We start from the raw sequence: 144,179 nt of genomic DNA on the forward strand, positions 1-144,179 counted from the left end.
TGCAGCTGCACTTGATCCCTAAAAGCCAGAGTAGAGTAAAAAGGACTGACTCCTGGAAGTTGTCCATCTTCCACTAGAGTGCCTTGGCCTGTGCGCACCCACACACGTGCAGTAATAGTGATCAATAAATGGAAGAAAAGAAAAGAAATCAGTGTTGACTGTAGAGGCCTAGATTTACATACTGTGTCTATGGAAACTGCCGTGTAAATCAGGAGATCAGTAAAAAAAGCAAAGTCCACTTGGGGTCTCACTTTCAAAGGGACATTCGTGGACATCAATTCATCTTTACAGTAATTAAACAATGTTTAAATTGTTCATTGCAGATCATGTGTACTTTGCAACAGAAATAAAATGATTTTCAGTTCTTGAAAGAAAAAGGAATTGACGAACAAAACTCTAGGAAGGCAAGCAGGAGGCCAAGCTGGACTTCCTTTTCTTGACTTAGTAAGAATAGAGACACAGGCAGAGACACATCTTCTATGAAATACATTGACACCTTAACATTAAATACAATAGAAATTTATTTTGGGGGATGGAGAGATGACTCAGAGGTTAAGAACACTTGATGCTCTTGAAGAATACCCAGATTCCATTCCCAGTACCCATGTGTCAGCTCACTTCTATCTGTGACTCCAGCTGTAACTCTTCTTCCTTCCTAGTGTACCAGCATTCACATGGAGTACACATATACACGCAGACAAAACACTCATAAGTATAAAATAAAAATAAATAAATCTAGAAATGTATTTCTTAGATAAGCAAGATGGTTCAGTGGGTAGACCCATAATGTCAAGACTGAAAATTTGAGTTTGATTCCCAGGACCCACATGGTGGAAGGAGAGAACCAACTATTTTAGGCTGTCTTCTGGCTTCCACATACATGCTGTGGTACATGTATGCCCATTTTTATATATACATACACACAAAATTAATATATAAAAATGTAATATAAGACATCCAGGATTGGGCTGCTGCTGAGGACCATGTCTGGTTCCATGGTTCTACCACAGCTATGGTCTGTGTTGCTGTCTGGGCCCCTGTTGCCACCAAAGGCCACATGGATGCCCATGGTCTAGGCTGCAATCTGTGGCCATGCTGGTGTCCAAGGGCCATGCTGCTGCCAGAACCATGCAAATCTGAGTGGCCTGTGCTCCCATATGGGGCCATGGTGTCACCTGGGCCCAGGTGGCTGCTAGGGCCATGTCTGGGTCCATGCAGCCAGTGTCTGAGTTGATGTCTGTGGCTGCTGTTGTGGATGCCCAGGGTCTGGTCAGCTATCTGAGATCATGTTGGTGTGCTGGGGACATGCCACCACTAGGGCCATACCCCTCCATAGTCGCTGCAGCAGGAGAGCTGGCCCTGCCCCTCATGGAAAAGATGGCCCCATCCTACATCATGAGCATGGGAGAGTTGGCCCCAATGGCATGGGCCTAGGAGAGCTAGCTCCAGCACTCACCGGAAGTGGACAGTCTCAATGTCCTAGTCTGATCAGCTCATCTACCAACCAGGCACACATCCGGGTCTCTGGTTGACCCACCCTAACATCTACCCCATCTGTGACCTGCTGGAACTCATGAAGGGACTGATCCCACAGAATGGTAGCCACAGGATCCCCATGACTTGGAGCAACAGAAGGACATCCAAGAGAAGTTTTGGTGAGGGCCCAGTGATGATGGTGTGTCAGAGGTCAGAGGCCTTGAACCAGACCAATGAGTCATTGCAGTGAACATTTGCAGATGGGGCTGATTGGACAAAAGGATATATTTTGTGACACACCTCAGCTCCCAGTGTCACCAGGAGAAATGGAAGATGCTGTAGAGATGGGATGGACAGAGGAGGGAGGTAGTTTTGTCATTTGTTTTTAATTAATTTGGGGGGAATTTCTTTTGAGGGGGTGATGCAGGGGTGAGGGGCAGATATGGAGGGACTTGGAGGTAAGTGGGATTGGGGTACATGATGTAAAATTCCCAAAGAATCAATAAAGAATTATGTTATATATTTTTATATATTTTTATATATATTTATAATCTTGGCTTCAAAGTTAGGAAGACATGTGAACTGATTAAACACACCTGCCAATAGAACTGTTTTAATGATCTGTGATCAACACACGTGTTAATGTAGTTTAGAACACTAAATTGATCTCGGGCAACAAATCCTAGTGGCCTTTTCTCTTCCTAGTCCTCCTGTTATGGCCTCAAATCCTCATCATGGAGAACAATAAAAAACAAAGACACCATTACTCAAGGAATATGTGCCTGAAAAAAAAGCCAAAGTGACCAACTAATAAACATCCAAGCGTTTCCGAAAGACAGTTCCGAAAAGAATCAAGCCCCAGAAAAGGTATTTCAAGCCAACTGTACCCCTTGACACTAGCAAAACCCAGTAAGGCAAGATTAAGAAAAATAAATCATTCTTGATGGCAACTGAAACCATGAAGTAACTGGTAATCGATCAGAAATGTTGACTGGTCTACATGAAGAAAGCTTGCCAGCTTTCCATCAGAAGCTCAAACTATGTGAGGAGAAGTCCCATCATCATGAGTGGAAATGACTAACTTGCAAATATGGGAGTTATCCAAGTGAAATTAAAAGAAAAAGGTCATCACTCTGTAAAGCAAGCTGGACTAGCTCAGAGGAAGAGGAGGAAATTCATCAGACAGAAACTCATGAGAACATCTCAACCTGCCCAGTCCACGTCACAAAGTGAACTTGATCTAGATCCTTCCTAAATAGTGTGTGGGCAGCTCCGTAAACATATCTGCAGAAGTTAGTCCCAGATCTCAACTCACACAACAAATAAGTCTCTCTCCAGTGGGTAAAAGATGTGGACCAAATAATAGGACTGCAGTCAAGTGTGACTTTGTGGCAACATTTGCAGTGGAGCTTTGCTTGTTTGTTTGCTGTTGTTGTTTGAAGGGGTAGTCACATTTATTGAGAAGCTGGGATGTATCCATCTGGAATTTCAGATGTATTTATTATGAATAAATAAATTTCACTTTTGGGGTAGATCTGCCGAACATTCGCGCTGGCAGACTTGGTAACTGTGGGATGCTCACCTGGCAGTGGCTTGACGATGCCTGCTGTCTTTAGATCTGCTTGTTATCAAGTTCTGCCAGTCTCCAAGGATAGCCTCTTGCCCTCCTTCCTGTGTGGTCTGGGTGACCCCACTGATGATGGCCAGAATATGTCAGTGATGTGGTTCACATCCCTGGAGAGACAATTTTCATTTGGATCTAGAGTCTAGGCGATCTGGCTTTTCCAACCTTCACTCCAGAATGGCTCCGTGAAGAAATGTCCTGTGTGTGGATTGTGCCTTCCACTACTTAGACACCTCCAGGCACTGCCACTCTATGGAGTCCACATTGCCCAGTTTGTCCACTGTCACTGTGAGGTTTGGGGACTTTGTGAAAGACCTCTGAGGCCACTGCCAGGAAGCAGTACAGAAACTCTGTTGGTTTCAACATCTGAAAGTCAAACACTTCCAAACAGGGAGACTGAGGGCAAGTGTGTGCAGTGTTTTCTAAGAAGAGCAAGGCCTGTGAGGTCAAGCTGAAGGAAGGTGGAGGAGGAGAAGGACCAGGAAGCAGGAAAGGGAAGGAGAAGGAAGGAGAGGAGGAAGAGGAAGATGGAAGGGAGAAGGGGGAGGGAAATGTGTGGGTAACAGAAAGTAACACACTTAGAATCCTGCAGTTGTTCGGTTTTGATTTACTCCCAACCCCCACCCCCACCCCCGAGTAAAATAAGCTCTTGAGAAAATGCATGATACAACACACAGTTTTGAAGGATGCCTCATGACACTGCAGGAAAGAGCTGGATGGAGATGAGACTGCTGAGGAAGCCAGGTCACTTCCAGATAGGATAGAGGAGCCAGGACAGTCGCCAGACAAGGGAGGACTCTGGGAACACATTGAAAGAATACTTGACATTGCTTACAGAGAAACCTTCGAACGCATTTCAACTTGGCACTTGAAAGCCTGATACTGCTGTCATTCACTGGGAAGGGAAGCAGACAGGGGAGGCATGAAGTGGACGGGTATTTAGTGCTGAGTGGGTTAAGTCTGGGGTCTATTGGACACCCCAGAGGCAATGTTGACAAGGGGGGTGGGGCGCTGTGAGTCTGTTATGCATCTGGGGGAAATGACTGACCTGTGGGCCTGGTCAGCAAGCACAGCATGGTGTTCCAGCTGGAAACTGGAAGAAGTTGTCAGAAAAGTGAGTGTAGATGGAGAAAATGGAGACAGAAGGACCAAAGGAAAGAGAGGCCAGAGTGCATGGGAAATGAGTTAGTACTCCAAAATCAGTGTGATGGCAGGGACTCGGGAACAAAATGACTCATTCCACTCACCTCTGATGGGAAGTTGCAAAAAGGACACCGAAGACCTTGCTAAAAGTTGGGGTGTTGCTAATGAAAGTCTCTGCAAGGTCATCATCATCAGAGTTAGAACAGTGATACTAAGTCCCTGGTGCCCACAGCTTCTCCCAGGACCCATGACACTGGTCACTGAGCATTTTATTAGAAAGGCAGCTTTTTGTGCTCACACCAGATTGTTGCATCAGAACCTCTGCAGGGACCCATTTAACAGCAAGGTAATTCCCATGCACACTCAAGTTTGAAAATCATGTCCCAAAGTTTTATTCAATTGTCTCTAGGAATATTGAACTTATGTTTGTTTCTTTGCTTTTCAGACATGACACATTTTGTGTGTGTGTGTGTGTGTGTGTGTGTGTGTGTGTGTGTGTGTTTCACTAAATCCATGTTATCTATAAAATCTTCATCATTCCTTTGTTTTACTTATTTACTTGTGTATATGTGTGTGTGTGTGTGTGTGTGTGTGTGTGTGTGTGTGTATGATATGTACCTCCTGTGGGTGTAGGAATACACACACAGTACAGAAGTCAGCTCTGGGTGTCCTTTGCTATCACTCTTTGCTTTATTCCCTTGACAGGGTCTCTCACTGAGACTGGAGCTAGGTTGGTAGCCAGTAAGCTCCACGAGCCTCCTGTCTTCCACCCCAGACTCCCACTAACACAGTAAGGTTACAGGTGCATGCACAACATCCCTGACTCTTTAGCACACATGCTCTTACCCACTGAGCTATCTTCTCAACTCCAATGTTGTTCTTAAAGGATTCTATGTCCAATTGAGACAATGATGTGTTCTCCTGGCTCTATTATCTCTGCAGAAGAGCTAAGTCGCTGGAAATAGTTAATTGTATGGTCCTGAAAATCTCTGGCTTGAGGCTGAGCTTACCAAATCTTCATGAAGTATGTTAGAGAATTCACCCTTCCATCAGCAGAGCATATATATTGCTCAGCTACACAGGATGGTTGTATCCGCGGACAAGCTTTCAGTGACAGGAGAAAGGGCAGATGTGGTTCTTAAAAGCCTTTTCTGTCATCAGTGTGCAGGGCATGAGCTGCTAGTCAGTTTGACTGCAGCAAGCGGGAAGTGGGTTTCAAGAGGATAAATGCTTCCCATTCTCGTGGCAGGAAGAGGACCAAGGACCGGCCTTTTGTGCTTAAGATACTGCATCATGCTTTGGTTTTCAGTCATTCGTCCTGGTCTTCTAAAAAAGCTCCCCAGGAGCTCTGCTTTTCATTACATAAACCATCAAAAAACATTAAAACCCCAAGACATCATTTCTAGGCCCCACTCCAACTTCCCCACTTCCAAAGAAAAACGATAATGGAGAAATAGCTAGAGTTTAGCAAATGTTTGGGTTTTTTTCCACTTTCAGAAAGAAATGAATTTGGGATAACTATTTCAAATTTTTCTTTTGTAAGAGTTTGCTTTAGTTAGGATTAAGTTTGGTTGTGGCAAAGAAAATAATAAGCAAAACCAGGATTTTTTTTTTTTTTTTTTTTTAAGATGAGGTTTCACCATGAAGCCCAAATCTGTGGTCAAATTTTAATCCTTCTGAGCTCATCTCCCCGATGCTGGGCTTACAAGTGTGATACACCTGACCCTCCAGAGTCTTATATTAGGCAACATTTTATTTATTTATTTATTTTTTTCAAGACAGGGTTTCTCTGTGTAGTTTTGGTGCCTGTCCTGGATCTTGCTCTGTAGACCAGGCTGGCCTCGAACTCACAGAGATCCACCTGCCTCTGCCTCCCAAGTGCTGGGATTAAAGATGTGTACCACCACCACCCGGCTTGCAACACTTTATTTATTTCTCAAATCCTGCAAGATCTTCATGCTCAGAGTTTCCTTGAGACCAGAAATACCCAGTATAACTCCACCTTCACCTATCACATCTCTATTGTAGGCTACAAGGAGGAGACCTGGGAATGTCACAGATATGCTGGCTTCAGAATACTTGGGAATACCAACTCCATGTCCATAGGCAGTAAGCACTCATATGGCTGTCAGGGAAGCTGGGGAATCTTGAGTTCACCCACATGGCCTCAGCCCAGATAAAATCATTGCTTAGGAAAAGGAACCTATCTTGTGGAGCACCTCATAGTGTCTTGTCATGCTTTCACTTGCTAATAAAACATATTTGTGAAATGTGCTTGCTGTACAAGCGGAGTAATAGGGTGACAGATCACAGGACCAGATGTCAAAGGACAAGACTTTAGTCTTGGTGGTATAACTTGTCACCAAATTGTGTGACCCTGGAGAGTGACAGGAGGATTTTTTTTTAATTATATATGTGTTTTAATTTTACACATAAGCCATGGGTTCCCATGTCCTCCCCCTCCCGCCCCCACCTTCCCCCGCATCCCCTCCCCTCCATTCCCATGTCCTCCAGGGCCAAGACTCCCCTGGGGATTCAATTCAACCTGGTGGATTCAGTACAGGCAGGTCCAGTGCCCTCCTTCCAGGCTGAGCGAAGTGTCCCTGTGTAAGCCCAAGGTTCCAAACAGCCAGCTCATGCACTAAACAGGAGGATTTTTGAGAAATGAGGCAAAATAACAATGAGCTTTGAATCCAGATTTGGTCTTTCAAATGCATGATTTTGCTTTCCTGATCTGTACAGTAGTAAAAACAATCGATAACTCACCCAGTTGTTAAGAGGGAGAGGTGACCTGAGCAGGTCAGACACATGATTACTATTTAGGTGGCACTGGCTTGCTTTCTGGAGCTTCTATTCCATCTCTGATGTGTGTGTGTGTGTGTGTGTGTGTGTGTGTGTGTGTGTGTGTGTGTGTGAGAGAGAGAGAGAGAGAGAGAGAGAGAGAGAGAGAGAGAGAGGACCTCATACCTATATACAAAGAGAAATTGTTGTCAAAAGCTTACATAAACTAGCCCAGAAGATAGAAATTTTCTCAATTGTTTGAGAAGCTAGATTAGCCAAAGCTGAGAAAAATGAGACAGCAAAGGAAAATCACAAGTCTGCCTCACTCATAAACATATACACACCAAAACTACATATTAGCAAACTCGATCCACCAATGTGTTAGAATAAATAGAACACTGACACTTTCCATTTACTTCAGAAGGAAAATGTTGGATTAACATAAAAATGATCTATTTAAAGAAAGTGATGTGATTCACTATTTTGTAAAATATAACTCACTCCTTAAAGGAAAGATAACAAACCGTATGAACGTTGAAAAGAGAAGACTGTCAACGATGTTGTTGTGGTTTGAAAGTGAAATGTCCCCCCAGGCTCATGCACTTCAACACTTGATCCCCAACTGAAGGCTCTGTTTTGTTGTGGAACCTTGAGGAGGAGGAACCTTGTTGCAGGGAGTGAGTCCCTGGGTAGGGGCTGTGAACTTGGAGGTTTTAGCCTGGCCCTACTTCCTGTCTGCCCCCTGCTCCCTGACTGGGGAGGCAATGTGATGCCTGTCACTCCATATCATCTCCACCATGATGGTTTGTACTTTCACCCTGTGAGAAAAAAATAAATTTTCTGTTTAATTGATCATAGCAATAAGAAATGTAACTGATACAGAAATTAAACATAAAATTCTGATTGAAAGACAAACATGAAAAACAAAAATACTCTTAGCAAATTAGAAATGGAAGGAAATCTCTTTACCATGACAGAAAACATGTAACAACAACAATAAAACATTGATAATGAGTATAACATCACCATTAGCAAAGAAGCTTGAGAACATATTGTTAATCAGAGGAAAATCAAGCATCCATCACTGTTTTCATAAGAAGATCCTACCACAGCAAAACAAATAAAAGAAATATAGAAGATGTGGTTAATATTAATTTTCAGCTTGATAGTGTCACTGCTCCAGAGTCTGTAGGACCTGGGAGAATGGAGCCAATAATTGAGGCAGACTAAAGTCTCATTCGATAGCCAGCTTTATTCTGAACATTAGACAATTTATACTTGAAGAATTAAGAAAGGTCATATGAGTAAAGTTCACATGAGCTCAAGCTGTATATAGTCACAAGGACAAACCATGCAGGACACAAACATGTTTTTTCCATGGAAGCACACAAAGGACAGTTTAAATATTAACTGAGTAACAAAAGCAAGTGGTAAGAGGTAATCTGAAGTAAACCCACCCTGGTCTGTTGCAGCTGGCAGAGCACAAAACACATTCTAAGAACCATTCTGTGTTTTGAAAAACCTGGGGTCACAAGACTTGTCTTCTTAGAGACTTCTCACAAGAATGAAGAATTCTCCTCACATGACTCTATTCCTGGATTGTGTTCTACCAGATGGGGTCTAGAATTATCCCACACAATCCTCTGGATCTCTCTAGATTGGGTTGATTGAAGCGGAAAGACAACTCTGAATGTGGGTAGCACCATTTCATGAGTTAGGGTTCTTGTCAAAAAGGAGAAAGTGAACTAGGAACTGTCTAGCCTTTCTCTTCCTCTGCTTCCTGATTACAGATTCAAGGTAATACTACCTCACACTCTTCCCACAGTGCCTTTCGCCACTTTGAAGGACTATGCCCTCAGACTGTGGAATGAAAGAAGCCCTTCCTTCCTATATTAGCCAGCAAGCAGCAGGGATCCATCCCCAGCCCCTACCACTGTGGCTATAGGCACACTGCCATGCTTGGCTTTTCACAAGAGTGCTGGCGATCTGAATCCAGGGCTCTCTGCTTGCATAGAAGACATGCATGAGTTCAGCTCTCTCATCCATCCTGCTGTCACTCATTTCTTACCATCCCAGCCCTTCTTCTGGTATCCATCCCAAGAAAGCATGTTCTAGGAGACACCTAAGCAGGAAGCAGAGTGAGGATTAGCAGGTGTTTGCTGCATCTGGAAGGAGACGCTCCATAAGCAACAGGTAAAAGACTGGGGGGGGGATGGGCTCATTCTCTCTCTCTCTCTCTCTCTCTCTCTCTCTCTCTCTCTCTCACACACACACACACACACACACACACACACACACACACACACACACACACACCTACATGTCTGAGTGTCACTGGTTAATTTTGTAAAGGTAGCATAGGGTAGGGGATCATAGCCTGTCACCAAACATGACCACTTATACTTAAATTCTTATTCTGTACATGCCTTAATCTGCTTGAAGAAAATACAGTCTCTTCACCTGTAAAATGGGGGCAGTTATGATGTGTCCATGCTGCAGGATCATGTGAGATGTGACTGAGTCTCTCCATCCCAGGGTTCAGTTTTGAGGGCTGGGTGCCTACCAGCTGGCATTAGAGTTAAGTGTCAAGGGAGGAAAGCATCTGCATCCATGTCCAATGCTTTCAATTCCTGCTCTTCCACCTTCTGCCCTGACAGTGTCCAGCTGTCTTTTCGTTCCTGTAACCATTCTCATTTTGCCACTGTTTTTCCCTGTTCCTAACAATATAACTATTGGCCTGTATGGTAGAGTTGTTATAAAATTAAAGGGAAATTATTAGAATAGGAAGAGGAGTTCTTTGTGGGCTGGCAGCATCCAGGAAGGCAGGATTAACTGTTACCAGGTTATAGGCTGGGATTGCTCAGAGCAATGTATCCCAAGACTGAAAAAGGAAAATGGGAGCCAAACTGGGCTGAGAGAGCACAGGCTATTGTGCACACAATGGTCACAAATAGCAGAGGACCAGGGACTTCAATACAGAGCAAAGAGAATATAGAGTACACTAAATAGATTACATGACCTTGAAATTGAAGAGAAAAGTCCTCTTTTTACAGAATTGAGATGAAAACCAGTGTTGGGGAAAAACTCATGATAGTCTCACAAAGACCATCCTGGAAACATGGTTGAAGAAATTTAGGTGGGGATGTAGCCCACTGGGTAGAGTACCTGCTTGGTACTGTATATGCAGAACAAAGTGGTACATGCCTGTAAATCCAGTCCTTACAATATGATGACAAGAAGATTAGCAGTTCAAGGACACCCTAGGCTACACAAGACCTTGTCTCAAGTTAAAAAAAAAAAAAGAGGGGGGAATAAAAAGAAAAACAGGTTATCAGAACATTTGGCCAGCTTCCTGTACAGGAAAAAATGTTGCAACGAGAAGAACAAAAAAATTGGTTTTAGCATCTGGTGAGATTGGTGCCAGAGAACAGAGAGGTCAGATCTTAGGACCAGAGAGGAGAGAAACAAAGCAGAGCTCCGTGTCGTTCACTAGTCCAAAGAAACAGTATTCACACCTCAACAAAAGCTTATAACATTCATTGTCCTTGTTCCCCTAGTGAGAAATTTCCTTGAAATGATACACAGATAAAATGATACTCAGCTTAAAAAAAAAAAAAAAAAAAAAAGCAAGGCAGGAGCAGAGCAGACTGCACTGACCTGCAGGGTTTCTTTGTTACAGGGTACCAGGTTTTCTTGTTTGCTATTTGGAGCCATTAAATTTTTTTTTTATAAACAATAGTCCATGCAACAAATATTAGTAAAATGCCATTCAAGGAAAACTGCTTTTTAATAATACAAAAGCAATAGTGCACAGAGCCACTGGGATCCTCATGTCCTGGATATGGAAGACCCACTTTAAGTAAACCTCTCTCTCCTCTTTCATCCAGCGCTTACTGATGTTCCTTGTGATTATACTTCAGTCTGTGCATTTTTTCTTTTCAATATGTTCTATTTATCTTTGGCAACGTCATAATGTACACAATGTGTCTTGATCAAATCTCTAAACTTCCCCTCTCCCTCCTTTCCCAAAGTCCCCTGATACATCTCCTTCCCACCTTCCTATCATCTTCTTGGTTTATAACCCACTGAACCCAATCAGTGTTTACTACTGGAAGGCCAACTGAACCTGCTGGCTTGATCTGACTCAGGTCTTGGGCAGGTAACCACAGCTAGAGTTCATGAGTACAATGGCTATGACGTGTCGCAGAGATGGCTTTTCGTTGCACTCCCCGCCACCCTTTGGCTCTTAGATTGTTTGCTCCACTTCTTCCACAGTGTTTCCCAAGCCTTGCAAGGGTTGATACAGACATCCCATTTAAGGCTGAGCATCACAGATCTTCAGCATTTTGACCAGTCTCTGTCTAAACTATTGCCCACTGCAAAAAGAGGCTTCTCTGGCCAAGTCTGTAAACAACCAGTGTAAACATAAATACTTAGAAGAGTTTGACAACATGTCCACTTAACAAAACAACAAAACAGGTTCCCCACTAGGGCCTATGACCCCCTGAGCCATGGGCTTCTGCCCTACAAGAATTTTTTTCCTATAGAACAGGCCAGAAAGTGGTTGGTTACCTCCCAAAAGTTCATGCCACTGTTGCATCAATGGGTACCTCTTGCCTAGCAGGACAGAACAGTAACATTCAAAAAGTTCATTGCTCAGTCATAATCATTGATAAATGTTTTTCTTCAGCAGTTTTCATAACACCTTCTGGTACTAGGAAGGCAAGCCAGCATGGAGAAAATTTTCAAGTCAATTCCAGCTTGATCTCTCTCTGTCCTGCAACCAAAGTTCATGGTGTATTTACCAATAGGGTCTTATCATCTAGTAGGGTGAGCAACGAAGAGCAAGTGTTTTGTTTTCAACTCTATAAACTTGAATAAAAAATGAACAGAAGCAACATTAGAAAATGTTTACCACAGTGATAGGAACCTGGGTGATTCGTTCTTTTTCCATTTTGATTTTCATCCCCACCTCCAAATTTTCCACCCTCAACCAACAAATATTATAATGAACAAATACTGTATTGATGGTGATGACAATGATATTAAAGTCAGTATATGGAATATAGTATGTGTCATAGGATTAGATTCCGGTATGGTATATACTAGAAATGGTCCTGAAGGTAAGTACAACTTAATGAGCAGTTACAGATGTGCTGCAGCACTATGGAGATTTTGTGATCTCCCCCTTGTTTCTTTCTGCATTTCCCACGTGTTCTGTAACGTGTTATTTTTGTAGTGAAAGTCAGGCGGCAATAAAGCCAAATAAATCCACAGGACCTGAGCCAGCCAGGCAGGACTGAGCAGAACGGGGCTCTAGATCTGAGGCTGGGGAGTGCTCAGAGAGCCTCTGGAAACACGCTGCATCGATTCTTCCTGGTCTCTGACAAGAACAGGTCCCCAGAATTCCTTCTGGGATGGCTTCTATGCATGGGAGTGAATTGATACATAATCTATATATAGTATACTTGTTACATCATCTTTGTAAAAACTCAGACATTGCTGACTAAAGCTAAACTCTCACCTTTTCTCTAGCCCCAATCTTTGAGGTTTTTTAAATTTGTTCGTTTTTTTGGTTTGGGGCTTTGTTGTTGTTGTTGTTGTTGTTGTTGTTGTTGTTGTTGCTGGTGGTGGTCATGGTGTCAGTTTTTTCTTTTCTTTTCTTTTTTTAAATAATTTTTCAAGACAGGGTTTCTCTTTGTATTCCTGGCTGACCTGGAACTCACTCTGTAGACCAGGCTGGCCTCAAACTCAGAGATCTGTCTGCCTCTGCCTCCTGAGTGCTGGGAATAATTGTGAATACCACCACTGCCTGGCCTCCAATCCTTGTTTTCAATCTTGATTAATTATATGTAATAGAATGAATTTGCCCTTATTGTAGCTGATGGTGAAATCCCAAATCACTCTATAATTTTCTATAATTCTATAATTATAAAATATCCGCTTCCATAAAATTTTATAATTTTGATTTATATTTATTTTATTAATGTTTATGTCTCTAGTGGTATTTCAAACTCTACCATTTTCCAGACAATGTCATCTCATGGGGAATTTTCATTAAGCATCATTTAATGCTGCATTTTTATTTGGTATGTGTGCAGAGATGTGAACTTCCTGGGGGGGCAATAATTTTTATTTAATTTAAGCATTCTACAATGCCTGCCTGCTTTCGTTGCTGTAAAGAAACTGGCAATGAGCATGCTTCCCATGCATATTTCACATGTTCCTAGTGGAGAGGCTGAGGACTAACAGAGCATACGGCATATGTATTTTTAATTTAAAATACATCACCCTCTAATGCCTCCCCAGGAAGTCTCATCATTAACAATCATGAAAGAGCACTCAAAATCACCTGGTGTTACCAACCTCATTCTATCAGTTGAGGAACTATTGCGTTAATGGGACGGGTGAGATGGCTCGTCAGTTAAGAGGACTTACTGCTCCTCCAGAGCACCCAAGTTTGGTTTCCAGACCCACGCCAGACCTGTAACTGCAGTTCAGAGAATCAGGTGCCTTGTTCTGGCCTCTAGGGGTTCAGTACTCTCTCACATAAATAATAAAATGAGTAAGTCTTTTAAAAACACAAATATTGCATTACTGCTTTCTGTTGCATTTCCCTGATTACCAGTGGAGGTTGAGCCTACGTTTTTGGTCCTTTAACATTTCAGCCCTCCCTTCCTTCTTGCTCTGCCTCAGCCAACTTAACCTCCCATCAGACTCAGGTTGGTAACCACCAGCTGGCTAGCCCAGACACCGTGGAAGCAGGAAACAAGAACTTTGGGAGTAGCTGGCATTTGGCTTTTTATCCCCCAGCAAGGCATGGGGCCAGACTGTTGAGGTCCAGCCCATCCCTCCCGGCCGCTCGTCTGTAGCAGCCTCTGGAACAGCAAGTCCCTAGAGGAGCAGTGAGAAGCTGTGAGTGAGCACACAGCTCTACCAGCTTCCCACCTCCTGGCCTTTTGGGAGTGTCCCGTCGGCTTTGGCTGCAGGACCATTTATTAAGAATTATATCTATCTAGTATCTAATTATTATACCTAATCATGTAAATCTTTCCCCTGAATGTTGAAGTGTGTTTTCTGTTACCCCAGCAGCTAGTAAAATTCCAACTGCTTTGTTCTTTCTCACTCCAGTGAACTTTCTCCATCTCATCACAACCTCTGCAGGAGTGACCTGAGTTTCCCCTCTGCTATTGTGAGGCTTTCAACTTGCTGGCAACTGTTAATTGATGTGTCTTCACAGGCACAGTTCAGCAAAGAATGTTGTCCTAAGCCAGAGCAGCACCTTCACACACACACATACACACACACACACACACACACACACACACACACACACCCTGTTGTCCTTCCTTCAAGGAGACCTCACCTGCCTCTTCTGATTCCTTCTCTCCCACCAAATCACCGTCTACTGCTCATCCCTTAAAAAAGAATCCAGTCTTAGCCAGTGGTTTAGTTATTTGTTTTCATAACTTTTAATTTTGCTTTTTGACAATTTCATACATGTAAATGGTACATTCTGATTACTGTCACACACACTCCACACATTCTGGGTAAACTCCTTAACCATTTTTGTACTCCCTTCCTCCTTACAAGTCCCTTTCCTCTACCTTCTGGGCATGACACAGCCAATGACATCACGATTTCATGGCAGCTGCATCTACTTGCAATGAGCCTGTCCAAGACTGCGTCTGTTAGCAGTCAGTCATAGCTCAGAGGGCCCTACCCCTGTTTACTGAACTGCTGGATATTGATGGATTCTGGTGGTGGAAGGGCAGGCACTGTCTTCAGTTGCCTTCCACTTGTAAGCCCACCAAACTCCAGTGGATAGTCCTAAACCAGTGGTCACTCAGGTGGATCTGGTTAAACTCAAACTCAGCCAGTCTTACGTAGTTTTAAGGACACTGGTTCTGAGACTGACCTTTGCTTCAGGTTCAGTGGTAGGTGGTAGGAAAAAGGATCAAAGACGGGGAAACATGCACAAGAAACACAGCTGTACACACACACACACACACACACACACACACACACACACACATTTTTAAGATACGTCTTGTTTAGTGTAAGAATCAAATGTGATAGTGCACATGAGTGTGTTTTCCACACTATAAGTCTCTAGCTGGCTCAGCTGCTGAGTGCTTGTGTATCAAGCACAAAGCCATAGGTTCAAGCCCCAGCACTGCATAAAGCAGGTATGGCAGACAGCTACAATTCTAGCCCTGGGGTTAGGGGGAAAGTTCAGAGGTAGGAGGACCAGAAGTTCAAGGTCATCTTAGATTACATATCAAGTTCAAGGCCAGCCCAGGCTACATGAACTCTTATCTCAATAATAATAATAATAATAATAATAATAATAATAATAAATCTACACAATTAAAGGTATCATTAACTTTAAATTTTTAAATTAAGTACTATCTTTCGATATTGTCATCTTCCAAGCAGAAGTAGTCATGTTTACCAGCCAGTCTGAACTTCACATGACTCTAGTCCTGTGAACAGACTTACAAATAGGCCTGCATGGTACCTGCCCTGCCCATTTTCATAACTTTGTAAAAGGAAGATCCTCTTCCTTTCTACTGGCTCCTCTTCTGCAATAGGAAGTCTCTCCTCCTGTGTCCTGCTATCCCAGGAAAGAGCTGTGAGATACATCCTGTCTGGATGAACTCTCTGCAATTTTGAAACCTAAATGGTCCTAGTGTAAGAAGGAAAATATGCATACCTAAGTAAACATAGACAATGACACACTGTACTTGAAGAGAAGCTCTGCCCTCCAACAGGACTCTTGGGAAATAGGAAGTGCATGGGTCCCATGTGTTCTATAACTTGAATATCCATGTTTCCCTCATAGGACTTTGAGACCTAAAAACTTCACCCCAGCTTGGTAGACTCCATAGGTCACACAACTGACTTCCTTTATGATTCCCATCCTGGTTTCTTGTAAGTTTCATGTTCTTGGTTGAATTTTAGTCTTCCCCAAAAATCTGTTCACAGTGCTTCAAACAACACTGAACTCGGTAGGAAGGGCCCAAGATCTCAACTCATCAGCAGCAAGTAGCTGTAAGATTGCCTGCCTCAGTTCCCCAGGAGGCCACCTGAGTGCTCCTTGTAAGATCAGAGAGATGGCTCTGGGTTCCAGGTTAGTCGGTGTGCTTTGATGTCCTTGGTGGTACAATGAATAAGGTGGTGCCTCTGCTGAGATAGTAGCTTTTGCAAAGGCCAGGGGAGGATGTCCTTGAATTTTGAGAAAGTATAGAATATTTGAGATTTAAATGCTAGAAGAGGCTTTCAGGACATGACAGAGAACAGGACTAGGGAGACAAGAGGGCCTAAATTCTGAATGGCTTCAAATTCCATGTGAAGAATTTGGACTTGGTCCACAGTAACTGAAGCCAACAGAGGTCTAGAAGCACAGCCCGGGTGCTGCCAGGGCTGCTTTCCAGGGCAATAAATCCAGAATCCAGGGTTAGAAGTGCTGGAGTGTGAACACTAGAGGTGATGAGAAAATTCAGGGTTGGCCAGAGGGATGTGAGAGCAAGACTCCAGCAGAGGCACCATGGGTGAAGAGTTGGGGCAAGATTGGGGAGCCATTCATCAGATGTTTGTGATGAGATAGCACTTTGGATGCTGTCTTAGATTTCTTTCTGTTGCTGTGACAGAATAATGACCAAAAGCAACCTGGGGAGGAAATGGTTTATTTCAGCTTACACTTTCAGGTCATAGTCCATCTCTGAGGGAAGTCAGGCAGGAACCATGAACAGTTCTGCTTATGTGCCCCCTCTATGGCTTATTCAGATTTCTTTGTTTGTTTATTTTTTTAAATTTTTATACAGCCTAGGATCACCTTCCCAGGGTTGGCACCACCTGATGTGGGCTGAGCTCTCCTATATCAAAAGCAACAAGAAAATGCCCCCACAGAAACACCCTGGGGCCAGTCTGATGGTGGCCATTCTTCCCCTGAGATTCTCTCTTCCCAGGTGACTGTGAGTTGTGTTGGGTTGACGTTAAAATTAACCGGTTCGAATGTTGATTTCATGTGGGAGAGGAGGAAGATGAGTTCATTTTCTAGTTCGGTGTAGTCATGAGTAAAAGCAAGCCTGAAAGCAGTCCATTAGTGAGCTAGCAGGTTTCAGGTGTCTATGGGATATTGCCTGTCTTCATCACCTACATGTACCAGGTGGTGTAATGAATCCTAAAGATGGCATGGTGAACCAGTCAAGAGGGGATTGCCTTCACATAGCAGGAGCTATAGTGGAGGAGGCGGACAATAAAGGAAGTGAGGAGATAACTCAGATAATGGATTATAACACATGTATCCAGAGAAATCGGAACAGTGATTAAAAAAAAATAAGAAAATTGTTTAAAATTTGAAATGTTTGATTTTCAAGAAAACTACTGGAGATGTAAAGACCTGTCAAAATAACAATATAAGCAACGTGCAACAAAACCCACAATCGAAAAGATAGATGTTCATGGGTCTGCACTGACAGAATAAATAACTAATTGGAAGCAAAAGGCAAAGCTCCCATACAGATGAGTCCAAATACTTTCAGTAGATAGTATACCCTCAAAGAAACGGAGCCCAAAATCTCCTCCTGGTGTGAGCCACGCACAGAAACTTCATCCCAAATCACAACGTGGAAAGAGGGTAAAGGAGCAGTGCAGCAGGAGATAATGAACAATCAGTAGCCCAGCCAGGAGCCCAAGGTCAACAACATCCTTGGGAAGTTCTGTTGATAGCAACTACCACTGACCTGAGGTGGGAATGGCAATCATCTCTACAGTCTTTCTCCAAATAATTTACAACTGCAGTCTAACAGGAGGAAGGAGGGACGTAAAACTTCAGAGCGCTGCTCCTTCAAACCAAGAAGGTCACCCCCAAACAAGGAAGCCAAGAGGCTGCCAAATCCCTAAGGATTCTAAAGAGACCCAATGACTGGTCGTAACACGGTTTGCTGGGTGGGATTCTGGGAGAGACAAAAATTAGATGAAAAATGAAGGGGGTCCAAAACATGGGCCTTAGTCTGGCTAACTAACCGGGTCATTTGATCACAGGTGCGCCACATTAGTATACAATGTCAACAGTCGAGGGAACTGAGCAGATAGCTCTCAGCCTTGGACGGGAATGTCCTTGGTCTATGCTGCAGTGTCTTCTGGTATACTTTTATGATAGACAGTCTATTACTCTGGCAAGCACAGAATTTTCCTGACATAACTTTCAGGAGCTACACTCAGCACAGAAAATAAACCTAACAGTCACTAAAGACTCAGGCCAGGGTAGGGGATTGTCTCAGATGCTCCAGAATGAAGAGGGAAAAGCTTCCTGGTAGAGGGCATTCCGGCTTCTTGTTTAACTGTAGCATTCTTTAAGGAATAGGAAAGCGTCTGGCAGTTATTTTTAAGGTTAAGTTCACAAAACGGAATCAAATTTTAGAACAAAATGACATAATACACTCAGCACTCCATTATCTCTTCTCAGATAACCCCAGTATCTTTTATCTGGAATGTATTTTCCATCAGGGGCAGCAGATTTTTCTCCATAATTCCACTTGGCTTGGAATAGGGTTTTGATTAGCTTCCAGCAAAAGACAGTGGCTGTTCCCCTTCCCTCAAGAATACTGTAAGGCCACCGCAAAACAGAACATTCTTCAGGCACAACAGTGGCAGAAATGGCCTTACCTCCTGAAAACCTTGACTTCCTCCCCTGCTGTAATTCACACAACAGAGAAAACATCTAGGAACGCACAGACCCTGTCCAAGTTTATCCATGGGACTTGCAGCCTGCTCCCCAACGTAACTGGCACAGCCACAAGATGAGCAAAAGACCAGCTGAGTGCTGCTCCCAACACTGGGCTTAGAGGCAGGGTGACCTTGGGATGAGTTACTTATCTCCCCCTTACCTCATTCTCCAGATGTGAATAGTGTCATTTTTCTGAAAGAAGTTAACTACAGAGCTCACAGTTTGATGGACATTAAGATCCCATCTCATCCCTCACTGGGAAAGGAATAAAATTTCAGAAATTCAAAACAAACTACATGGCTCATTGAAGGCACCAGAAAACAACCAAATCCTGCAGAGCTTGTGGGATCAAAGTGGGCAGGACCTGGTGCTATTTCATTTTGACCATTCTAAGAGTAAACTGCATTAAAGCATAAATGGCACAAACTGACATGGCCAGTAAGCGTACATTAAAGAACTCGAAAAACTATCCACAAGTTAGTTTTTATTTGAGCAACCAATTTCAAGGGATTTAAGAAAGGGAAAATAGAGATGGAGGAGGAGGAGGCTCAGTGGTTTGGATCACTGGCTGCTCTTGCAGAGGACCCAGTTCCAGCACAGGAGTCCTGTGGCACACAACTTCTTATAACTCCAGCTCCAAGGAATCCAAATAACTCTTTTGTCATCTGTGGGTACCTGAACACATGTGATGTGTTCACACGTAAACAAAAAGAAACATAAAGAAAAAGTGCCTAACATTTGCAGTGTTTACTCTTTCCTTGCCGAACATCTGGACTCCTTTGAGGAAACATGCCTGTTGTGTTGCAAATCGTGTGTGTTTTATATGATTGCAAAATGCATCACTCTGCATTTAATTTTCCAATTATTTATATTGAAACTTGACCCTGCTTTCCTTCCCAATAATTAAATTCAAATAAACTGTAGTTAAGCCAATAATCCTTTTAAGCACTAATAAGGGGCCATTCAGAGGTATTAGTGATTTTATTTTGACCTCATTACCAGCAAACTTGTTAAATTAAGTTATTAATTCTAGGGGGCTTTATTGTGCCTTTTCTTTAACATACCCATGCTGTCTTTTTTCCTTTCCTGTTGTACTGGTAAGGTATTGAGTAAAGGTTGACCTGGGGGTCAACCTTTTTTTTCTCAATTTCATATTTGACCCTTAAGTAGAATATTGGGGGAATCTTCTCATACACACCCTTTATCATGTAAAGGAATTTCCTTTCCATTTTTTATTTGCTAGGACTTTGCTTGCCATTATGGATTTAAATTATAGCTTTAATATAATATGACATTTTAGCATCTCCGATCTTAATAAATAGATATGAGCACAAAAAGTGTGTGTGTGTGTGTGTGTGTGTGTGTGTGTGTGTGTGATTTGCTTTCATCATGGTTAGTATGATCTGTCAGAAAAATCAGTATGTAATCTGATATATGTACAGGCCAATATATTTCATGTACATAGGAAAAATAGTAGCAAATTAAATCCACATCTTAATGAGCAGCTACTATATCATCATCAAATGACTATAATTCCAAAGACACAGAATGGCTTGACATCTCCAACTACTGTAGATGGAGGCAGGGGTGTCATTTTTTTAGTGATGCCACCACTGAGAAGTTGTGCTTGCTCCTATAAATGACTTCCCACCCACACTCAATCAGCTACACACAAGAAGAAGACTTGAAAAGAGGAAATAGGATGCTGACTGCTAAGAAAGTTCCCAGTGGGAGAGAAAGGGAAGCAAATGTGAGGAATTGTATGTGGAAAAAAAATGACTAAAATTCACTATTTAAATGTATGTCAGTATCAAGCAATAAAAAATTAAGCAAAAAATTAGTAAATGCTAATCAAATATATAAAATGAACAAAACATGTACATTAAAAACTACAGTGATTAAAAGAGTCAATATTATAAAGGTGTCAGCTGTTCCCAGTTGATTAGATTTAAGATAGCACCAATCAAAAAACAGAAAATAGTGAAAGTGGCTGGGTGGTGGTAGTACACACCTTTAATACCAGCACTTGGAGGCAGAGCCAGGAGGATCTCTGTGAGTTCGAGGCCAGCCTGGTCTACAGAGTGAGATCCAGAGAAGCCCTGTCTCGAAAAACAAAAAACAAAAACAAACAAACAAAAAAAAAACAGTGAACATGGTTTATTAGAATGAATAAAGACTTGCATATGGCAATGATAGTTCCAACAGAATAACAAAGATAGAAAACACACACTGCTGTGACACATTAAGACTTATGAACTACATAAAAATGTGGCATGGGCAGAAATATAGATAACAGAACAGTAAAGGGGCAGCCAATCTGGGGACGGAAGGACAGTGGGTAAATGTTTGAACAGACACTTTCAGGGAAATGGCCAGCTAGCATGTGAAAAACCAAACCCCATCAGGCAGGCATCAGGGAAACCTGAATGCAATCCACTGCAAGACAGAACCCCACATTTGCTGCAACTGTTACAGGGGTGGGGTGCGGCTGCCATAGTAGGATGGAAACCCTCAGTGCTGGAGATGAGCTGGGCCAACTGGAGTTCTTGTGCATCTAGCGGGAACATGAATTGCAGCCATTAGACAAGGGCTAGAGAAGCTGAGCAATTCTGACCCAGAAATCTCACTCCTAGGAGCCAACACGACAGAAACCCACACTGCCCATCAACCTAAAGCCATGTGTGAGGATGCTCACAGAAGCATTGTTTGGAGGCAAAGAGCTGGAGAAGTCAGTGCTCTAGAGAGGCAGAATAGATAAGTAAGATGAAATATATCTGCACTGCTGGTTAGATAAATGGGTTCTGCTATAGGAATGTGGCTTTGTAAACATAGTAGGTACTTTTTAAATGAAGAACCTACTGCTCAAGCCAGTCATAAAAATGCCAAAAACTGTCTAATGGAATCCACAGTGTTGTAAATTAAAATGTTATTTATCTTGGGGCATGAAAGAAAATGGAAAGAGACACAAGGGGGTCTCTAGGTAGTGTTGCCTTTCTGTTGCTATGATAAACATCATGACCAAAACCAAACTGGGGAGGAAATGATTCGTTTGGCTCCCACATCTCCATCACCGTTGATCATAGAGGGAAGTCAGGGCAGGAACTCCAACAGGAGCAGATGCGGGACTTGGAGAAGTACTGTTCACTGGCTTGCCAGTCATGGCTTGCTCAGTCTGCTTCCTTATAAAATCCAGGGCCACCTGCTCAGGGGTGACATCACCCACAGTGAGATGAACCCTTCAATACCAACCATTAATCAATCACATGACCACAGACCTGATTACAGGCCAATAAGATAGAGACAATTGCTGGGGGTTCCCTCTTCCCAAGTGATTAGTTTGTGTCAAGTTGATGAAATTAACGAACTTGGGTACTGAGAGGATGGAAGGACTCTACTGAGTTTCATGGTGCATTCACATAAAAATCCACTGGGCTAGTTTTATTTTTCACATATGTGTGTAAAGTATAATTCAATAGCAATAGCAAAACCTCACAATACTAGATACCAGTGGAAGCCTTATCAAAATGCAAGAGATATAAATGCTATTTGTGAGATATTGGTGGCATTGATAATCTCAATTACTAGTAGTAGCAGTGTATATTTCTATGATTTTTGAAATTCAGTTTTATAGTAAAGATGCAGATTCCACTGCATCTAATTCTTTAGTTGTGTGCATTCGTATTTCATATGGATACCAGTATAGAATGTAGATACTAGTATCAACCCAAAAGTTCAAAGGCTATGGGAGCAGCAAGCAGGAGCTGGAATCCTTATCCATGACGGCTGACCCTGAAGATCAAGGAGATGGAGTTGATGATAACATTTGCCCAGGAGAATGTGGGAGTGGGCGCTGCTACTGTGGAGAAGGATGTGGGTACCAGATATATGCTTTATTTCTAATGCAAAAATCTACCCCCCAGAACAGTATCTATTTCAATAAACAATCACCTTAATGGTGTATTATGCAGACATGATGTAGCTTGCTAAAAAGACAATTGAATGTTTTATAATAGTTGGCTCATGGAAGCCCATAGAAGGGGATATTGTTGAATGAGTGGCTTTTCCAGCAACAGAATTTATGCTAAGAATAAAATATTAAGTGAAAGACAGGATTTCCTGAGACTATGGCCCAGGTGTGGTGGTGGACACCTTTAAATTCCAGCACCCAAGAGGCAGAAACAGGTGTGAGTTTGAGCCCAGCCTAGTCTACATAGCAAGTTCCAAGCAAGCCAAGACTACATGGTCAGGCTTTGTCTAAAAAACAAAAACAAAATTCCTGAGACTATAACTATTTAAAAGTTATGTGGATTTGTGAAATATGGTGCAGAAATTCCCAGGCATGAAGAAAGGTGATGTCAGGGCAAAGGAGGAGACAGGATCGACAGGAATTTTTCTCAGTATTTTTTCTTTGTCATCTATTGCTATAAAGTAGTATTTGTGCAGTTTATTAAAATATAAAAAGAAGAACATGAGTGGCAAGCAGGAACGGTATCTCATGTCGCCAGAGGTAAGACACTCTTTTTCAGGCCTTTTAGGCTAATGGAAGCATAGTAAAGAGAGTGGATTTATAAATGTTCTATATGAAGTGAAAGACTCACTGGAAAACCAGGGAGACTAAGCAGCTCTTTCTCTCAAGACTAAGTAGTGGGTCTCTAGGGGTCCACACAGGCACACTGCTATTTTGACTTCAGGTGAATGAATTTAATAGTTGAACAGTTCAGGGATCATGAAGATGACTCCATGGGTAAAGGTGTTTGCTGGGTCAATGGAGAGAGATGTGAGTCAAAGCCCTGGAATCTATGGAAAGATGGAAAGCGAGAACTGGCTCCATGAAGTTGCCGCCTGACCCCTGTACTCGCTCCCATCTCCACTAACAAGATTTTTAAAATGCTGGGTAGTGGTGGCACATACTTTTAATCCCTGTACCTGAGAGGTAGAGGCACGTGGATCTCTGTGAGTTTGAGGCCAGCCTGGTCTACAAAGTGAGTTCCAGGACAGCCAGGACTATTACACAGAGAAACCCCGACACAAAAAAAAACCCAAAATGATAGTAATAATAAGTAATAGTATTAGTAAAGTTTTAAAAAATTAATTGGATGTTTAAACGATACCAATATTTAACAACAAAAACAAAGCAAAACTGTCAACAAAAGAAAAGCTGGGCCAAGAATAACATATGACCTTGACAATTCATCTTTCAATAAAGCAAGTGAGTAATGCACAACCTAGCACACCTATTTTATGACTGACTATACTGTGTTTATATTAGGACTTCCTGCATTCTTGGCATTTTCAGTCATTTCCCACTATGTATACAGCACACATATTGTTTAAGGACCTTTGATAAAATAATGCTCGAAGATTTGCTCCAGTTTCTAACTTAATGACTGATTCAACTTCAAAACAATGTTTCCTTGCATAGTCTTTCCTCCTCCTGTTATCTTTTACTAGCTTCATTTTTTATTTTTATTATTAATTTTATTTATTTATTTCATTTATTAATCTTATTATGAGCGTGAACTTGGGACTTGTGCAATGCTGAGCAGGCACCCTCCCGTCCGGTGCTTCATCTCAAACCTAGTTTTGCTCTTTAAATTCAAACACTAGCAGCCATTTCATGAGTCAATAACAAAATTATTTCTACTTGTTTGCTTCTTGGATGCTAACAACAAGAAATGCAAGAGGAGACAGAAATAAATAAAAGCAAAAAGAAGCAAACAAGGCAATGAAAACAGATTTGTCCTGCCTGCTTCCATTACGTTTAATGAAAATTAATTAAGAACACCATTGAAACTTTGGACGGCTGTTGGGCCTCTCATGATTAAAAATGAATTGGGGGGAACCCTCATTAGAAAAGCAGTGGACATACTGCAAAGTAAGTAGGGGGCATTTGAAATGGGTGATTAAAGTTAGCTTTCCATGCTCGGTGCCAATGGGCATTAAGGAAGGAGGGCGGGCTCCGGGCATACAGTGGCTAGACAGACCATTAAATTGGTATTAAACACTTTTCCATATGAAGGAAGTGTCCTCCTGCCAAGAACCAAGGGCTGAGGGATCAGTTTCCATGCAGATGCTGGTGTGAGAGAGCTGGGTAAACTTGGAAAGATTAAGGGGTCATGGGGTGAGGACCCTGGACGCTGAACATGTCTGGCTGTGCTTCCTTGCAGACTCAGGGAACTTGGCACCACGCAGCAAGACGAAGGGGCCTACATAAACACACAAACCCACTGACGATTTTTTTCCACAGAATTAACTCCACCAGAAATACAGTACAAAAATAGAACAGAGCTGGCTCCCATCGGCTTTCCCCACACCAGCCCATAAAAGATTTCTTGTACCTTGTCCAAAGGCAAGCAGGAGAAGGACAGCTCAGGGCCAGCCTTCTCAGTGGTGGTTTCCTCTGCTGACCACCAGCTGACCTCTCTTCAGAGCTGGGCTGCAACAAAGACCCCATTGAGTGAAATGCAGCCCCATATGGGCAGGAGGGTCTCGGAGACTGACTTCTCTGCTGAAATCCTCAAAGCGATTCATTAGAACAAACCTTCCTAATAAGTACCACGTGGGTCCTGGATACCCCAGAGATCTTCCTAAGAATTTCTTTGTGGTGCTTGGAGCTGGACTTGTCTTAACTAACCCTAGCTGTAAAGCAGCTCCGCCAGCCTTGAAAAACAACTTTGGGCTGTCTGCAATAAAGAATGTTGTAAACATTTGGAAGTCTTTTCGGAGCTGGTCCCGACCTCCATCACACCTCCAGTTCTGGTAAGAGCATTAGCCTAAGAGTAAAAAAGTATGAACTGTGGACGCAGGCTGTCTTAGACCATCTCCCCCATTAGTGGATGAAGACTTGAGACAAGTTCTGTAAATTGTTCTGGCCTCTATTTCTTTATGGGAAAAATGCATATTTTTGTTAATGCATGTTTCTGTCAAGAGACTCAACTGAGTGCCTGGCACATGCTCTCTTCTCTCCTCCTACACAGAATCTGACCTGCATTGAACTTGGATGTCCAGTATATCTGATAAGATTAGAAGGCGATGGAGTCATCGTTTGGGGATCATAAATAACACCGTGAAACTATGGGTAAAAACTCCATGCAGCATCAAATTTTGTGAAACACCAGAAGTAAGCTATCTTATAAATCTCAAACTGTCTTTGTTTTAGGTTCCTTAAGCTTGTGGGCAGATTGAGAGGAAAGATGAACTCGGAAAAGCCACAGTAGAAGGGTGATGTGTTAACACCAGAGAAATGATTAAGAGAGACAGAGCTAGAGGGGAGAAGGAGGAGGAGGAAGGATGGGGAATGTCTTAAATGAATGGCTTCTGCTCAGAGCATGGGTTTCACATTGAACAGTAACCGAATCGGCTGGCTTCTCACAAAAGACGGAGTGGTTTCATAGCCACATTAAATCCTTGCTGTCACCAAAGCACAAGACAGATGGAGACAAAGCGTGCAGGCAGAAGCAGGAGGTACTGAAGTAGGGAAGCCCTGCCTATGCTAAATGTGTTCCTGCCTTTCATCACCGACTGTACACATGGCCTATGGTAAAGTCTGCAGAGATCTTTCGAGTGTCTGGCAGCAGCATGGGGTGCTTAAAGATAGGAGTTTGGTGCTACTGACCACAGGGGAGCTGAGGCTTTTCTGTTTGTTTGTTTGTTTGGGAACACCAAGAGGCAACCATTCCAAATAGCCACAAGCAAATGAACTCAAAAGAGAAACAAAAAGAACATTCCACAGATTATGCAGCGAGGGAACCTAAGAAGATGAGACTCAGTCTGAGCTAGAAAAAAAATTCTCTTGACCACATCTGGATGGGAACTTTGCCAATTCTACTGGAGAGCGGCTCCGGAGTTTGCCGAGTTGAGCTGAGCGGCATCTGCGGTTTGCTCTAAGTGTTGTGTGTACTATAATTAACATTTAAAACAAATCATCTTCCAGTTCAGCCATAGTGAGGCTGCCCTCACTTTCACCTGAGCTCCTCACATACTTGACCTGAAGGTGCAAAGCCCTTTTCTAGAAATGTTTTGAGGCCTTAAGTCAATGAGAAGAAGGAAACATAAGCCAGAATCCATGTGCTGGGGGCTCTGGAGAGAGTTTATTTGCACCGTGGGAATGAAAATGACACAGTCCACAAGCTCCAGAATATCTCCCAAGAACCATGGTCCTCCTGTGCACGATATTTTAGGAAAGCATTTCCTACTTAAAATCGTTATTCCAGACATCTTTCTATGCACGGACATAGATAAAGAAAAATGGGCAATGAAGGCCATAAGAGGCTGACGGACACTGAATACAGTCACACAAGTTACAGTATACTTGAACAAAATGCCATGTGAAATCTGTCATTTTGTATAAGTAACACATACTAAAAATAAGTACATAAAAGCAAACACTGGATTGCCCTCCTTATAGTATTATCTCAATACTTCCAATATATTTTACACTTCAAAAAAGTCCATTGAATTGGAAAAATGTAAACCTACAAAATGCAACAATATTGAAAAGACCAACAGAGTAGAGAGTCTGGGGAAGATTCATAATAATAACCCTATCTCTCACGCTGGGAGTTAGTCAACCTCTAGAATTACAATGTGTGCTTTTAAAAGAATGACTCCAACCATTGTTCTGTGGCTGAGGACTGATCAGGGTTCACTGCAGAGCAACCCCCAGTTCTAAGAAGAAATCTTTGTCTCTTTTTTGAGCACCATTTCAGCAAGGTTATGACACTGGATTTGCCATTTCCTCTCCCCAGCTTTCCTCACATGCAATGTTCTTGGTGAATTTTTTACTCTTGCTTTATCAAATCATTATGTATATTATTATAAGACAATTATTTTCTTTATCTCAATTGATTGTATTATGCTAATTGGGACTCACCTGCTTCTAGTTTCTTTTGAACATGTTGTATATTTGACTGTAGTTTCAAGACACTGAAGAAAGCAATCTCCCACCCTATGTGTTAAAGATGTCACTTGTGCTATGATCATTAATTTACACTGTGCTGCAGCTTGGGGTCCTTGGAGGAAGCCAACCTTTCAGGGAAGAGTCCCATGAGATGGCAGAATCTCAACCCCATGTATCTCAAGTAAACAAACATAAAGGAGCTACCTTAGGCATGTCACACTTCCTCATCTCATATTCCACTTCTGTGGGAAGCTAATTATTGAACTAAAAATTATAGAATACCTGTTGATTGACTGAGTCTTATCATGAAAGTTTAGAGCAAGTCTGGTTTTAATTATAGCATTCCATCTCTAAATCCTGTTTTGTGTCATTGCTTATGACCAGAGCTCTTCAAGACATAAAAAGGGACTATAGAGATCTTACATAAGATCAGAATTTGGTTCCCAGCACCCATTCCAGGCAGCTCAAAATTTCCTGTAACTCCAGCTCCAGGGCATCCAACACCCTCTTCTGACCTCTTCTTTCAGGGCACTATGCTTATAGGCAAACAGCCATACTTAGCATTGGATGTTTGGATTTGAACCGCAGTCCTCAAGCTTAGGCAGCAAACGCTTTTCCCACTGAATATCCCACACAGCCCTATCCTGGCTTTATAGGAGAGCATAATGTAGCAGAAACAGAAGTAATATAGTCAGGGTCACAGGACCACTAAGTGACAAAAGGGGTCCATATAGTGCCTGCTCGATTGTTGAGGAAAATAGGAAGTGATTACAGAACTCCATTGTATTCCATGTACCTCATCCTACTTAAACTTTGGGTGAGATCCAATATTTGTGTGTTATTGAGTAAAAAACAAAATCTTTAAATTGTTTGAAAAGAAGTGGCATCTCCAAGATAATTTCAGGGATTACAATACATTGGAAGAAATATGTCATCATCTCTGAGAACAAATAAAATTATCTGTTAAATTTGAATGATTTGTGAGAATGTCATCATGATCCCAGAACATAGGGATGCATTCCATTGGCCCCTAACCACCAGAAAAGAGAGAGTAAGGATACCGCAACCTCACAGACACGTTACCACTGTTTGTGGAGTTCTGTCTGAATGTCTGGAGATATGTATCCTTTCTCACAACAGCAGATTCACAGAGAGGCTGGGATAACAGAGGTGTGTTGCAGCAGACAATCTATTCACAGTAATTAGCCACTCTTCATCCATGTGCTTGGCCTTGCAGAAGAAGAGTGTCATCTTCTGTACTTAGGGATGCTCAGGTAGCCACACCCAGTACCTCTGCACAGAAACGCACTCATGTGCTTACTTTCTTTGAGTTTTAGTCTCTGTAGGTTTTGTTAGGTTTTTATCTTCAATTCTTGCTGTAAGCATCCTAGGCTTGGTTCCATTTGTCTGATTGGAAAAAAAAAATGAAATTCCCTCTGAATCAGTGTAACATTGGCTGCCTGTAGAGCGGGGAGGAAAACACAAAAAGCTGAGTCCCAGTGTCAAAAACTTAAAAATTACTACTTCAGCCGGGCGATGGTGGTGCACGCCTTTAATCCCAGCACTCGGGAGGCAGAGCCAGGTGGATCTCTGTGAGTTTAAGTCCAGCCTGGTCTCCAGAGCGAGTTCCAGGAAAGGCGCAAAGCTACACAGAGAAACCATGTCTCGAAAAACCAAAAAAAAACCAAACCAAACCAAAACAAAAACAAAAAACAAAAAACAAAAAACAAACAAAAACACTACTGCTTCATGGAGAATGGAAGCTAAAGAAAGGGCTCTAGCAGGTGCTGTTGAAATTTCCCTAAAATGCTCCCTATGTCTTTATTAAATAGATAGATAAAGGGGCTGGAGAGATGGCTCGGGGGTTAAGAGCACTGGCTGCTCTTCCAGAGGTCCTGAGTTCAATTTCCAGCACGCACATGGCAGCTCAAATAGGTAGATAGATGGACAGACAGACAGACAGACAGATAGATAGATAGATAGATAGACTGATAGATTGATAAATTTTCTTTCTCTGTTCAAGCCCCACCATTTGAATCTATTTCAGCTTGGTTTCTAAAGCTAATATTGTCAATTTTTCTATTGGAATTAGGTTTAGGGCTGATTTTTCATCTTTTTAGAAGCAATTGATTTCCTACACATACTTAGAAGCTTAGGATTGTACCACCTCCAAGACCCTCCACATAAGAGTATCAGCCAAATTAATAGTTGTTAGAGCAATATGCCAAACTCAACATTTAAAAGTATATTCTGTGAAAAGATTTTTAAATCTATATAATTTTTCCAAATATTTTTGATGCCATAAGAACAAATGAATAAAATCTGTTAATGGATAGATTATAGTGTTGATAGAAAGAAAGTAAAATATGGCTCTTGAGTAGGTTCAGACTTTCTGAACAGGACCACAGTTGCTCAGGAAATAAGACCAACAAATTAACAAATGGGACAGAAGATTAATATTCAGGATATAAAAAGAATTTTAAAAATTGAACATCAAGAAAACAAACAGCCCAATCAAAAATGGTTTATGGAACCAAACAGAGAATCCTAAAAGGAAGAAATACTCTTGGCTAGTAAATATTTATAAAGATATCCAACACCCTTAGCCATCAAATAAATGTAAATAGAAACTATTTTAATTTGACCTCATCCCAGTCAGCACGGCTAGCATAAGTGACAACAAATACTGGTGATGATGTGGGAAGAGGAGGATAATCTAAATGATTATGTTGTTTGAAGTATAGACTGCTACAACTGAGATGGAGTTGTGTCTGAGTGGGGTTGCTTATAAAGTTCAAAGTAAATCTTCCATACAACCCAGCTTCCTGACTCCTGAGCATATGCCAAAAGCTCTGAACAGCCTCCTCCAGTGATGCTTGTACAGCCATGTTCACTGTCGCTCTAGTCACAAAAGTAAGGACAAGGAGGCAGCACAGACATGCACCAGTTGATGACTGGATAAAGAAATCATGACACTTATACAGGATGAAACTATACTTAACTGTAAATAAAACTGAAATTTGCAACAAAATGGAACTGAAAATTTTATTGAGTGGTGTGAACCAAACCCAGATAGATGTCCTTGCTCGTTGCAGATTTGTCTTGGAATTCTCAAGGTGGTGTGTTCAAAAAGGAGTGTCAATAAAGGCCAGGAAGAGTTAACTAGATCCGAAGAGAGGGGACAGGTGAAAAGAGGTCTTAAGGGAGGGGGAATATCAGAACACATATGATCTGAAAGTGGAGGGGAGGAATACCAGCATGGGAGGGCTTAAGCAGAGATGGGGGAATAAGAGAGGAAAGAGTCTAGGTAAGAGTTATCCAAATTAGGGTTTTATGAAAAGTCACATGGAAATGTTCTATTTTGAAAGACCATAAAATCATAATTTTAGAGGGCTGGAGAGATTACCCGTGGTCAGGAGCACTGACTGCTCTTGCAGAGGACCCGTTCCTAGCACCTACATGGCAGCTCACAATCATCTCTACCTTCAGTTCCAGGGTAGCTGAATTCTTTCTATCTCCACGGGTTCCTGCACTAATGTGGTACACATACATGTACTCAAGCACACACATGTAAAATGAGACAAAATAAATAAATATTTAAAAACATAACTTTTAAAGGTTGAAATGAATACTACCTGCATGATGGATAAAGCTTCTCATAGAAGTCAAAGATTTTAAAAAAGAAAATCCCAGTGCCAGGCATGGGTTACCTCTCTTTGAGCTATCGCTTATGAACCCCAACACATTATAGACTATTGTCACTGCCCCTGATTTCCCCAAAAATTAGAGCAGAAAAACCTTATCACTGAAGACACCACACACCTGGGCTGCAAGACACTGAGAAATCAGTCTGGGACTGAACTGGAAGCTGCCGGCTAGCTTTCATGGTGTTGGAGGGTGATGTTCAGGATTCTGGGAGAGAAGTCATCAAAGGTCCCATCAAGCTGTGGACACTACAGTCTGCAATAGCAACCTGCCTGGTGAGGTATGCTCATGTCAGCAGCTTTCTGGGTAAATTTAAGGTCCACTCCTGTGGTGGTTTGAATAGGTGTGCTTAGCCATAAGGAGTGGTACATAGGAGGTGTAGCTTTGTTGGAGTAGGTGTGGCCTTGTTGGAGAAAGTGTGTCACTGTGGAAGGGTATTTTGAGGTTTCATATATGATCAAGCCGTGCCCAGTGGGACAGTTCACTTCCTGTTGACCAAATATCAAGATGTAGAACTCAGCTCCATCTCCAACACCATGTCTGCCTGCATGTCACTATGAAGATAATAAAGAAACCATAAGCCAGTCTCAATTAAATGTTTTCCTTTATAAGAGTTGCTGTGCTCATAGTGTCTCTTCAGAGCAATAGAAATCCTAAGACAACTCCCCAGGAGGGAACTCTGCCCTAAAACTATAAACCTGGTCAAGACCTGGTGGCTGGTGAGAGCATAGGCCCTGGGGTAGAGCCTACTCTGTTCTGCTCTCAGCCTTCAACACAGAAGCTTCACCTTGAAGTGGGCAATGATTAATATGGAAACTCTAACTGGTCAAAGTATGGAGATTAAGTGACTGGTAAGTGCTCAGCCCTATGATGGACATCTGTCTAATCCCCTCTAAGGCTCAGACAACACCATGAAAAAGGGGGATAAGAAACATAAAAACCAGAGGTGGGGAGGAATGCTGTAGAACAATGTCTACTGAATATGACCTGTCCATCACACTCATGAACTAACTACAGCTGTGTTTACTTATGCAAGCCCTGCACAAGACCACACTTGTCTCCATTCCATCATGAATGGGGAGGGGCTTGTGAAGCAGTCCATCAGTGCTGGGCAAAGAATTATCACTCTCTTCGGTGATGTAGCCACTGATCAGTGACCTATGCTCTTGTAAATAACTCCCCACTCATGCTCATGCAGGCAACCCTAATTAAGCTCTCAATGAGTATTTTTGGAGTTTTATTTTGTTTTGTTTTAAGATTTTAGAGCAAGAGGGTGAGAGAAGGAGAAAGGACATGAGAATGATCAAAATTTAGTGTACGCATGTGTGAGACTGTCAAAGAATGTGAACTAAAATAAAGTAATGAAAAATTAAAGATTTATATTGCAATGCTACTTATGATAATCATTTCTAAATAATGGCACAAAATCAGTGGCTAAAAATACAAAAGTATATCAAGAAGGGGGAATAGAAAATGAATCAGCAAAGAAAAAGACACTGAGTCTACTCGGGAATATTACAGGTAGAAAATTATTCTGCCTCACATTTGTCTTTAGACACAAGCAAACAAAATACACACAACGTGTGCTGATTAGTTTTTGTCAACCCGACACAAACTAGAGTCACTTAGGGAAAAGAAACTTCAACTTGTGGACTGCCCCATCAGAGTGGCCTGTAAGCAAATATTTGGGGACATTTTCTTGATTAATGACTGATATGGAGGGTCTAGCTCACCGTGGGTGGCACTTCCCAGGGACAGAAAGAGCAAGAAGGCAGGTTGAGCAAGTCGTGGGGAGCAAGCCAGGAAGCAGCATTTCCCCATGGTCTCGGCTTCAGTTCCTGCTTCCATGTTCTTGCCTTGAGTTCCAGCCCTGGCTTCTTTCATTGATGGACTTCAAACCCTAAGGTGAAATAAACCCTTTCCTCCCCAATTACTTTTTGCCATGGTGTTTGTCACAGCAACAGAAAGCAAACTAGTCACAATGATTTCCAAAGTACTTCTGGGGCATCATCTGCGTGCTTACCATTATAGACCTCAGAGATACAGTGGCCAATAAGAGCTAGGAGTTCAAATGATGGACAGTGAAAGATGACAGATTAAACCAAATGGAGCATGCAGGACCAGATTAGTAACACTGGCAACTGGAGAGAAAAAGAAGGAAACAGAACAGAAAGATGAGTTTCTGTTTTAAAAGTACAATAGTCATAAACACAGGTAAATAGTCACAAAGCTTTACAAATCAAATAGGCAAAGAAATAGAGTAACAATTCACAGAAACAATAAATCCTATTTGGAAAAAATGCAGCATAACTGTTAATCATGCTCTCAAGTACGTAAAACATGGTGAAGCATCAACTTCCTAAGATCTTCCCCAACAACCAAAAATATGCTTAAGACAAAGAGTAATACTGGATCATGTAAGGAATGCCTCAGGGTGAGGCCTGAGGTCAGGGCCTAGATGATCAACAAAACTGGTCCCTGACTCCTTGGCCATTCTTCCCCACAGGAACTTCCATTACAGACAGCCTCGGCTGGTGTGTCTCAGGCTGGACAATCTGCCAGTCCCTCCCCAAAGGAGAAGCTTTTCTGAAGAGCAAATCTCAAGGAGTTGGAACTCACTGGTTCTCACTCTTCCAGTCTGAAAAGTTTCTCTCTGTCCAGTGGGATGGAAACACTGATAGTCTCAGTTGGAGTTTGTTGGTTTCATTCAGACCAAGCAGATGTGACAGGGGAACTGAGGGCCTAAACAACAGCCTTTCTTCTTGCTCTTTCTTCTTTCTGAAGAGTAGAAACTGTGTGCCATTGGCCTAGCTTGACCAAACAACACAGAACAAAACTTGGCTATTTCTCAGCCTTCTTTCCAGTGTGGTCCACCAATTCTGAGTGGGAGTACAGGGGTAGACTTTGTGGGAAGACTGTCTTCAACTGTCTGTCTCTACAGGGAGGGACACAGTTGCCAATGTCCTTCCACAGTCATGCTTTTCCAACTGTGTTAGCCTCAGCCACAGGGCCATCATCTTGAAACGTGGAGGTGATGATGAACGTGGGGACTTGCTTACAATACTGAGCAGAGAGCCGGGCTCTGCAGTCCGTGCCTTTATATTCCTTGAACTGTGCTAATCACCCAGTAAACCTCTCTCATCAGAGCCACTGTGATCAGAGTTTCTATTCCAGGAAGTTACAGAGGGAGGACACAGTGAATCCCAAAGTCAAATCACATTCTTGTCTCCAGTGGTTGTATGAGACTTGAACACACTGTTTTGGGGGCATTGGGTTTTTAGATGGTTTGCGGATATATACAGATGTCCAAATCCATCCAACTGAACATTTAAGATCAAGGTATTTTCTCATCTATTAATTACAACTCAGTTTTTTTCAAAGCAGGGATATTCTGTCACAGTGATAGTAGAAAAGCAGGAATTGGCAAAAAAATCTCCTTAATATTTCAAAATAAATTACTCAATTCATGTAGGCTACATTCTGCTGTTGTTGGTTGTTTTTGCTCTTTTTTTGGGGGGGGGGGTCTGCCACACAGCTCCTAAATAAATCATACACAGAGGCTTATTCTTACTTATGAATGCCCAGCCTTACCTTGGCTTGTTTCTTGCCAGCTTTTTTTTTAACCTAAACTAACCCATACACCTTTTGCCTCTGGTCTTTTACCTTTTGTTACTTCTGTATATCTTACTTTCCTCTTACTCCATGGCTTATTGTGTAGCAGGATAGTTGGCCCCTAGCATTCTCTTCTTGTTCTCTTGCTCTTTCTTCTTTTTCTCCAAGATTTCACCTTCTATTTATTTTCTCTCTACCTGCCAGCCCTGTCTATCCTTTCTACTGCCTCTCTATTGACCAATCAGCTCTTTATTAGACCAATCAGGTGTTTATTAGATAGACAAAGTAACACAGCTTCACAGGGTTAAGCAAATGTAACATAAACAAAAGTAACATACCTTAAAATAATATTCTACAACATTCTGCATTTACTACATCTATATTTCCACAATTACTACATTCATATAAGCTTTAATTCTTGCACAGAACTAAATGCATAGTCTTAAAATCCCTGTGCACAATTACTTGCTAGAACAAAAGGAAAACCTCAATATTAAAAATTGTGCCAGTCATAGTCAACAATCATGGTATGACAAGAAAATGTTTAGTGATATATTTAATGAAAAGAGTGAGCAAGATAATAGTACATAATTAAACTGCCTGAAAATTAAATGTGAAGTTCACAACTCCCAATCCTCCATCAAAGATTAAATCAACATTGTTTCCCAAATAATGTGAAATAAAAATGAGCAGAATTTGGATATTAATGGAAACATCATAGTTGATAGTTTGAACCTAATGGTAAAAGCCAAGTTATTCTTGAAGGGAAACTCATAGCACAGATCATTTTAGTATCAGGTATTTTAAAATGTCAAATTATTTAGGAATTTAATAGGAAGTTAAATAGGAATAAGAAGTTATAAGGCCAGGCAGTGGTGGCACACACCTGTAATCCCAGCACTCGGGAGGCAGAGGCAGGTGGATCTCTGTGAGTTTGAGGCCAGCCTGGGCTACAAAGCAAGTTCCAGGACAACCTCCAAAGCTACAGAGAAAACCTTACTCAAAAACAGAAAAAGAAGAAGGAGAAAAAGAAGTTATGAGAAAGGACACCATAATAAGTTAAACAAAGGCAAAAGGGAATCTTCATTCAATTTCTAATAATGAATTTCAAAAAGGAAAATGGAAGAATTGGTTAAAACATTGGCCCTTTTATGCCAGCTGATAGACTTACTCATATTGATGATAAACATACATTTTTAACCTCAGAAATTATACAAACTCATCAGAAATTAAACATTCCCTGACTCTTACCTAACTCATTGCTTCAGAATATAATTTTTAGTTATTCATATCTTTTTCATCTAAAGGTGGTGAATTTTTCCAGTTAGACAATGGCTTAGCCTGATGTAGTGACTCATGTCTGTAATTATATCATGAAAAAAGCTGAGGAAGGAAAATTGCCATGAGTTTGAGGTTAGCCTAGGCTACATAATTACCTTGATTCCAAAAGCCAAAAAATAAATTAACCAATCAGTGTGTGTGTGTGTGTGTGTGTGTGTGTGTGTGTGTGTGTGTATTTGTGTGTGTGTGTGTATGTGTGTCTGTCTGTCTGTCTGTAATGGAAAGAATCCAGTTATGGTGGCTCACACCTGTAATTCCAATACTCAGAACACAGAGTCAAGAGAATCGTGACTTTCAGCCCAGCTTGAGCTGCATAGTGAGTTCCAAGTCAGCTTGGGCTACAGAATAAGACTGTTTCAGAAAACAAATAAACAATAATAGCAAAAATGGCAATGTAATTACCCAATCCATCTCTTATAAACCTGTTAGGAGGTTCTGGCAAAATTGAGCTTTGTGTTTGCCAGATACACTCAAACAAATAAACAAAAATATATTATTCACTAGATAGAATGAACACACACACACACACACACACACACACACACACACACACACACACACACATGCCCTCAAAGCACTTCCCATCCTCTGCCATTCCAGAGTGAAGGGAGAGCAGCTCTCCTTGTTTAATGTGCGCCTTCAGCCTTGGGCCAGGTGCCATAGGGAAAGGGGCCCAATGATAATGATTATGCTGCTCAGTGCCAAAGCCAGCCAGGCAAAGATGAAGAGCCTGGTTTTTATATCAGTGTATTATCTGAAAAGAAAAGATATGCAAATTCTCACAGCCCTGTTCTTTACCAAGCCCAGGATGCCTCCATGCTCCTTTCTGTGGATGACAGAAGGCTTACAAGGGAAGTTCCCAAGTTTGCCCCATGAGGAAGGACTATTATTTTTTGCCTTTTTGTCCCTATATCCACCCAGGCCAGTACAGGGCTAACAGAGGCTGGCAATAAAGTTGAATGTAAATCAATATTCCCGGCATGAGCTGCTAGTGAGAGATATGAAATTATGTGATTCATTTAATAGGTTCCACAAAAATGTGCTCCAGAGAGACTCTAAACTCTGTACCAGTCCTAGGGTTTCTAGAAACGCAGCGTTTGCTATGGGCATGCAACCCTTAACAATAGTCTGTGGAAAACTCAATATTCATCCTGAAGCATGTCTTTCTCTCTTCATTTCCTAACTGTCCACCTTGGGGAGTCACAGAAACAGCCTTCAGAACTTCCAGATACTGTAGACTGTTGCTTGAGCAGGTAACCTTATTTCCCACCAAGTACTCCAACATCTCTTCCCATTTTTATTAGCATTTAGGAAACCCTCATTTTTTTTCTTTATGTGCTTCCTAATTATCCCCACATTTAAGAATAGATTTAGCTGTCACTGTAATTTGGATCTGCACATCCCCAGAGACTCATGGGATAAAGGTTTAGTCCCCAGTGGGCACTGTGCGGGAGTGCTGGACACCTCAAAGCTGAGCCTTCATGGAAGGAGTCACTGGGGATGTTCTCTTGAAGGGGACAGTGGGACTTGGTCTCTACCTGTCTCTGTCACACCCTGGCCATGAGGTGAGCACTTTCACTCTACTATGCTCGCCCATGACAGAGGGCGGACAATGATAAGACTGAAGGTTCTGAAATCAGGAGGCGAAACAAACGTTTGCTCTTCATAAGCTGATTGTCCTAGGGATTTGCTTAGGGGCTAAAAGCCGACAAATACAGCCATTTCAGTGATTTATTCCCAAGCCTGGTCCATCTTTGAAGTCTCACGCTCCAATATCCTCTCCTTAAATCATCAGCTCCCAGCATATCAGCTCTCTTAAGCCTTCATTCCCAGTGATTTGCAGCATAGGGTTCCCTCCTTCTTCACACTGTTCTTGACCTCCTTTGTTTGTGCGGCAGCCTGGGCAGCCTTGGTTGCACAGATCATGCCCTCATCTGCACCCCTTATGTAGCTGCCTGTCTCAGGTCTCTCAATCAGGTGTAGGAAGTCTCCCAACCCTCTTTTCACACTCACATGTGTGAGCACCTAAGTGAATTTCCTCCTTAAGGCTGGAGAGATGGCTCAGTGGTCAAAAGCATGTCCTGCTCTTGCAGAGAATCTGCATTTGGTTCCCAGCACCCGTGTCAGGCAGCTCACAACTGCCTGTAACTCCAACTCCAGGATATCTAACATTATATAACTGTCTTAGTTAGGGTTTTACTGCTCTGAAGAGACACCATGATCATGGCAACTCTTATAAAAAGAAACATTTAATTGAGGCTGGCTCACTTACAGTTTCAGAGGTTTAGTCCATTATCATCATGGCAGGAAGCATGGTGGCACACAGGCAGACATGGCGCTGGAGAAGGAGCTGAGAGTTCTACATCTTGATCCACAGGCAGCAGAAGGAGACTGCCACATGAAGCCTATCTTGAGCATATAAGATTTCAAAGCCCGCCTCCACCGTGACACACTTTATCCAACAAGGCCACACTTCCTAATAGTGCCACTCCCTATGAGCCAAGCATTAAAACACATGAGTCTATGGGGGCTATTCCTATTCAGACTACCACAATAACATTCACTTTTATTCCAAAATAAAGATGCTTAGAATGCCATTTAGTGAGTGGTGACTAGATAAAGCTTAGTTCTTCACACAGCAGTGTTTCTGATGAGACACGTCAAGTGAGAGAGGCTGCTCCTGAAACACAATGAAGTTTTCTATCCCCCGCCCCTTCACTTTTCAAATGTATAGCCTTGGAAACAAAATCAACCTTTCTTGCATAATGAACTTTACACAAGTGGGGTGTTTGTATCTCTCTCATTCATGTCTCGACATCTGACTTATTAGCTCATTCCACTTTTCCCCAAATAGCAGGATAAATGTTGTCTTTCATGTAGGTCCCTCTATTCTTAGTTAGCTAAACCTGTGTCAGCTTTCCTAAGACCTGCCAGCGTTCCTGAACCCTGCAGGACCTCTCTTGTCTCCAAGAATGTGTTATAAATCTCACAGATGACCAACTTCTGCTGTTTGAACTCTAGGTGCTCCTCTGTAACTTGTCACCAAGCTGTCTTAAATTCTGGAGCTTATCTTTCTACAAACATACTGTTTATCAGAATTCTTAGACATGCATGAGTCATACCTTCATTAGTGGCATATACAGTCTCCAAGAAACCTCCAGCTTCTCCTCTTAAAATGATGTACCTTCCAAAAACTTCCCCGGGTCTCATTATGTTAGACTCCTCTTAGGCAGTGAACTCATTCGTACCATCAATTTCTTTAGTTTTCCATCCAAAGAAAATCTTCTCTTCACTGATATTTGGGCCATTTTTCATTTTCTGATGGTCATAATTGCCCAGTCTGATTCTGCTCTTCATAATGCTCCATGTCCCCATGGATTGCTGATGTTGTTCAAGTTCAGATTAGTCAGCTGTTTTCAGTCCTCCTTTGCTGATACGAAGAAATATTTTCTCCATCCAGTCCTTGAAAGCTGTTCTTAGAAATGCTGGAGATACGCACTGGGCTTATCTACCCGGCACTGAGTTGAGAATCTTGCACCTACACTCCACCTTTCCCTCTACACTGGAAATTTGCAGAGGGTGTAAATGATTAAAGAGGAGGAAGACCCAGCCAGAGGTCATCAAAGCAGCCATACAAATAATCGACTCATTCTGTTCCTTGCTTATGCTCTGAAGTGTCTGCCCTGCTTCCCATTTCCAGTCCAGATCGGGCATAGTCTCCACTGCACTCTACTTCAGTTCCTGTAATCCCCTATGGGCTGTGTCAGGCCTGGCTCTGACTTCCCATCTTCTCTGCACAAGTCTTTGAATGTCTGTTCCCAGCTTTGCTCCTCCTTGATGAACTCACACTCATCCACCCCTAATCCTTGAGCAACAGATCAAGCCTACACTGTTCCTTTAGGTTCCTGCCTCTCGCCACCCACTCTACCAAGCAGGCCGCATCCTTGGGCAGCTTTCCTCTGTCCACGGTTGTTCTCATTTTGTTCCTTCTAGAGAAACAATACTTCCACCTGGCTGTCTACTAGGACTTTATAGGTAGCATTGTAACGTAAGAGACAACTTAAAAGAAAATGGTAGCTGGAGATGGATTGACAGAAGATAAATGGGTAGATGGTTGATAGATGTGAGATAAACAGGCATAGTTTAAAGGCTGAATGAGTGGTAGAGAAACATAGACAGGCGGGCTCTATAGTTGATGGGAGGAGAAAGGTCAACAGTTGCTCCTGGGCTTAATGGTTCAATTGAATATCGGCTTTGATAGCATGGTAGTTTGATTCTCAATTCATGGACTTTCTCCTACTTTCAGAAGTGTTATCTCTTGAAATATTTCTCACCTGAAAGATATGATCAGTATTTTCACCATTATATACAGATGATGTAGCTCTCTACTCTCACCAGAAATAAACACCTGAAGGATGTTGAATAGGAAGGTTGAAGTTATCACAGCCCTTTCTTTTCTCCAGGACACCTGTAACTGACTCATTTTCCTTCTAAATACAAACTCATTACAGAAAGTGGAGGTAGGGGGCAACCTGACTTGTGTGCCTGCATAAGTGGCAATTTGTTTTATTATTCTGCTTACACACTTGTTGGGTTTTTACTAGTACTTTCAAATAGTTTGCACATTAAAGTTGCCATCTCACCTGGGATCAACAGAGGTCTGCCTTCCGTCAGATTGTCTAAAAACAGGGAAGGGCTGGAGAGTTGGCACACAAGAGCACTGGCTGCTCAATCATGAGGATTGGAGTTTGGATCCCAGCACCCACCTAACATGCCAGGGATCCTGCAAAGCACCGACAACTCCAACTCTGAGGGATCCCCCTCTTGTAGCCTCTTCATCCAAAAGTATGGGTACCCCCCCCACATAAATAAGCAAAATAAATCTTTTAAAGGGGGACAGGCAGCAGGAGAGCTCAATGGCAAAGGTGCTTACTGCTAAGCCTGATGACCTGGGCTGGATCCCGAGGACCAACATGACAGAAAGAGAGAGCTGACTTCCCTTATTTGCCTCCTGACCTTCCCATGTGCGCTATGGTATATGCACACCCCAGTAAATAAATGTGTTTTTTAGATGCACAACGCCTTTTCTTTCCAAAATTTCTTGTGCATTTTGTATGTCTCTGTTCTTACTTGTAAATCACTAGTTGTGCATTTTTCATTCTAAGCCACAGTGTTAATACTTTAGTTACTCTTCACGTAACAGCAAATATCAAATTTTTAAATTTATTATTAGTATGTGTGCACATGTGTGCATGCATACATTAGTACACACCATCTTGCGTACAGGGAGGTCAGAAGACAACTTCGTGGGGGTTGACTCTCTCCTTCCACTGGGGGTTCTGGGGATTGAACTCAGCTTGTCAGTTCTGCATGGCAAGCAATTTTACCCACTGAGCCATCACACTGGTCCCAACAACTCTCTTTTTGTATTGGTTATTTCTTGTTTTATGCTTTCTCTAGTTATCTCCCTTAATTTATTTTCTATTTCTGTGTCTTGGATTTATATTCCTTTTCTTTAGCTTGGAAAACTTTCCCCTCCTGTTACAACATTGTGGGCTCCATCTCCACCACCCTTCTCAACTCTCATTTAGAATTTACGTTCTAGTTCTTCTCATGGGTTCCCATTTTAGCTGAGTGTTCCGAATGAGAGAGTGCCAATTTTTTTCTATTTGGTTCACTTAACTACTTCCTGTCTTTTCTTGGTCTTCTATTGCCGCCAACAAATATTTTCAAGCTGCAGAAGCAGATAGAGTGTGCCCATCCTTTGTATAGTTGGAATATCTGTCATTCTCACAAGAAACAGACATCTGGAAGACGCTGCATGGAAAGGTTGAAATGTTACATTCTTCTTTTTCCTCCAAAACACCCACAACTGCTCTCCTTTTCTTCTAGAATTATCATTACACGACCCAAATGGTGGGCCACCTGACTTGCATGATGTCACTTGAGTGACAGTCATTTTCTTCCCGCCTATGCATTTGTTTTCTGCTGTCCTTGGGTATTGCTGATTATCTTTCCTACTGTTTCCATGTCAGATTCTACCTGGTTTTCTTTTTTTTTTCTTTTTTTTGGTTTTTCAAGACAGGGTTTCTCTGTGTAGCTTTGCACCTTTGCTGGAACTCACTTGGTAGCCCAGGCTGGCCTTGAACTCGCAGAGATCCGCCTGGCTCTGCCTCCCGAGTGCTGGGATTAAAGGCGTGCGCCACCACTGCCCAGCCTCCTGATTTTCTTTCATTTGGAATAAAGTTTCTCTATTACATCTTCATGTGTTCCTTCCCTTTCACCTATCCTGGTATCTATTCATTTCCTCTTTCATATATTTCTACCTTTTCCTTGCAACTACAGAGTTTCCAAGAAACTGTCTGTTTGCTTTGTACACACCAGTTTCTAGAAGGCTGGTGTGCTTTCAGATCAGCCTCTTCCTCTGCTTCTTGAAGCAGAGCCTGTCCCTTTACTGATGCCCATTCTCACCAGCCCCTTGATGACTTCATCCTCCCCTTTGGTCCACAGACAATTAAGATAATTTTGTTTTCAGACTTGGACTCCAGGTCTGTTCATAGACCACGCTATGTTTCCATTAGCCCCTCGTCCACTTGGACACACTACACTTTCTGGTTTATAAGCATTCTAACCTCTAATTTTTAGGAGACCATCCATGGCCGTGCGGCTGGGGATGCGGTAGAGAGATGGCTAGGAGCCGCTGCAACCATAAAAGGCTAGGATTCCTAATGGGAACATCTGTTCATGATTTCCCATTGTTGAAGCTCTCCAAGGACACTGTATCTGAAAGCAGCAGTCCTTCCAGCAAATGCAGAGCTGATTGGCCTTGTGCCTGACTGGTTTCTAAGAGGCTGGAGACTGACACCGTAAGAAAGCAGGACCTGGGATTAAAGCAGGCCCAGTAGTTAAGAGCATTTGCTGCCCTTTCAAAGGACCTGAATTCTGTTCCCAGCACTCATATTAGGCAGGGGCACCTGCACTTGTATACACACATACCCTCAAATAACAAAAACATGCATACAATTAAAACAGAATCTTTAAAAAATTAAATCAGGTGCTGTACAAGAATGCACTGATCACCTCACTGTTGACTTTGGAAAGCAATCTGGGTCTATCTTTTTAATATATATATTTATTGTATATATATTTAATGTATATATATTTAATACATACATGGTTTCCATTTTAAGAAACAAAAATACATTTTAGAATGTTAGAAAAATCAGGAAGTTGCTCAGCACAGTCCTGTATGGTTTACTGTCAGGGTTCATTTGTCTCTGACATTCAGCAGGAAGCCCCAAAGGGTCACATGAGGTGTCGCTTCCAGAGCTCACTCAGTGTCCTGGATACCTGCTGCTTCTCTGTTCCTTTGCCTCCACTCCCTTTCTGGGTTCTTAGTATATAAATACTGGATCTTATCTCAGCATTCTGTATTGCTCAGTTTCTTTTGCGTAGGCTGCATGTATGTGTGTGCATATGTGTGAGTGCATGTGTAGAGGCGATCTTGGGTGTTGCTTGGCGATCTCTGGTGTTGGTTCTCATCTTCTGCCTTCTTTGAGACAGGGTCTCGTGTTGTTTGTGTCTGTGCACAGCCCAGCTAACCAGGCCTCAAGCTGTCAGTTCGCCTGGCTCTGCTTCCAACCTTGTGATACGAGTCCTGGAATCACGGATGTGTGCTGCTGCATCTAGCCAGTTTTAGATGGCTTGTAGGGGCCCACACTCAGCTAGCTCCCTGTGCTTGTGTGGCAAGAACTTTACCCACAGAGACATCTGCCCGGGCCATGCAGTTAGTTTTTAAATAATTATGATGTATCATTTATGCAAAAGTCATGGGCAGTTTTTACAAAGGAGCCAATAGGAAGAAGAAGAGAAAAAGTGTTTTCTTGAAACACTTCATTATGAAAACAACAGCTCTTTAGGGACTCTGCTGCTGTCATCTGGTACATTTCCTGGTGCCATGTTCATTCCTTTCCCATCACTTTGAAAGAAAAATCAAGAGAATGGCACCTTTGTTTCCATTTGTTTTCTCCTCTGCTGCAGAGAATTAAGCATTCTACTTTTATGCTTAGCTGTGGTGGGGTGTCAGAGTGGTACAGAGAAACATCAAAGGCATGTGTGTGTGTGTGTGTGTGTGTGTGTGTGTGTGTGTGTGTGTACCACAGCCATGTGTAGGGAGGTTAGAGGACAACACATTGGGTGTCAGTCCTTGCTTCCCACCCTGTTTGAGGCAGTCTCTTGTTCACTGCTGCTCATGTAAGGATAGCTGGCCCACAGCCTTCCAGGAACTCTCCTGTCTCTGCAACCCATGTTGCTGGAGGAGCACTGGGATCATGCATTAGGGAGTTCAGTTTTACGTTATTCTGGGATCCAAACTCAGGTCCTCTTGCTTGTATGATGGGTGCTTTACCACTGAGTTTTCTCCTCACCCCAACTACCATGTCTTTGAAACATGATCTCTTGCTGCTCTGTAGGCTAGGCTGATTGGCTAGCAAGCCTCAGGGGTCTCTACCTCCCCAGTGCTGGGATGATAATCATGTGCTACCACATCTGACACTGCATATATATCTAAATTCTAGGGGTTACATTCAGGTCTTCATGTTTGCATGTCAAGCATTCTATTGACTGAGTCATCTTTCACCCCTGTACCTCTCATTTCTTTTCTGTGTGTTTTTTTCTATTGGGCTATTATCATCTCTTCATGTTTTCCCTTGAGTTTTTGGAGAAAATAATAACAATCTTTTCTAAAGTCTTTTGAAAAGGTTTACACTAGTAGATTACAGTTAAGGCAAATATAGACCATAATGTGTTCATTCAGAATTCCCTTAGGGATTCTCAGGCCCACAGAGCACTGGTATGCCTGTTAATCATGGTCCCATACTCTAACTGCAGGGGTGGAAGCAAGCATCTGACAGTTATATTGATACATCCCAGTGGACACACCAATGCTTTCAGATATGGGTATGTGACTTTTCTCACACCAATTGAGTTTTCCCTGGCTTGGGAAGAATTTGAAGTAGTTCTTTTCCTTGGAGATTATGAGCTAAAATAATAGAGACTCAGCTTCTGGTGAATGTTTTGTTGGGTTCTTTAAAAGTCTGTATAAGCTGAGAAAGATCAAAGCCAAAGCAGATATAAATGAAGTCTCAGACTCAATAAAGCTGATGGTATCATTTAAGCTCCAGAATCAAGCCATGCCTGAAGCTAAATTCATTCCTCAGAAATACCCTGTTACAGGAGCCAGTAAATTCTTCAGGTGTCTCTTTTCTTTCCCATGAAGCCAAGAACACTGATTATCGCATCCATTATGCCATGCCGCTAGTTGCATCCAGCTATTATGTGCTACTTTCCTTGTATTTCTGTAGGTAGACAATAATGATCCTATGGTCTTCATTTTCTGTGATTCTATGCTGCAATTTCATAACTGAGTGTTCGTAGATGAAATGAAAGCCTTTGGGACATTTTTTTATAGTTTATTCTCTTCAAAAATATTTCCCCAAGATAGTCAATCATTTTTCTCTCTATTATTGAATCATTTGAAATGTCTGTCATGGATACTCTTCATAGTTGTCAGTGTAATTGACTTAAAAATCAGTAATTCCCTTGTGGCGGTGTTTATATAGACCCCTGAGAGATTATAGAAGAATGTTCTTATTTTCTTAACGATGTATTTGATTTTTAATTGTGTGTATCTATGTGTGGGTATGTTCATGTGTGTGTGCATGTGACCAAAGTGGCCAGAAGAGAGCATCCGGTCCCCTGGAGCCGGAATTAAAGGCAGTGGTCAGCCACCACACATGGGTGCTGGAAACTCAATTCAGGTCCTCCACAGTAGCTGTAATTGCTCTTAACTGTTGAGCCATCTCACAGCCCCAATATGTATCTGTTATTATTTTGATCTTGTAGACATGAGTGACAGAAATGGTAGGGACAGTCCAATTAGATGTAAGATTTGTAGAATTAAGGATCTAATAACTGGTATCATTGAAAAACAAAACAAAACAAAACAAAAAACAGCACTTACAAGTAGAACCACAGAAGTTGCTTTTGTTTTGCTGAATTTTTTTTTAAAGTGTTTAATACAGCAACCAATCACCTGGCCCATTCCTCTATTTTTTGAGCGTTGTTTACTCTCTCGCTTTGCTTAGTGTGTTTTCTATACAAAAGTGACCACTATCCCTATTTGAGTGGCCTTTCTCACTGTGTATTATGCACATACATTCCCTCTGCCTGTTAGAAGTCATTGGCTCAGTCAATTCTGGATGCTCCAAGAAGGGGTGATGGTGAACACATACCAGGAACTGCCACCTCTTAGTACCCCACATGTCTGCAGTTGTAAATGCAGCACATAGTTCTCCTTGAGTCCTCTCTTAATCATACTGTGTTCCGAAGACACCTCCTGCTTTAGGTGAATTGTATGTTTACTAGGACAGAGTAGATATTTACTTCTTCTTTTGTTCGTAGATGAAGGAGAAGAAGAAAGTGAAGAAGAGAAGGGGAGGAGGAAGAAGAATATGGCAAAGAAAAATTTTAAGCAATCACAGCTCAATGGAGGTGCTCAGATTGCTTTCTTAAACCCAAAGTGCTATCATCAGATGTAAAATCAGTCATCTTGTCAAAGTTATAAAATGAACAATGCAACTTACCAGGTACATATGTCCCTTCCTGTTACCCAAGGCCTGTGTTCAAAAAGACTCTCGGCAGCTCAAATACAATCATTGTTCTCTATCTTCCCTTCTATTATGGTTTTTTTTTTTTTTTGGAGACAATTACTTATATATTAGTCACGAGTGCTTCTTCACAGAATGTGACATAATTGGTAACTCCTTGAAGGCATGGGAATTTTCTCTTGTCTGCAGAGTTAAAGCGCCTCATAACAAGAAACACATGTGTGGAGTTTTTTTTTTAAAGAAAAAAAAACAAAAAAAAAAAACCCAACTATGTCTAGACTTGGGATCTTTCCCAGGAGAGCTTCCAGGTGTTTATCTAAGCAGAACGGGCCAAATTACTACATTTTTAGGGGCTGAGAACCAGGAAGGACATAACAAAAGTATAAATATGACTGGACAAGCTCATAATTCTAAAGTGACTTTGGAAATTGGAGAGTCTTGGGTGAAATGAATATGGGAACTCTGGTTTTCGAGTTAATGTGAATTTCTGTTGGTCAATCTGCAGCCCGTGTTGTCGTTCTCCTGGCTCGGTGCACACGTGCTCTTCCTGTCTCCTGGTCAATGAAAATCTCCACCTAAGCCTGCAAGTGTTCACAGCGGGCCTGTAAGCTCAGGTCACAAATCATTCAGTCTAAAAAACTGCACCTAGTCAAGGCTACACTCGAATCACGGTCAGTCCTCACTCGGATTCTGATTCAGGAAAACGGACACGTTAATTCATTATAGTAAGCTGATTGCAAATTTTGGTCTTCCTTCTTGGATATAAAAACTAAATTATCCAAGGTTTTCAAACAGTGACTTTGCCATGAGTTAGTTTGAACATGCATCCCCCTTTCCCTGTGAGCTCATGTTCTTAAACTTGGTCTTGACTGCTGGTGTTGTTTGGGGGGGAATGACTGAACCTTTAGGAGGTGGAGGCTAGCAGGGGGGATGGGAGGTTCACAGGAGCAGCTAGTATAGGTTGTACTCCTATCTCACTTTGGCCAGAGCTGAGCCACCTGGAAGGAAGGAAGTCTTGCCCCAAGCTCCATGGACTCCGCTCCCTCGACAGACATGCTTTCTCTGCCACAAGAGGCTGATCCCCCCTTAAACCGTGAAGCCAAGCCTCTGGCTTCTTTAAGTAGCTTCTTTCAGGGAGTCTGCCATAACAAACACACCAGCGGTTCTTGAACTGTGGCCCTTCACTCCAATCATGTCTTCTCACTTCTGTGCAGATGGCGTCAAGTTGGGTTCTTTCAGCAGGAACTCTTGGGAGGCAAGAGGACAAAGAGAAGCGTTTCCTTTTCTGTGATCCCTTCTTGCTGCTCTCATCATCCTCCATGGCAGCACTTAGTTCTCACTAGCTTCTTCTGGACACTCGGGTCAGCCTCCATGGTCCCCACGCTGACAGCTCCAGGGGCCTTCCTGTCCCCAGTCCTATGGGGTGGGAACTGCTTCTTAGTGTGTATGTGTGTGCGTTTCTGCATTTGCTGGGTTTCCTATCTTCCAATACTCCATCACTGACATTAAATGGCCTCAGTCGAAGTATAAATTATGATTTACGTTTTCATGACTAAACCCTATGCACTTCTAATGTCATGGTAGTCCCAGGAGACAGACCTTCAAAGATAGAGGTCTTGTTTGCGAGTGTTATTGTTATGTCTTCACCTCCAGTACCAATTTGTAAAGTCTTCTAAAAGAATGTTGCTTTCACATGGTGGAGACAACAGCATGAATTCACAGTCTTGCCTCAAATCAGATGATGGCCTGTATCTGTCACAAAATGGCTTTCCAAGAACTTAACTGTCTTGTCTTTAAACAGGCACCCCACTGGCTCACCCTTTTGATGGTATCACTTGAACTGTTACTGATAAACTGTAATAAGACAGCATGTCAGATGCCCTAACAACATGCATATGTGCCGGAGGGTGGGAGAAGAAACCTGCAGGATTGCAGGTGACTGTCACCCTAGTGAAGTGACTCAGATACTCTCAAAGTACTTCAAGCAAATCTCTGTCCTTTGGAACCTGTTTCAAGCTACTGCAGGAGAATGACAGTGAGTTTGTTGCCCTTTTTGAGCCAAACCATGCCTTCTTTTATCATCTCAAAAGCCAGGACCACTTGTTCACATATATGCCCAGGCAAGGCAAGAGTGCTAGACACTACCTTGGTAAATTAGACTCTTGCTTTATCTTTTTTTATAAGGATGTATTTCTTCATGGGTGTCTTTTCCCAGCCTAAACTAATAGATTAAAAATAGATAGTGTGGACCAGTATGAAAGTATCTTAATTAGGGCTTGATAATTGGCCAAGTGGCCATATGCTTTTTGAAACTCCACAAATTATTCATCAACTTGATCAAGACTAATTCAAGAGAGAGGGTATGAGAATTGACCTCCTTCTTGTGTATGTAGTGGATCCATTTGTGATGGAATTTGAACTGTTTTAATTCAAAATATCTTCTTTCCTAAAGCTGGCATGCATGCACACTTTGTTTTAATGAAAAGGAAGCCACATTTTAGACTGGTGATGTACTAGGTCCTCACTTGCCAACAGTCCTTTCATTGGATTATGTAGAACGACCAGTCATGAGTATAATAAAGACAAATAGGACAAAATGTTCGGTTTCCAGGTCTCCCTTGACAACACTGCTTCATTTAATTTTGAAGAAAACTACTAATACCTAATTATAATGACTACCCAGCATGCAATGCAAAACCCAGCCATTCTATTATGACCCTATTTCATCCTGGGAATAGTAGAGATGAAAATTTATCTTTTCTGTCACTACTTCCCTTGGTGGCCTTGGGCTTCTTAGGTCCCAACCAGCCAGAGACTCTTCTGGATCAAGAACTCTTCCCAAGACTGCTACATCTTCAGGTGCTCACTGAAAGCCAGGAATGAATAAAGTAAGGATTCAGCTCCTAAATTGGTGGCTGTCACTGGTTAGTTTCTTTGCTAAATTAGTATTTAGCAAAGTAGTATTGTGACAGATGGCAGTACAGTAGTTCCTATGAAAAGAAAAGGGACAAATACATCAAGAAGTCCTCAACTGCATCTACATGTCCCTTTCAGCCATCTACATGCTTGGAAAAGCTCCTTTATATTCCAAATAGCAAGAGACAGCCGAATGATAGGGGAAAATCCAGGCTGCGGGTGTTCAAGAGCCATGGTCATGCCACAGGCCTCACACCTTGTTCCCCACATGTGGCTGTTGTGATGACTGTGGAATGCCCTCCAGGCAAAGCACCCTTCTTGTTATACCTATGACTCCTCCAAACTACCTGGGGATAGGTCTGTACTTCTATAGCCTTTGATAAGAAATCACTCTGAAGTTCTGCTAGGCTCATCCCTGTCAGGTCCAAAGGAAACTCCAGTTTCCAAAACTCCAAAAGGTAACACAAATATCCAGAAATGGGTTCAACCTGGACTATAGGAGAGTTCCTGGTGGTTAGATAGAAGCCAGCATTCCTAGGGAAATTGTGAAGCCAGTTCCCATCTACCAAAAGAAGCCATTTCCCTTATCACTGGCAGAAGGAACAAACGGCACTCTGTGGTGCCTGCAGCATGCCCAAGCACTTGCTGGCCTGCAGGATCCCTCCACATCACAAGCACCTTCAAAGCCCATGCTGGCATCCTAGATCTTCTCACTCCTTCCCTACCTTGAACTCCCTCCAGCTCACAGGCTTCCCTCCCCCCAGCCTCCCCAGCTACTCATTCTCCTTACAAACCCTGCTACTTAGCGCTCGCTCTCTCTCTCTCTCTCTCTCTCTCTCTCTCTCTCTCTCTCTCTCTCCTACAATAAAAACTTTCCCTTAACCATACCATGAAGCTATCATATCACCAGTTCACACATTCCCCACAAACACAAGAGTCTCAACTCTCAATTACAAGTCTTTCCCCAGCACAAATACTAACCTAGGCAGAGTCAGAACACAGATTCCTTTACAAAGTAGGTTGGAACCTAAGCCCTCACATATCCCAGTTCTCTCCCACTTTCTCACACAGCAGGGGAATATTTCTAAGCCTCAGTGAGAAGAGTTATGCTAGATCTATCCAATAGTCTTTAGGCCAATAATTTGTGAATTGTGTTTTGTCCAATGCTTGTCAATAAGAAGGCATTCTCTGCCAAAATACAATATTTGCTTATAATATATCATTGTTAATCCATTGCTGCCTGAAGGAATTTTATAGACTTAAGCTTATTGTTCATGGTAGTGGATTTCAACCTGTATTTCAAATAATTTGAAGAATTTCAAAACTGTCCAGCTAAATTCCCTCCCCCGTCCTGTGTTGAGACTACTGCTTTAAAGCCCTGTGATAGAGGCTGCAACTCATTGAGGACAGGGGGATTTCTATGGAAGCGTTGTTGTCATTAATTTCTTGTATATATAATCTGGTAAAATTTTGAACCAAGATACCCTTCTGAGCATCTTTTGTTTATTTGTTTTGTTTTTGTTGTATACAGGGTCTCTCTGTGTAACCCTGGCTCTCTTGGAACTCACTCTGCAGACCAGGCTGGCCTCGATCTCAGGAACCCAGTGATCTGCCTGCCTCTGCCTCCCAAGTGCTGGGATTAAAAACATGTGGCACCACCGCCCAGCTCTTCTGAGCATCTTTTAAAGCCTTCTCTCATAATTCATAATGAGCCCCCAACAGGATCAGGCCCTCCGGATAAATTATACAACTGTTTGGGAGGCACCCAGGCAGTGGGACCCGGACCTATCCTTAGTGCATGAACTGGCTGTTTGGAACCTTGGGCTTACACAGGGACACTTTGTTCAGCCTGTAAGGAGGGGACTGGACCTGCCTGTACTGAATCTACCAGGTTGAGCTGAATCCCCAAGGGAGTCTTGGCCCTGGAGAAGATGGGAATGGGGTGGAGGGGCTGGGTGGAAGGTGGGGCTGGGGGCGGGAGTGGGGAAGACAGAGGAACCCATGGCTGATGTGTAAAGTTAAAACACAAATATAATAAATAAAAAAGGAGGGAAAAAAGAAAAAAAAAGCCTTCCCTCCATTTTTTTTCCTGAGGCTGGTTTAGTTCAAAGTGTAACCCAGAGACCACTAAGGCAGGCATGAGGAAATTATGAGGCATGCAGATAAGGAACAAGCATGGCAGATACTTATGGAAGGGGAAGCCCATACTTTTCTCATTCACCAAGATGAACTCTGATTAGGGCCAGAGCATCAATCCCTCTATAGAAGTAAACTCACATGTACATCCAGTGGTTTGGTTTGTGTGCTGCTGCTGCTCCCCCCTCCCCCTTCCCCTCCCCCTCCCCCTCCCCCTCTCCCTCCCTATCCCCCTCCTCTTCCTCCTCCTCCTCCTCCTCCTCCTCCTCCTCCTCCTCCTCCTTCTTCTTTAGGTAATACTTTCATTTATTCTTTGGGAATTTCACATCATACACTCCCATCACACTCATTTCCCAGTCCTTCCATATCTGCTTCCCACCCTAGTCACCTCCCCCAACCCCCCCAAAAAAGTCCAATTTGTATTGTCCATGTACTCACTGGAGCATGGCCAAACTCCCAGTGGCCAGTCCCCTAAAGAAAACTGAGTCCTTGTGTGTTCTTCTTTAGAGAAGACTGTTATCTGAGTTTCTACAACATTGATGCTTTTGAAGTACAATGACCTGTTCCCAGCCAGAGCAATCCTTCCACAAAGTCACAAATACACTGAGAAACAAGGAAAGAGTCACAAGACAAAAAGAAGTTATATGGGGATGTGGAATCCGTCTCACTTATATTGGAAGGAAATACAGCTTCCTAGTCAAGGAGAGAAACTTGAGATGAGATGTTGGATTAGGGATCATGAGGAAGCTATGTGCATTGTGAGTTGTGTATAGTGAGATCAGCTGGGCACTAAACCCCACAGTGGGCCTAGAAGAAAGGATCCAGCTGTGTCATGGTCCTCTTCTCTCCTCACCCTGTCCACCAGCACTGCAGTACTGGCATAGTCCTGAGTCCCACCCTGGAGAAGGAAGTCTGTCCACTCCTCTCTGTCTCTCCACTACCACCCACAGCCCTGTGGTCTAGCCTGCTCTACTGCCATGGCCTCTCAGCTGGCCTTCTAGCTGCCCATTCTGTGCCCTGATTGGTCCTCCCACCTCGCTCCCTGTCTCATTTGCTGCCATCTTGCCCTCATTCTTTGGATCTGTACCATCTTCTAACAATTCTTTGGACAACCTCACTTCCTCTTGCCACAGGGACTTTGTATGTTGTGTGAACTCTCTCTGCTCCCTCCCTACTGCATTCTACCATTTTCAGGTTCTTTGAGGAAGTCTCCCCCAGGATCCTTCATTGAGTCAAATCCCTGTCGTGGAATCACCACCCCATGGGCTTCTATCAGGTATGATTTCTTTTATTGGAAACTGACTTTTGTATCCCACACTTGTAAACAACAAGAAGACCAATTTACAGAATATGAAAGGCAATGATGGACCAAAGATTGTAGCTCAGTGATAAAGCACTTCCTTATGATGGTAAAAAGAAAGAAAACAATAATCATAAAAACTTCGTTAGAACTGATAAGACAAAGCTGCTGTCAGAATTCATGGTCTTAAATCATTTGTGAAATAAATTTAATTTATTTTTTTATTTGTGAAAGTATATTATACATCTTGTCCAATAAGTTCACCTAGCAATAAGAAAATACAGCTAAGGAAAGCACAAGGAAGAAAAGAGATAGGCACATGAAGGAAAAAAATGCTTTTTAAAAGCTATTTATAAATATAATTCAGATCATGGAAGTTTGGGGATCCCCATGGTGATTTCCTAGTTAAAGCAATTGTTAAAATCTATCCTCAAAGAAGGATTCTCAATAGCTCAACTACCTATGAAGAGTAATGTTTTCTAAGAGTTAAGCATCCTGAAAGTACAAATGTTTTCACAGGAGTGTGAAAGCAACAGATTAGCTCTCCATATCTTCTCCAGAGGCTCTGGATGCAGAGAGGACCTCCCACGCCACCATCTAACCAGCCTTCTTTGGACAACAGCTTGTTGAATTAACAGATCTATTGGAGATGAAGTCAATGACTCTTCCCTGTACTTCAATGATCATGCATTCTGGTTATCTAATTCTCTTTTTTTATTTTCCCAGAAATATTCTCAATTTCCTAGGAGTAGTCATTGGTTGGTTGACGGACTGACTCTCTCTCTCTCTCTCTCTCTCTCTCTCTCTCTCTCTCTCGATGTGTGTGTGTGTCCACTTTATTTGATACAGAGTCTCTCACTGAAACCAGGGCTCACTAATTCAGACTAGTCTGGCTAGCCATCTTATCTTACCAGGGATCCCCTGTCTCTGCTTTATGAGTTCTGGAGTTGAAGATGGACACCACACTTTCTTGGCTTCATGTGGATCCTGGGGATCCAAACTGTTCTCCCACTTCTGCAACAAGTACTTTATCCACTGAGCCACCTCCGCAGCCCTAGAAGTTGGTGGATTTAATACACAGTAATGACAAAAACTGAATCCTAAATCACTGAATATTGAAAGTTACTAATAATTAATGGTAATCCACATCGACATGAGCACATGATTGCCAAAATGAGCATGTACAATGGTGAGGCACACCTCTGCTGTTTAAATAGTTCAATCCCATACACTTGTGACAGTCCTTTGAGCTGAGAGACTCCTATGATCAGGACAGACATGGACACAGGTAGTGTCCACCAGGGATATGTTGGCACCTGCCACATTACAAGATTATTTTACCAGAGTTCAAAGATACTTGAAAGTTTTGGAGAAAAAAAATCTTTCAGTGCTTTTTAAACTTTCACATCAAAATGACTGCAGATGATCCTTTTGATAAAAAGAAAAGATTTACTTTAAGAAGCTTGGCCCAAAGAATTGCAATTGGTAAAAGAAGCATGGCAGCTTGCCTTATGCCTCCTGAGATCAGCCTGACTCAGGCAGGAAGTGAGACTTAGTCTCTTCACTCCAAGAACTCACTTAGTTATAGCCTAGCAAGTGTTTCTGTGAATAGATCCCCTATGATAAGGTCGTGTGAAATGAGGTCTGCTGCAAAGCATGCAGCCCCACACTCGGGGCTCAATCACAGTCACACATCCTTTCTGGCATGCACATTAGCAACCTTTCCAAAAGCATGCCTGGATGTGTAGAATCTGCCAGGGCCAGGATGTAAATGCTGTAAACGTGATGTTGCTGGGAAGAAATGCACACAGGCTACTGTCATGAGTCATGTCCGGCACATCACCAGTTCTACGTAAAACTTCACATTCTTCAAATGTATGTTTTCATCATGGCACATGAGAGGAGACAGGATCGTCATAATGCAGGATTTTGTCTGTGAGTTTAAAGTGTTTTGCTTTAGAAATCAGATCGAATTTCATGCTTTGTGGTGACTGAGCAACACATCTGTCTGGCTAGAAAAGTCAATGCATTCATTTCAAAAGTTAATGTGGAGGACGGCTGCCTATGACACCAGTTCCAGGGGAGTCCAGTGCCTCTGGCTTCATGTACACATGAGGGATCTCATGTGCACCCATGCAGACACACACATACACATAACTAAAAAAAATAAGCTGGGCGTTGGTGGTGCACGCCTTTAATCCCAGCACTCGGAAGGCAGAGGCAAGTGGATCTTTGTGAGTTCGAGGCCAGCCTGGTCTCCAAAGCGAGTTCCAGGAAAGGCGCAAAGCTACACAGAGAAACCCTGTCTTGAAAAAAACAAAACAAAAAACAAAAAAAAAAAAACTTTCAAGTATCTTTGAACTCTGGTAAAATTATCTTGTAATGTGGCATTACTGTTCATTAGACAAGAGCCATTATAACTTTAAGTAATTAATGTGAATACAATTTTGGTAATATTAATTTTCATAATTTTAATACCAGTAAAGATGATCATTTTATGCTTTATTGAAAATGCAGAACATATGAATTGTTTTATTTGAACATACATGCAACATGCACATATACATATGATGTGCACACTTGAAAGAATATTGAGCTTTTGCATATGAATATTTTAAGTACATAAAATGGATTTTTTTCTTCATTTTTTTTTAATCTGGTTTCTAGTTTGCTGTCACTCACTGCTACAATTGTTTATATTTTTTTCCAGAAATGCAAGGGAACAGCTCGACAGTACCAGTACCTGTGTGAATCCTGACGCTTGCACTGATAATCAGAATGATGATTTAAAAACAAACGCAAGCTTTCCTGAGTGGCCTCCAGTTGAGAAAATTATTGATAGAAACATTCACTGAATTTTGAATAAGAGTCATCTGGTAGGTGAGAATGTTGTCAGGTCTTTGCTGGGACTACAAATCTCTGACAGAGCAGGAAGCAAGGGCACCTGAGAAGCCACACACAGAGGCAGCTGTCCCCAGGTGCCAGGAGCACTTTTCTATTGGACAGAGACCTGCTATTTATAAATGCCTCTCTGCACTGCTGTGGTCTTCAGAAGGGAAACTGGAAAGCTCCATTTCTCTAGAATTCAGTAGAAAGCAAGGTCTTCATCAGAGTGGGGAAGGAATGTTCTCAAAGGACTCCTCATCCTTCATTTACATATTCATCCATCTTGAGATACATTTGCTGTTTGCATTACATTCCTTTAGTGAACATTACTGTTCATTAGACAAGATCCAGACCTGGGAGAATTCTGGGAGCCACAGGGACACTCATCCTACTCTCTGCAAGACAGCTAGGAAGCATGCCACTGTGGTCCTCGTGCCTGTATAAAGGAGAAACTGGGAGTGCCCGGGTCTGTGTAGCACTGGTTGGTCTTTCTGGTCCAGGGAGGAAAGGCTCCATGCGAAAGCCATGTGTACGTTGCAGGGCACAGCATGAAATCTGTTTTTCTTAAACCCTTCTTCAGTGAGATCTTCCTCCTAGTGAAACTGGGTCAACAGAAACCAGTTGCCGGAGATCTCAGAAGCACCAGAGTGATTTCATGGTGATATATGGAGTATTCTACAAATAGAGAGGCAGTGCAACTGTCTGCTTTTGCTAGTAAGCCAGAACTCTGTCCTTGATTTTGATGATGAAAGATCTGCTCCCATCAGAAAAATCATCAGTGACTATTAAAGGTATTCCCTAAAAACTCTCTTAAAAAACAACCTAATTACCCGGGGATGCTTAGAAAAGCTTACAAGAGTAAAGATTGGTCAGACAAGATAAATTCTGCTTAAATATTGTTATCAAGTTCAAATAATAGATAAATGAACAAAATGACTACAAATGTTTTATATTACCAAAATTACATTTTAATTTTTGAAAATGGAAACATAGACAAACAAGAAGAAACATCTAAAATTCCCCTAATCTCTCCTCAGAGATAACCCATCTGCATTCTGGTGTGGCTCTTCAAACTGTGGTTCTGTGTGTCTGCTAAGGGCAGATTGAATGTAATATTGTGACATCTCTGGAAAGAGAAGAATTGATTAATAGCTTTGGCTCCTTCAGAGAAATGGCTCAGTAGGTAAGAGCACTTGTGTAAATGTGAGGACCGGAGTTCAGATCCCTGCACCTATGTAAAAGCTAGCTGTGGCCATCAACCCCAGTGCCGGGGAACAGAAATAGTTGGACTCCAGAATGCTGCTGATGAGCCAATGTAGACAAATTGGTGAGCTTGAAGTTCACTGAGAGACCCTGTGTGATGGCTAATCCTGATTGTCAGCCTGGCTACATCTGGAATCAACTAAAATTCAAGCAGCTGGCACCCCTGTGAGGAACTTTCTTGACTGGATTATTTAAGGTGGGGAGGCCCACCCTAAATCTGGACCACACCTTCCCATTGAGCCTACATCCAAGTACAGGGAAGAAGGAAGATGTTGCTTTCTGCTTGCTTGTCCACACTCTCAGTGGTAAGTTTATCTACTCTGCTGCTGACACAGCCCTTCACTAGTGTTAGAACACACTTCTCCAAGATCCCAATGTAGCCTGAAGACCAGCAGCTCTCTAGGAATTTTATGGGACTCAGAAACAGCTGAGACATCCAGTCTAATGGACAGCTAGCAGATCTTTGACCTTCCCATTGTGAGACAGCCATTGTTGGACCACTCAGACCACAGCTTATAAGCTACTATAATAAATCATACACACACACACACACAGATGCGCGCGCGCGCGCGCGCGTGTGTGTGTGTGTGTATAATATATTCTATCAATTATGTTCCTTTGGAAATCCCTGACTAAAACACCCTGTCTCAAGAGAATAAGGCAAAAAGTGACGGAGCAAGACACTTGATGCTCTCCTCTGACCGCCTCGTGTATGCACATAGGCATGTGTTCCTGCACACACAGGTATGCACACATGTATACAGACACACATACTCATAGATAAATAAGTGCTCCCTAAAATGTACAAAACTATTGATAACAACAGGTAGCTTTGGCTCCTTGCTTACATAATAACCCACCATCACAGACACACACACAAAAAAACACTGTATATATACTTAGAGCCATACATAGTCATTCATGCATTTAGTCTCAGCATTCCAGACAGGAGGCAGGAGGAACACTGTGAGTTTGAGGTAATCCTGGGTTACACAGTGAATCCCAAGCCATCCTAGGCTACTGCAGCGTGAGACTCTGTCTGAAAACAAACAACAGAATATTGGCCCCCATCCCTTTCCAGTTGGGGCACATTATTTTTACCATTCTCCTACACTGCCTTCATCTACAAAAATGGCCTGAACTCCATAACTGCACAATGGTTGTGGCCTCCTTATCTATTTTATGTCATGCAGATTGCTTAGGACATAGTGTGGAGGAGTGGGTGTCTCCTCACACTAGCACGACCTGAAATCTGTTCCAACGTGTTGGCCAACATTAAAATAGAAGGAAACAGGGGCAGCAATTGGTGCTCCACAAAACCCTTGCTAAATTAAAGAAAATAAAATAATGTTTTTAAAAAGTTAGGACACTGTGACACCCATATGCCATGTGTGTGTGTGTGTGTGTGTGTGTGTGTGTGTGTGTGTGTGTGTGTGTGTGTGTGTGTGTGTGTGTGTGTGAGAGAGAGAGAGAGAGAGAGAGAGAGAGAGAGAGAGAGAGAGAGAGAGAGAGACTGATGTGCTTCTGGATGTGTCCCACAGGAGACACACTGGGCATCGCCGTTCTAATCCATGGAGTAGCTACTGCCTTGGGACCTATTTCTGCTCTCTCAACAACACACGAGGGACAATCTGGATGAGGCAGTAATCTATGCATCTTTAATGGCTGTGCTTATTTATTGTGTTTATTTACATGAAGACACTTTACCTTTAAAAATCAATCTTCTCACATTTTGGCCCAATCGGAGTTTTTTTTTAATTTAAATTACTTAGTGATTCCATAGCTGAATGGATGAAGACAGTTCATCAACTACATTACTGACCATGATTTAAACTGTATGATTTGGAAGATACTCTGTTTAAATAACCTTACAGCTAAAAAATATATATTTATTATGCAATTTATTTTTCGATCATGACTCTAGAGACTCAAACACGACATTTGAGGAGAAAAAAATTACTTTGGTTTAGCTACTCCACTGGTATAGATGAAAGGGGGGATGACTGTTTTGTGCCAGAACACATTGATTGATTTCTATTCCTCCACAGAGAATTCTAGTTCATTTCCATTTTTGCAGTGCACACATGAATATGGTTATGAAATAGTCAGTGTGGTTTTTGCTTTTTGCCTCTTCTTTCTCTTGTTTCATGAGTGTGTGTGTGTGTGTGTGTGTGTGTGTGTGTGTGTGTGTGTGTGTATTTCTCTGCATCTTCCAAGGCCACAGCTCAAAGACTTGAAACAGCTACTGTTGTAGTTAAGTGCATGGGCTTTTGTATTCACTGTGAGCCCATTGAAAACGCTCCACACTGGGAAATAGAGCATGACTTAGTGGAAGAGAGCTAGTCTTGAGTGTATAAGAAGCCCTGGGTTTGATCAGCAGCAGTATAAACAAAGAAAAAACAGGACAGAACAAAACAAAGCAAACGAAAAAAAAAACCTACAATTTTAAGTTTACACTAATTTTTACATTTACCCAGTTTCCTCTCCTTTACTAGAAGTGACTCAAAATCTTTGTCCTTAGCAATTCTTGCTTCATAATAAATATTCACTATGTATTTATTAAATTGAAATGAGATTTTTTTGTCTGTAATAATTTATTTTGTTTCTCAAATCTTGGGTTCCACACATTTGTGACGTGTGCATTGCAGATAGATCAGGGTGAGCAGTACATAGAACAATGTCATGTATTTTTTCAGAAAAGTTTGATAAATTTATACCCTTCTGGTGCCAGGTGCTTCTTTTCCAGGCAATAGATGCAGAACTATGGTGATATTTTATTTGTGCTAAAATATAATTTTATTTGTATGCTAATAAATAAAGTTGCTTGGAGATCAGAGGTCATAGCCATTAAGCAGAAGTCAGGCAGTGGTAGCACAAGCCCTTAATCTGATCACATGGCAAGCAGAGTCTCTGTGTGTTCAAGGACACAGCCAAGTATGGTTACACACGCTTTTCATCCCAGTACCATCCCATAGAGACATGGAGGTCTGTATAGACAGGCAATGATGAGGAAGTCATGTGATTGGGTTTAGAGCCAATGAGAAGGCAGAACAGAAAGGCAATAAAAAGACAGGACACAGGAAGAAGGCCTCTCTCTCAGGAAAGGATGCCAGCCTGCCATATAAAGAGAGCAACATATAAAGGCAACAGGTAAAGCCATGAAACACATGGCGACATATAGATTAACAGAAATGAGTTAATTTAAGATATAAGAACTAGATGGTAAAAAGCCTGCCATGGCCATACAGTTTATAAGTAATATAAGTCTCTGTGTGTTTACTTGGGTCTGAGCATCTGAAGGAGCTGGGTGGACACAGGAATACTTCAGCTACACAGAATAGGGAGCAAAATGGCCAGATCCTTTCTCCTGTGGAATCTGATGCTCCCAGAGAGGACAGAGCACAAACTTGCAGCAATCCATGTATGTACAGTGTCTGTGGTAGGGAGAGTGGAGCAACAGCTCTGCCCTTACAAATTCTAATAAGATCTGGATCTTTCTACTCATGTTCAGGTGAAGTCAAACAAACAAACCAAAAAGGCATTGATGAAGGTCATGTGATTTCTCATAACCACAAATACAATCCCAAGTTTGTAGCTGGGCCCCCTTACATAAGAACAAAAATGAAGCTGGGTCAGACTCCAGCCTTTTCAGAGGTCCCACTCAGCTATAGCAATCTTTGTACAGATGAACTGCAGGAGGAGTGGACCACTTCTCTTCTTCCTTATATGGACCCCCAGCCTCCCAACTTCTGGTACTGGACCCCAGAGCCTGAAGAACAACAACACACTCTTGCTGGACACATCTGCGTGGTGGCCCCAGCTGCCCCCTGCATCCCTCTCATTCACTCCCCTATGCACTTATTACTGTCCAGTTACTTCTCATTAGCAAAGCTCTGTGTGGCTGCTGCTCTCTTTGCCATCTCCATCTATGCCTCAGTGCCATTTGCCCTGTAACATGACACCCAGGTAGACTGTCTCCTGCTGACTTGGAACTTCCTTGGGTTTTTCAGGCTTAGTACACATCTCTTACCCATCTTCTAGACTGCAGGGTGCTCACAGGTTCCTCCATCTTCTCACTGAGACTAAGGTAGGGAAATTCAGAACATCGCTGCCTATACTTCCTAAAAGGAGGAAGTCTTGGGCTCAAACCTCGCTGACACCTCTATATATTCTTGATATATCTAAGCCAGGATCCTCTGAAATTCTAAGATACTCAGACGGTGGAGAAGTATCTCACATTCACTTTGGTGTGAGCCATTGTGCTCACTGTGTTTAAACAAGGATGGAAAGAATTTGTTTAGAAACATTGGATTGTGAAGAAAAGTAAATCAGGATGGTTAGAGAAGTGGATGTGGGGGCAGGGTGATGGTCTCTATGGAGTATTGGGAGAAGCAGGAAGCCCTCTCTGAGAATGTGAGAACAAAGAAAAACTCCAACTAAAGGATGGGAATGAACTGCTTGGCTCCGGCTACGTGAGAGGGAGGTAAAGACAGACACTGAATCACAGACAAAGCAGGTGTAACACAGCTCAAACCCGGCTCTGAGAGTCCGGGAACTGAAGAGCTTTGCAGTTTTGTTTTGTTTTGTTGATATTGTGGTTTGGGGGTTTTGTTTTTTGGGTGTTTTTTTTCTTTTTTCTTTTTTTCAAAAGAGTGTTCCTTTAAATGTCAGGGAAACATATAAAAAAGATTCTGTCACTATAATTGAGTGAAATGTAGTGGCATGTAATATTAATATTACTGGGCACATAAGCACAGTTGATCTACTGATAACTAGAACTGTTTTGGTGGCTCTTTGACACATAGAGTAGATTTACATGATAATAGCTGTATAAATATATACTGTTAGTTTCCTGGGATTTTATCTGTATATTTTCTCTTATTAAAAGCTGACCTTTACAATCTTTTTTTTTTTTTTTTGGCTTTAGGTTTTTTATTTTTTTATTTTTATTTTTTATATTTGTGTTTAATTTTACACATCAGCCATGGGTTCCCCTGTCCTCCCCCCTCCCTCCTCCACCCCCACCTTCCTCCCATCCCCTCCCCTCCATTCCCATGTCCTCCAGGGCCAAGACTAAAGAGGAGGGACTGTAAGAGTGTGAATTGTTGAGGCCTTTACAATCCTAGTGAAGAGAGATCTTTCTATGTTCTCTTCTTACATACAGGTCAACACTGTTCTACACACTGGTTCTCTCCCTCCCTGAGCACCTGTATTTGTTTAAAGGAGAGGAATCATCAAAGAGTCCGCAAGGTAAGTCTCCTCTGTGCTCCCTGGAGTGAGCAATATCTAAGGACCAAGGAGAGAGCCCAGGGTTTGAACTTCATCTCAGCCTGGAACATGTAGTGTCCCTTGTCTGGCCCCCATCTCCAGACTCTTGAATTAGTTTCTGTGGTTGAAAGCTGAGGATGATAATTTGAGGGCCACACTCTTTATCCCAAGTTGCATCAAAGGTTGAAATTTGGATTTGGAAATACAACCCTCCCTACCCTGCTCAGTATCAACCTCTCCATTATGCAGATCAGGCATGAGGTTTAAGACCTGGGATATGCTTAAAGAACTGTAACATTTTCTTTAAAAATCTGAAGAATAAAAAGAAAATGCTTTAGATATGGGTATTTAGAATATGGCACTCACCTTTATACTGGTACAACTTTTAATATTGAATGGAAGAAGAAGCCTATGAAAGCAAGTACCTAGAGCCCACAAAATCCATAATGCAGGTGCCACTGTCCTTGCCCTGCCAGTCTATAAAATGCATACAGTAAGGAGTTACCCAGCTCATCAGTTCCTATAGCAACACATAGGCACCACTTTCTTGTCCCTTACATTGCAGACATCGATTCAGTGATGACTGCTATAATCTAGGTTAGAGGCAGCCAGACAAACACATCTCCATATTATCGGTGTTGCTGTAGAGCTACCACATGCCTCTAAGAGAATCCCTCTTCAAGAATGTCTTTCTGTGGTTCCCAAATATATATGTCCACCAAGACTGACCTGAGAAATTCAAACCAGATCTCTTAAACTAGCACATGTAAGTGTGTGTGTGTGTGTGTGTGTGTGTGTGTGTGTGTGTGTGTTGATCCCCAAGTAAGGTGAACATCAGCCAGCCTTGGAATCCCTGCCATCCTTACCACTGCCTGGCCTCATGTATGTACATCCTCACGTAGCCCCATTCCTGAGTTTTCTGTTCTTCCATCTGCCCACTTATACCCCAAGAAACTACATCACTAAGGCCTGTTACCCTGTCTTCCGATTGGCTCCACTCATGAGAGGCTCTGGCAGGAGAGGGTAGGAGGAGCTCAATAAAGTGAGTCCAGGAATTGACCTTGGTCCTTTTCATGCCTAAGTTTCACACCAGTTGGGTTCTTCTGTCTGTCTCTCCTACAGCTCTCACTTTCTTTGTGTTCTGTCAGAGAACCTTCCAGATAGCTTGGAAACAAAGGGCAGTTTGCCATCCCCTTGTAAGTATCATTACCCACTCCCAGCTTCGAAACTAGGCTTTTCATCCAACACTCTCCACTACCTCTTCTGAACTATGTCACCTCTTTCCCGCTGAGGTTTGGGGTATGAGGGCTCCTGCCCCATAGTCTGTAATTTTCTTGAAGGTAATCCTGCAGTATTGATGTGGTCACCTTCAGGCTCTGTGAACACCAATGCAGTCCCACTGCATGTCGTTATTACAACTTACTCTCTGGGCCTTTAGAATCAAGCATTTATGCTGTGCTTTCATATACTATTACTGTTACTTTGTCCCTGTGGCAAAAGCAGGAGAATAGTGTTCTCAATATTGTTTTAGTGAAAGAAACGAATGCACGCTGACAGAGGGAGGTAACTTACTTCAGGTAAGAAGGAAAGCCAGAACCCATTATGGTGGCTGCCCTCCAAGGAATGAACCTCTCACCACCTCAGGCAGAAAGCAGCTGTCGTATCTGGCACCTAGAAGTGGCTTTTCACAGGTTGGCAGGCTGTGGTTTCTGGATTATAGACTTCTCAAGTGCAGCCTATCCTTGCTCCAGTTTATGAAAATGATTTTATTGAAATATTTTCCCCCTGGTGGTTATGGGCCTGAAATCCTCACCGTGGATCTGGGGATAGCAGCTCGATGCTTGCTGTTGCCGAGGCGTGCTGTAGACTGTAAACCGTAACTGCACCAGTGCGAGTGTTTTCCAGAAACAATGCCTGCTTTTGCTTAGTTTTATGGAGGTCCTCGCCTAAAGTCTCCTCTAGAATCCGTATATAGCTCTTCTGGTCTAGGCTTTCCCAGAGATTCCCATGGGACCCAAAGGCACATCATCCACCCCAAAGAGGAAGAAGAGAAGGAAATGGCACACTTGCTGCTTTAATTGCTGGCAGAGGTCTGTGTGAGGATGCATACCTTGAAGTAATTGGATTCCATTCCTGGGACGGCTTACAGATATGGATGTTCAGAGACCTGAAAAAGAGAGGGCATGGGATAGGAACTACAGCTTGGCCCGATGTCTCCCTTTTGCATAGAATTTAACTCTTTCCGAGCCTTGATTTCTCCACTTGGAACTTAAGGTTGTGGTGTTGGCGTAAAGGGATGGTAAAGAAGGACGCAGCGTAAGAGAAGTCAGCATGCTACCCAGACGTAAGCCATCTTCTCTGGACTTTTGGATCATGTGATCTAAGGGCATCTTTTGGTGGGGTTTCGGTGCAACAACAGGAAAAAGTATATATTTTAAAAAAATAATGAGTTGTAGCATTTGTAGACTTGAGCTTGGATCACATTCTCTTATTATTTATTTACTTATTTATTTGTTTTATATCCCGGCTGCAGTTTCCCCACCTTTCTTTCCTTCCAGTCCCTCCCCGCACCTCCCCTCTGCCTCCCACCGCATCCATTCCTCCTCTGTTTCTCTCCAGGAAAGGGCAGGCCTCCCCTGGATATCAACCAAACATGGCATATCAAGTTGCAGTAAGACTAGGCAACTCTCTTCATATTAAGGCCAGATGCAGCTATCCAATATGAGGAACAAGGTCCCAAAAGCTGGCAAAAGAGTCGGAGACAGCCCCTGCTCCCACTGTTAGGAGTCCCACAAGCAGACCAAGCTACACAAATGTAACATATATGGGTGACATTCTCTCTAAAACATTTTAAAGTACATTTTATTTGTGGCGCATGTATTCACCCACCTCCACGCCTCTGTGTGTGTGTGTGTGTGTGTGTGTGTGTGTGTGTGTGTGCGCGCGCGCGCGTTATATGTGCAGAGACCAGAGGAAGATATGGCATGTCCTACTTTACATGCTCGATATTAGCCCTTTAGAGTCTCTCACTGAACCCAGAGCTCATCACTTCTCCACTAGGCTGGCCAACAAGCCTTGCTATCCTCCTGTTCTGCCCAGCCTCCAGCTCTGAGGCTACAGTCCTGCAAAGCCACTCCCAGGGTTTTAGGAGTGTGCTGTTGACCTGAACTCAGATCCTGATACCTGCACTGCAAGTGTACTTACTCACCCAGCTATCTCCCTAGCCTCTTAATTATTTTTAAAGATTGGGTTTATTTTTAATTATGTGAATGTGTGTATGTCTGTGTGTGGGTATTTACACGCGAGAGGGCAGCCCCCAAGAGGCATCAAGTTTCCCTAGATAGAGCTGGAGTTACAGGCAATTGTGAACTTCCCAATGTGGGTGCTAGGGGTGGGAACTTGGAACAGTCGTCTGGAAGAGTAGTGTATGCTCTTGGTGGCTAAGCATCTCTCCAGCCCACCCTGTAATTTCTCACTGGAGCCTTGGGAGGTTATTATATGGTTAAAAATCTCTGCTGTACATTTTGGGGAGGGGGGAATACTCCAGTGCTCAGGGAAAGCTGCCAACCCCTGATGCCGCAACCATCAAGTTTAGGGTGATGAAAAAACCCTCTCACACTCCTCCATCACGAAAGGTTAAATTGCCAAATCAAACCTTGGAATCCAGAGTTAGATTTTGTTGCTCAGCTACAGAGGTGCTTGGAGCCTTAATAAAGGTATTTAACTCGGGCCCTACACAAGCTGCCCCATTGGGATCAGGGAAAAATGTTTCTAATATGCACACTCACAGTCAGGCTGAACCAGGCTGTGGCTGCAAGGTTCCTGGCAGATTTCCATTGTTGCTACAATTGATAGGGCACAGAGCTACAGGGAGTCAGCCACTGGGGCTTCAGCCCAAAGCTTGGCACAGTCTCCCAGACACTGGGGCTTCAGCCCAAAGCTTGGCACCTCCAATCACTTGACCACTAGTTCTTTCACCTACAAACTGGTCCCTTGGTCAGACCATCCTTCATCCTGCCAACTTTGAATAACAATCTCCAAAGTGTCTCCTGCTGCCACCACCAAGGCACACCTTCCTCCTTCACATCCTCCCTCTATCCAAAAAGCCACCAGCCGACCCATTCTTTCATCCAGAGGCACAGCCACACTAACTGAAGGCTGAGTGCTTTTTAAGGTCTCTTAACACACATAAATAAACTGATAAAATTCAGTGGACATATTAGAAACAACTGAATTGTTAAAACATCTGGGTTCTTTTGTTATTGTTGTTATTCTTAGTGAGACAAGGTCTCACTAAGATTTTGTCAGAACCTGGCTGGCCTTGAACTGGTGATGCTCCTGCATTAGCACCTTGAATGCTGGGATTACAAACATTCCCCACCATACCCTATTCAAACATTGTATCTTCTTGTGATAGTGATGCCAATCTGTTTTAGCACACCCTCTCTTTGGGGTGTGTGGACCTGTGGGGACACTAAACCACCTTGCTATAGAGCCCTGGTTGTTGTAATGAAATTCTACTCATAGTCACCGACCCGTGTTCAGGTGATAACTCCTGCTCTTCTGTGGAAAGGTAGGACAGCCTGCTGCTAAAGAGGTTCTAGAAGTGAAGCTTGGAGTGAGCCTGTTACTACCCCTTCCCCTGCCTTCTTTCCCTTACACACTTTCACTTAAAGAATTCCAGCCCTGGTGAGGATAAAGCTCCCCTGGCAATCGCAGCATCTACCCTTCATCTTCGATAGGGCCATGCTCGTTATAAGCCAGAGATGTGCCAGAAAGTGGTGTGTAGATCCACCCACCTCGGAAACAACAGAGTTTTGTTCTTAGAGTGCAGTACACACATGCATTATTGAAATTTTGCACAGCTATAAAATTGAGGTCACACCATTTCCCCAAGAAGCAACCTCTAGCTTCTTTCTAACACCATTCTGCACTTGCCAACTCTTTTCATGTAGGGTCTTTGCCAGAAGAAAAATGTTTCTTCCATGTGTTCCTCCAATGCTTCTCTACAAAATTCCTCTTGGTGACAGCGCTCCCTTTGGAAATCTCTCCACTGGAGGCAGTTTCTTCCATTTTCTGAGAGACCTGTGGAAAGGCACACTCTCTGAGGGACCCTGGGAAAGAGTGTCCTCTGTGAGGATAGTCCCCTTGACCCTCTTTTATTTATTATTTATTTATTTAATGGGGGCAACTATGTGTGTGTGCCCCTCATTCCTCACCCCATGGATACAGAAGTGGCTGACACTTGTTCTCCAAGGCTGATCTATCTCCCTGCGCTCTGAAATCCAATTTCAATTTCACTAAGAGAATATTGCTCAGTGTTCTAGGAGTTTTAGTCTGTTATTCCTCCTGCTGCTGAGCTGCCCAATCACCTCAGAGACACGCTGTAGGTTGGCATGTGACTCTGCCCACACTGCCACTCTTGGTACCATACCTGTACCCAGTCCTTTGGGAGAATTTTAAAAATCAATTAAGGAAATGAAGTAAACACGGATACACCAGAAAACTAAAAGGGAGTTATATTTGAGATAGGTGGTATTACTACATACTAAAATATGTACTAAGGAACTAATGATTAAGATTCTCAGAGTAATAAAACTACAGCATAGCTGGCTATGCAAACTCTTAATAAATGGAGTTGAATTAAGAAATGAATGTTGAAAACTTCTTTTTAAAAGTAAGCAGATATCATGTTATTTGAGAACCATTGAAACTTTAATAAAATTAGCTCCAATGTTATAATATAAAAACATCTTTAAAGGGGACAACAACAGAATGATAAAAAATAAGGGGGGGGGGGGCTCAGTGGTAAAGCCCTTGCCTAACAAGCACAAGGCTCTGGGTTCAGTCCTCAGCTCTGAGGAAAAAAAAGAAAAAAAAAAGATCCAAATTAACAGAATGATAAAAAAAAAACCCTAAATTATACAAAGGATATGAAAAAATACTCAAAAATTCAAATTGACAATCTTCTTTCCGCAAATGATAGCAGTCATAAGGCTAAAGTTTGGCAAAACTGGAGACAATCAAGTTAACTGAGCATAAAAACATTTGCAGCATTGAACACAACAGAGAAAACAGCTATAGATGTGAAACCATTTTTTTCTTTTCTTTTATTGATATTGGAGATGGGTGTCACTGTGTAGCCCTGGCTGGCCTGGGATTCTCTACGTAGACCAGGCTGGCCTCCAACTCACAGAGAACTTCTTGCCTCTGTCTCCTGAGTGCTGGGATTTTCCAGACAATTTTTCGTATCTTAAACATATAGAATGAAGTCTTTTCTTCTGTTCCAAAACTATAAATTACTACTTGAAAGTATTTCACATTTTTTTAATTAACTTATTAAGAGATCATCATCTTGTGCAGTCAGTCAGCATTTCTCTGCTCTGCAGTTTGCAAATACGTGTTGTACTTTCAGAGATTTACTTTATTTTTAATTATGTGTATGTGTATTGTGTGTGTCTATGTGGGGGTGATGTCCACATAACTATAGTTTCTCACAGAAGCCAGAAAAGGACAGTAGATCCCCTGGAGCTGGAGTTATAGGTATTTGTGAGACCCCTGATATGGGTGTTGGGAACAGAAGTCTGGTTCTCCACACCAGCACTATACACTCTTAACCATTGAGTCATCTTTACAGCCCCCTATTTTTCACTATTAAATGATTAAAAATTACTTTGTTACCTAAGTGTTTATAAAATAAATCTATCAGTTATTTTGCCTTAATTTTTGTTTTTTGTCCCATGTTTGCAATGACTTTTCTGCCTTATAATTATAAATATGCCCATATCTTATGTGTCTGTCTAACTTGTAAACTATATACACTTATTTTACTTACCACTGAGGAGAGATCTTTCTTAATTTTTCCTCTTTTGTTACTAATATGTGGTCTACCTTTGCACCCCAGGCCTGGAGTCCCATCTGTCTCTAGTGGCTGCCTTTGGTGCAGGTACCAAATTGAGATAGTTGAAGATTGGCAACGAAGTTGAACATTCCAGCCAAGTGAGTTGACCCTAATCACAGAATACACCCTTCCTTTACAGATGAACTTGTTTTAGTTAGCCCAAGTCCCACCCACAATGCACCCCGAAAGCTCAGAATGAGATTGTGTTAACTTACTAATAATGGAGCTGGGGGTCAGAAGAGAGCCGGGTGTGGTTACATGAACACATGAACACATGAACACATGAACATATGAACATATGAACATCCACAGTCTTTCTGGAGTTCAAGTTGGCAATGCACATCAAGACCTAAAAATATGAACACCCTGGGACCCAGTCATTCCAGTTTTCATCATCAATTCCAAGTGAATAATTAAAGATCTGTGCAAAGAGATGCCTATAAATATCTCAACTGTAGTTTGTGATATAAAATATTGGCAATACAAAAATGTCTGCTAGTAGAAGAAACATTAAATAATATAAATGATTGTATAGCTAGAAAATAGGTTTGCTGTAATATTATGATTCTGCTTTGTTGGTAATTATTAGATATACACATGACAAATCATTGGCACGAAGGTGTGCTGGTCAAGGTTTACAACCAGCTGTCTGGGGAGAAAGACTGAGATGTGGCCGTTGTCATTTTCTGTGGTGTGAAACAGCCTGATGGCCGATCTTAAAGTACCCACTCTGGAACATTTAAGTTCAGAAGTGGAGGGCAAAGTGTGTGCATCTCTCCTGAATTATCTGCAGAACTCTGATGGGGGAGAGAGAGAGGGAGGGAGGGAGGGAGGAGAGAGAGAGAGAGAGAGAGAGAGAGAGAGAGAGAGAGAGAGAGAGAGAGAGATCAACCTGAGACACCAAGGGAAGATGGAAGTCTGCGTGACCCTGTGATGGCCTCAGATGTCCTGCTGGGGTTGGCCTTTTAGTTCCTAGAGTGAGAGCTCGGTGGGCTAGTCAGGGAGCGGCCTGCCCTCTGCCCTCTGAATGCATACTGACAATGTGTGTGTCAGAAGAGTGGAGGTGAGAGAAGACAAGGAGGAGAGAAAATCAGCAAGTGTGAGCAATGGGGAAAGGCGGGCACCCAAGGTCCCAAGGGGGTGCATTAAAATTGGAGCAGAAAGATTGAACATAGGCCCGGCAGTGGTGGCGCACGCCTTTAATCCCAGCACTCGGGAGACAGAGCCAGGTGGATCTCTGTGAGTTTGAGGCCATCCTGGGCTACCAAGTGAGTTCCAGGAAAGGTGCAAAGCTACACAGAGAACCCCTGTCTTGCAAAACAAAAACAAAAACAACAAAAAAAGAAATACTGAACATATAACCACTTGAGTTCTGCAATACAGATTCATTTTTGTCTCCACAATTGCTTTAAAGTCTGCCTGTTGCCGTGTGTGTGTGTGTGTGTGTGTGTGTGTGTGTGTGTGTGTGTGTGTGTATGACATGACTGGGCATAAGCCTGCTGGTGTGAGGAGGAGGGATATGGAGAGGGAAGGGCAGAAGTTGGGTGGTCAGAGTGAAGCGTGATGACTGAAAGGCTGAGACAGGTGGGGGTGGTGAGAAGTGGTGGTATTAAGATGTATTTGGAAGGGACAGCCACCGGATTTGCTGTGATTCTCGTGCCGCCAGCCTGGCACCTCTGTGTAGACAACTGCCCAGGCATCCTGATTTAAGTCGCTTCCAGTGAACTATTCTTTGAGGGAGCAATTATATTTTATTATCCCTGTGGAATGCAGCCCATGCATAAAGTATTCATAAGGGGCCAACCAGTCACTTGAGTAGCAGCTCCAATCCTGACAGTTCCCTGGTTAGTGGCCCTCCTATATATTTCCCTATGCTGTCCATAAGTCCACGATCCCTGTCCTGACCCTGAATGGCTGTTCACTGTGTTAGAGGACCTCCTTTCCAGCCATCATGTGCCTCAGTCAACCCACTATTTCCTGTTCTGATTATGCATAGCCTCCTGTGCCAGAGTACATGACTGAGTGTCTAAACTTCTGTTTCTTTCTCCTCCGCACTCCCTGGGGAAAACTGTATGCCTCCCATCCCCAGGGCAGCAGCCTTGACCTGCTCGTGCAGTTTTCCCCAGTGAAATGGGTGTGAATGTCACAGTAGAGCTGTCCTCATTCATTCCTTCCCATCTCCCAGGAGGCCAGCTCGCCCTCCTCACTGGACAGGCGACACCAGATGACAGGACTAAGTTAGAAGACATCAAGAGAGCACCTGACACATTTTGAAGACAAAGACTGACTGAAGAGTTGGTTTGTGTATTAACTGTATTAGGTGTACCCCTGTGCCCATAAGGAAGTATCTAAGACTGCTGCGCATGTGTGAAGAAAAGACATCTACTTAGCTCCCACTTTGGGAGGCTGGAAACCCAAGACTGGGCAGCTGCACCAGTCCACTCAGGGCCTCTTTGGCCACCTCACGTCATGGGGCAAGGCAGTATGGTGGTAGCAAGCCCAGTGAGAACAGATGGCCCAGTGAGACAAGAAGCCAGAGAGAAACCGAGGAGAGAGCAATCCTGCTCTGTTCTCTGAATCTCCTTCAACAAGCACACCAGGACTGCTAAGATGGCCTAGCAGGAAATGGCACCTGCTGCCAAGCCTGATGGCCTGAGTTCAATCCCCAAGACTCACATGGTGGGGGAAGAGAAACAGCTGTAAGTTGTCTTCTGACATCCATATACCAGTTCTCTCCCTCCCTCTCTCTCTCCCTCTCCCTTCCTCTCTCTCTCTCTCTCTCTCTCTCTCTCTCTCTCTCTCTCTCACACACACACACACACACACACACACACACACACACACACACACACACACCAAAACAACAACAACAAAAACACCTTTAATAAAAAACATCACCTCCCAGCATTGCTACACTGAGGACCAGACTCTCAACATAGAAACCTTTGGGGTTCCTGCTTAAACCACATCAAGCCACTGTATTGACCATATTCATTGTTTTTCTTCCTACTGTGACCAGTATCTGAAGAGAAGACACTCAAGAGTAGAAGGCTTTATTTCCAGCCATGCTTTGAGGGTACAGCCCTTCGTGGTGGGGGAAGCAGGGTGCCAGAAGCAGCTTCCAGCTGCCCCAGCACCAGTGTGAAGCTGCTCACTCACATCTGGGAGGGCAGGAAACAGAGAGGGTGGGAAACAGAGAGAAAAGGAAACAGAGAAGGTGGGAAACAGAGAGAAAAGGAAACAGAGAGGGTGGGAAACAGAGAGAAAAGGAAACAGAGAGGGTGGGAAACAGAGAAAAAAGGAAACAGAGAGAAAAGGAAACAGAGAGGGTGGGAAACAGAGAGGGTGGGAAACAGAGGGGAAAGGAAGCAGAAAGGACAGGAAGCAAAGTAGGACAATAAGCCTCAAGCCCTACCCACTAGTGACTCATTTCCTCTAGATTAGCTCCAATTCCCAAAGGTTCCACAAGCTTCCAATACAATGTCACCATCTGGAGACGAAGTGTTCTAGCATAAGACCGTAAGAGGGACTTTTCCACTTAAGTATCAATGACCTGGCCCCTTCCCCAATGATGATTCCATGGCCCTGACAAACAGGGTTAGACACAGTGTGGGCTGTTTCCAGAGACATGTGTGGAGCTTGACATGGGATGCCATGTTCCTTGGCTAACATCACTGGAGAGACTAGAGAACTGGCCACGGGGAAAATCGTACACTTTGCCCTCTACAGCAGAGACACACTGCTTTACAGGACAGTCCTGGCTGAGAAGAGGATGTCAGATCTCCTTTCCAACAACATAAACTTGCAAAGAGGGGGCTCGAACGGTCTTTGTGCACAGACACTGCTTCGTCAGGTCAGGTACCAAGTCCCTGCTGAGCAAGCAAGAGAAGGTAACAATCACAAGTGGATTCTCCAGACAGACCTCCTGGATCGGAACCTTGCCTCTAGTACTAACCAGCTGTGTGCCTCTGAGAAAGTTACTCAACTTCTCAGACCCTTACTTCCTCACCCTGCTGTTAAGGGGAATAATGAACTGTGAACTATGAACTACGAACCGTGTGTGAGCCCTCTGCCCTGCACTTTCTTAGTATTGGTTGACTAAATTCTCTGTTCTTATAAATTGAGGCTGTTCTGTATCCATGGAAGTTTACAATTTCTAATACTCCATACATAACACAGAACTAGAAAATTCATTCTGATTAGCAATGATTAGATTAATTTTGTGAGGTACAAAAGGGTAGACCTAGAAGGAGGCAGGCACTGGAATTTTTCATACATTTCTAATTCAGAATGTATTTATTGAAAGGCACAGTCCTAAGGGCTGGTGTTGGCACCCTGGCCAGAACAAACAAGAACCCCTACTCTTGCAAAGATATTATATACTGAGGGCTGGGAGAAAGCGAAGAGCAAGATGAATCTGAGATACATCCATACTGTGTTTGGTAGTCCTGGGGAATAAAGAAAAATAAATCAAAGAAAGGAAGAAGCTGCAAATTCAGACCAGGGTGGTCAGCAGTGGTCTATTCAGTGAGGTGGATCTTTGAGGCAGGTCATCCCTAGGGCATTTTGTGTACCTTGGACAGTCCATGACTCGGAAATCAAGTTCCTGTCCTTTCCTAAGCCTCCTCGCCTCAGGTGGGACAAGGCAAAGGAGAGCCTCAACGATTTGCAGGCACTCAAGTTAAACATTGAACTTGGAAGGGCATAGAAGAACATGGCTGCCAGGCCAGGGTAAGCAAACCAATGAGCCAAACCTATATTTGCTGAATTCGGTTTTGAAAGAAAATCTTCATTAGAAGTGGTGATGACTGAAATTTCCCTGCCCAAGGACAGTTGGCTAAACACTTCACAAGAAAGTAAAAAGAGAGCCCGAGGGGAGGTTGCGGATGCCTCCTCCTTCTGAACTCTCCATATGAAAACCGCAGGGTGTCCAGGAAGAAGGCATAATTATGCCAGAGACTCCACCAAGAGAGCACAAGCCCTTGCATTGTGCTGCAGCCTCTGATACCAGCAGGCATTGGCCCTGCTGCTAGCATTGGTTAGCTCCTGGGTTTATTTATCATTGCTTCTGCAAGTCTTACACACATCCAAGTTTTAGACCCTCTGTCATTTGTCATTAAGACTAATTGCTCCTGAGGAAGGAGTCTGGCTTCACGCAGAGATAGGAAGGAAGGGCCTACGCTGAGCCCGGCAGATAGCACTCCATCTCTCCTTGGCTCAGCTTTCCCCCAGCAAAGGCAGCGGGGTCTGGTGGGCAGTGGGAAGAGGAGGAAGGCCCCCCCCCCAGCAGAATACTTTCCTGGCTTTCGAAGCAAAAGGAACCATGGGGGATGCCAAGATGGATGGAACCACTAATGGTTGCTTCATTGAAATCTCCTGGCCCATATCCTCAGGAGCCATGCATGGGCTGTAGACAGTATGCAACCATACTCTATGCCCCTCCCCAGAAGGTGGTTAAGGAAGAGGCCACAGCATAGGAAAACACTGTCTTTTCTAGATTGTCTTTTCCACATGGAGGCTGAGCATCATTTGACCAGGATGTTTTGCACTAAACTAACTGCACCTGAACCAGCTGTGGGACCCTGACTTTCCCCTGGCCCAGCTGGAGAAGTGCAGAGGAGAAAATACAAGACATTGTACCTAGAAACCAATCGTCAACCATTCATTCTAAGAAAGTGTATTGTGAACCATAGGTAAGAAAAGCTCAGAAGAGCTAAGGGGCGGGGGGGGGGGGGGGGGGGGGGGTTGGGAGGGTTGGAAGCAAACATACCACACTGGAGGCATGAAGAGGCACACTTGGGAACTTACCAAAGTGGGTTTGGTTCTGTTTGTTTGGGGAATTAGTCAGATTAAGTTCCAATTTTGTCTGGTGTAGGGGGAAAAACTCTAACTCCTCATTTTTCTTTCTGGATTTTTTTCCAAGACAGTGACTTGGTGTACAACTCTCTCTTCCCCTAGCTGGCCATGTGAACTAAAGCCCTCTATACCCACCATTAAATGACTTTCCTGGAACTCACAGGAAGCCAAGAACCAGTTCCAGGATAGAACATTCTGACCTCCCCCTGGGAGATTCCGCCTATGTGTCAACATCACTGGGCCAAGTGCATGGGGGAGTTCACCAAATGCTGTTTTGGATATTACTGTTTTGTTTGCTTGTCCTTTTGGTGGACTTTCTATGAACTAGGGTGTACTCTAGAATGTGGGGAAACCTCATCTCATCAAGCCAAAAGGCCTTAACACCAAGCAACAATTCTGCCAGCAAGTAGCCCTCCAATTTGGAATGGCTCTCTCCAAGATCTCAGCCCTTGGAGCCACTTGCCAGCCTTCTGTCTCCCTCTTCATACAAACTAACTCCCTGCCTGATACATGGACCCAGGAGTTTCTGGAAAAATAACACATTTGCTGTGAAGGATTAGGACAATGTATAAAAGCAAGCATGCCACACACACACACACACACACACACACACACACACACACACACACAGTATGCTTTATAGAACGCCAAAGGCATCTGTTACCATTTTGGCGAGCATCCTTTCAGACAGCTCTTGGTGGGACATATTCTCATTCACACATACATGTAGACAAGTTTTATTGCCATTTGCAAGTTGCCTATTGCCGTGAACATGACTTTTTACCACATGAGTGAAACTTCTGGCCACATGATGATTCTTACTGTCATAATTAATGGTTCCCACAGATGAATATTTAAATTCCTTTCTGAAATACACATAGAATATTTCTAATTGTGTGTGTGTGTGTGTGTGTGTGTGTGTGTGTGTGTGTGTGTTTGTGGTGCATTGTATAGTGCAGTGTATATATCCACATGTGTATCTGTATGTGTGGAGGACAGGGGCTAACACTGGTGTCTTCTACTCTCTCTCTCCATCTTACCTTTTGAGGCAGAGACTCTTACTGAACCCAGAGCCCAACAATTGACTACACTGACTGGCCAGCTAACTCTGGGCATTCACCTGCCTCTGCCCCCTCAGCACTAGGGTTACATGCATGCTTGACTGTGCCCAACTTATACACAGGTGCTGGGGGCCTGAGCTCGGCTACTCATGCTTTGGCAGCAGGCACTTCATGCCTCAGCTGTCTTGCCAGATGCAAATATTTCTAATCTTTAACTACCAACAACAATTCCACGATGGTCAGTTTCTGTGCAGGCTTCTCCCAAAGAAATTCAATGAAGAATTGTGGTCACAGATGGAGACATTTTGCATTTTGTTGCACAGTGCCAGCCTGCTTGGGCAAACATGGGGCATACAGATTACTTATATATTCATAAATACTGCAGGAGAATGCCCACCAGTCATGTTATTCCTAACACTGGAGCCCAAGGCAGGGATGAACTAAGTGCAGTCTGTGAATTGTCCCCACATTGCTGGCATGGGTTGGGAGTGTCTCTCTGTCCCTCATTGCCACCCTCCCATGCTTCAGTCTTGCTGTATCATTCCTTCGTCCCAATATACCCTGCTTATCCTACCCCAGTCTGTGCAGTTCTTCTGAGATCCTCGCCTGTCATTGTCCTGCCTTCAGTCAAAATCACCTCACCACTTCTAAGCCACCCAGGGCCCAGGACAGTCACCACTGGCCTCTTCCCATGACCCTTGGTTTGTTCCCAACATTCTCTGTTGTTATTTAGCAATGTGTCCGTCCTGCATTTGCTCAGGTTCTATACCTACAGATTCAACCAATCACAGATTGGAAATACTTGGAACATATACACTCATCCATATAGAGCACATAAAGACTTGCTTGCCATCATCCCCTAAGTAATACAGCACAACTATTTGCACAGAACCTAGTTTGCATTGTATTATAGGTCATTTAGAGTTGTCTGGGGTTGTCTGGGGTTGTCGGGGGAACCTATTCCATAGGTTCAATGTAAATTCTGTGCCATTTGACAAAGGGACTCAGGTATGCACAGGCTTTGGTGTGTGGAGAAATGATTAAACCAATCCTCCACAGATCATGGAGTGACTGTGTTCCTGTTCTGGCTTTCTCCTCTTCCTGAAAACCCGCTGAGGACAGAAACCTGTCTCCTACATGTGCACACACTGTAGCAGCTTGTCCCGGTGTTGGGGGAACAGTATGTATTCAATGCCTTGTCCTCAGCGGCTCCACAGCCATCAGTGCTCCAGTCAGGGAGGATATTCTACAGTCTCGGGATCTTGTGATTGTTTTTGGTGGGAGGACATGAGAGGCTGGCGTGAGACAAGTGCAGTGAATGTGGTTCTGACTCTCCATTAATCACGATCCTCCACATCTCCTCGGTCTCGAGACCCTGGAATTTGGGCTGTATTTAATCTTTGGTATGCTCAAGGAGTCTAGACTTCTTTCACTAGCAACACCGGGCCTGTGATGGCTTCCCATGGCTGGCTGCCAACTGCTGCATCTAGCACCTAGGATTCTTCTACCAAGCTCAAAGGGAAAAGTGATACAGATGTCTTTGTCCACAGAAAGAAAAATTTAAAAAAGTCATCAGTAATGGAGCAGAACATGCTTTCTTTATCTTCCCTCAAAGGCATTAAACTGTAGTCAGAACGCTCTCTGTCATTCCCCAGGCCATGGTGGCAGGAGGACTCTGGAGAAGCCTCTGATGGTATAAAAAATGCTTCTGGGCCTGGACTCTTGAGACTTAGAAGGCTGTGGGTTGGCAGGACTGCCTGGCACATTGTGCTGGGCTGTGGCCTCCATCTGCTGATAGTATCCGTTGTCCTCTAGCAGAGATGGAGTGAGAGACCCATGGTAACAGCGTGCACTGATTTGTGCACTCTGGCACTCATACTGCACTATGTAAATACTGTCCCCTAGTGGGTGTTGATGTCAACTCACCCCGAAACCTCAGGCTTCTGTGCTTACAGATGGAAGAGACTTGCCCAGCTTCTCTCTGGTGACACAGTTGTGGAAACTGAGACCAAGCAGAAAAAGGGACTGCCCCAAAGTGATACACTGAAGGTAGATTTGGGAATGAAGTAGAGACGTCAGGTACCAACCAGTCACAGGTGGCATCTCTGGTCTTAGTTACTGAGCAGTCTTCTGGGAAAGCTATGTTTCCTGAGATCAAAACCCTAGAAGAGGCTCAGAACCAAGTCATTGGGATGATTTTTGTTTTTTATTGTTTTATTTTTTACATCGAAAATAGATTTTTTTGTACATATATTCTGACTTTTTAGTGTTTCATTAATGATAAACACTTTAGAGAAAAATTTTGTTAGATTATTTCTAACCAACCATTGATTTGTTCTTCATTCACAGTTAATTTTTAAATATTTTCCAGTTCTGCAGAAGCCATGGGAAATATTGTAAAGGTATACATATATACATATGTCTTAAAATATTTTACTTATAAAATAGTTGCTCTTTTAAAATTACATTTATTTGTTTAGTTTGTGTAAGTGTGCGCGTGTGTGTGCGTGTGTGTGTGTGTGTGTGTGTGTGTGTGTGTGTGTGTGTGTGTGTGTGTGTGTGTGTGTGTGTGTGTGTGATGAGCTCATGTGTGGAGGTCAGAGAACAGCTTGCAGGAATTCGTTCTCTCCCTATACCAGGCGGGTCGCAGGGACCAAACTCAGGTCCTCAGGCGTGATGGCAAGAGCATTCACCTGCTACGTCATCTCAATGTCCCACAAATAGCTTTAGATTCTGCTGCTGTCGTCTTACATAATTTTTTGTCCTTTTGCCATTTCCCTTTGTCTGCTCTCATAGCTAAGAGCCATCAGATGGAAACCCTTTCTTTCTGCTTGTCTCCCTCCATCTGGAAACTGTGGGCACCCACTGGCCTGTGGTGCCTTAAGCAGCTCATGCTTGGCTGTGGTGGTGGCCATTGTGGTGCATGAAAACAACAAACCTTTGGGAAGCCCATTCCCAGATCATTCCTGCTCCTCTTCCCCTTCTGAGGTGAGGTCCCTCAGTTCCTCAGTCCTTTCTGGGTATTTCTCTTTGGGACTCAAATCAAACCAGGCTCCCTCTTACTTTGTCATGAGAAAGTATTGAATAAATAAATGAAGGAAAGTGGAAGGTTGAGACTCAGTGAACTTTGACTCAGTAGACTGTGGACAGTCTCCTCCTTGCTTTCCCTAGGAGGTGTGGTGAGTGGTCTGTCATGGTTAGAGTTTCTATTGTTATGATGAAACACCATGACCAAAAGCAAGTTGGGGAGGAAATTGTGGTGATATTGCATTCCCCAAAATATTGTGCACTCTAATAAACTTATCTGGGGTCAGAGAACAGAACAGCCACTAGATATAGAGGCCAGGACATGGTGGCACACAGGCCTTTAATCCTATCACTTGGGAGGCAGAGATCCACCCAGATCTCTGTCAGTCCAAAGCCACATGGTGACTCATGCCTTTAATCCCAGGAAGTGAGGGCAGGAAGCAGAAAGGTATAAAAGGCGTTAGGACCAGGAACTAGAGCTGGTTAAGCTTTCAGGCTTTTGAGCAGCACAGTTCAGCTGAGATTCATTCTGGATAAGGACACAGAGGCTTCCAGTCTGAGGAAACAGGATCAGCTAAGGAATTAGCAAGGTGAGGTGGCTGTGGCTTGTTCTGTTTCTCTGATCTTCCAGCATTCACCCCAATACCTGGCTTCAAGTTTGACTTTATTAGTAAGAACTTTCAAAATTCATGCTACAGGAAAAGGTTTATTTGGCTTACATTTCCACATCTTAGTCCATCGGTGAAGGAAGTCAAGGCAGAAACTCAAGCAAGACAGGAACCTGGAGGCAGGAGCTGATGCAAAGGCCATAGAGGCATGCTACTTACTGGATTGCTCCTCATGGCTTGCTCTGTCCAAATTCTTATAGAACTCAAGATCAGCAGCCCAGGGATGACACTACTCACCGTGGACTGAGCTAATCACTAATTTAAAAAATGCCCTAGAGCCAATTCTTATGGAAGCATTTTTCATTTGAAGGTCCCTCCTTCCAGATGACTATAAACTGTGTCAAATCAACATAAAACTAGGCAGCACATGGTCATGACAACAAGAGGTGTCTTTGATGTACCATCTCAGTGGTTGTTTCCAGCACACTGTCACACCTAACAACCTCAGCTCCCTGTAAGGTGTATTTACTGTGATATAATCAAGGCTGTCTCAAGTCTCATTGCTTACCTCTGAGGTGGTGGCCTTCATTCCACTTTACAAGACACAAAATTAATCCTCAATATGTGAGATATAGCCAGTCAAAGCCACATCGTTAATATGTAGAAGGCTGGAGACTCCAGCCAGCCCCATCTGACCTCACTTCCTCTGCCTCCCGATGGCACAGTACATTAGGGAAATCCTGAGCGTGCTATGACTTTGATATGGCTTGATCATGTCTCCCACAACCTCATGTGCTGGAATCTAATGCCCACTATGAAGATGGTGAGAATTTAATCTGACTATGGTGCTTTAGAAATGGGGCCTTTAAGAAGGGATGACAGTTAAATGAGTCATTGGGATAGAGTTCATGACCAAACGCTGGTGGCTTTATAAGATGGGGATAAGGAGGATATACACACATGTTCTCTGTTTCTTCTCATGAAATGCCCTGTGCTTGCTCAGTACTCTAGCGAAAAGGCCATCACCAGACAAGGGCCCTGGCTCTTCATAACTATGAGCTAAACAGACCTTTTTCCTTTATGAAGTTATCCAATCTCGGGCTAACACAGGAGAGAGCCATTCTTTTCCCTCTCTACAGCGGTGCTCAGAGAAGCTGGGGAATTCAAAGTCAGAGGATTCAAACCCAGGCTGTAAGCTGCCACCTCTGTGTTGATTCTGTGTTTATTTGGTCTCAGTAAATCTCTCACAGAGGAGGCCACACTTCTAGGCTTCTTTGGGTCTTGCTCAGACTCATTCTAACCCTGGGAAGGGTTCTGACTAAGACAGTGGAGCCAAGGTGGGCCTGCGACCTCCAGTAAAGTGGAGTCTGCAGTCCATTACCATTTTAATTTTCTTCCCTGTGTCTAATTGTGCTTTCTACTTTGAAGCCTGTTTGTCTAGTTCCATACAATTACCGTGGCTTAGCTTTATTTAGCATTTACTCGCTAGATTGTTTTCCATTTTGACTTTCAACCTTTCGGAACCTATTAGGCCTTCGATGTATCTTTCATAGACTGGAGATTTGGCTGTTGTCATTGGTTTTGTTTTGTTTTTACTAAAATTAACAAGATTTATTTATGTCGCTAGTGGATTTAGTCCAATGATTCGTTCGTTAACCTATTTCTGTTCATTTCTGCTGTTGACTTTGTCTCACCTCCCTATTACAATTATTCTATTCATTCTACTTCAGACGGCTTTCCTGATTTGGAGACTCTAGATGACCAAGTACTGCCAGGGCAGAGGTCAGCCCCAGCATGGCCTGGCTGTCACCTGGTCCCTGGAGCATGAAGTGTTCCCTGACTCCATGAAAGTTCCAGAAGAAATGTCTGATTTTTTTCCCTTGGCCTATAATTCTGTCTTTAGGTATAGTGCTAGACTTGAGAAAGAAGACTGCTGCTCTGCTGTGCTGGGCTGGGAACTCAAGAGGAACAGGGCAATGGGGGGGGGGTGTTTATTATAGAAGTGGATTTTGTGTGACAAGGGATGGGTAGTCTAAAAATGGTGCTCTGCATGCTGGAGAGGCAGAGAACATGGTAGCTCCCCAGTCCAGAAGATCAGCAGTTCCAGTCAGGTGCTGAAGGCCTGGCAGGTCCCTGGAGAGCTGTACAGTGGTGAGTCCCTGTCAAAGGCCCCAAAAGTTGACATGGCTGCATCCACTCATGCACTCACTCTCAAAGGACAGGGTCTGCAGGTGAGCGGCTACCTCCCTCCAACTTCCTCCCCTGTGCTGGCTGCCACAGTGTTAGAAGGTGTGGTGCACACACAGGGGTGGTCTCCCCGACAGCAGCACAGACCCACACATCAGGGACAACCTTCTCTGGCAATGTCACATGGACCAAGTGAGTTTACCACTCTAAAGAGTTGACATCACATCTGTCTGTCTTCTTCCTCATTCACTCACTCACTCATTCACATCTGTCTGTCCTATTCCTCATTCACTCATTTACTCACTCATTCACATATGGAGCAAATATAATTGAGAACTAGATATCTTATGGTGCTTTTTTTTTTTTTTTGGTAGAGTTCTTACCATGAGAATCCTGCTGTAAAAACTTTATATTTGGTTTTGCTTGGTTAATTACTGTGTGTCCTTTTTCTAACTTAAGGTCATTTCCATGCTTTATATCATTTGCTATTACTGGTAATAAACCTGATTCTCAAGTATCAAATACTAAGCATGTCTATTAAAGGATGTCTTCTGATGAACAACTTTGCAGGAAGGTCTTTAGCTATAGATATTATTGTTTTTATAGGATAGCATTTTACATATAAAATTTGTGTCTTGAAAGGTAATACAAAAGGCAAAATATGAGAACTCAATGTATTTGGTTCCATTTAACACTCCAGAGAAAAATTAGATTATTTTGGGTGGGGAGAGACCTTATAAGAAAAATTCTAAAGAAAAAACTATAGAAAACATGTTATAGTAGTAACTACAGAAAAAATATAAAGTGTCTGTACAAAATAAGAAATTAAATAGAAAATAACAATATTCAAAGGTATAATATAGGATAGAGGCTAGGCATTAGTGCCCCGGTCAAATCCTGCCCACCTCCTGTATTTAAATAAAGTTTTATAACAACATGGCCCAGGCCACTTACATGTCCTGTCTCTAACACTTTCTTACCAAAGTTCCTACCATGCAAATGTGGCAGAGACTGCATGGCTCAATAACCTAAAACATGTATAATTTAGTCAGCTGCCAAACAAAGTGTACAGTCTCTGGTGTAGATGATGAAAGTTCATGATCCTTCATATATATATACTTTAAGAATTAGTAGGCCTGCACCTTGCTGAACAGAGGTGGAGGAGTGGTGGATTAGTGGGATGGAGGGGAAGTGGGGGGAGAGGAAGCTACAGTCAGGATGTAAAATAAATGAAAAAATTAATTAATAAAAAAAAGGAATTTGTCCAAAAGCGAACTCAGGGGCTAGAGAGATGGCTCAGTAGTTAAGAGCACTGACTGCTCTTCCAGAGGACCCGGGTTCAATTCCCAGCACCCACATGGCAGCTCACAACTGTCTTTAACTCCAGTTCTGGGGCATCTGACACCCTTACACAGACACACAAAACAGGCAAAACAGAAAATAAAATAAACAAAGACGAACTGAATTTTACAAGTACTGATAATATGTCCCTGAGCTGGATCCTTCTGCCAGCATGTAACTGAGTTTGAAAGGGGATGGAGCAGAAAACATAGCTCTATTAACAAATATAACTTAATATACTGATGAGTTCCATGAAGAAACTTGTTAAATAATAGTGCATACATTGTTTTTTGGACCAGTTTTATCTCAGATCATGACTAAATTTCAGTATGTGCAGCCAGTAGTTTAATGGCGACATAAACTAAAGGTAGGTAGTGAAATCATCACTGGAACCTTCAAGAGTTAGAATATGAAACTCTATGCATCTGTTGAATATTGGCAAACAGGAAGAGATTATGTATTCTATAGAGCTAAATAAGTTAGTGTATGTACCTGCACTTCTATACTGAACCTACTGATTGCTTATCCAGTGTTCAACAAATACGCTATGGCTGTCCAATCTGCTTTTCTTCCAGTTATTGTTTCCCCTCACAATGTGTGGGAAAGTCTGTAGGAAGTTTTAAAGCCAGGCGTGGTGGCATATGCCATGTCTGGAGGCTGAAGCTGGAGAGTTGTCACAAGCTCCAGGCAAGCTTGGGCTACATAGTGAATTTCAGACTAGCCTGGTCTGTGGAGTGAGACCCTACCTCAAAAAACAGAAGCAAAACCAACAGAATAGGCTTAGCGTTGATGCTTGCTCTAATTCCATCTTTGGGAAAATGTCTCAGGTGCAGGACTGTGAAAGCAAATAAAGTGCTTGAGAAACTCCAAGGCAGACTCTAGCTACCATTGTTTGCACCTCCCCTGGGCAGCAGGAAGGACAGACATTTCTCATAGTGCCACTAAAAAGTACCATTATTTCCAACTTCATGTGACAAAAACTATTGATAGATTTTAGTGGTCATGATTTTTATGGGGGTTAGATTTGTAGCTCACCTTTTAAGAAATATTTATATCACTTGCTTACATGTTTATCCATTGTGTTCTCATACAGTCATTGGCTGGGGAAATTTTTACATAGAAAAAAAAAAAACATACTTCCTCAGCAAGTTTGTTTACTTTTGTCCATATATTCCTGCATTTCACCATCCAGTGTGGGGCTGACTGACTCAATCTGAGGTAGACATCAATTACTGTTTAAGAAATTATCACTTCCATTCTTATTTTACCAAGAGCTTTTAGGCAGAATGAACACTGAGTTCATTCACTCTCCTTGGGTAGAGGGACAACTATTATTATTCACTTGAAACATTTCAGTTTGGCCCATTACATAACAATGTTTCATCCTGCTTAAATGCACTGCCTACATAAAAACAACTCATGACTTTATTATCAGCTTGATTTCTTTGCTTCTAATGAACTGAGAATTCTGTGCAGTGTTTTCTTTTCAGAATGTTGCTAAATTCTTTTTTCTATCATTTAAATATTTAACCCATCTGGAATTTGCTACTTTAAGGGGAAGCAAGCTTTGATTTTTAGTGAAAATATTTAGCCTATTGTCCATTTACATAACCCAGCCTTTGAAAAAGACACATTATCAGGGGATAGCATGCATTGAGGGTCAGTTTGGATCACCATAATAGCACACCCCAGGTGACTTAAACAACAGAAACTCACTTCTCAGACTCCTGGAGGCTGGAGGTGGAGTCCAGGGCATCAGCACAGTTGGGTTCTAGTGAGGGCTCCTTTCCTCGCTTGCCCCTGTCTCCCCATGCTCAAAGGGCCTTCCTGATGAGTGCAGGTGGACTACACTGTTCTCCACCTTCAGGAAGTCGTTAACTTGTAAGGGCCTCCTAAAGACCATTTTATTTCAGGAACAAGATGTATTTGGGAAGACACTATTCAGCCTACAACAATGTGTGGGTCCAGGATACACAGAAAAAGGTAAGCAGATCCTACCACATGTGGCATGTGCAAAATCTCTGATTCTCTTAGATTCCACACCAGCTCCTCATTCTAGTTGACATACCAGCTAATGTGCTCAGTTATTTACTTGGATATATATATATATATATATATATATATATATATATATATGAACAATGCAATTATTTTGTATTACTATTACTTTTTAATGTTAGTTTGGAGTTTAGGACTCTTATCAGACAATGAAGATAAAAACAGTATGTACGTCCTCTGCATACAGAGGTGCTGCTGGGTAATTTGCATAAGTGACATCAGGGTATAGAATTTTTTATTAATTATATTACTGTGTGTGTGCACAGATATGGTACATGTATTATGAATGCAGGTGTGCATGTGCCATGGCCCACGTGTAAAAATCAGAGGACAATTTTCAGCAGTCAGTTCTTTCCTTCCACCGTGGGTTCCTAGATCACAGTTAGATTGTCAGGGCTGTGAGGAAACAGCCTCACAGCTGAGCCACCTCACCAATCCCAAGTTCCTTACTTTAAGAAAAAAAAAAATGTGTATAAGTGTTTAGAACTCCAACTTTAGACCTGGAGCTGCAGATGGTTGTGAGCCTCCATGTGGGTGCTGAAACTTGAACCCCAATCCCAGGCCTTCTGGAAGAACAGCCAGTGTTCTTAAACACTGAGCAGTCTCTCCAGCTCCTTTACTCTTAAAATCAATCCTATGCTATCATTTTACTGCATTTTAGAGTTAATAAGAAAGCCACAGAGTGTATGGTGGAGCATTTAACATTATAATGTATATCATTGTGTAAAAAATGTACCGAAAGGGAAATACATTTATACCAGGATAATTTTCAGACATGAGGCCTGGTGAGATGGCTCAGTGGGTAAATGTTCCTGCTGTCAAGATCTTGAGGAGCTGTGATCTGCTTAAGGAGCCTTCTGGCAGTAGGATCAGGATCTGTCCTTGGTGCATGAGCTGCCTTTTTGGAGCCCACTACCTATAACAGGACACCTTGCACAGCCTTGATACAGGGGGAGGGGCTTGGAACTGCCTCAACTGAATGTACTAGGCTCTGTGAACTCCCCATGGGAGACCTTGCCTTGTTGGAGAAGGGAATATGGGGTAGGTTGGGGGGGTAGGAGGGAGGAGAAAGGGATCTGTGATTGGTATGTAAAATGAATTTTTAAAATCCTTAATAAAAAAAAATCTCCCCCCCCCAAAAAAAAAGATCGATGAACTGAATTTGCTCCCCTGAACCCACAAGGGAAAAACAGACTACTACAATGGCCTCTGACTGTCAAATGTGTGCCATGGCATGTGTGTGTCCACACACACACAAATTATTGACAGTTTTTAAATATGGGCATAAAGCCTATAGTGTAACAGCTCTCAGGCACATGCAGTTATTTAAACTGAAGTAAAATAAAATTGAAATTCATTTCCTCCTTTTCGCTAGTCACCCTTCAAATCGCCAACAACCATGTAAGACTGGTAGCTGTTGCACTGAACAGTGGGCATTCAACAATTCCTGGCATCACTAGGTATCCACTGTGGCTCATTTTCATCTAAACTAACCAGGCTGGCTGTCATATCAATATGGCTGAGCTGGGGGAGTGAAGAGTGATGAAGAAAACATGTTGTCTTTCCCGAGACTGACTCGATCTAACACCAGTTTCCACTCTAGAAAATGGATACGTCCTCCTTCTGTGCCTCCTCTTAGGAGCATATTCGCCCCCTCTCCCCACTCACACCTTTCTTCTCTCCCCACCTACTCCTGCAGGACTGGCTGCATGTCTTTGACTTTCTAGTGCCAAGCTGGCAGAGTTGTCCATCCCTGGTGTTGTGGGTGTGGCTCGGGAACACACACACACACACACACACACACCCCAGAGCTGAGGTGCATTCATTCTTCATTTGCAGCTCCTTTAGTCCTTTCATTTTCTTCCCTGGCACATGATAGGAAAGCATCTACAGAGTCGCATAGTAGGATGTTTCTTGCTTGCAAGTTCTGTTCCTGCTGGAGAGTAAAGTGGACCACAGACCGCCTGTCCTGGTGACCACTTTCCTGACTGTAAGATGGACTTTGCACGCTTGGGGTCCCTGACAGTTGCTCGCCTCTGGATCTCCCAAGATCTCATGGGGACCTTGGCCAGCTTATTTTCTCTCCCCTGTCTTTTTGCTTTCGACACATTTCCATGTGACTTGCAAATGCCAGACCACAAATCACCCAGGGTTTTCTGCGTCCGAAGAGAAAGATTCTATTTTTTTTTCTAGCATAACTGAAAAGCTGAAAGTAAAATGTGACTGGAGAAAGCAACCCCCAGATTTGTGTTTCCTTTGTTTTGAAATGATTTTGTACTACACATTTTGTGGATTTTGTAGTTCAGTCTGTTCAGCCACAAGCCACCCTAACTACACAGTGAAATTCACAGGCTCACCCAGAGCAGGACCAACACCTCTTCCCACCTAACCCCCAACCCCACTGAGAAGCAGTTTCTGACATTAGTGTGAATGACTGCCATGCCTCCATGACCTGAGCCTGGCGATAAGATAGTTAAGGCTGACATGCTTGTTTTCTTTACTACACTCTGACATGAACAGGGGCCAAAGAGATTCATTAGGGAGCTTGAGAAACTGAGAACATGAACTGAGATGGGGTAGAGAGTGCTGTCTTATTTAGGTTTATATTGGTGTGATAAAACACCATGACCAAAAGCAACTTCAGGAGTCCATTTCCCTCATACTTCTACATCACAGACCACCATCAAAGAGGAACTCAAGTCAGAGACCTGGGGCCAGGAAATTAAAGCAGACATCGAGGAGGAGCCGTGCACCACCCACAGTAGGATAACCCCTCCCACATCAGTTACTAACTAAGAAAATAGTCCATAGACTTGCCCACAAGCCAGACTTACAGGGGCATTTTCTCGATAAGCTCCCCTCTTCCCATAAATGTCCAGTAGATATGTATGTGCCAAGTGGACAAAAAACAACCAGCACAGGGACCGTGATGTTTTACATTCCCTGGGGAGAGGTGAACAAATGTCTCTTCACCTCAGATAAGATACCAATAACAAAACAAATAAACTATTCCACCCATGTCTACCTTGATGAAACAGTAAATTTAATTAGGATTCTTACAAAAACACGAATAATGGCATTTAGACCTTCTGGACAATGGGTAACTGTGGCATCTATGGAGATAAATTCCTACCCTGGGGAGGATTAACCACTCACGTTCATATCCATGAGGAGGATAGTGTCCTTGAGTGATGTTTCCTTGATTTCTTTTTCAGGTATTACTTGTTCCCATATGGAAATAGAACTGACTTTTATGTATTTCTTGCCTTCAGGGTTTCTATGTATAAGACAGCTCATTTACAATGAGGTCTTTTGTTTGAGGACTTTCATGTTAATACCCAACCTCCCTAGTTAGGATTTCTGGTATTGGGTTGACTGGAAATGTCAAAAGGAGACAATGTTTTATTAGTCCTAATTTTAGAGGAAAACTTCCCAGTTTTCACAGACGATGATGTTGACTCTGGGTTCATCACAAATAGCTGTTGCTTAGAGTGTGTGTAGCTCAAATGTATTCAAGCAGCTTGTTTGGTGATCAGATGTAATAGCTAAAAGTCTACTTCTGTCTGAGGCACCTTTTGAGAGTGATAATAGAGAGCTAATCACACTTGAAATACTTCTTGTTGCTTTTTTAAATGTGCCATTTCTTCTGAATTCTCCTGTGCCTGTCCTCTGCCTCATCCTTTTCCTCTCTGAACAATTTTTTAGAGTACCTTCAGGATTATTGGAAAATGAAGGGGATGATGCAGAGAAGCCCTTTTATCCCTGCACAGGCCTCCCATCATCAACATGGTTTGCTAAGTGTGGTGGGCCTGTCAGTTTCTTCCTTCTTTGTTAGTAAACACCCTTGCTCAAGTATTCTGTCTGGGGTCTGTTGTGAAAGGTCATTTGGCACTCAGACTGTGAGGAATCTAACTACTACATCTGTTAGTCTTGAACTTGGGTAGTGTAAATCCTCTAACATTGTCCTCCATCTACTCTAACATGAAACTTCTCCATTTTACAATCAGCTTGTCAATATTCACAAGCTAATTTGTTAAGATTGTGACTGAGATGACATCACTCTAAAAGGAACTGACATACTAAAGATATTGTCTTCCTATCTGTGAATATAGAAGGTCTCTTCATTTATTTATTCCTTAATGAGTTTTGTGATTTTTCTAAGCCGTATGCTGTTTCTATTTTCTTATAATTATGCCTAAATTTTATTAAGGTTTTTTTTTAAATGGTTGATATTGTGTAGTTTACATTTCAAATTCCACCCATTCATCACTGATATTTAGGAAATCAGTTGACTTTTACAGATAATCCTTATGTTTTTCAGTCTTGGGATCATCACTCACTCTGGTTCCAGGAATGATTGGTCAATTCCTTTCCATTTCCTGCATAAATGATATGTCACCTCTTAACAAAGATAGTTTGCTTTCTTTCCTTCCTTATACCTTTCATTTCCTTTCCTTGTTCTATTGTAGTTTTTATTTCCAGTATCTTCTTGAATGAATGATCAAGACAGAAGCTGCCTTTGCCTTCTTCATGATCTTCATTAAGCTCTGAGGTGTCTGTCGTTGAGCATGATGTTAGTTGTAGGTATTTTGTAGACAATCTTTATCTAGTTGAGGAAGTTTCCCTCAAGTCCTAGTTTTACTGAATTTTTCTTCATCATGAATGAGCATTCGATTTCAACTGATGTCTTTGCCACATCTATTGATACAATCATGTGGTTTTCTTTTTAGCTTGTTGATGTAGTGGATTACACAGATTGATTTTCTTGCAACCTAGACCGGTTCTGCATCCTTGCAAAAAATCCTACTTGTTCATGTTGCATAATTATTTTTATTGCTATTGGATTCAGCTTCTAACACACTGCTAGGAATTTTTTTGTCTCTGTTTATAAGAGATACTAGCCTGTGATTTTCTTTGCCTCTGGTGTCTCCAGGCTTGCTATTAGGATAACCCAGTCAACATAGAATGAGATCTAAAGTGTTTCCTTTTCCATTCTCTGAAAGAGATACGTGAAGTTGATATAAATTTTTCCTTAGATGTATGGTAGACTTCACCAATGACTCCTTTGTGGCTTGTTGTTTTGTGTTTTAACTGTGATTCTTTTGGGAAAAAAAATGTTTCCATTTTTAAGCTATTTTAATGTTACATGCAATATATTCAAATATTTTTAAAATCTTACATAATGTCTGTGTTTTTGATAAGCTTATATACTGATTCTGTATTAAACATCTATAATATACTCTTTCAGCTTTCATTACTATTAGGCAGTACTCACAAATATGCAGCTGTCTCTAGATGATTAGCCTACTCAAAAGTTTGGGGTGCCCTATGTTAAAACACAGCAAAATTTGCATTTAAAATGGAGGTTATTAAACCAAAATGTTTATGATTGTGTTTCTTTGATTCTTCACAAACCACATTTAGTTCTTGTCTCATTTGAACAATGAAAAAAGATTGTAAAGATGATGTTATCAAAGGTTTTGTGATAACTCCAGCCTTTCTGATCATTTGTTTTTTAATTTTAATCACATTATTAACTTGTGTGCCTGCATGCATGTGCATGTGTAGGACAGCACACATGTGGAGGTAAAGAATAACTTGTGGTAGTCAGTTCTGTCCTTCCACTGTGTGACTTCCAGGGAACAAGCTCAGATTATCATGTAGTGGTTGGCACCTTTATATACATCTCACTAGCCCTTTAACAATTTCTTCAATAGTGTATTGAGTGGCCCCCATTTTGGCCAAAAATATTCTGGGAAGGGAGATTATTCTGGAGGTGGGTGTGAGGCACTCACCTCTCTGATTCTGTTGATTTGAATGAGAACGGAAGAAACTTTATGTTTTGTGAACAAAGAGAGGAATGCTTACATGATCCGAGATGAGCCTGGAGATTGCCTATATGCAATCTTTGAATCAATTGCACATCTGACCTTTGCTATAGAAAGTTACCCAATCCAATGACAAGATGCATGGGAAAGTGTCTTCATAACCTCATTCCCGACCACTTAGGTCCACCACAGCCAATGCCACATCATATAATAGGAGACTGTCAAGTGCAAAGCAAATAATCATCCAACTGAGTGTTTGGCTTATACACAATTAAACTACTCCTCAGAGATGTTGTCTTGATGTAACAAATATATGAGTAGACTTTGCAGTATGTCATCTGTCTTGAACAGAGGGAAAGTTTACATACAACAAGGGATCTGGTATACCCATGAAGATGCTTCAAAGTCTTGTATGGGGATAGGACACCCCCCCCCCCCACCCCCCCACCCCCCGCAGAGAAAGTCCTGGGCTGTCTTTCCTGGCAAGAGTATTAGGTCCTGTAAAAACTTGGGGAAACTTACCATATTAAATCCCTCAATATATTTAGTTTTCACAGAGTTGTAAGAAATTTAAGTTTTTTGGAGTAAAATCTCCCATTGCATTTTTAGTCTGTGTTGGGTAAGGGAGTCAGAATATGCCATGGGTGCATGTTCTCCTGAGCCCTTGCCATCTATGTGTTGCTGATCATGGTCTAACAGGAGGAACTGGTATGAACTTCAATGAATTTCTCCATCAAAGGCAGTGCCACTAAATTGCCTTGATTTTCCTAAGGCCAGCCAAGTTTCCAGTCCATTCACATGTAGTTTCAACAGTATTAACAAGGATAACAGATCAAAGAAAGGCCTTCCAAAGGCAGCAAAACCAAAGGTTTTTCTTCCCTCTGACTCCTGGAGTCTGACAAAAAAAAAAGAGACACAATTGACCAAAAATGGTAATGTTTCTGCCATGTGTACTTCTTAGAAACTCAAGCAAGGGTGTGTCAGATTTACAAGGGCCATCAAGAAGAGCAAACACATGTTTTCATCTGTATCCATAATTTATGCTAATGGCACACATTTTCTGAGCACATATAAAAACAAGTAGGTTGGATTGTGTTTGTGGAATGGATATAGTCAGGCATCAGGTTACATGTGTTGGAGTCTTCCTCTGCCGAAACATCAAGGTTATAACAGAAAACACAGGCGTGCTCAGCAATGGCTGCCTTGTGTGCTTCTTTGCAGAGATATATTACTTTTGCATTTCATATGTCATTTTCTAGCATGATCTTCTTTATAAGTAGATTTCTCACCAAATGATTTTTAAGTGAGCACTTAAAGTCACTGCATGTGACGGACGAGGGACTCCTACTTGAGAACAACAAGAAGAAATGTGAAGGAGGGTTTTCTACCCCAACGCTTCCCAAACTAGGCGTGAGTGTGTTGTTGGGGGTGGGGTGACAAGATCACCCCTCCAGTCCATCACAAACCATTTTTTTTTTTTGAGACTAACAAAAATCGCTAGAAAGATGAAATTTTTAAACGTATGAAATAAACACTAGTGGGTTTTTCAGTTTTAGATTAAATAGGCAGGAAATTACTTACCCTTTGAAATTATAAAGTCTGATGCTTGTTCAATTCCTGTGTCTATCAATAGTGACAGGTATTTGACAGAGACCCTTGGATCACAGACAGAGTTTGCGTAGCCATGCCCTAGATACTGAGAGATGAAGGAGCCTGCACAGACTGCCAGCTTCCTTTTTCTTGCAAGATGCTTAGAGGGTTAGTAAAGTACGCTCTGTCTTTATCGAAACTTGTGGGGTCTTACCATGTACTCTAAATCCTCTATGTCTGAGGAGCTAGCTGAGATCAGGGAGCCAGTAAGTCTAGAATTTGCTCCTGGATCCTGTTGGGTTAGCAACCTTGAAGATATAACTGAACTCTTTAAGACTCCATTCAAGAGCTTTAATTTAGGGAAATTTATGACAGTGTCTACAGGGAAGTCAGGAGAACATCCCTCAGATGCATCCCTCCCTACCACCAGGAGTCCTGCCAAATCCACCTGCGATTACACTTGGATCTTCTTCAAGTCATTCTTGCCTAAACCCGGTGTGTGGCTACTGTCACCTGTAGGATGAGGCTGACCATTAACACAAACGTCATCTCATCAGCCCCCTTTCCTTCTCTCTCCTGACACTCCCAGCAACTGACTTTATGTCAGAAAAACTTAGATGTCACTTTCATGTGGCTCTTACCAGGACAAGATGGAAAAATTCAATTGACAGTAGATAGAATGTCTACAGTATATTAAAACGTGCCACAAGTGTACTTAAATCTTTGTGTTCACAGAAATGTTTCTGAAATGTGCAGTTCATGTTTAGAAAACACTAGGAAAGTAATGTATTTTTCTGAAAGTGATGCTGGTTGGTTTTTAGGGTCAACTTCACACATCCTAGAGTCTTCTAGGTATAGGGAGCCTCAGGTGAAGAATTGCCCAGATCAGATTGTCCAGCAACCCTGTCTGTTAAGTCTCTCTTGATTGATGATTGATGTGGGAGGGCCCAGCCACTGCAGCTGCCACCATCCCTAGGTAGGTGGGCCTGGCTGTACGAGAAAGCTGGGTGAGCATGAGACAGTGGCCAAGCCAATGAGCAGCATTCCTCCATGGATTCTGCTTCAAGCTCCTGCCTTGAGTTCTTGCCCTGACTTCCCTCAATGATGGATTTTGACCTGGAAGTATAAGCTAAATAAAACTTTTCCTCCCGAAGTTGGTTTTGGCCATGGCATTTTACCACAGCAACAGAATGAAACTAGAATAGCCTAGAACAGTGGTTAAGTCAGAAGGAGACCCCAGCAGCTACCTCCTCAGCAGTTACCCTGTCTTCACTCGACAAACTTTACCTCAGGAGGGATAAAGGTTTTCCTTTTGACAGAATTATTTCAAATAATAAATGTCAAAAATCTTCAGTTTGCTCCCTCTGTTAGAAAAGACAATGATTATCAGAGGAATAATTCTTGCTTAAAAACTCACACCTGAAGCTTGTTGAGCCCATGGCTCTAACTACAAGGCTCAGGAAATACATAGGGTGGGAGTTCAGAAAGGACAGCTCAGAATGTGGGAGGCTCTGAAGGGTGAAATACCCAGATCCTCCAATAAACGTCAAGAGAAAATGAGCACCAGAGCATAGAGATCTGTAGATCAAAGACAGTCAGATGATGCTCCAAACAGATGTTTGTAGACTGCTTGGACTCTGACTTGGATAGATCAAACTAGCTACATGTAGTTATAGAGACAGATAAGTGAAGACATTTGAGCAGTGCATGCAGAGTCTGAGGAGCAGCAAGAACTGTAGGATGGTGGTGGTGGTCTGGCTAATTATTTAAAGAACTTTTGTCTTTAAACTGTGCACACTGAAATGCAGCAGACTAAAGCATACAAAGGCTGGGAAGACAGCTCAGTTAGTGAAGTGCCTGACTTGTAAGCGTGAAGTCCAGAATTGGAGCCCCAGAAGCCAGGTGTAAAACCCAGAGCAGGTTGTGACTGTGCACACTTAGAATCACGGTCCTGGGGAGGCAGAGACAGGTAGATCCCTGAGGCTGTGGCCAACCATCTTAGGCTACTTGGTAAGTTTCCAGGCCAATGAGAGACCCTACCTCAAGAAAATGGGAGGACAGTGCCTAAGCAATGACAGCCAGTGTTAACTTCAGGTCTGCACATATGGACAAACCTTCACACACACTAAAGTACACATGTATGCACACAAGCATGCAATGTTTATCTTTTCTTCAGTACAAACAAGCCACGATGTGTGTACATAGGAGACGATACTGAAATACGTAAGATTATACTACCCAAGGGCTGAAGATTTGAAGTGGATGGCTCTTGACTGTGTGTTTTGGGTAATTTCATTTGAATATTTATAGTCATTTCTTTTTCTCAAACCATCTGTACTTTTAGGAGGCCAAATAATCACTATTTGTACTACTTCTCAGACAGTATATTTTATAAATGTCTGTAATACAAATACTTCTCATGCAACTTATGTCTATTAACTTTCTTGTTTCTGCAGCCAAAATACTTGACAGAAACAACTTAAGAGACCTACTTACTTTGCTTACAGTTCCAGAGGGTTCATCCCATGGCAACTTGCCTCCATCCTTCTGAACAGGTAGTAAGATGAATGATGGGGTAGTGTGTGACAGAGATTGCTCATCTCCTGGTAGATGGGAAACAGAAAGAGGAAGAGTATGGTGCTCAGGGACAGCCTCCAAAAGGATTCCCTCTGTGACCCACTTTTTCCAGTTAGGCCTCACCTCCTGAAGTTTCCCATGCTTCTAGAAATAGCACCACCAACTGGGAACCAAACATTCAACACCTAAACCTGTGGGTGACACATCATACATGAGATATAACAACATTGCTGTGTATAGGGGAGAGGGTGTATTGTATCTTCCAATTTATGGTCTATCATCAAGAAACATAAAGGCAGAGAGACCATGAGAATGCTGCTTATTGCCTTTTTCTCCTGCTGGTTCTCAGCCAACTTTTTGTATGACCTAGGAACACTTGGTCATGTTGTGGAATATTAGTTTAAGATGTGTTACATTCATTTATGCTGTGGAATATTTGTTTAATGATGCAAAAGTATGTTGCATTTGTTTGACTCTGTGAAGCTGTGTTACTTTGCCTATCTAAAACACCTGATTGGTCTAATAAAGAGCTGATTGGCCAATAGCTAGGCAGGAGAGAAAAATAAGTTAGGCTGCCAAAGAGATTAAATAGGAGGAGAAATCTAGGCAATGGGGGTGTGTTGAGAAAAGAAGGAGAGGAGACCACCAGGGACCATCACCCAGCCATACAACCAGCAACAGAGTAAGAAAGATATATAGAATAAAGAAAGGTAAGAAGCCCAGAGACAAAACATAGTTAAAGATAAACTAGATAATTTAAGTTAGAAAAGCTAGCTAGTGTGGCGATATTATGTTCCTCAAAATATTCTGCACCCTAATAAACTTATCTGGGGTCAGAGAACAGAACAGCCACTAGATATAGAGGCCAGAAAATGGTGGCACACACACCTTTAATCCTATCACTTGGGAGGCAGAGATCCATCCTGATCTTTGTAAGTTTATAGCCACACTGGAAACAGCCAGGAATGGTCACTCACGCCTTTAATCCCAGGAAGTGAGCCTTTAATCCCAGGAAGTGATTGCAAAAAGCAGAAAGGTATATAAAGCGTGAGGACCAGGAACTAGAGCTGGTTAAGCTTTTAGGCTTCTGAGCAACAGTTCAGCTGAGATCCATTCTGGATGAGGACTGAGAGGCTTCCAGTCTGAGGAAACAGGATCGGCTGAGAAGTTGGCCAGGTGAGGTTTTCTGTGGCTTGTTCTGTCTCTCTGATCTTCCAGCATTCACCCCAATACCTGGCTCTGGGTTTGTTTTAATTAACAAGTCCTTTTAAAATTCATGCTACAGGCTAGAAACAAGCCACGCTAAGATTGGTCATTCATAAGCAAGACTAAGTCTCCGTGCATTTATTTGAGAGCTGGGGGGCAGGCCCAAAAGAGTTCTAAAAAAACCAAAGTACACAGTCAGACTCGATGGGCCCTCCCATACTAAACATAAATTGAGGGACATCTCCAGACATGCCCACAGACCCACTGATGAAGACATTTATTTCCTCAGCTGAGGTTCCCTCTTCTGAGGTGTGTAAATTTTACAACCAAGATTAGTCATCAAATGCCCACCACTATTCTATATGACAGGCAAACATGACCAATTTGCTGAGCTCTCCACTGCAACAGAGGCTGAATCATCATTAATGTCCTCTCTCAGCTTCTTGCAATGCCAAGCCTTACCTTTTCTCTGTGACCCCTCTATCCTGCAGCTTTCAATAATTCTGCTGAAATCAGTACTAACTGGGAGACTCACATATTGGAAAATTCAACTGCCATCTTGAGATGTGGCCTTGAACCCCTGCAGATCACAGTTTCAGTGTGCTACCCATGGGCAAATGCTTCCCCGAAGAGTTCACCTCAATGGCCTTTTACTAATCATAAAGGAGTCTTACTAACTCAGTCCAAGCTAACCAGCACCAACTGCCTTCATAAAGCAAAGGTTTTAATTCCTTGATCCTTAATCCAAATATCACATGAACTATCCTTATTATTATTGTTGAAACTTCACAATCCAAACTTCTACCTCCTTCATGGGCCTCATCATTCCTTTGTTTCTGTTTTTCTTTTATTAAAAATAATTTTTAATAAAATAAAATATAATAAGATAAAACAAAAACCATCATATTGAAGTTGGATAAGACAAGTCAACAGAAAAATGCAACAGTCTAAGAGAAGGCACAAGAATCAGAGACCCACATGTTCACACACTCAGGAGTCCCATAAAAGTACTAAAATGAAAACTATGGTACACATGCAGAGGACCTGATGCAGACCCCTGTAGGCCCTGTGATTGCTGCTTCAGTCTCTGTGAGTTCATATGAGGTTTGCTCAGTTGTTTTCTAGAGCCTTGTTCTCCTAGTGTCTTCCATCCCCTCTGAGACACATTTTAATTCAAAAGAAACCACTTCACATATTTTCTTCTCTTTCTGACACTGGGATAGAACATCTCATTGTAACTATATTGCATGCCATTAGTACTCTAAAATAATATTTAATGAACTCAAAGTCCCTCATATATAAATGATTATTATTTGTATGTATTATTGATATATAACTTTCCACTCTGTTGAACACTTATTTTTTTTAATCATTTCTGATTTTCTACAATGTTACTGTCTTAGTTAGGATTTTTTATTGTTGTAAAGAGACTCACTGACCACAGCAACTCTTATAAATGAAAACATTTAACTGAGGTGGTTGGCTTACAGTTTCAGAGGTTAAGTACATTATCATCAGGATGGGAAGCATGGCAGCATGCAGGCAGATGTGGTGCTGGAGCTGAGAGTCCTACATCCTGACTCAGGCAACAGGAAGTCGACTGACTGTCACACTGAGTGAAGCTTGAGAAAAGAGACCTCAAAGCCTGCCCCCACAGTGACAGACATCCTCCAACAAGGCCACACCTCCTAATTGTGCCTCCCTTTGGGAGCCACTTTCTTTGAAGCCGCTACAGTTACTATTGTAAATTGTATTTTGCTGAACTTCCTTGCATCTTGGTCTCTAACTCATCATTTTCTTAGAAAAATTACATTTACCTGAAGAGCCAGATGGGAAGCTGGCATGGTAGCACCTGTCATCCCATTGTTTGGAATTAGAGACAGAAGGGTCATAAACTGACAACCAGTCCAGGCTACCTAGCAAGATCTTGTCTCAAAGGAAATGTGAATAAAAATTTGCTGTAGGATGGTCTTTCTGGACACTGTGAATATGTGTTGCTACTATTGGTTAATAAAGAAGCTTTTTGAGCTTATGGTAAGGCAGGATAATCCAGATGGGAAATCCTGAAGAGATACAGGGAGAAGAGGGTGGAGTCAGGGTAGATGCCATTGAGCCACCCAAGGAGCAAGATGCCAGCAGCTGAGTAATACCACAGCCATGTGGCAAAATATAGATGAATAGAAATGGGTTAATTTAAGATGTAATAGCTAGCTAGCAATAAGCCTGAGCCATTAATATTAATTACATAGTTAGTAATTAATATTAAGCCTCTGCGTAATTATTTTATAAGCTACTGCAGGCCAGGCAGGACACAGGAAAACTTCAGTCTACAAAAATCAGCAGCAGTTCTGTAAAGTCATTAAGGAGTTCAAAGGAAATAAAATTTTCCATTAACAAGGTGGGCAGAGTATAAAGTCAGGACGCTGCAGATGCGGGAGTGTCAGAAGTCACCCACATGTCTAATCAGAGAATACACACAGAAACTGTGGTCCTCTTTAAAGCCAAAAAGCTTCCGAGTGAACAAGAAAACGTCATCTGACCCCTGTGGTTGGTGAAAGAGTCACCCTGAAGCCAAGCTCAGAAGAGCTGAAAGGAAATGAAAGGTAACCACACAGCAACCAGAAGTCTGCATAGTGAGAACTGGCAGGTGGCCCAGGCAGAAGCATAGCCACAGTGAGTGCACTAGTGTGGTTTATCTAATTAACACACACAACCTTTGTGTTGTGCATGTGTGTGAATGCATGTTCCGGTGTAGGCAGGTGCATGTGCATGTGTATGTACCTTCATGTGGAGTCCTTGTATTTTTAGACAGGTCTCTCACTGGTTTGCTAATTTGTCTGGGCTGGCTGCCCAGTGAGTCCCCAGAACTTCCTGTCTCCACCTTCCCAGCCCTAGGATTACAATCACATACCACCACACCCAGTTGTCTAAGGTGGATTCTGGAGTTTGAACTCCGACCTCAGATCCTCAAGCTTGTGCTACAAGTACTTCCTCAATTGAGCCATCTCACCAGCCTCATGTTCGAGAATACAAAATGTTTCAGTTGAACTTTGCAGCTTCTTAAATAGTGGCAAAATACACATAACAAGGTCCTATGTGTATTGGTCAATGAGGTGATAAGATAAGCTGTTTCTGAGGGAAGACTGTTTGATCAATGTTTACAGAATTTCAGTTGATGGTCATATGGCTATGATGTTTGGAGCCTGTAATGAGGGTATGGGGTAGGGCAAAGCTGCTTACCTCATGGGGACAAAAAGACAGAGGACCATGTATCCTCTCCATAGATAGCCCCAGGGACCTCACTTCCTTCCTCCAGGTCCCACTTCCCAATGGATGCACCACTTCCTAATAATGCCTTAAGTGGTGAGCAAAGGGCTGAACACGTGGCTTTGGGAAATAACATACAAACCTAACACACCCTAAACATTACCTATCTACCTATAGGTGTAGATTCCCAGCACAGAGTATATCCATGTTGCAAACAACCAACCACCAGAACTCTGCATCTTACAGAACTGAAACTCTACATCCATCAAACGCCTCCCTAAGCTACCTTCCTTCCAGGTCCTGGAAATCACAAATATTCTGTTTTTTAATTTTATAGATTTGATCACTTTAGATCCTTCATACACTACTTGTCCTCTTGTACCAGGCTTACCTCACTTAACAACTTCCTCAATCTCAACCCTGTTGCAACATGAGTCTGAATTTCCTTCTTTTTCAGGGCTGAATACTATTCCATCTTTTGCATAGGCCACATTTTCTTGTCCATTCATCTGTGAGTGGACACTGGGATTACTTCTCTTTTTTTGTGCAATGAGTGAAAAATTTATTTTAGAGGAACCATTTTGGAGCTAGTGCTGAATCATTTCAAATCTTTTTAGTTCTCACAGGAGACAGATCTTCACTTCATTACTACAAAGTTGATCATATCTGTGTGACTTTACCAAGGTCTCCTGGAGAGGAGCAGCCAGCAAAGCTCAGGTGTGAACTCATGTTTGTCTGCCTTCACATTTCAAATTCAGATAATCAGCTCAGCGATAAGAGACCAGAAGAGACATCCGCTATTGCCAGCAATGTGAATGAAATGCAATATTCATTTATTCCCGCTTGCTGGTGATGATCTGGCATATGCTGCTCATTGGAGATAAAACACCTCTGTCTGCTCACCTGGGACCTCCTCCCAGCCTAAACTCTAATACACCCTCTCCCCTGTCACTGTTCCCCAGGCTGACTCTAAGCAGCCCAAGTAAGAAGCATAGCAAAGTGTCTGGAAGCCAGACAGAAAATGCAGATTCAGGGAACTTAGAGAAGGAATTTAAGGAAGTGATATCTAGAGGTGGCAAAAGACAGACCCATAAGAATCCCATTCCATTTAGACAGGGTAAGGAGGTCCAGTGGGTTGTGGCACCTGAGGTTGATTAGAGGTAAGAGCTGGGAGAAGGGGTTTTGAATGCTTTTGTAATTTAAAAAAAAAAAAAAAAAGGTAGGTGTAGATGTAACCATCTTGTTAAATAAGGAACACAGAACCAATTGCAGAGTTAAAAACCACGAGGTCAGAGCAAGAGCAGAAAACCTTAACCTTCGCTGCTTCTGCTGTCCTTCTTCTCCGCAAGAGACCTACTTCTGTGTGTCCTGTCTATTTATAGACTTTCTGTTCTGTTTTCTCATTGGCTGTAAACCCAGCCACATGACCTCCTCCGTCACTGCCTGTTTGTACAGACCTCCAGGTCTTCTATGGTTGGTATTGAGATTAAAGGCGTGTGTCTGCCATGCTGGCTGTGTCCTTGAACACACAGAGATCTACTTATCTCGGCCTCCCAAGTGCTGGGATTAAAGGCGTGCACCACTACCGCCCAGCTTCTGCTCTGGCTTGCTCTGACCTCAAGGCAACTTTATTAATATACAAATAAAATCACATTTCAGTACAAATAAAATATCACTATAGGTAGGTGTTTGGGAAGCTAGGTTTGCCAGACCCCATTTAGACTTTGCATACTGTAGACAGGTATAGAATCATCCCATAATACCTCATTCATAAGCACAAGTTTTTAGATGTACATATAAATATAAAAAGATAAAATCAGGAATGCTGAGGTGATTCAGAGGTTAGTAGCCCTCTGCTCTTCCAGAGGACCTGAGTTCAGTTCCCAGCACCCACATCTGGTGCCTCACAACCACCTGTAACTCTAGCTCCAGGGCATGTGACACTGTTTTCTGGACGCTTTGGCCACAAAAATACATGTGATACACACACACACACACACACAGAGAGAGAGAGAGAGAGAGAGAGAGAGAGAGAGAGAATAAAAATAAGTAAATCTTTTAAAATAAAATTTTAAAATATGTTCAATTGAAAATTAAAAATTCTTAGCTAAATGAATGAAAAAAGCAATGATTACTCAGTTAATTTTTCACCTTCTTGAGCTAAAGCAATGGCCCATGTGGCCCAGTGAGCTGGCTTTCCCTGGGGACATGAATAAGAAAAACATGAGCAGATGAAAGGTGCAAGGCTGAATCTCTGAAGCGCTCCCTGCAAAGGATTGTAGCATGGCCCTGAGATTCAAACACAGATGCTCTGCCTACACATCTTGCCACTCAACACAAGTTCATTCTCTCTCTTCATTATTCAATTTTAGTGAACGCCTTTTCTTCCTACCCACTTCTTGCTTGCTTGCAAGTGACTAAAAAGAAAATCTCCAGATTGGGCAGTAGCCCCCATGTTCACACTAAGCTCTTTTTAAGCAGCACTGCATGAATGAGTGCATGTGAGACTGCAGAGGGACCGGGCAGAGGGTCTTTCCATTTGAGACCCTGGGACTCCAGATCACCACTTCTAACTTCCCCTTATGTGTGTCCCCCAATGATTTTTACAGTCTTTCCTCTGTGGCCTTACTAATTGAACCACTCTTCATTAATGGATATTAGTTCATTGCCATTTTTATTTTTAAAAAAAGAACATGTCATATTCATCCCTACGATGCACTAGGAGTTTCAGTATTGTATTGTTTTGAGGGCACTAGGGACAGTGGATAAATACATCTACATCAGGACACCTGAAAGAATATGCCAAATAATGAGGCTTGTGTCACTCACCTTTGTATTTGTTTTGATTATCTTGTTTGGTTTGTTTTAGGCAAAAAGTACACATGAACTTTTTAGAAATTTTTTTTTTTCATTAAAAAAGCAATATCATGCCCGATGGTGGTGGTGGTGGCGGCGGCCTGGGGAAACAGATCAAAATAAGAAGAGACTCCTGGTCCCTGTCTTTGTGGAGAGTCAGAAGGAGGAACCCCTTCTGCACAGTGATGGTAGGCTGGGGATGTCAGGTGGGTACAGGGAAGACATCTCTAAATGGAAGTTGACTCCCCACTGAAGAATCCTCTGAGTCCAGTGGTGGTGGCGCAGGCCTTTAATTCCAGCATCCAGGAGGCAGAGGCAGGAGGATCTTTGTGAGTTCAAGGCCAGCCTGGGCTACCTAGTGAGATCGAGGACAGGCTCCAAAACTTCACAGAGAAACCCTGTCTCGAAAAAACAACAACAACAAAACAATAACATTGTAGAAGGCTAAAAAGATGGCTTAGCAGTTACAATCACTTACTGTTCTTCCAGAGGAACTATGTTCAGTTCCCAGCACCCATGTTGGGCCAATCTCAACCACCTATAACTCCAGTTCTGGGGGATCTGACATCATCTGGACACACAGAGCATGTACTCACATAGATAAACAGACATGCACATAAACAAAAATAAATCTTTAAAAAAAAAACAGACATGCAACACTGTTAACCCATATAAGCCAAAAGCTATAATTTTCAAAACTAAATACCTAATTGAAAGATCAATCCCTTAGTTAAATGATATGCATTTTGTTAGCTTATTACCTGAGGGAAAGAATACTAAAATTTCCTAGTCAATTATATTTACCAAAACAAACAAACAAACAACAACAACAAAAAAAACAACCAACATCAGAACACCAACGTGTATACTTCATTCACTCCAAAGTGCCTCCAATTGCAAGTCACATCATTGTTCTACCAGCCACCAAGAAATAAGGAACTTCTGAGCCAGCCTTAGGACATCATGACTGGGAGACATGGCCTGCCTTCCAAGGTGCCAGCATATGAAGGCCATTTGTATCTTAGACCTGAGGAACAAGGGTATGGTTCACTCCCTCACCATTAACTTCCCTGCTCATCTACTCAGAAGTCACATCGTGATTCAGAAAGCTTTATTATGAGTCTAAAATATTCCAGGTACTATTTGGAACTGAATGGATACTGAAGACATGGCATAAAAATGGCCCCTCTCCCTTCATAAAGACAGGCACAAATCTTTGTCATGAATAGCATCCTCAGGCTAGACTGGAAGTGTAAGGAGATGTTGCTATAGCAGAGGCTAGCTCAGTTCCTGTTTTCAGAGGGATTTTATGGAGGCATTGCTTATCTTTGCCGTAGAATCAGAACATCCTTCTCCAGAGAGCTAGATGCAGAGGTTCTGGTGCCCAGCAGAGCCCTGCTGTGTCCCTGAGCCCAGCACTGCACCCTTTCTGTGCACCTCCTATGGCAGTCAATATAGACTCCACTCCAGTCTGGGCTCCAAAAATGAGGAGAAGAAAATACAGCCTTCTCAGTGTCTTCTGAGGAATTTGGCACAAAATGGATTGCCTCTGATACTGAAATCAAGTACAAAAGCTTGAAAGAGAAGTGTGTCAAAGTGCAGTAGAAAAAAAAAATCAACCTTAAATCACCATGACATGGGACCCAGAGGTTCAAAAGACAGAACTCTACCCTTCATTATGGGCTGTGTTTTGTGCGATGGTTTTCTTTTCCTTCTGGCAATTAAAGGAAAGTCCTTAGAAGGGCAAGTGAGAGGATAAAAGTCTCTCTCTCTCTCTCTCTCTCTCTCTCTCTCTCTCTCTCTCTCATCTCATCTCAAATACTCAAATGATGTGAAATGAATTTAAAACAAGTGATGACGAGACAAGAAAAGCAAAAATCCGCATCACAGACTTCAGACAAACAGAGGAAAGCGTGAGGGGACAGTAACAGGCGGGAAGGAGCCGGGTGTAGTCAGGAAGGCAAACAGCCCCAAGTACAAATGCAAATGAAATATTTACCTTTAAAGTGGTGACTCACCTTGAGGAGGTAAGCACACCTAAGAAAACATTCAGAGGACACAAGGCTGGCTGGGATTTTAATGGATGCCCCCCAACTCCCTTTGTTTTCTGCTCCCTGGCACCAAGACTGTTGGGCATTTTGCACACTGCTACTGGATCCTCCACTTGAGCACATACACATGAGTACCCTCCTCCATTAGGGTTGTTTAACTTTTCCTGAGGAGATGGAACATCTCTTCAACCCAGACTGAACACTGAACACACTGAAGGAATGATTCCACCTCAGTCTACCCTAGTGACTTTGTGTCTTACTGAGGTGACTTCTGAGAGTATAGGGATGAGCAACTTACAGGAGTGTGAGGGAGAGGTCACTTACAGGGTCATGTATCATTCAGTTGTATTACCAAACCAATCCACCCCGACATGGGTGACAGCTCATGAAAGCTGCATCCACAAGACTCCCCATACAATCTTTAGACAGCTTGGCCAGTCTGAGTCCCTTCCCTCATAATTATTACTGCTTAGGTATCCATGGGAATGAGGCTTGTGACTCCTAGGAGCTTCCTGACTTTGTGAATTTCATTATAATTCTTCAGTCTTATAATTCTCTTCCTCTCCCCTCCGGGAGGAAACAGCCATACAACAACCAGGCTGGGCTTATGCATGGTAAGTCAGGCCAGCCTCCCTGTCCAGGATAGGGCTCACATACCCAGCCTCAATCATAACCTAAGGACAGGGGTCTTCCCTTGCCAATTCCGTGGGTATACGATGCTAAAACTCACTCAAACCCTGGCCTTTGCGGTGAGGACTGGCCTAATGTGTCACACAGCCTGTCAACAAGCCCTCGTCTCACTCTGTTCCCCAGGGCAAATTTCCCCAGCCAGACAGCCCTTCTCATCTCGAAGAGCAGGCACAGCTCCTGCTCATCTCCGAGAAGTAGAGCCCACCAAAGACCAATCTGAAGAAACTGCGTCCAGCCTCCCAGCAACCAGAGCTTGACTCCTCCCACCTGCCAGGTCTAGAACTCCTCCCACCTGCCAGGTCTAGGAGCTTGACTCCTCCCACCTGCCAGGTCTAGAAGCTTGACTCCTCCCATCTGCCAGGTCTAGGAACTTGACTCCTCCCACCTGCCAGGTCTAGGAGCTTGACTCCTCCCACCTGCCAGGTCTAGGAGCTTGACTCCTCCCACCTGCCAGGTCTAGAAGCTTGACTCCTCCCACCTGCCAGGTCTAGAACTCCTCCCACCTGCCAGGTCTAGAAGCTTGACTCCTCCCACCTGCCAGGTCTAGGAGCTTGACTCCTCCCACCTGCCAGGTCTAGGAGCTTGACTCCTCCCACCTGTCAGGTCTAGAAGCTTGACTCCTCCCACCTACCAGGTCTAGGAGCTTGACTCCTCCCACCTGCCAGGTCTAGAAGCTTGACTCCTCCCACCTGCCAGGTCTAGAAGCTTGACTCCTCCCACCTGCCAGGTCTAGGAGCTTGACTCCTCCCACCTGCCAGGTCTAGGAGCTTCCTTTCCCTCACTCTCACAGCCAGATTCAGCTTCATAACGGGAAAAAGTCGGAGGGGAGTCTGAAAATTTGAACATTTAACCCAAAGAAACAAGGAAACAGACAGTTTTACTAAATCTTTTGCCTGACTCCAACTTAATGGAAGTGGATGGAGGACGAAAGGAAGAATAGATCAAAAGCTAGAAAATGTTGACTTTTTTTCCTTGCAAATCTGAGTGTAACTGAGTAAATATGCACATCCCACCCTTTTAAGAAAATCAGAAAAAAAACTATAAATGGATCAAAGCTTTTATGTGAGAGGCAAAACCTATGCACTGAGCCAAAAACATAAATCTATATTTATGCTATCTGAAAAAAAAATTTTAGAACAAAACAAAAATAAATTTAGGTCAGAAAAATATCTATTTAAAACAAATAGGCTAATGTTTTAAACAATGCAGGATTTGAGTTCACTTCTACTGAAAAGGGGAGAGATTCAAATGAAGAGCTACTACCACTAATCTTCCTAGAACACATGACAAATCCCCCAGATCAATGGGCTTTTTCCTGGTTATATTCATGGCTGTGGGTAGCTCAGTAGTTGAGCATGTATGGATCTGCAGCACTGTAAAATAAATAACTCAACATGAAATATAATGGCTTGATTTGATGTGTGTGTGTGTGTGTGTGTGTGTGTGTGTGTGTGCAAGTGCATATGTATTCAAGTACATGTGCATGTGTGTGCGCAGAAGACAGCACAGGCAACCTCAGTCTTAGTCTTCAGGCAGCCTCACCAGTTTTAGAGACAGCCACGTGGACAAGGCTGACTGCCAGTGAACCGCATGGCTATGCCCTGCCCCCAGCCCTGCCCCCAGTACTAGGGTTGAAACCACATCACCATATCCAGCTTTTTATGTGGGGGTCATAGGATTCACATTCATGTCCTTTATGCTAGCAAGACAAATACTTTACCAACTTCAATACCGCCCCAGCCCCTTAACTTGTCTTTTCTTTCTGGAAAATTAAACAAGCCAAACCCTCTGACCAGTGTGTTTCCTCCCTCACAGGGCTGTACCCAGCAATGCTCTCATTGTTTCCATATTTTATCTCCAGTGAGCTCAGTCTCAACTGTACAGCATTTTTTCAGAAGGTAAGTGAACGGTTCCCCCTTGGACAGTTGAAACAGTTGGCCCCTCTGCAGCCCCAGTGTCACTGAATAGCCTGGGGAGAGAGACAGACCTCACCATGGTCCTTCCTGGGAAGTCTTCCCTTCCATCTGATGGGTGTTTTATGATAGTCCTGTGCAGCTAAAGTTTTTCTCTCTGGGTCCCGCCAAGCCCCAGCAGTCCCATAGCCCACTTATAAAATAAACATACAGATGCTTATGTTATTTAAACTGCTTGGCCGTTAGCTCAGGCCTAGCATTGTCTAGCTCTTACTCTTATACTCAGCCCATTTCTGTTAATCTATATGTCGCCACATGTTCTGTGGCTTTACCTGCTGCCTTTACATGATGTTCCCTGGACGGCAGGCTGGTGTCTCTGCCTCTCTGTCTTCCTGTTCTCTCAATTCTCCTCTCTGCTAGTCCCGCCTATACTTCCTGCCTGGCTACTGGCCAATCTTTTTTTTTTTTTTTTTTTTTTATCAATCAATCATCCACAGCAGTTCTGCCTCCATCTAGGTTCAGGAATAGACCCGCCTCACCTGAGGCACCTCATCTCATTGGTGGCACCCCCATGCAATCTGTAACATGAAGAGCGTCTTCTCTCATCCTCCTTCAACTGAGTGAGGAGCCACACAACTGCAGCCAGAGTCCTTGGGCCTGGTCCACAGTGCAGATGTAAGCAGACTAACTCAAACCAGGCGTTTGATTCCAGCCTTCAGTAGGCTGAGGCAGGATGATGGCTGAAATTTTGAGTCCATCCTAGGCTACATAGTGAGTACTAGTTCATCCTGAACTACATGGCTGAGATCGTGCCTCAAAAAGGAAAAGAAAAGGAAAGAATTAATGAATGAAAAAAGTAAAAAGACATGAAAGATGGTACTTATACATAAAGGACTAATTTCATGTAATTAGGAATATAGGACTTGGGAAGATGTCTGCCTTTTCCTGTGGGAGATAAGACTTAAAATAGATATGGAAAGACTTCAGATTAGTGATCGATAAGAGTCAATGCATCAATCCAATTCCTAGTCCAATAAAAAACTAACTCTCAGTTCATGTGACTCCAGTAAATTCCCTAGGTATTAGGGGTATAAGAGTTATGACAGAGAATTGGGGTTCAGAGGGAAGACAAATTTTTTTAATTAATTTTGACACATTCAGGTTAGGAATGTGGTTCAGTTGGTAGAGTATACAAAGCCCCAAGTTTAATCTCTAGCACTGAACAAACTGGCCATGGTGTCGAATGCCTACAATCCTAGTATTCAGGCACAGAGAAAGGATCAGAAGTTCAAGGTCATCCTCAGCTACATATAAGTTCAAGACTAGCCTAGGAAACATGAGACCTTTTCTCAAAAGCATAATAACCAGTTTTGACACCTTTTTCCAAAAGATAACTTTTTAAAGTATACAATTTTTTTTTTTCCGAGACAGGGTTTCTCTGTGTAGCTTTGCGCCTTTTCTGGAGCTCACTCGGTAGCCCAGGTTGGCCTCGAACTCACAGAGATCCGCCTGGTTCTGTATACAATTTTTAAAGTAAGGGAATTGGAAAACTTAGTAAAAGCAAATAAAAATAACATAGGGGCTGGAAAGATGGGTAAGTTGTTAAGAGCATCTCCTGCTCTTCTAGAGGACCCTGGTTCAATTCCCAGCACCCACCTAGTGGCAAGACTTTTAACTCAAGTCCCAGAGGATCCAATGCCCTCCCTCTTCTGACCTCCACAGGTATTGCACATACTTGGTGCACAGATTTGCATGCAGACACTCACATACATAAAATAAAAATAAATAAATCTTACAAAAAAAATAAAATAAAAGATAAGACTAGAATTACAATAGCAAGTCAAAAAATTCGAGAGAACTAAGAAATATGGCTTTACTTTTGTAAAATACACATTGAAGTAAAGTCATAGTATCTGTGGACCTCTGACTAATTGAACAGCTTTGGGGCACTTCCTCCTTCCTCTGGATCTGACCAGCAGGTGGCTGTTTCTAGTTTATAAACAAGGGTTGAGGACAAATGTTTTCCCTTTCATTTACTGACAAGGTCACACACAGCAAAGAGGTGTCTCAAAAAAGGGGTCATCCTGTGTGGGCTCACTCAGTCACTCAATCAATATCTGAGCACTGTGAGCCCAGACTTCCGCAGCTTTTTAAAAAAGAAATTCACGAACTAATGAGGAAGAATTGCTTAATCTGAAATCCACTCCAGTAGCCATGAGGTTACAACTCATGGAGGTTGGGACACCTTGGAGATGTGTCAGAAAATGTCAAACGACAAAGGAACAGAAAGTTGCCTGGGGTTCACAAGGATAGAGGTGTAGGTAGTGCCCTGTGTGTAGGGCACACGTGGTCTTCACAATTGCCACAAACATGTTCCTCCTCTGTATGATTGAAAAACATTCACACATGTGTTACTGCCCAAGTTTTAATAAAAGCGGGAGAGATTGCCACAAGATGGATCACCCCCAAAAGGAAGTCAAAATGCCGCCGTATCTAGGTTAGGTGATGACTTCATGTTCAGCAGAGAAAACCAGACGGTAGGAGAATCGTGTTCATCTTTTCATCTATACTCTCTCTCGTGTTGATTCAAGCTTCTCCGGGAGCTATTTCAAGCCCCACTTTCACACGTTCACTGATTTTGTTTCCTTTTTTAAGCCTCATGGAAGCGAAATCCAAGCTGTCGACTGCAGCCATGGAGATAAACAGAGATCTAAAAGCCATCATTTTGAAGTTGTCTTTGCTTTTAACTATTCTTAACAGGGTGAAGCTACCCGACTACATCAGAAAACCACCTGGGGAGCTTTTCAGCGACCCTGCATGCTCAGGACACATCGAAGGCCAATTAACCTGGATCTTGCCAGGTAGACACCAGCAACTGCTGCTTCCTGGTGGCAGCATTGTCCTGGGCTCCAGATTTGCCAGTGTTTTTTTCTTCTTTCTTTTGTTCTTTCTTTCTTTCTTTCTTTTGTTCTTTCTTTCTTTCTCTCTCTCTCTCTCTCTCTCTCTCTCTCTCTCTCTCTCTCTCTCCCTTTTTCTTTCCTTTTTTAAGGTCATCTTTATAAGCCATTATGTTAGACTAGATTTTACTTATTTTTTTTCCCAGATATTTCATTTAATCTTCATTATGTGCTATGGGATGGGTTTCATTCTTTCTGTTTCACAAATAAGATAAAGATTCAAATGGACTCTCCAGTGGCAGTCTCTAGTGTATGATCCATTGACCAGAATCCTAGGGCAAGCTAGAAAATTCCGAAGCAGACACTTCATCAGCTTCCACGGTGTCTTTAATTCTCATGAGAAAACTTCTGTAGGTTGGGGCCGTAGACATGGCTCAGTGGTTAAGAGCACTTGGGGCTCTTGCAAAGAACTCAGGTTTGGCATGATATCCTGCACCCACTCATACAGTAGCTCACAACCATCTGTAACTCCACTTCCCAGGGTCTGATGCCCTCTTCTGTCTTCTGTAGGCACTGAATGCATGTGGGGCACGCCCATAAATGTAAAATAAATAAATAAATCTTTTTTTTTTTAATCTGTAGAAAAGAGACACTATGCCCATAGCAACTCCTATAAAGGAAAGCATTTAATTAGGGCTGGCTTACAGTTCAGAGGTTTAGCCCATTATCATCTTGACGGGAAACATGGCGGCACACAGGCAGACTCGGTTTGGGAGAGATACAGAGTTCTTAGAGTTCTACATCCAAATCCTCAGGCAGCAGGAAGAGAAGTGACACTGGCCTGGCTTGAGCTTCTGAAACCTCACAGCTCCACCCCCAGTGACACCCGTCCTCAACAAGGCCACGCCTCCAATAATGCCGCTCCCTGAGTCTGTCGGGTCGTTTTCATTCATACCACCACACTAGCCAAAGCCAAACACATACACAGGGCTATGTGCAGATGCAGGATTGGGCATACACCCTGCCAAGATCTATAGCGGTCTTAAACTTCCATGCCTAGCCAAAACTGGGGCCCCAAAGAACTAAGCAGAGAGACTAAGGCAGCATTGTAGAGGATGTGATTAGGTATGAAAGAGCCCCACAACCCATACACAAAGTTCTCACGGACTTCATAACCTTAATGAAATCTCTGTTTAGGTATGACATGGTCACTACACTAAGCAGATTCCAGGTGACTCATGTGGCACAAATGTGAACCTTACATGATTAATACAGGTAAGTCATTGAAAAGCATCAGCAGTAGCAGAAGCAATGGCAACAGAGTGGAGACTAACATATTGTGATAATATGTTTATCATTATATAATCTAAAATGCCCAGTTTTCATCGAAAAATAAGAACTATTCAAGGAAACAAGCCATACATAGGAAAAATATTTCCCGAGAAAGCCAAGATGTTCAACTTATAAAACAAACACTTTAATTATTTAAAAAATGTTCAAAACTAGAGAATACCAAAAACATGATCCATGAAAGAAATAATTCATGAGTCAAACTTCATTAAAAATACATATTTCTGGTCTGGGGAGAGTGGGAAATGCGCTTGCCATGCAAGCTTAACTCCTTGAGTGGGAAGCCAGAGAACCAGCATGAAGCCAAACACAGCAGTGCAGGTATCTATCACCCCAGCCCACGGATGGGCTATGGGAGGCACACAGGAGTCTCTCCTGGAGCCTGGAGCCCAGCTAGCTCAGCTAGTGCAGGGGTAAAGAAACCCTGTCTCAAAAAAGGTGGAAAGATAGGGATGGGCACCTAAGGGCTGTCCTCTGACCATGCCATGGCATGCATAGTATATGCCCATACCCATCCACATAAGCAAGCAGGAGTGCGCGCATGCACGCACGCACCATGACATTTTTGCTCTGTGAAAGAGAGGACAAAAGACAAAAGCTGAAATTTCAAAGTAGTTTTAATCACATTTCCCTAATTGCCAAGGATGATGAAACTTTAAGCTGTCTCTTAGTCATTCTCATTTCGTCTTTTGAGAACTGTCCGTCCAGATCCGCACTCCAGTTGTTTTTGCTTTGTTGAGACAGGGTTTTTCTGTGTAGCCCTGGCTCTCCTGGAACTCACTTTGTCACTGTCAAATACATAGAGTTTGCAACACAGAAAATGAAGGCTCGTGTAATCTACAGGCTTTGGCTGATAATACTCCAGCAGCATGGCAGCATCCTCTGCAACAAACATACTAATGCACAATGATCATAGCAGGGAGACAGGAGAAGTGGAACACTCTGCACTCTCCACACATTTTTCTATGAAAAAAATAATAAAATCCATTAATTCAACCAAACAACTCTAGTGGGACCATGGCTAGAAAACTCAGCCATGAGGGCAGTGTCTCTCACCAAGTGAAGACTAGCACTGAGAGGGCTGAGGCAGGAGGATCACCACCACTTCAAGGCTATCCTGTATGTAGTAAATTCTAGGCTAGTCTGAGGTAGAGTGAGACTTTGTCTCAAAATAAAACCAAACAAAAATCCTAGCAATCAATTTCTCATTAAAAACAAAAACAAAAACAAAAATCCAAACCTATGTAAGGCTAAAAACAGAAAGATAGCACATTTATTTAAAGTGCTAAAAGAAATAAAAATGAATCCTGCAGATAATGTATGTTCAAACAATGCAAAGAAAAACTACAACAGGTTACCACTTCATAGCCACTGATGTTTTTCTAATCATAAAGATGGACAGTAGTTAGAGGAGAAGCATTGGAGCCATCGCACATTGATGCTGGGAATATAAAATAATAGTTATTCAAAAAATATTTTACAGGTTTTCAAGGGGCTAAACATATAGTTACCATGTGATCTAGCATCCTAACAGATATTTGAAGGGATATAAACACATAGGTGCACAAAATTCACAAGTAGTTGTAGCATCATTGTTTTTAATAGAAAAGTGGAAGCAACCTAGTGAGTAGAGATGTTGTTGGTTGTTTTTGCTTTGTTTTGGCAAAGTTCAGTAGTCACTTTCCTGTGGGTCCTGCATGTTCAGTTTATTCAACGTACTGTCAAGCAGTCCTGACAAGAGCACACAGGGCTCTGTGAATCCTGGAACTTACTTTGTCACTGTCAAACACACAGAATTTGCAACACAGAAAGTGAAGCCTCATGTAATCTACAGCCTTCAGTTGTACATCTTTCCCAACTGGCTAGCCTTGCCACAGTGAAAGCAAACTCCATAAGAAGTTTCTTTGATGCCCATCATCAATGAAGTAAATTGGTGCTTCTAGAAGCAGATGTGTCTCATTGTCATGAAAAGCCCTAAGTTAACAAAACACTTTAAATGTCATATTCTGTAGGTCTTTGAAAGGTTTGAAGACCATCTATCTATCTAAACTATATTGCTATATGATCTAGAAAGCATACCTAACATATCCACAATTTTGATTGTTATAAATGACTAACCACTAACCTATTTAAAACTATTTATTTCTTTCTATAACTTCCTATACCCATTTTCTTTTCTTTCTTAAGCCTACATACATTGTAAAACACACCAGAACCTATTTAAAGGTTTTTCTGTCTGGACCTCTTTTATTGTGTATCTTTTAGCCTTTTTTGACCATGTGAGCAAACCTTTAGACTGCTAACCTGCATTCTCCATGCAGCTCTCTTGGCTGGATCCACTTGCTTCACAGGCTATGAAACCCAAGCCTAAAGCTTGTGGCCGGGTCAGAGGTTTGTGACCAAAACCTGCTTTCAACCTTCCTGGAGCTCTAGAATGCCAATGCTTGCACTGTGGCAGGCATTTTTACTTAGTTTTTTGTTCCTGTGTAAAGTACTGGCGGCTCAAGGGCTCACTGACTGACAGAAACTGTCGGGCTGAAACCCTTAAAGGGGCCATATTCCTTTTTTTCTTTTCAGCTTTCTCAGGCTCTATGGAAATTTGAGAGCCCCATCTTTCACGCCAAAATGTTGTTGGTTGTTTTTGCTCTTTAGCTCTTTTGAGGGGCCTACCATCCAGCTCCCAAATAAATCACACATGGAGGCTTATTCTTAATTATAAATGCCAGGCCTTAGCTTGGCTTGTTGCTAGCAGGCTTTACTTAAATTATCCCATCTATCTTTGGCATCAGGGCTTTTCCTCTTCTATTCCTGTACACCTTTCTTTGATTTTTTTTTAGCTGGGTGGCTGACCCCTGGGTCTTCCTTCTTTTCTGGCTTCTTCTTCTTCTTCTTCTTCTTTTTTTCTTCTTCTTCTTCTTTTGGTTTTTCGAGACAGGGTTTCTCTATGTATCTTTGCACCTTTCCTGGAACTCACTTGGTAGCCCAGGCTGGCCTCAAACTCACAGAGATCCACCTGGGTCTGCCTCCCAGGTGCTGGGATTAAAGGCATGCGCCTCCACCGCCCGGCTTTTTTTTTTTTTTTTTCTGGCTACTTCTTCCTCTCTCTTTCTCCTCCCAGATTTCTCCTTCTATTAATTCTCTCTGCATGCCAGCCCTGCCCATCCTTTCTCATGCCTCGCTATTGGCCATTCAGCTCTTTATTAGACCATCAGGTGTTCTAGACCGGCATAGTAACTTCACAGAGTTAAACTGCAACATAAACAAAAGTAACACACCTTAAAATATTATTTCCTAACATAGAGACATTCTAAAACCTCATTCATTCTGTGCTTTAAAGGGGAGAGCTTTCTATAGTGTGTCTAAATTAACATGAACAAAAACACTGTGAGGAAAACAAGCCACATATTGAGTTCCAGCTACATAAGGCCCAAAGGCAAGCTGTTATGTTCAGGGACAGGTATTCATGTGGGAAAACCATAACAAAAACAATTTTCTAAGCAATGATAAGGAATCATGTTTTAGATTGAAGTGATGGCAAGAAAGAGGATGGTGTATGGGGGTCTGGTGATGGCTCCTATTTTGGTGTGAATGATGGCAATCCCATTGTTCATTTTATAGTAATTCAAAAAGTTTCACACGCATGCAGTGTGCAATTTGGATTGTATGCTATATGTCACAATAAACATTTGCTACTGAGAAATTTGCTAGTGAAAAATCCATGAGTTTGATAAACTACAGTTATTTAGTCATTCCCATATTATTGACATTCCGATGGCTTGCAATTAATTGCCCATCATTCTCAACAATATCATCACTAAGGTTTTTTTTTTTTTTTTTTAGAAAAAAAATCCTTATAAACTGTGAAGTTAATTTTTATTAACTTCAGATGGATTTGTAAATGTGAGGATACTGAGCCAGGAATCTGAGATTTATGCTATGGAGTCCAAATATAGTATTTTTTGTTATAAATTCCAAGGGGCTTATTTCAACCAAATGTTCCAGTTTTCCAAGCCCCTTTTGAATTCGGAGTCTGACCTCAGTCCCTGGAAAGTCAGTCCCACCTTCGTCTCAGGAAGCTTCACTGCAACCTCTCATAAGCCCTGGCTTGTACAAGAGTTTGCTTTGGTACTTTCTCTTTGTTATCTACATGGTGAATAGAACCCTGCTGAGAGCCCTTGACAGAAAGGACTCCAGTTCCCTAAGCACCAGAGCGCCCAGTGGCCTGTTAATGTCAGACAGCCTCTACTCTACAATTCATTCTTAAAACCAGCACACATGTCCCCCATACCGTCAACATCCAAAAATTAAAAACACGACTCTTGTAAAAATAGAGATAGAACATCTGTCAAGTATTTATTCCAGCCATCAATTAACAAGAGATCAGTAGGACCCAGAAACTGATATTTAAAAATCAAGGAATAAACATTGCTGGAGCCACTAAGTTTAAAAATACTGAGGAAAAGTCTGAAACTATGTGGAGTCCCACTTGGGTGGGACAGGATGAAACAGTAACTGTTGGGATTATCTTCTTACAAATTAAAATGTTACTTCACAATATGGGAGGTTAAGACAAAGGGCAACAAAGTCAAAATCAGGATTTTGCCAAATAGTGAATTAATCCTTAGGGGAATGATCATAAAGCAATGTTCCCATGCAACATCAAAAGGTCACAGGGTCATCCTGTGGTTGAATTCCAGATGTGGGGTTGTTCTTCTAATACCACACTCTCTCAGCCACCCTGAGAAAGCACTGGGGGTGCCTTCTGTTACTCTGAAAATCTAGAGGACTAAAGTAGATTGTATTGTTTAAAACCAACCAATAACGAAGACAGAATGAGTGGCTTTATCGGTCTACAGTAACAGAACTTATAGAATGAATGAATACACACACACACACACACACACACACACACACACACACACACATATGCACATAGTTTATTAGAATGACTTACAGGCTTCAGTCCAGCTAATTCAACAAGGACTAACTGTGAATGGGAATTCCAAAATTACAGCAGTTGCTCAGTCCACAAGGCTGGACTTTAGGCTCAACTGGTTGGTCTTCAGGATACACAGGAATCACAGAGAAGTAGGTTCTAATGCCAGTGAAGGAATGGATGGGCTCGCAAGGTGAGAGCAAACATGTCCAGCAGAAGGTGTTGCTCAGATGTGTTTCTTCCTGCCTCAAGATCTGGATTAAAGGTGTGTCTTCCTAACTCAAAAATCCACAGTATAAATGGATCTTCCTACTTTAAGTTAAGCAAAAAATCCTCCACAGGTGTGCCCTCCATTTGGGAGGGGTTTAGCTACAGATGCAGTCAAGTTGACAACCAACAATAGCATCACAGTTACCAACTGAGCTCTGTTTCATAATCAGAAACCTCATAAGTCAGTTCTCTTCTTAAAGTCATTGATATCTTGAAAGATATAAGAAACTTCCCATCTCCAAATGGCCCTGGAAAGAACACATGCCAGTATGTCTCTCTTCTAGTTTCATTCAGATGATTGGTGTAGGTGTACAAGTGCATTTTTCTTAAAATAGAGCCAAGTTCTGTGGCCACACAGGGGTAAGACAGTCAAGGACAACCACACCATGGTTTCCTATTGACTAGTTGGGAGCCTGAAACATTGTCTGGGGAAGGTGGTATGAGACCCCTTTTCTTGCCATCATGTATATAGACATCTAAATCCCTGGTCCCCGGTAGGATGCTAGAGAGCCATGATAGCATAGACTACTGTGTCCAGGGATTGTCTCACAAACTGCAATTGCAGGTAACACTGCAGAGGCCATCCATAGAGTCAAGAGCAAGCTGATGGCAGAGGACTTTTTAAAAAAAGCTCTGCCAAGTGGGGTGCCAGCAGCCGGTGTCTCAGCAGAATAGGATGTCACATCATAGGGTGTCTCTAGTTTCTCATGTGCATCCTGCTGCCTTCTTTAGAACTACTGCTTATAAACTGTGTTTGTGGTTACATCTCTCCTACCCACCAACTTCTGAATGGCTTCATCCTTCTGGTGAAATAAAAGATGTCCGTAGCACTCCACAGCATCAAGAAAGTGGATATTTCTGTGAGGAAATTGGTTTAGCCAATCTACAGAGATTTTCCAATGGCATGTGTAAGGTTTATCAAGGATGGTGAAGGGGATGATCCTCTTATTCTAATAATGGGATAGTATGCTGACTAGTTTTTTATCAACTTGACAAAAAGCCAGGGCCATCTGAGAGATAGGAACTCCAATTGAGATCTGTCCTTAAGATTGACTTGTGGAAAACTGTGAGGCAGATGATTAATGGAGGGGAGCCCAGTTCATTATGGATGGTACCATACCTGCGAAGGTGGTCCTGAGTGCTATAAGAAATCAGGCTGAGCAAATCATGAGGACCAAGCCAGTAAGCAGTGTTTCTCCATGACCTCTGCTTCAGTTCCTGCCTCTAGGTTCCTACCTTAAATTCCTGTCATAAGTTCCGTCCATGATAGACTGTAAACTGTAAGATAAAATAAAGCCTCTCCAAGCTGTTTTTGGTCATGGTGTTTATCACCTTACTAAGACAAATGGATATACACAAATCCAAACATTTTAAAGGAAAATTAAAATCTTGTCTTTGCATTATATACATTTTCTGCCAAATCTACTTTTTGGAAAATATCTTAATGAAACAACCAAACCTAGGACTAAATATACTTAGGAAAACATTATTACATGCTTATTAATGGTGACAATGGAGGAAAAATATATATATATATATTCCCAATTGTAGAGAACTAGTTAAATATATTGTGGCATAATCATTTATGCTGTCATTAACCATAATTTGGAAAAATTATGTTATTATAGATTATCCAAGTACTAAGGCAAAAAGAACCTATCCTCCCTTGAGGAATGAGTCTGATATTCATTCTCCATTGATTGAAATGTGAATAAAGTCAAGTTCAAAAGCATGCCAGGAAAACTCCACTCACATAAACACATCAATGCATGCAAACAACAAAATGTAGAAGTCCCAAAGGTTAAAAATGATTTTTCTCACAAAATTCAGTCAAGGTATTTTGCTTTGTTTTATTTTTATAATTACTAGAATTATTCAATTTGTGCAACCACTATGAAGTCCAGAGGAACTGTCTGACATGGCATCTTCTGTGATACAAAGGTTGCTTTCACATTAGGTTTGCAATCACAGAGGACTTCCAGGAAGGATACCGCTCTTTGGCTCCTGATTCTCTTGCTCTAGCATAAGGATGTTAGCGGTGCTCCCCTGGGAGTCCCTACAGGTGACTGAGTTTGGATCTTCTTTCTCAGGTGACTAACCTTATGGACTGTCTTAGCTCTTTCTACTAATAACAAATTGCCATGGTCTGGGTGGCCTAGACAACAACATTTTCCACAACCCTAGAGGCTGAGGAGGCTGAGGAGGCTGAGATCAAGGTGCTGTGCTCCAATGTGTGCACTCTGTCACCACTGTGAGGGCTCTGCCATCACTCATGCCCTAAGCACCCCCCAGAGGACCCCTCCTAACACCAACATAAAACTGAACGTTAGGACTTCCCCATATCTGTGGTGGAACATTCAGTCCTGCAAACAGCCTAGCTAATCTTGCCTCTCATCTGGTCCTGAGTGGACAAAACTATGAGGGAATGTCTTAAAGGTGGAACCACATGTTTAACCCCTACAGGCCTTCCTTATGCATGCAAAATACTCACCACCTCATCACAGCCTCTCATGGTTTGAGTGAACATGAGAGAGGCAGAGCCAAGTCACTGAGTTCTGACTGCTTTTTATGGACCCTGGGGCTCTCTTATCTGCCAAATTCTCTATCACAGCATCAGGAAGAAGCCTGCCAGCTCACTGGGACTCATTGGAACTGCAGGATGTCACCTGGGAGGGGGCCCTGGATTTTGTCTCTCCCACCTAGCTTTTGCCCTTGAAGAAGTTAGGCAGAGATGTGTGCACAGCTGGGACATGAACAAAGCCAAACACACATTGTCCATTCCTCAATGGTCTCAGCAACAGTAGTGTAGCTGCTGCTGAACCTATTGGGTTCAACCCATTGGGAATACAGTCTGCTTCAGGACTAAGCTGTCCTGTTGTCCAAAGATGGTCATGGCTAATGATGTCTGTTGTCATAGCATTGATTCTCAAGTTTAATTTAATTTGATTTGATTGAAGTCTTTAATGGGAAACTGTTCTTATACAATCATTACATCTCTCGAGTTCTCTGGCTTTGGAGGAAAGACAATACTGTGAAAGGTGGTTGCTGAAGGGTAATTCAATCGGCGTTCTCATAAATTACACATGTTTTCTGTCTGATTTACATAGTGGGAAAAGTCTTCGGGCAGAAAGAGTGTCTTCTATATTTTAATTGGATTTCCAGGCCTAATTACATTTGCCTAAACTTGGTGCACTTGTAATTTCACACCAAGGACGATGTCTCAGGATACAACTGCAGCCTTTGCTGCTTCAGAAGCTGCCTTCCTTTCCTGGCAGCAGGACACCCACTGCAAGCCAGGGGCCCAGGGACCACAGGGAACATATTTAATCATAGATTAAGGAAAAGATTTAATATAAAGTAACTGGATAAAACTTCTTAGGAAAAAATAATGGAAAGTTTAACTAGAAAATTCATCTAATGAACAATAAAATTCCACATACTCACTTCTAGTATGAATACTCACACCTTCTTCCCAAGTCCAGCAGTAGCAGAGTAAGCTTCTAGCCCCTTGGGTTGTTTGCTTGAGATGTTTTACACATTACCCTACCCCTGCCCACTATCTAGGGAGCCCAGCTAGGCCTGAACTCAGCATCTTCCTGTCTGAGCTTTCTCAGACTCCACAGGGCTGGGATTACAGCCCTGCACCACTAAACCAGGTAAGTAGTCCCTTTCTTCCTTTGACAGGCCTGAATTATTAGAGCGTCTTCTCTTTACCTCCCGTCTCTCTCCAGTCTTTCACTTTCTGATTATTTAACATGTAAATTATCACTTCTGCTGCATTCGTTGCCTGCGTTAAAATATTCATAATTACTTTCACAATCAAACCCAAGCCCTGTAGCCTAGTAAGAAAATAAAAACAGGAACATCAGGGATTAGGGAGATGGCTCCAGGGTTAAGAGCACTTGCTGATCTCGCAGCTTCTCTGTGCTCCAAACTCAGCAGGACCACAGGCGACCCAGTGAGGGGTCTGTCTGCAGTCTCACTCAGAGCTACATTTTGTTCCTGTTTCCATCTTTCCTTCAGGAAACCAGGAAGCAGGCCTCAGCCATCATGTCCAGAGAGAGGCCAAGAGACCTAAGTCCCAATGACACCCCTCACCCACCAGCTCAAGAGTGATGAAGTGACAGTTAAGGAAATAACAGCAGGAGTCTGTCTGCCAACATGTCCTGCCAATGGTTTCCGTACAGAGAGAAGACCCTTCTCTGGTTCTGGACACTGTCTAAACTAAATGATGGTCCCTGAGCCACTGGAGCCATTTGAAATCATGAAGGAAGCCAGCCTCATAATGAAGCTAATGCTAGGGTCAGCAGAGGTGGAGATGGAAGAACCATGTGTGGTGACAGAAAAGCATGGCTCATCATGCATTCTTTCCTCTCGCACGGACTTCCGGTTACACACACTAATACGTTTGCTGAATACTGCTTGATTCTGGCTTGTCTGCTGGCAGACAAGGTTGTCCTATCCAATACCCTAGTCTAGCCATCACTCCCAAGCTTCCCCACTAAGACAGACTGATAACTGAGTTAATGGTTCAACACATAGATTCTGTTACAATGGATTCAGGTCAGTATCACAAAACAGAATAAAAAAGTATCACAAAAATCTTATAATTGAGTGGCTTTTGTGGAAAACTGACATCTGCTTTTTCATGCATTCATTTAAATTTTGTCAGGAAAATGTTATTTCCACAAAAGGCCTGTGGGAAGATGTATTAGGGTGACAGGCATAACGATATTGCATGGTGTAGTGGCATAGGATAGTTTTATGATAGAGTTATGAATTTCAATTATAACCAAAATTCAACACATCAGAGCTATCCATTGCTCGGGTAAAACCTGGTCTAAAATACAGACCATAGAAACAGATTATTGCTCATTGCACCAGCCTGTAGACTTCCACACAGAAAAACTGGACAAACTTTCTGCAGGAACTTACTGACAAATGCTTTCACTGTTCCATGCCTGCAGGAGTTAAAAAAAAAAAAAAAAAAAAAAAAAAAAAAAAAAAAAAATGAGTAGCTGTCATTTGTGAACGGGTACAAAGGAAGCTGTGTGGGGATGTGACTCGGTGGCTAGAGAGGTCATCTAACATTTGTGAGAACTTGGATTCAACCCCTCTCTCTGCTGGAGAAAAAAGTGATGTTACTTAGTTGCTTTACCTTATTTACGATGGGTGTGGTGGCTCATGCCTGTAATACTGGCATCTGGGAGGCAAAGGCAGGTGGAGTGCTGTGAGTTTGGGCTACATTAGGAGTTCCAGGACAGGGGGTGGGGGGGGCAGGGTGAGGGGGGTAGTATTGCTCTCAGCTATTCTATGATTTGTTTGTTTTTGTTTTTCGAGACAGGGTTTCTCTGTGTAGCTTTGGAGCCTGTCCTGGATCTCGCTCTGTAGTCCAGGCTGGCCTCGAACTCACAAAGATCCTCCTGCCTCTGCCTCCCGAGTACTGGGATTAAAGGTCTTAACTTGATGCTTCTATTTTATCTGCCAAAACAGGTCATATATTTTACTGAGTGTCCATGAATTATTGTACCAGGTTTGAGACGTTTTGAAAGTTGAATCCGTTTTTGCATTTTTGCTTTCTACAGGGAAGGTGGAAATACCCTCTTCTTAATCAAACCACACAGGTGTGAGGTTAAGAAAGCAGTTAAAAGGTCATGCTTTCTTTAGTTTGGGTAACCCTCTTATCAGCCAAGTGACAGACTCTCCGATTCTCCTGACCTCCCAAGCACTGTGGCATTGGTGTGTTAGAGTGTTCAAGGCTCTGTACAAAGCTAGTGGCTGGGAGAGGTCATCGAACAGATGCAAGAAACCCAGCTCTGTCTCCTCTCTCTGCGACCAGGGTTAACTGTCTGAACTCAGAGCCTCCGGCATCAGGGGTCGCCATTTCATTTTTGTGGTCTTGGCCACTTTCTGGAAAGCGAAAGGAAAGGCGAGGGGCTGCCCCTCTGAGAGCAAGCTGAGGGTGGGGAGAGTAAGGGGAGGTTCAGGGTCTCAGGGATTTCAGAGTCTCCAGTTACAGCTTCAATCCAAACGCTGAGCAGAAGAATTAGCAGAACCCTTTTCTTACCTTTCCCAGACGCTGCCTTGGCAGAGGATATAGGGTGACTATTTTTGAAATTACATCCAAAGAAAGATGAATACGAGGCAATTCAAAGTAAACAGGATCTATCCACAGCCCTTGTTGATGGCCTCTCTTGCTTCGTTAGAATGCTGACTTTGAAAGGTTTCATTTTCCATGAGGTACATATGGAAACCACCTGGGAACTTAGAATGAGTATGAACTTGGGAAGCACACTGTTCTGCCAGTGCTGGTATGAAACAGTATTGCGGGCTGGGTGCTGAGGCAGCACACTGTGCTTTCTCTGGGATGAGAGTTCACAATAAAAGTTTACGTTCAAGCACCAGAAGCCTGCAGGGTAGGGTTTTCATTAGATCTCCCTTCCTGGCTCATATGCACATCTAACACTGTATCTTCACATGGTCTTTTCTCAAGAGAGAGAGGGGGGGAGGGAGGGAGGGAGGGAGGGAGGGAGAGAGAGAGAGAGAGAGAGAGAGAGAGAGAGAGAGAGAGAGAGATGGAGGAAGAGAGAAGGGGGAGAAGAAAAGACAGAAGAAGAGAAGAGAGAAAAAGAGAAGAAGGACTACCCTGAATGTCCATGCCCTGTTGTCTTAGGACATCACTCTTAGAACTTCATTTAATCTTAATTACCTCTGTTAAAGGCCCTCTAAGTAAGGCGGGCATAGGGCTTCAACAGACTGGGGGAGGGCATAGGTATAATTCACTGCCTAATAACTGTGAATTTGTTTGAACATGAAGTGGTTTGGCTTGTTCTGGCTGCCATAATAAAATACCAGAGACTGAGTATATTAAGCAACATAAATTTATTTGAACAGGCTTGCAGTCTAAAGTATAAATGAAGTGTACCAGTAGGGTTGGTTTCTTCAGAAGCTTTGCTCCTTGATGTAATGATTTGAATCTGAAGTGTCTGTCACAGCCTCCTCTTTTGAGTGCATGTCCTCTGATGGTGTTGTTTTAGGTAGTCCCTGAAGCCTTGGGAAGATGGATCTACCTCCAAGGAATAAGTTACAGGGGGTAGGTTATTGTGGGTATGCCATCCCTGCCAACTTCCCGTCATGCTTTCTGCTTCCTGGCCCAACATGATATGAAAAGCCTCTACCACAAACTCTGCCAACATGATCTCAGCTACTCCATTGTATCCTCACCTGCTTGACTGAGACCCTCTGTCCTGGAACGGTAGTCACAGTAATACAAAAGTAACTAACACACTAGACTTGTTTTGTGGCTTTTCCTACGGAGATGTGAACACATGTCTATTCATCCCAGTTAGAACATCACTAACAGGCCAAAGAAGGATTCTGCCTGTTAGCTTGGTGACAGTGAGTTTACTGCAGTAATTACAGCAACATAGACCACTTAAAAGCAGCTACATCCTGAGAGCACATCTTGCCGTCAAGTCCACTGAAGAGTCTCCACTCCCCAGTGACCCTCAGACATTGTTCCCTGTATATATGACCTTGAGAGAAAGTCTTGTGAATCCTCCTTACTTTTCAGCTTCTTAAGCTGTCTTGATTTCCAGAATCTTGAAGGTTTTTTTCCAGCTTTTGAGGCTCATGAGTCTCAATTCAGAAGAAACAGCAGCCTAGCACGTATGGTGACCACCCACTGGGGCATGGTCATTGCTCTGCCCAGTGCTGTGTGCATCTCCTGTTGTTATAAGGAAAGGAGTTGTTAGATTGAGGTTCTTAATAATAACCTCATCTTGTCTTTGTAACTCTTTAAAGGCCCCATCTCCACACTCGGTCACCTTCTTGGGTATTGGGAACCAGGGCTTGATTTAGATATTCTTATTGTTGTGACAAAAAAAACACCTGATGAAAGCAACTTAATGAACAAAAGGTCACTCTGGTTTATAGTTGATGGAGACCATTCTGTGACAGCAGGAAGGACATGGCTTCCGGCAGAGAGAAGGCAGGGAAGGAGCAAGAGGCCACAGGATTACAGTGCATCAGCAATCAAAGAGTGGAGAGTAAAGAAGAGTGAGGCCAGGTAAGAAGGCCCACCCCCAGTGACCTCCTCTAGCCCATGAAGCTCCAGAATCTTCTCAATCAGGTCAGCAGCTGGGATATTTCACAATAGGATATTTCACAAACCACAGTAGGACTATAGCATATGTATTTGGGGGGGACAATAGTGAGACCATGATTTAAAATTGAAGATGCCAAAATTAGGGATCAGTGATGTGATACAAATCAGACCTGGTGTGCATTAATTCATAATAAAATACACTCCATGGGTGGCATCAAGACCTTAAGAATGTTTCTATAAGAAATGCCCAAATCATCCCCAATCTGTTTATTACTTTCTTTACAATCTTGTGGGGGGAAATCATATTGTAATGTGTAGTGTGTTTATTACCATTTAGTGCTAGTTTTTAAACTTTTCCATTTGTATATTTGTGTGTATTTGATTCAGGAGTTTTTACATGTCTAAGCACATGCTGCATTTTTCATTATCCTTATGTTGTAGCTTTCAGGATTTAATTACACTATGGTGAGATAGGATGCCTGTACAAAAATAATAATTTTTAATTGTTTTAAATATGTTAAGTCTTTCCTGTGGCTTTAAATTTTCCGAATTTTGTAACCATCCATGTGTTTGAGAAAAAATAGATTCCTTGGTTATTAGGTGTTGGTTCCATAAAGGGCTTCTAAATATCAACTGTCTTACTAAAGTTTCCAGTCTGTGATAAGGGGGGGAGGTAGGGTAGGCTAAATCCATTTTGCCTATAATTTCTGCTATGGCTGGTGACATTTTCTAAAATATGATAGTTCCATTATATTTTCTTACGATTAGCTTATTTTTGTATTATAAATCTTGATACAACTCTACGTGATTGTGTTTAGAATCATTTCTCCTTAGAGAAGTTCAAGGCTTATTGTTACTTAGCAATTTTCTACACTCTTTAATATTTTTATATCAAAAACACGTTCACTTGATGTTAATATGGAGATTCTGGAGTTCTTTGGTTAGTGTTTGCCTGGTTACATCTCACCTCACTTTTGATTTTGAGTGTTGATATTGTTCTTCATCTGTCTTTGCTCTGCGAGCCTATCACTGAACTGGACTTCTTTTTCATCTCACAGCAGGACTTGTGCCTTTTTATAGATGTGTTTCAATCTTTCACCTTCTCCTGTTATTGTTTGCTTTTTATTTACCTTAGTCGGTTTATGCTCTTTGAGTCTCTTCTCTTTCTCTTCATTCTTTTAGATAATTGAACATACAGTCTCCTTCTCCCACCCCTTGTTTACTATTGGAAGAAGCATTCACTCTTTGTTCTTTTAGGAGCTTATTCATTCTTTATTCCTGAGACCCCCCTCATGTCATTTTGATTAATTAAAAAACAAACAATTATTTGGTGTGCCCTTCCCTGAGGAGGGCCACCTCTCCTGCTCCCAGATTTACTCAATTTCCAGTAGTTTTTGTGTAGTTGGAGACTTTGTGGGCTTTTCCCTGTCAAGTGTGGCATGTTTGCTGGTTTTGTCCTTGTTCAGTTCATATTTGCTGTCCAGTGCCAAATCATCAGCCCTGGAAACATATATACATGTAGCATTATAAGGACTGAATTTAGGAATATCTAAATCTATACATATACATATATGCATGCAATAGTAATTAATGAAAGGGGCCATGCAATTGAAGGAGCATGGGGACGGGTATGTGAGAGGGTTAGAAGGGAGGAAGGTGAAGGGAGAAACATTATAATTGAATTGCAAACTCAAAATAAACAAAGAAGCAAACAATGATAAGTAAATGCTGAGGGTGAGTAAAGAAGTTATGATACAGCCACTCATCTAGCAGCATTCAAGTTGATACTCAAGAAGAGTTCATTCAAGCCACACTCACAAAACTCACAGAAACTGGGTGGGTCATGAACAGTAAACATTTATTCCTCATAGTTCCACAATGTAGGACATCTGAGGTCAAAGTACTGTCAAATTTAGAGCTTCAGTCCAGACACATGGTATTGCCGCGTTGCATCCTTGCATGACAGAGGGACCAGGCTGATCTCTGGAGCCTCTTTTGTAAGAGCAACAGTGCCATTCATGAAGTCCCCTATCGTGGCCCAATTGCTCCCCAGAGGCCCTGTTTGGTATACCCATCACTTTCTGTGATGGGAACATATGAATTTGGAGAGCATAAGCACTCTGTTCTGCTTCTTACAAATACCCTGACAACAGGCTACAAAGTGGAGGGAAAGGTTTATTTGGCTTACAATTAATTCTACGAGAAAGTCCATCACTCGAGGAAAGTCAAGGTAGGAACTCAAGCATCTAGTCACAGCATATCCACAGTCAAGAGCAAAGAGGAAGAAAAAACCCTTTGCTTTGGTTGGTTATCCTAACACTAGCTAGCTTTTGTCGCTTTTACACAGTTCAGGGCTCAGCCAGGCAAAGACGCCACCCACAGTGGACTATGTCTTCCTAAATCAATTAACACTCCACGAACCCACAGACATGCCCACGGGCCATCCTGATCTAGATAATTCCTCACTGAGACTCTCTTCCCATCAAGGATGTGTCAAAATGACAGTTTAAAATAACCAGTTCCTCCCCAGACTGCGGCAGGCAGGAAGTACATGGACCACTGTAGCCAGGTCACAGTGAAGCAGGTGATAATGATCACATGTCCCAAAAGTCTTTTGAGAAGCCTGTAAAGGACCTTCCTGCAAACCCACCATACCAGGGGTATGTGGCGTCCAAATAGAACCAGTTAGTTATGTGGCATCCTGATAGAACAAGTTAAGGCCAGTCAGGATAGGACTTTCTCCTCTGCCTTTCCTCCTCTCCCAACTGCTGCCCCCTCCCCTCCTCCAAAGAACAAGAAATATGAGAGTCAGCAGAGGAGAAATCAGAGGATGAGAAGCAGAAATGAAAAGCCATCCATGCTAACACTGAAGAGGTTGACCATAGCCCTTCTGTCCTCACAGAGTCCAGGTCAGGGGTGTGAGCTCTGGGGAGGTGGGAGGATGGCCATAAAGAGATAAAGAAGTCCCCTTTATTTCAAATTAGATGAGACTTTCACAAAATATTTTAGAGTAGACATTTCATTCTTAAATATGTACAAAAGTAAGAAAGAAGAGTAAAATTCACCCCAAAGTCCCCATACCTCAGCTCTGACAATTACCCATACCTCCTGGTTGTATCCTGTGTGTCATCTTCCTTTTGTGTTTTGGAATATTTCAGAGCAAATATCAAAATATGCCTCATTTAGCATCTCTGAGAGATGTGGACATTTCTCTTAAAGGCATTCACAACACTGTTCTTGAATTTACAATACTACAGAATCACAGTGACAGGCTTTGTGTAGGCTGAAAGGAGGCTGCTCTTGGGGTTGAGAGTGAATGGGAAGATGGGAAGCTGCCCGTGGTCCCATTAAATGATGGAAAAGACAACATGACTAAATGGTTTAAAGACAGTTTGCAGAAGGGGAGGAAAGAGATGTTTCCAGATGATGCCAAATTCAACATGTCCAACAAGTTAGTTGGTCATCTTTGATCAAAATGTATTCTTTGCATTATTCAGAACTGGTCTGGCATGAACCAAAAAAGGGCCTCCAGGTTTAACATGCACCGTTTTGAACTTGAGTCAATGGGGATTTGCTTCAAGGCATTCCTTGGCCAAAGACTTCCTTTTCCCTTCATGGCCCACACCTCACAATGGAATCTCACTTAAAAATGGGCCTAGTTATAGATGCTGTGGCTGTTAATCTTCACCATCAGCCTGACTACTTTTGGAATACCCTAGCTCTTGCTATGTCTATGAGATAGACAATGGGCAAGGGAAGACCTACTAAGAATGTGGGTAGCACCATCCTATAGGTTAGCATCCCAAAATGAATATAAAGGAGAAAATGAGTTGTATTCACCTCTCTGTTTCCTGACTGCAGATGACATGTTACATACTTTCTGCTGCCATGGACTGTAGCCTCGAACTCAGCCAAAATAAATTCTCCCTTTCTTAAGCTACTTTCATTGGGTATTTTGTCATAGCCATGAGAAAAGTGACTAGTATAAATGTTATTGCCTAATTCTTGGTAATGATAGAACTGTGTTATTAAGATTCCTTTTTTTTTTTATTTTTCAAACGTGTGTGTGTGTGTGTGTGTGTGTGTGTGTGTGTGTGTGAGAGAGAGAGAGAGAGAGAGAGAGAGAGAGAGAGAGAGAGAGAGAGAGAGCTGGTACCTAGGAAGCCAGAAGAGGGTGCCAGACTCCTATGCTTTTGTGAAGCCTCAGCCTTTCATCTGTAAAGTGGAGAAAAACCTACTGTGGACAAGGTAAGGTCATGAATGATGAAACGGGAAAAATGTGTACGTAAGCATGGATGACAGTTATGGAGTCTAAGTGTTTGATTTACCTGTTTGTTGAACAACTACTTAGCCAATTGCTTTTTCTGCTCAGCAGGCTCTACTGAGAAGACAGTTGTAGATGGAGCCCACAGTCTAGGCCTTTAAAATGCTCGCATTCCAAAGGAAGAGAAAGAAGTTAAGTAACCTGCCATTCACCACTCAATAGCAAGTGTGGTCTGTTGGAATAAGAGGAACTCAAGCTAGTTTTGGGGTCTTGAGAAAGCTTCCAGAGGTACAGATAGACTTTCTGAGCACACATGGTCACTCACCAGAAATCATTTGTAACATACTCAGCAGGATAGAGGATCCTTCTGAACTGGTGAGCTGCCCATGCTGTTGTGCCCCTCCAGACAAAACAGGAGGCACACCCACCCAGCTGCTCCCAGTTCATCCTGTCTGCCTGCTCTCATAGAAATCATGTGTGCTGATGAGGGAGCATTTGCAGCAGGACCCCCATACTTCTGAGATCTCATTTTCATCATCTGTTTTTAAACACTGTAGACATGATTATCTTTTCTGTTCTCGCTGGTCTTTTCTTGTTTTTTCTTAAGGCACATTTTAGTTATTTATATTGATTTAATAATATTCTCCCATAATAGCTTTGATCCTGAATCTTATGTTTTGAATCCAATTTCATAACCAGAAGGAAATAGAGAGATTGGCCAGCCTATCTGTCACCATTCAGTCATTTGTTCCATTTTACCGAGGCTTTTACAACATGCCACATGCTCCACTCACAGGTGGAGATGCAGGAGGAGGCTGACCCAAGAGGGGCCTGCCTGCTTCCAATAGCTGCAGGCAGGAGAGGCAGACAAAGGAGTATAAAATGAAGTGATTTTATTTTGATAAGCGCTAAATGGGGAAAAGTGGGAGATGTGAGAATGTATGAGGGGAAATCATTTAGATAGGAGGGTGGGGGAGATCTCGCCCAGGGACGTGGCATTTTAATCAAAGTTGCATGGAGAGAGGATATGAGACTATTCAGGAAATTAGCATTCAGGCTTCCTACCGCACCCTGGACTCTGGTGCAGCTGGTGTCTCTGTGTTACAGTGCTAAACCGTGATTTATGGATTAGCAGTGGTGCTGTTGTGGGTGGGGGTATTGGTATGCACCCTAGGCTGTGCTGAGGTACACTAGCAATGCTCGGGTGAGAAGGTTCCTTACATCTTTTGTTTAAAAGATAAACTGATAACTGGCTGAATGAACTAAGCCAAGTACTGGCTGTCAGTTACGACCTTATCCACCCTGCCAGCTGGACCACGGCTTCTCGATCCTTTGCTTTGAGGATATTACATCTCTGATTATATTCCGATGTGATGAATTCACCTTGTATTTGGGGACTCATCTCTCCAACTCTTTGCAGGCAGTTTGACCACTACTACTATCACCTGTCAGCATTGTTTGTCGCTTGTTCCTTTGTTTCTTTGGGCTTCATGAGAGGCCGAGCAAGACTTGCTAGTGTAAATAAGAATGCCAAGGACAGCGTCGCCTCTTCAGTTCCCTGTTTTCCTGCAGGTATCTTTGTGTATCCGATTGTACTGCCACAAAAGCTTTAACGATGGGTTCTGCAGTAACACATCTATCTTTCAGCACTTTGTTCCTGAGACAGCCTGAAGGACCACCCTCTTGACTCTCGAGGCGCCGTGCCGAAACGCAGCGCCTCTGTGTTTGCTTCACAAAATTCCACAATCAAGTGTCTCTAACAGCAACTGGACATTTGCAAAGAGTGTCATTAGACAGCCCCCTTCCTTGAAGAATGACTGGGTGACAAGAGGCTGTTTTCCACAGCCTGCCTGCCTCTTAGAAACAGGACAAAGGCTCATTGAAAATATCATTCTGGGTTTTTTGTTGTTAATTTTCCGTCAGTTCTCTGGTGCCATCTGGAGGTTTGATGTTAATTTGCAGCCAGGCTTTAGTTCTGCATAAATGACTAGGTGTGCAAATACACATTCTAATTCAATACTAAATAGCATTGCTGGTCACCTGTGTAAGAGATAGGGAAAAATGAACACGTGTTATCCACATTGAGAAGACACAGTTGTCAACAGCTTCGTTTACATAGAGTACACCCATGCTTACATTAGACCAAGTTCAAGTGTTAGAAGGACAATGGAAAATAACTAAAGCTTTTACATTTAAGGGTGTGTGTTCTGCAAATATTTCAGTTTTTTGTTTGTTTGTTTTTTTGTTTTGGTTTGTTTTGGTTTTTTTGGCTCAAGTTATAGCTCCACCACTTATAAACACATTGAAGGGACTCTGGCTACCTTGAGTCCAGTGAGCATGACTCTTGCAGGCTTTGCCCTTCTCCCCCGTTCTCTCTACCTTGCTAAAAAAAAAATGTTAGATTATATTCCTAAAGCTAGCCACCAAGATCTATTCCCTTATTTGGCCACTTCCTCCTTCTGAGGCTGACTACCAAAATCCAGCTATCAAAATATTGAAGTCCAGCAATCAGAAGCCCCCTTTGGTTCACCTAATTAACATGCTCAATTAAAATTAAACACCTCATCCTAACACAGGGTTTCCCCTTTACCTTATAAACCACCATTTGTTCTGACTACATGTGTCTCCTGTCCATCCAGAGGCAGTCCTTTGTTCCTCCTGGACAAATACCTCTGCCCCCTTTCTCTTGTTCCCTTCCCCTTCTCCCCGGCCCTTTATCTCCTGTCTTTGTCTCTATTCCCTGACCTCTGTCCCTCAGGGGCAAATAAATGTCCTTTGTGCGGAGAACTTGGTCTTGGGGGGTCTTGAAATGAATCTGATCTCTTACATGCATGATCTTAAAGAAGCTTTATATTGTCTGATCCATTTTCTTGTTTATGAAACGGGCTTCATGGTAAATACCCTATAGTGTTACTATAACTTGCAGATGGCACAGTGCCTGTAAAGGTGCATGGCACAGAGTCTGGAGAGCAGCACTCAACACACAGAGATGTTTGAAGTGGGACTGGGTCCTCCCAAGTCTTCACAACAGCTGTGAGTTAGAGTTTCTGCAAGCTGGCCATGGGAGTAGGCTCCACTTCAGTAAAGAGAATGAGACCCTTGGATTGGTGCTTCCCAAGAGGCTAGGGGTCTACTTGACTCTCCTGGCCACCCATGGGCTGTCATCAGAACATGAGGTCAGGCTTTGCTTCTGAAAACAAATGTTCCACATTCCTTTCTGCCCCAGGCAGTTACCCTAAAGCAGTTCTAGATCAGCCCAGAGATCTTTGATGAAATGGAAGCTGAATAGCATTGGATCCTCTGGAGGAGCGTTCCTGTGAAACAATTTAGAGGAGGAAGAAAAACAACTCATGGTTTGGGGGTTTCACCCCACAGTCCTTGACTCTGTTGATTCTGGACCATCATGAGCAGAGCACCGTGTATGCTGGAATATATTTGATACTTGCCTCTTGGAAGGTGAGTAGAGGAAGAGAATGCAGGAAGGGCCAGGGCAAGATGTAGTCCGCCATGATCCACTGCCTTCAACAAGGTCCCGCTTACTTTCTAATCCCCTGCCTAATGTCATCACATCACATATCCATCAAGGGATTCGTTCCCTGGCTCAGAGACCACAGGTTCCAATTTTCCCCCAAAGCTCATCAATCAGCATCCAGTATGTGAGCCCCAATACATGTGGTGCTACTTCAACACATAAGTTATTCTCTTGCCTTCTAATTTAGTTGGGCACATTATACAAGCATAATTATAATTCATGTCTATTGTGAAGAATGTCATCATAGACGTGAGTGAAAGTTTACCCATAGAGTAAAACAATGAGTGTGTATAGGAGACTATAAACCACCACCACCACCACCACCACCACCACTACCACCACCCCGCCCGGAAGTAGAGAAACAGGGGAGCCACAGTATCCAGTAAGATGACCACTGGAGAGTAATGAGGGAAGTTATGGTTACAGAGTATGCTCGAATGGACGTTTTTACTTTTCTTAAATTCATCTGAACACAAACTAACTTCTGGAATAAGAAAAAGTTCATCTAACATTAATGATTGCCGTTCTTGTGGCCCCAGTAACATGGTGATTTTGCATCATAGTATAGTGTGGAGGGAATTTCTCCGTGTGGAACACCATCATAGGCTTTTAATTTTAATAGTCATTGACTCCATAGGAAGAAGCACACGAACAGCACTTAGCACATGGATGTCTTAGAATATTATTAGAGGCCCATGAACCTAGACATAATTTCTTCAAAGCTGGGCATGATACATAGACTAGGTTTTAAAATGCAGTCAATGTGACATTCTCTTCGATGAGGAAAGTGAAGAATTTGTTTGGGGGAAATAAACTCTCAATGACCATGTTGCTTGCTGGGCAACAGCACATCAGTTATCGCACCTTTGACATTAAAAGGTTGATCCTCGGGTAAATAAACCACACTAATCGGCATGGCGAGCGTTTTCCGAAATGCACTTCTAGGTGGCTATCACTGACTTTGTGAAGCCATCTGAACTTCATAAGGCACCCATGAAACGTTTTTCTGTTTTCTCTGGTCTTCTGCTCTCAAACTTGATTGCCTGCATCCTGCCCTCCCAGCACTTAATGGACACTTTGGACAAATCCCACAGCTTTTCAGTCACTTCTGCGAATTAAAGTGATATTTTAAAACTCACTTCAGTCTGGTTTGATTTATATCTCGATCACTCACCCATCTGCTTCCCAAAGCCAGGGTCCCTCTGTCCCTCAGCACCACTTCCTGCTTCCACCCTTGGGCAGGGAGAACAAGTTAGAAAAGAAGGTCAACCGCGTGTTTATATAACTGGTATTGTAGGCTCTGCGTCCCCTGAAAGGCTGGTGTGTGATGGAGAAGTGGTTGGATCATGACAGCCATGATCTAATCAGTGAACTCATTCCTAGCCTCCTAACAGGATGACATCACTCGGAGGTGGGGCCTAACTGGAGGAAATAGGTCACAGGGGTCGTGACCCAAGAAGACACATTTTTATACACCATTTCCCCTGCCTTAATGTCTGACTCTCCACTTCCTGGCTACCCTGAGATGAGCTGTTTTCCTTCACCAGTGCTCCAGGTGGTAGTTTCTTACTTGACCTGACTCATGGGCCCGGATGCAACGAATATCCAAATGTCCACAGACAGGAAGCCGAAAAACTATGAGCCAATGTAAACCTTTAGGCCTCTTGAAATGTTTCCCCTCGGATATTTATTACACAGTTGAGAAGCTGACACTGACAGCAGGTCCCGCTTAACCCTTTAGTAAGGCCATCTCCAGCTCCTGACCAGAGAGATGGTCTTGTCTGTGTGTTCTCTGGTCAGCCTCTAGCTGCTCCTATCTGGCCTACAGGGCTCTTACTTTAAAAACAACAAACAAAACCCACCAAGCTCCTTCCCATGGTATCAAGTGTTGAAAATCAAGTAATCTGCCCTTCCTGCACCGTCCGCAGCTGTAGGGAACATCCACCGCAGCCCACCTTCTCTGCCATTTCTCTCTCTTCCTTGCTTCACTGTGTACAGGGAGTCGATAGAAGCTGTGCATGTCCCTGCAGATGTACAGCAGGGCCTGACATGCACATGCTCTCCCCCTTCCAAGACATTATGGAGTATCAACATCTCTGTGAGTGGCCTGTAGAGTGCTTCTCATACTGTCTGGGAACTGATGGAGACTAAGACACGGTGCACTGCTGGCATGGATCTCAGTGGTGGAGCACTTGCCTAGTATGTGCAAGGCCTTGCGTTCCTCCTCAGCCCTGAAAAGGAGGGAGACGGAGACAGAAACAGAGGTCCTCAACCTCAATTCCAAAGGCTTTGTCTTAGCTGCTTTTCTTGCTGCTGTGATAAAATGCTTTGACAATGGTGACTGGAGTGAGAAAGGTTTATTTTGGCTCAAGGTTTGAAGTACAGTCTATCATGGAAGGGATGTCAAGGCAACCTGAACTTGAAGTGGCTGGTCACATCACATCCATAGTCAGGAGGAAGAGAAGAACGAATACTAATTCTCCTTTTTTTATATAGTCTAGAACCCATCCAAATGACTGGTATGTCTTCCTACCTCAATTAGCCTAATCAAGACAACCCCCAACAGGTGTCCCCAACAGCCCCTCCCCCAGCTAACAGTTGAGCTCAACCATCAACGTGAGCTCCCTTTGCTGTCTGCCACTTGCTCTTAAATACACTGAGGCTCACAGGAAACTGGTGTATTCCTGGTAAGTACATCCATCTCTCACCAGCTCCTGGGCAGATTCTTTTTGGAATGTTACAACACTGGACACTTCCTGTTTTCAACTCAGGGGCCTCATCCTAAAATTGTCAGAGGACAGAAAGAGTCTTAAGAACATGTTTCCACGTTAGTGTTGTTGCTGTCTTAAAATCTTTTTTAAGACTCTTCCTTTGTCTCAGAAACCTTTTCCCTTGGCAGCCAGCATGGCCCCACAGGAAGAAGCAGAATTGTACCCTTGCTGCCAATTTCTTGGTGAAATTTGCTAAAAATATGTATTCTCTGTAGGCATGATTTGATTGGACTTAAACTTTCTTTCTACAGATTTTGTAAACAAGAAATGAAGGTTAGGTATTCTGTTTTTTGTGATGTGCAGCTTTTTAGGAAGAAAAACAGTGAATGGATTGGCATCCAGGTACACATTGCAGTTGAATGGAGTTGGTTATATTCTTAACACATCAGAGTTTTGAGTTTACAATAGAGTTTACAAGCTGGATAGGCATGCCAGCACATGCCTGTAATCCTCCCAGGAGGCTGAGACAAAAGGATTGTGAATTCAGGAGCAGTCTGAGCTACAGAATTGACAGAGTACTCTGCTTTGATAAATAGAAATGGGAAACAGTAAGACTTTCTCACACCTGCTGTGTCACACATAATCAAGTTTCTGTGGCCAACTGGTGGTATAGGCACGCACAAAACAACAGCTAAAAGAACCCGAGACAGTGTTGAAAGGGGATTTTCCGAAAAGTTTAAAACACTACTTTCATGCAAATATAAAGGAGGGGCAATGTGCCCAGGAGCCATCCGACTATGAACAAGGAAAACAGCAGCAGTCACAGAAAAATGTAAACAAAAATTAGAGGTAGGTGGATTTTATCATCTATTCAGAAACAAATACTAAAATTAATTTCTTGCGTTAGAAATGGGACTAGCTCATGTTTTGTACAGACAAGAGCCTGTAAGTTAATGTATAATTTCTGATTCTTGACTTGATTGTTGGAAAACAGTAAACCAAATCAAAGTCCTTTTCTATAAAATCCAGTAGGCCTTGGGTGGGCCTGTTAGACATTGCCTAAGCTAGAACAATGAAAGAATAAGCAATTTTCATGTGCTTCATTTCTACAGTTAAATTAACTTTTAAATGGCAGTACTTGCCTCAGTTCACTGCACGTCAATGTCTTCTTGTGGTACCCACTAGTATATTTCTCCAGAAATGCGGTGACTCCTTGTTTTCCCAGACACAATATTCACCCTTGCTTTTGCACAGGCTGCTGAATAGTGTGTGAGGGACAGAACTGGAAAAGTGCCTCCCTGACTTCTGTCTCCTCCACTTCCTTTATTTTTGTGTCTGTGGTGTGTACATGGTTGTGTGTGCTCATGTGTGTGTGCACATGTGTGTGCAGCAGGTACAGGTATACAACTATGCATGTTCATGTAGAAGTCAGAGTTCAACACTAGGCATCTTCCTCAGTTGATCTCTCTCTTATTTTTCCCCTTTGTGAAAAAATTAGTACATTTTTCATGGAAATAAAACATCACAATGCCCTCTCTTCTTTCTCCCTTCATTCTCTTCTAGGTACCCTCCCTCCACCTGCTTTCATCCTTCCCCTCTCTCAGTCCATAGCCTCTTTTTCTTTCATCGTTGTTGTTTCAAATATATATAAATATATTCATATATATTGCTTCATATATATGAAACATATGTATGTGCATACATATAATATATGTGTATATGCATACATATGTTTCATATATGTGAATGTATGCATGAATATATAAATATAACCTGATGAGTCCATTTTTGGTTGTTTGTGTGTATGTGGTTTCAGAGCTGTCCACTCTGCATTTGACAACCAATAAGAAGGTTCATTCCTGGGAGTGGGTAATTCTCTTTTTCCTAGAAGTCATTAGTTTTTCTATCGTTCTTTGTTTAGGGGTAGGCTCTAAGAAAATTTCCCTCTTCCACATTAGCATGTCTGTTGATATTATCATTGTTCTGTCTTATTTATGCAGCTATTTCTAGGAGGGCCCTGACTGCTGACGACACCACACATTTAGGACAGAGGATTTACATGATTCGAGCTGGATCCAACCTAAAAGTCTCCTTCCTGCAGTCCAGTTTCCATGGTACCAGAAAATACTATCCAAGCTATAAAGAGAAGGAGGCGACCAAGCAGTCTTACTTGTCTGCTACATCTATGAACCATGACAATGGCCATCTTGGCAAGATATTTGTAAAGGTACCACAACTCATATGTTGGTGGTAATCAGCAGCTGTCTAATTGGACTTAAGGCATACTCAACAGGAAGGAAAACATGGCTGGTACTGGAAAATTAGCCAACTTCCCACAGTTAATGAGGTCATGGACCTTAGAAAAGAATCTACTCCACCTACTTTGCTAGACCAGCATAACTTCTTGCTACATTCTACATCTCGCCCTTCTACCCACAGGTAAGTGTAGCTACTGCCCTTCAGAAGCCCCTCTTTACAGGAAATGGAGACCATCACAGAAAACCACAACTGGACACAGTGCCGAGATCAAGGGATGGTGGGAATCCCAGCCTCAAAAGATACATCTACATCACAGCTCCTGCATCTGTGGCTCATGGGACATCGAGGAAGAGGGAACAGAAAGACTGTAAGACATAGAATGCCAGAGAGTCTGCTGTGAACAGTGTCTCAACTTAATTTTCAAGACAGGGCTCTCACTGACCTGGAGCTCACTGATTCTCCTAGCCTGGCTGGCTATCAAACTCCAGGGATCCATCCATCTCCACCTCCCCCAACACTTGGGTCACAGACGTGCCCAGCTTTTGACATGAGTGTTGACAATCCAAACTCAGGTCCTCATGCTTGCACAACAAGAATTTTATTGCCTGAGCTATCTACCAAGCTCTTTTCTTTTTTTAATGATTTTTTTTATTAAGATTTTAAGGGAAGTAGGGAAAATAGAAGGTTTAGAGGGTCCCTGTATACACCACATACAGTTAGCAGTGCTTTAGGGTGATAGAGCCATAACCTTTGCTACAATCCATGAACCAAGGTTGATCTATTATTATTAGCCAAAGCCAGCAATTTACTGAGATGTTCTTAATTTTTAGCCAGTGTCCTATTTCTCATCCACAATCCCATTCTACAGCCACTGTTCTGTCTCTTTAGAGCCCTCAGTCTTTAGAGTCTCTCCTTGGAGACTCCCCCTTAACCTGTCTCTTTAAGGTCCTCATGGCTGTGTGAGACTCTTAGACCTTCCTCAGCTTTAAAAACCTCAGCACTTAATCAGGATCCGTCAAGCACTTTGTAGAACATTCATCATCTGGAACTTGTGTGACAGTTTTCTCTTGGCTGTGGAGTTTGGAGCGGTAACTGACATTACCGTGGCATTTTATCAAGTCATAGCATTGAGACAGATGGCTGCTGATACCACTTCACTAACCACTGCCTGAGACATGGATCCTGCATTTGTCTGCTGTAAAGTTCTATTTTCCACTCCCTGTCCCTCCTGTACACTTGGCAAGGAAATCATTGTCTTGCCGCACTTAAGTGGAGAGGTTTCCTCACTTTCCCTGACTGTAGAACATCTGTATTAGTCAGGGTTCTCTGAAGAATAGAACCAAATGGACCATGTATTTGTTTACAGAAAGAAATCTAGTATAAAGAACTAGCTTCTGGGATTCTAGAGGCTGAGTGGATTGGTAGACTCATGACCCAGAGACCCAGTGGTCCCGCTGAAGTCCAAAGGCAGTCAGCTGAATAATGCCCTCTTGCTTAGGAAGGTCAAGCTTTTTCTTCCGTTCTGGATTCATTTGACTGAGTGGAATCCACCCACACCTTAGAGGAAAGTTTAGTTTACTCAAAGTCTACACATTGCAATGTTAACTTGAGCCAGAAACACCTTCCAAAGTGACACATAACATTGAGCATCAGAGTTGCTGTACCTGTGACTTAGCACACATTTCCATGATGAGACTTAGGGTCTTCCTTCCACGTATTCCCCTAACCCATCATTCATTTACAGTAGCACCGACCCATGAATACTGACTTCACCCCTTGAGCTGTCCAATGCTACTGTATTTGTGTCCTCCCTTGGTTTCCTGTTGTCTCCCATGTCCCTCAGCATACTCCATCCATGTGAGCTTTTTAGTCCTTCCTTATTTCTGGTACAACTAGGTGCTCCAGGACTATGCTTTATTTTTAGACATTTTTATTGTGCATATTAATTACACAGAACAAAGGTTGCTTTATGATATTTTTCATACACGTGGCTAATGTATCTGATCACATTTGCTCCTCTTATCCTCTCTTGATCCCATCTCTTCTCATGCTTGTCCCTTCCTCTTCCCTAATAGTCACCCTTCTACTTTCTTGTCCATTTATTTTTATGTAAATTATGCATAGGATAGAAAACATGTGATATGTTGTCTGAGTATGCCTTGTTTAACTTAACAGGATGATCTCCAGTTCTATCCATCTTCCAAGAATGACATAACTTCATTTTTTACACATGAACAAAGTTCCATTGTGTCTATACCACCTTTCTTTCTTCATTCATGTGTCGATTGACATCTAGGCTAGCTCTATATCTTGGCTATGGTGAATAGTGCAGCAATAAAATGGATGTGTAAGCACCCCCACAATGTGCTGACTTAAAGTCATCTGGGTATATGCCCAGGAGTTGTACAGTTGGGTCACATGGTAGTTCTGTTATTGTTTTTTTTAAAAACCTTTGCACTGATTTCCACAGTGGCTGCCTCAGTTTACACACCCATCAGTACTGAATGAGATTCTTCTCTCCACATCCTCACTAGCATTTGTTGTTGTTTGCTGTCTTGATGACAGCCATTCTGACAGTGAGATAGAATTCCTGCGTGATTTTAGTTTGCATGGCTAAAGATGTCCAATAATTTTTTTAAAATATTTATTAGATACTTGTACCTTTTGTTTTTGAAAACCATCTGTTCAATTCACTTGCCCACTTTTTGATTGGATTAGTTGGGAGCATTTGATCTATTTAGTTCTTTATATATTTTTGATATTAATTCTTGTTAGAGAAATTTGCTTAGAAAGGTTTCCTCTAAATTGATACATTCTCTTTGCCCTGCTGTTTCCTTTACTGTGAAGAAACTTTTTAATTTCACGCAATCCTACTTAATTCTTATCAATTCTTAATATTATTTCCCAGGATCATCTTGTATATATCTTCCTGTTGTCCCTAATTCATTCATTCCATCAAGGAACCTCAGCTCTCTCTTGGAGAGTGATATAATTAAAAACTGGTATCTGGGGCTAGAGAGATGGCTCGACAGTCGGAGTTTCTTGATGCTTTTCAGAGGACATGAGTTTGGATTTCAGCATCCATGTAGGAGGCACACAACTGCCTATAATGCTACAGAGGATTCAACACCCTCTTCTGTCCTCCCTGAATACCCATATGCATGTGGTACACATCCATACACACATACATATACATACAGATCAAAATTATAGTTATATATTATAGGAATATATATATATATATATAAGTTTATTTATTATTTCTCTGTGTATCCTTGACTGTCCTGAAACTCATTCTTTAGACCAGGATGGCCTTTAACTCAGAGATTCACCTGCCTCTGCCTCCCAAGTGCTAGGATTAAAGGCATGCACCACCACCACCCAGCTAAAAATTATGTATTTTTTAAAGCCAAAATCTGAGTACTAAATGGTACTTGTAGCTCCTTGTTATTATTTCTAGTTCTTTCCAGTTGAGAACACAAAGAAGTAGTTGTCCACCAATTCCTGTGGAGGGTTGGTTGATTCCAGAGCCCTGAGGACACAAAAGCCTATTGTCTTCAAATCCCTTCCTTAGAATAGCAAACTGTTTGTGTGCTAAGCACTTCCACTTTCATTCTGTCAATCATCTCTATAGTACAATGTAAATGTTATGAAAATGTTATTCCCTATTGTTTGGACATAATGAGAAAAGTCTGCACATATTCAGTATAAACATGAGGTTTTCAATTTTTTTTTAATCTATGGTTATTTGAAGTCATGGTTGTAAAGCCCCAAAATACATAGGGTCAAATGTCTATGTGTATGCCAACTGATGTGTGTATGCATGTGTGAATATCTATAAGCTAAATACCAGTTCATACTGATGTCTCCAGTTCTAATTGCCCACACAAATTTCTGGTATCTTTTCTCTGCTCCTTAACTCACAATGGTGGGAGTTCTGGTTCCCGTGTCCATCATACATTACTACTGCCTCGTAGTTTTATAATGAAATAATTCAATTTTATGCGGCAAAAATTATGCTCATTCAAAAAACCTTATTTGCAGCACCAAAGAGAAGTTACAATGTATTCTAAAAAGTTCACAATTTAAATATTTATCGCCAGAAAAAGCTCCAATGAAACTAGCAACTGGATTAAGCAAGTCCAGTTCTCGTACATTCATTCTACTCGTTCTCTCTCTTCTGCTCTTGGGCCTCCCTTCTCCCAGCATGTGAGGCTCTTACTTCTCTATTCTCATGGGTTTTTATTATATCTATTACAGTTTTTTTTTTCAAAATGGGTGTTTTCATCCAATTTTAATCATTTTTTAAAAATAATTTTGTAAAACTTGCTTTAAATTACTATAGTAAATCAAAATGTTATTATTTTAAGATCATCCACTAAGGTGGTATCTATACTTGACAACATGTACTCATTTTAAGTGTATAATTTGAAAATTTTTGTCAAATGTTCACACACAGAAATACCTCCACAGTCAAAATGAAGGACAATTCCTTCTTCCCAAGGATGTCCCAGTATCATGGACCTCTTTGCTGTCAACCATTGCTCCTTCTTAATTACTATGGCCATAGGTTGGTTTCAGCACAATGATTAAGAATGCATATGATGGGCTGGAGAGATGACTCCATGGTTAACAGCACTGACTATTCTTCCTGGGGACCCAGGTTCTATTTCCAGTACCCACATGTGGCTGTAGCAAGGGATCTGACACCTTCTTCTGACTTCTGTGGTGCACAGACAGGCAAACAGACACAAAACACCCTTACACATAAAATAAATAAATCTTAGAAGAAGAGGAGGAAGAAGAGAAGGAGGAGGAAGGAGGAAGAGGAGAAGGAAGATGTAGGAAGGGGCAGAAAATCACTGGGCTGGGGTGATGGCCCAGTCTGCAAAGTACTTGACATGCAAACAGAAGGACCTGCGTCTGGATTGCCAACACTGACGTGAGAAGCCAGGCACAACAGTGTGTGCCTGTGATGCCAACATGGGGAAAGCACTGGGGCCTTGACCAGTCAGTCTAACCCAATCTGCAGGATCCAGGTTCAGTGACTCTGTCTCAAAGAGTAAAGTGGAGAGGGGCACAGGGGCACATGATGTCATCCAGCCTTCACGCACATGTGTGCACACACTGGCACACACACCAACATGTATGCCTGCAGGACCACACACACAATGGCTTTAAATGTGGACTACAACAAATAGGAATACAAAAGAAAGAAAGAGAGAGAGAGAGAGAGAGAGAGAGAGAGAGAGAGAGAGAGGGAGGGAGAGAGGGAGGGAGGGAGGGGGAGGGAGAGAGAGGAAAGAAAGAAAGAAAGAAAGAAAGAAAGAAAGAAAGAAAGAAAGAAAAGAAGAAGAAGAAAGAAAACACAGAACCTTTATAGCTGAGTGACAGCTGGTGTAAGCTTACCTGTGCCCTCTGGGAATGCTTCTGTAACACTAATTATTTAATCACCTACACTGCAATGCTATTTTAAAATTACAGGTTATAAAACATATGTGAGAGGATTATTAACATGCTTATTTCCAACCCTATTCAGATCATACATGGACAACTGACAGACCATGAGGACTTTTTATTTCACACTTTAAGAATCCCATTTCTAGGAGATGCTTAGCTTTAAACAGTCAGTGGCATTAAACACACAATTCAACGTGTGGTATGAGAGTCATCAACAGTGTGGGTCCAATACATGTTGTCTTCCAAAGAGAAGACATAGCATTCACCACCTACATGCTGAGGCAGTCTGAGGAGTGGACATGGCAGTCAGTGGAGTACAGTGACTCTCAAGCTGCAGAGTAGTTAAGCATCCTCTTCCAGGTATATGTATAAACGTCATCCCTGACAATGCAGCTGCTGGTGGCATGGCCCAAAAAGCTGAATCCTAAAAGCACAACACAATGATTCTAACAAGTGACCACCACCCTCACTTTGAGAAATATACCCTTAAATTCCTTTTATTTATTTTACTTAAGTAAATTGTCAAAATTTAATCATTTTATTTATGTTTATTTATTTATTTGTTTATTTTATTTATTAAGTGTTTTACCTACATGTACCTATATGTGTCTACTACATGTGTGCC

The sequence above is a fragment of the Onychomys torridus genome, chromosome 1, assembly GCF_903995425.1.
Source record: "Onychomys torridus chromosome 1, mOncTor1.1, whole genome shotgun sequence".
NCBI classification, from domain to species: Eukaryota; Metazoa; Chordata; class Mammalia; order Rodentia; family Cricetidae; genus Onychomys; species Onychomys torridus.